The 144,179-nt window shown below is 41.4% G+C and overlaps 1 protein-coding gene across 1 annotated transcript; it reads left to right on the top strand.

The window, feature by feature from the left end:
• Positions 1-25,244: 25,244 nt before the first annotated feature.
• Positions 25,245-121,081, top strand: LOC138595571 (cadherin-18). Its single transcript, XM_069666866.1, has 12 exons — positions 25,245-25,442; positions 49,789-50,357; positions 67,019-67,313; positions 73,221-73,340; positions 85,396-85,563; positions 86,658-86,845; positions 87,518-87,771; positions 92,712-92,848; positions 96,615-96,736; positions 99,527-99,644; positions 113,172-113,423; positions 120,284-121,081. The coding sequence occupies exons 2-12, from the start codon at positions 50,127-50,129 to the stop codon at positions 120,787-120,789; spliced, it is 2,391 nt and encodes a 796-aa protein (XP_069522967.1). The 5' UTR covers positions 25,245-25,442; positions 49,789-50,126; the 3' UTR covers positions 120,790-121,081.
• Positions 121,082-144,179: the final 23,098 nt, after the last annotated feature.

Raw genomic sequence — 144,179 nt, 5'->3', positions numbered from 1 at the left:
CTAAACATCCTTTTAAGTACAACAAACAAATATTAAATAGTTATTAATCATAAGGTCCCAAAGCAAAAATAAAGGCTTATCATATGAGTATATTCAAGTTGATCCCATTAATAAAAATTCACCACAATAAACTTATCTTAAGGTTTTAAAGACCCCCTCCAGTAAAAATCAAGTGTTTAACCTTGTAATGTGCTACAAGACATCAGCAATCATCTCCATGGCTGGGCCTGTCTGCTTTTAAACTGCAGTGTACCAAGGACAGGCTGAACAACACGTTATCAGATTGGCAGGTTTAAGACGTCACAAACCTAAGGAGCCAATCCCGTTAATGGACGGGGTGACGCTGTGCATATCATTATGTGTAACCTATGGCAACCACTTCGGCGATGCGCGAGCCAGCTGTAACCGCCATTTTTGCAAACTCACTACTGACTACTAACGTTGACGTTACTATTACTATTAATTACTACATTTCATGCGAGCTAAGTTTCAACAAGTTGCCACTAAACGATGGCAGAGACGTGTTTTGTTTTTGGCTGTAATTTTACAAAAGGAGAAACGTAGCACAAAGTGGGCGGGGCCTATGCAGATTCTGGAATTTTTTAATGAGGGAGAAGGAGGAGGGCATCTTATATGTCTTAAAACATGACTGCAGCTGGCCTTTAATGAGCATGATCTGCTTTAAAACCTCATACTGTCTCATCATTAGCTCACTGAAATGACTGAAATCACCTTTTTTGCTTCACCATGTTTACAGTCATGCACGTTTAATGCTCTGTACTCCTTTGGGATAACATTACAAGCTTTTTTATTTAACCTTTATTTTACAAAGAACCTTCCCATTGAGACACAAAATCTCTCCAAGAGAGCAGCATAGAAAACGTTTCACATAGAGGAAAAAAAAACGAATTACACAAACAAAAATTACATCAAATTTTCTTAATCTTGTTTTGTTTTGTTTTACAATGAAGTCATCAAAGAAATTCTGACTGCTAGTCTTTTTGGTGTAGTAGGGTGTCCCAGATGCTAATTTGTCTTCCACAATAACAAACTATTCCTGGGATAAACTGAGGATTTGTTTCCCCAAACCAGCTCATTATCAAGCATGTGTGGTCTGAATTAGGCATGGGATGTTTAAGACCCATGCTCTTATGAACAATTGTCACCTGTTAAGTGTAGTTATAGTTTTTTTTAGGTGAAGCTTGTAAATGGAGAAGAGGCGTAATGTGGCGTTGTTAAATTGCACCAAAAACGTCTATGGGAGGAGATACATGTTGGGGCTCATGTTCCATTTCCAACCGACAGTCAACTTTACCTTGATCTTTCCCTAACACCTGCTACGTATCTTGATTTGCCCAAACTTAATCATACATTAAACAAAGAGGTGGCAGATCTGAAAAGGCAAAGAATAAATTCTGCTTCACAGTTTTCATAATAAATACTGCATTTTTTTTCAAACAAGTCATGGCGACCTTGTCTGTTGACGTTAGATAACACCAAGTCACACCTCGTGTTGGCCAAACAACAGGTTCTACTTGTATATATGTGAAGCATGTTCCATTAAATTTAGAGTGTTCTTTGGTGTTACAGAACATAATGAGTGTTCCCTCCTGAGGAACGCTCTGTGTGGGAGACGAGGAGCTGAACCAGCATACAGATCAAGAAGCTCGAAAAGATTTGCGAAGCAGCCTCACTTCTCAGTGGGAGAGCATCTTGTTGCTCCAAGATTATGGAGCCTTATACTCTCAAAGGGAAAAGACGATGTATTGTGCCAAAGCTGCCACGACTGAAGGAGAAAGGGATCCTTCGTCTAGTTGTTGTGGCACTTGTGTTAACGCATGCCCGATCTGCTGCACAGTAAATATTGCAAAGTGAAGAAAACTTTGGTTCCTGTTGGATCCAGAATTTAGCTGAAATGCAAATGTGTCTTCTTTGAATGAAGACAGAGGTTTTGAGTATAAATTTAATGGGATATATATTCTTAATGTCTTCTATAACAGCATGATTCTAAAAATCTGCCATTTGCCTGTTAATGTAGTGTGCTTGACGCACTTAAGCTTGTGTTTGTCACCAAAGCCAGCTTTCCCAACTGAGAGTATGTAATGTAACTCATCTGTTTGTGTTGTGTGCTATAGATGTAATCGTGTAGAAGAAGGTGACAAAACACATCCGATCCTAATCCTGCAGCTGTCACGAGGATTCTGTCTGTTTAAACAAACACCTTTGACCCCGGAGACCACTCTCACACGTTCAGCTTCGTAACATTTGTGGGTGGTGCAGGGTGTTGATTGGCAGATGGTGTGCGAAGAGGAGATGTTTTCTATAGTTGTCAGTCGGTGGGCACATCATTAGTTCTAACATCTGGCCTTTAGACTGTATAGCTTTACTGCACTCTTCCCACATAATGTTCGGAGCTCATGTTTTCATTTGATTAAGTTGTTCTTGTACTTTCTATGCATCTTTTAATCGTATAAAAGTCTGATATAAAACAGACTTCTTTGTTATTTATTGTTTCATTTAGAAATGTGCCGACACCATATTTTTCCATCCTTATATACAGATTTAAAAACCTAGACTTTAACATTTGGCAAGACCAAGTACTCCTCTGGTGCAGTGCGATAAAAAAAATACATACATATATAAATGGATATATAAATTATATTATAAATTATGTATAAATTGATATGATTGCTATCAGTGTTGTAGCCTATGGCTTAATTGGCTCAGTACACTGAAGGAATCCTAACTTATACACAAGCCGAGCACCTACTGACAAGCTAAGCTAACGTAAGCGGCAGCGGCAGCCCCTATGTTGCAGAGACAAAAATGGATTTTTCACTTTAAACTGCTTTATCTTGTGTATTTTCCTGTTTTAACGAACTTAACTGTATTTTTTTTTGTCAGGACTAGAGATTATCTCCTTGAGTTCTGCTGTCACAATCCTGAGTTTGGTTTTTAGTGTTTCCTGTTTTATTTTGTAGTTCTTGCCTTATGTTTGTTTTGTCTTGTTTTACTTCCTGCCTTTGTGTGTTTTCCCGCCTGGATTATGTGCCCTGCCCTTATTGTTTTCACCTGCTCCCTTGATTGTCTCACCTGTGCCCGATTAGTTCGTTGTGGTCTGTCCATGTGCTAGTTCGTTGTGGTCTGTCCATGTCCATGCATGTGTGTTATTCTCTGTGATCTCAGTGTTCCCTGTGTGGATTTTTTCACCTTTTGATTTATTTTCCATAACGGGTACAGGTATCCGTATTGGAACAATGTCAATTTCATTAAACACATTGCAAGTGAGTCTAGGCTAATGATGTAGTCATTTACATTTCCTGTTTTTCTTTGTTTTGCTTTCTATTACCAGAAACAGTTTATGAAATTTGGCCATCACAAATGGGGCATTATTTCTGTAACCTTTACTGGAGAGGTAGAACTTCTGAATCTGGGCTACGATAAACTAAAATAATTTGCCTTGATTGTGGTCCAGGATTTCTGGACTGTATCTTGTTAGAGACAAAAGTAAAGAAACTCCAATAACAAATCACATTATCCTGTTTATAAGGGGTGGCTTTGGCTCAGGAGATAGTGCGGGTTGTCCACAGTCGGCATGTCCTAGTGTCCTTAGGCAAACGCAAAACTGCTCCCGAAGGCTGTGCCGCAGGTGTGTATGCATGAGTATTCGATTACAACCTGATGAGCCTCTGCCATCAGTGTGAATGAGTGTGTGTGTGTGTGTGTGTGAATGGCCAAAATGGTAAGCCAAAGAAAAAGAGCTAAATAAGCGCAGTCCATTCACAGTGATCATGGTTTTGTTTTTTTACTGGTTATGAAATAGTCTGAGCTTGTACAGCGTGTTCTCCCAGGAAGGCCGGTCGGATTAATATGAACGTTTAGGCCGAGCTGCTCTCTTGGCGGAAATAATCTAATTAGCTGAGTTTGTTATTGGACAAATTTGAAAGGGTGAACTCTCATAAACATATTAATTACATTTAAAATGCGTCTGACTTCTTTCTTTATTCATGACCTTCAGCAGCCAGGGGTCAAACTGCAAACGTTAGATTTGTTCAATCAGTATAATACTTTTCTTATTCCCATTCTGTTCTGTATGATCCCTTTCTGTTACCATTTCCCCAACACGGCCCTCTGTTCTTTGGAGTCTAAGACAATCCGAGTGACGCAGGTGTCCCATGCTACCTCCTCTTTATGTGAATGACATCTGACAGTGTCAATTTCCACCGGACATTTTGGCCCCGGCTCCGGGCTCCTTTTCTGCTCCTCTCGTCTGTGGCGAATCCCTCTCAGACATTTAGGTGTTGTCGCCGTAGAAAACACGCTTGTCACTTCTAGTTGTATCAAACTCTCTTGACTCAGCATAATGAGAGAAGCTCTTAAATCCACCAGCAAAATGTAACTTGTATCCATGCCAGTGCTGCCTTTGAACTAACCGTGTTTAACCATCTGAGAGGATTTAAAGAGATATTGAGAATGATCCTCAGGCCTGGTAGCGTTTGTACTGGTTTGTTGCTGAGTCTGGGACACAAAGGGAGATAGCGACTGACTGGGACTTCAGTGGTAAAACGACATTATTCTAATTGGTCCCTTGAATGTTACAATCTCCTTGTATCCCTGCAATTCTAAGAAAAGATTGCAACTCAACTGTCCCTTAATATTACCTTCATTTTTTTAATGGTACACACCACCCACTAAAAGCTTTGGAGTGCTTATTTATCAAGGGATGTCCTTTCAAAAGTACCCTATTTTATAACACATATTAGAAAGCACTATTCTCTGTATTTTCTCCAACCTAAATGGCAGAAAATTATGTTTTATCGTGATGATCAGCTTCATACTGTATAGTACGTGCTGAATATCTGTAATCTTCTCTAAAAGCAGTCCATTCCTGTTATATTTCTTGAGTAAAACCATGTTTTTATGAACAGTAAAATGTTGGGTTCGATATGACATCTAATCCACAAAGCTTATACATCTATCAAGAAGGGTTAGGGGTTAAAACATAGAATAGCCTCGTAAAGCTGAACTGCAGACTGCCTGTGGCAAAGCCTGTCTGCCAGAGAGTGAAACCTTTTGACCCGTGACTTTCCACGAAGTCTATCCATAAATATAACTGGATCTTTTCTTCTCCCAGAGGTCCCTCAGAGTCTTTTTTCCTCCCACTGAAAGTCTTAAAGATGTAGGTGACACATTTAGGGTCTTGGGCATTGGATTTACATAGTCGAAAAAAGCAGTGTTTGTCTGTAACGAATAATGTTACTGTCTTAAATTCAGTAATCACATTACTGTTACTAATCAGTATCATCGGGGCGGCTGTGGCTCAGTGGTACAGTCCCTCACTCGGAAGGGTCGATCCCTGACTGCTACAGTCACGACACTGAACCCCAAATTGCTCCCCGTGCATAGATCATTAACTCTCAAATGTACGTCGCTTTGGACAGAAGCGTTGTAACACTGTAATCCACCATTAAGTTCGTTACTTGTGCTACAGAAGTTCTTCTGCCTTTCATGCAGACGGCCACAGTGCGTGCAGTGCGCGCTACAAACCCTTGACGTCACGTCACGACTTGGGATAAGGCAAAATGGCAGAGCGACCTACGGAGATATCGACATTACTTTGAATTAGTTGCGCGAAAGGACAATAATTTAACGGTAAAGTGCAAACTGTGTCCGGGCCAGGAGCACCTACCCACTGCTGTGAGCACAACACGGAATATAACCAAGCAGCAGCTGTAAAAAACACAAAGTTGGTATCAAAAGACCCACGGAACCAGAGTGTATGCCGACTCCAACCAAGCAGCCAGAGCCTGCTTTTCGACAACATAGTAGCATCGTTTAGTAGGAAATGTGCCTGTTTCTACAGCAGAATCGCCGTCTTTAAAAAACATACTCGGCAAAATACAGACAGCTCCTTATAAGGAGATTTGTGCTGATACGTGGGCATATTAACATTTAACGTTGCCATTTGTCACATGCAATCATTTGGACACAAGCACAATGATGACTCTGGGATGCAGAAGTGTAACACAAAAGTAACGAGTAGTGTAACCAATTACTTTGCAGAGGGAGAAATGAAGTAAAGTAATACATTACTGCTTTTGAGTAACGACCCCAACACTATCCAAATGACAGAATATACTTTGCCTTGACAAACACAGAACCGATTGCAGTTGACTAAAGTTATGTAGAGCATTGTTACATAACTTGTTTACACAAGTTAAATTAAGAAGCAGTGTCTTCAGTAATCACAACGCCCTTTAAATACGCCTAAATTTTCAATGATTTAAAGGTTACCTTTCATAACTGGCTACATTTACAGACACAAAACCTACCTTCTCTCAATGATAATTTATCTGTTGCTTTGGGCACCAGAAGTACACATAGAGCCTCTTATTACAACCCATATATACGCTAATTGTCAGGAGGAGACTTTTAGTAGCCATGGTTATCATGACTGGAGAAAAGGAAGACGTGAGGTAACTTAGCGTTAGGACAATTAAGTTAATTACGGGTGGCAGTCAGGGATGATTTATGGATCAAACAAACACAGAACTGTTACTGTGAGTGAAAGCAAACAGCTGCCTTATTTTTAGGGGGGGCTTTTTGCCTTTTTTTTATAGGACAGCTGAAGAGAGACAGGAAATATGGGGAAAAGAGAGTCGAGGATGAAATGCAGCAAAGGGGCGAGGGAGGACTGTAGCCTCTGTATATGGGGTACCTGCTCTACCCACTGAGCTAAACCTGCGAAAACCCTAATGTAACTCAGACAGACTGATTTCAATCCTCATGTATAATCTTCCTGTACTCATGAGAACACGTGTGTTCGGTCAGAATGCTCGTATTTGTTGTAGGAGTGCAGCAGCAGAATAAGCAATAAGTGAGGTCGCTTTCTTCTGCAGAGACCGTAAGGCGTGTGCAGAGTCATCCCTTTCTACATGTGCTTTTCACCAATGTCGATTCACTTAGTCATAGATATCAGCTATTATTGGCTTTCTTACAAGGGTCCTGACCCAAAAGATGAAATTAATCCATGTTTCCAGCTCTAACTTCTTCTGCAGCATCCTTCTCGATGCATCACATGTTGACCGTCATCCGCCATGCAGTCTCTCATCCAGCTATTCTTACGGATGATTCAATGCCTTGTGGTCACTGTGCCTGCCCTGATATTAAAGTTCCGACTTGGATTTCATCCGCAGCTGCTGCACCCGGACCCAGTATTGATCCCATCAATGATTCAAAGGGCAAAGTGAGTCACAGGCAGCCACGGAAAGACAATAATAAACATACATATTATTAACAATACAGTTTAACTTTAGAGAGGTATTTTATTTAGCTGTAATAAAATACCAATATTCAGTCTTACTGTGCAAAAGGTTTAATTAAGTGGCTCATTTAAAAGGCTAAATGAGGTTTGCTTGGGCTGCGACTTCTCTGGGAAGAGTTCTTCAATGATTACTGCGTCCCTGAAATAACTGCAGCAGCGTGTCAACAGTCCTCCAGTAGCTCAAGTCAATTCTGTTTGTTTTAGGAGGCGACTGACCTCAAAAAACACTGCCCACCATATTTGAGACGATGGAGGTTTTAAGTCCCTTTATCCTGCTAAATGAGCTCCAGCTCTTTAAGTGCTATGAACACAAAGCAGTCGTGTTTGCACCGCACTGGAGCCTCCATAACAAACTTATAATACAAGACAAAACTGGATTCCATAATTTGTTATTCAGTATTTCCAAATATTCAGCTCCAATACACACAATAAGACTGCTGCAGACTATATTTTGATGCGTCCATCTATATACGTTTTCAAGTTCTCTCATACAGTTCTTCATTTTATCCCCTAAGCTCACCACTGGGACTTTTTGAGTGGAATAATTGACATATAAAACCAGATAGTGACGTCTTTACTGTGGGTTCACTAATTCCTTCCATATGGGAACATCGTGAGGAAGCACAATGTGGGGCTTATGTCGTGTTAAATGCGCTCCTATTCTGTGACTCTGTAACACTGTGGTCCGACACCTTACATGACCACGCGGACTTGTTACTTTGGATGTAATGAGGCCCGTTCGAATGTGAGCCATACCTGTAAAAAGCCACAGCCGTTACCACCGTGTTCATTTGCTTATTAATCCTCTTTTTCCTCTCAGTTTTTTTTTGGCATCACTCAGTCCTCCAAATGGTCCAAAATGCAGCAGCGAGGTTGTTAACAAACACTGGTCGACAGTCTCATATCGCTCCAATTCTTCCTCCATCGGCTTCCAGTACAGAACAGAATCAATTTCAAAATGTTATTAATCACATACAAGGCCCTGAACGGCCTGGATCCTGCGTGCATAACAGAACTATTCCAGCGGCCGGCCTCCCAGTTCTTCCGATCAAGGCCTTTTATCAGCTCCCCGATCACGCTTCAAATCCGGAGGTGATCGTGCATATTACAAAAGTCAAACACAATGGACTCCAGAGATGAGCGTAACAAATGAGAGTATTTATCGATTTAAAGATGAATATGAATAGAACGTTAATTGGAAACTTTTAATGATCAGTTGATTGTTTAGTCAGTTTTTTAAGCAGAAAAAGAGTCTTTTGCTTTTGGACTGTCAGGTGAACAAAACACATATTTGAAAACACCACTTTGGGATGTTTTTCACAATTTTGTGCCATTTTATAGCCTCGAAAAATAATTAGTTATCTGGGCCAATGCTCAGCAGATTAATCTAAAATGAAAACAATGATATCCTGCAGTCCTGACATGAATACAACATTTTTGTCCGTGTGTTGATTAGCAATATTATTTATTACTGTCAGGGTTCAATGTTTTAACGAAACGGGAAATACTTTGAACAAAGTGATACGAATCAAAAACACAACATAAACTCGTGAAAGGACATGCTAATATTGTAATGTGTCGTGCAAATAACATGAACAGAGTCATTAGTAAAACAGGAACAAGCTCAGGTGGAGAACATTTAAAAAGAACAGTCTTGAAAATCAGCTTAGATGTCTCTTCTTGGCCAATCTCTGATCCCACCGGCTATAGCCTGAGACGATATAGCCTCTGGGGCGGTTAGCGATAAATTACTTCCTGTCAAGACTACCTTTTCCGCGTGCTGCATTGTTACAGACAGAGAAACCATTTTCTTGTGAACGGGTCTTACCTTTCATGATGCAGATTTGTAAAAAGTAAAAATCCGAGCTTTGTCAGGTCTGTCCTCAACGATCTGATACATTCAAGGAAGTTTGGAAATCTGAACGCTGAACGGCTTTTCGTGACACAGCGTCGAGGGAATTTATCTCAAGTTAAATTTTAGATATAGAACGGATTGTTAGCTGTTAGCATGCAGATGTCTGTTTATAGAGATTAATAAGAAGCTAAATCATAATCAGATCACGCTGATGGGAGCCGGGATGTCATTACGGTGGATTACGTTCCGCCTGCTTTTGCTCTCCTCACGGATTGTTTTTCCTGCATACGCCGCAGCCTGCTGATACAGACAACAAGCGTAACTCAAACGGAAACGGAACACTTGCCTTCCCGGAAATCCACGTCCCTGCCTACAGCTTCTGTGCAGAATCTGTAAATACAGATCACTTCTTGGTTATTCCATAAAGTACATCCAATTTGTTGTAAATGAAGCTACTTCATAACATTGATCCTGTGAATCCAATGTTGCCATATAGTATGAATAGCAGTCATCATGTCAGCCAAGCACATACATTACAGTCCCTCGTGTTAAACTTTTCAGAGTAAGATTTATTCTGTAAAAAGTAGGTGTCACTTTCTCACACTGCTGGTGTCACAATGTGAAACCAAACCCTTTGAGTGGCTCCTGATTGGTTACTGTGGCTCTGTAAATGAGACCTGTATGCATGAGAGGACAGAGATCCTCGGGGCGCTGCCAGAGGCCGGAGCACACAGTGGTGCAGAGTCTCCAACATTAACTTGCCAAACATGTATACTTTGTGACATACTGTTATAATTCGATCATGTGACTGCAAATGAGCCATTATTCACTGTTATATAAGAACAACTGCTAGAAAGCAGGTCGTCCACCTGCAGGGTCACACTGACATGCTTCACACAGAGCATGTCTAATGGTGTATACCTCGCCATGTGAAATGCTCAATAATTCATTCACAGCTACATCTCGGGGCTGTCAGACAGAAAGCATAGCTGGAGCTGTATGTCTTTTTCAACAAATCAATAGGTAAGGGTTGGGGATAGCCTGTTACAGGAATAACAATGTGACCTTTCTGTTTGAGTAAGAGACCAAAGAACAGCTGCAGTTACATGTTTTGACCCAACAGAATTAAGACGCAGATTGTTAACCTAACGATAGGAGTGGAAGTAACATGTTGGGTACTTAATCTATTAACCTTTTAAAGCCTGCAATAAAAATAATGTATCAAAAATCAATTGATCCAAAGGTGATCAAAACAATTTAAAATGTGGAAAAAGAAATACTTCATAAGACTCCAGGAGATGTTTTGAGATATGATCATTTACGGTTCGGAAGATGTTTGCATGTTCTCCCCGTGCATGTGTGGGTTCCCTCCGGGTACTCTTGCTTCCTCCCAAAGTCCAAAGACATGCTCGTTAGGTTCATTGGTGACTCAAAAATTGCCCTTAGGTGTGAATGTGAGCATTATTGGCTGTCTGTCTCTATTACCCCTTTCCCACCCATATTAGTGCATTCACATGGGTTTTTCAGACCCGGGAAGACGCGCTTATTGATGCTGATTTTTCTCACTGCCAGTGCCAGTTTCTTTTCTGCTGTGCATCGTCTGACGTCACAAACGCTCTGGAGACAGGGTTAGTAAACAGTGAAGATGTTACGCTGGTTAGGTCTTTATTGTATCTATTACTCAGTCTGTTTATTAAACTCGGCGCCGACAATTCTGGAACAATTTTCGAGCGCTGCTCAGATGGAGACTGGTGGGATTCGTAGCTGAGATGACAAAGAGTTACCGACGAGCATAGCATCGTGCTGGAAAGGGGGCGGAGATTAACGTGTCGGCATGGGTTTTGTGTTCCCATCAATGCCGATTAGAGCCGAGGTGATAATTACCCGGGTCTGAATGACGATTGTAACCTTTCCCACTTAGCAAAAACGCCGGGTGTTAGCAGGTGTTAGCGGATGTTAGCAGGTTTTTTGACCAGTGAGAAAGGGGCTTATGTGTCAGCCCTGTGATTGACTGGGGATCAGGCCAGGGTGTGTCCTGCCTCTCGCCCAATGACAGCTCAGATTGGCTCCAGCTGCCCCGCTACCCTTACCAGGATAAGAGATATAGATAATGGATGTGATGATTTTGATGAGGGGTTTTGATTTCACCTGCAATGGAAATGCAGGTCATACGTTGTTGTTTTTGCAGTATCTTCAAAAGTTTTATATCCCCACAATCTCTACCACCTGAAGGTCACCTGAGTTTAGTGAGTTACGATCCGGAGTTATGGAGGATCACCCTTAAAAAACGGACCACCCGCGGCTGTCGGCAGGTGGTCTGTTTTCAAAGGGGTTTAAGTTCACAGTATTTGTGGAGCTGATGATGAAAATAAATGGATGAACCGGTAACTACACGCTTCACGGGGGAAGGTATATGGACACAAAACCCGTTCAAGGACACCTACTCAAATGTGAATGTTGAACGTGCTCATTCCAATTATATGCATTCACGTGCCCCAACAAAAGCCTGCAGGAATTTGCTCCCAGTTAACCACAAGAGAATAAGTGTGGTTGGCCTCTTACAATGTCCACAATAGATTGAATAATCAACTGAAATCAGCAGCTTTTTGCGTAATTTTTGTTCTTGTTTCATTTTTAAATATACCCACAGTGCATAAGCAGTACTACAATACACACCACTGTGAACAGAGCGTCATAGAGACATCCTTCACTTTGGATTCCCACGTCTCTCAGGGTGCGGACATGCCGCAGAAACAGCCCATAATTACACAAAAATGTCTTCTGCGCTGATTGGAGCTTAACAAGATGTCAGAACGCTCCCACTGGAGGGTAGGACAGAGGAAAGGTGGATATCACTCCGAGAATATATCTGCAGTTCTTTCACAGCTCTGTCATCAAGGCTGTCATAGTATTTCTGAGTGTAGAAAAGAAGAGTATCCTACAGAGCGACCTTTGGCCCCTTTGTTTCTCTGAAGCCTTCGGGTGGGAGTGAGCTGCAGCCTGTCTTAATGTGATATCTCAGGTGCACCTGCAGACTGGCCACTGTTTTTCATTGTCATTATTTAAGCTTTTTATGATGCAAAATTGACAAATATTTCTTCCAGCTCCTTACATGGAGGATTTACTGATTTCTGAGTTTCATATCTTTTTGAGTTTAATATATTTGTGCAGAAGACGCAAAAGGAATTTGTAGACGCCACTTCAGACTGTGGAAAATTGTGTTGTGGGACATGTTTCAACCTTGTGTCCTAAATTAATTTTATGTGGCACAGTTTTGTTTTGAAGGAAACATTATTGCTGCATGGATTTTAGTAACTTTTTTACCACAGAGTTGGTAAGGGGTTGGTGATGTTTTAAACACTTAACGTAGGGCATATAGAAGACAGGACCAGGGTAGGTTGAGCTTCCTTAAAGCTCCTGGTTATGAAACAGACTGAAATTAATTCTGATGACTCGATATGACCTACAAAAGCAAACCAGACCATCAGATTGATTATTTCTTTATAGTTATTTTTAATGCCTGAAACAGCTGGCGGGGGGGTAGGTGTCAGACGAAGTGCGATTAACTGCACGCTGTCTTTGTTTGCACTTTCCACGGAAAAAAAATTAAAGTGAGTGATACATGTGACTGTTAAAGAAAGCAGGAGATGTTTTGTGGAATAACACCACTTAAGCATGTAGAGGACAAAATCAGCAAAGAGATAAACCTAAAGTTCCTCACTGGAGCTTTAACGATATTTGAGGTTTAAGGGGAATCTACACAGACAACTTAGTTGAAGCATATTTTTTACAAGCGTGTGCCGGGACAGAACCGCTCAAGTGTTATTCAATGCTGCTTTCTCCACCAGCCGCGTACGCTGCGTGGGAGGTGGATGTAATATGCAAATAATGTTCTGCTGCTCCGTTCGTTTTACGCGTTTTTTCCTGCTGCTGCACATCAGTGAAGCGTAGAAAGCCACTGACTTACATGCTCACAACCAAGGAATCCATGTTAAACAATGTGATCTCTTCATTTTGGCCAACTTCGATTTCAGTTTCCTACTGATAGACTGGATGAGCAGGCGAGATTAATTTGAAAGAGCAATGAATATGTACATTTCCTCCACATCTGGGTGTAACAATCCTATTAATTCATTCTCATTTGACTTCTGCATCCTACATAAACTTTTTGACGTCACTGCCACCCCTATTTATGGCCAGGTATCTCAACTATCATTGGCTAACTATGAGACTCATCCTTGCTGTAGTCACAGCCGGTGTTAAAGAGATGCTGCCCTGCACTTATGTGACGCGCACGTTTGTCTGACACTACAGTGTCGGTGTAGATTCCCATTTTGGGAGAAATTATGGCTAAGGTTGTGTATTAAAAACAATTCTTTCCTCATTGTTAAATTTTTCAGTACCAAAATCAACATCTTTCCCTGACGTTACCCAAGAGATTTAAGCTGCCTACAAATTACCATATAAACACTGACCAAGGTTTGGTTTCCAGGAACAATGAATGTGACATTTCAGATTGCTGAGTACATTATGGTAGTTTCCTTATTATTTGGATCCAAAATGTTATCCGGGTGTCATTTAATTTCTGTGAAAACATTTTTATTGCACATTTGCAGAAGTTTGTAGGAGACAATGTTGCCTATTATACACCCACCAAGGCGCTCTTATTTTTGGTGCCAGCAGAATTACAGAAAAACTACTCATCCAATGTTCACAAAACTTGGTAGAAAGGTGTAACATGGGCCAAGGAAGAAGCCTTTAAATTTTGGACTGGATCCAGGTACCTCTTACGAAGAACCGACGTTGGAGCAGATCCAGATCTAACTTGCAAATATGACTTATGAAGAACTACACGTTTCTTTCCTGTGAACATGCAGTTAGAAAACTGTGTTTTGACAGCAAGCCAATCATGATGTTCCAATTTTGATGTACACATTAAAGCATAGCTGATATGATGACACTTCAGCTCGGCTGTATGTGCTTAGAGGTTGCTTTTACAGATTAGTGTATCAAAGAAGAGCTATTGGCTTTGGCGAAGGTCTTATCTTTTATCACTGATGTGAAATTACATGATCTTATTTGATTTACCAAAAGAAACATCAGATAAATAGATAACAAGAATGACATCAATAGCTGCAGCCGTATTTTTAACCAACCAGCACTTTACGTGATTTCTTCCATACCTTGATAAGGAGTCAAAAGTCTTGGCCCACTCTTATAATTGTACCCTGTTTTCATTAGCAGCTGTTCCATCGTTCAGTCAGAGTGCAGCAGGCCCATTAGGAGTTATAACTCTCGACAGTATCTCTCTGCTCACACCATTTCCTGTGTTTAGTCATCACTCAGAGCGGCGGAGCTGAGCCGCATGGTGCCACTCGATACACGAGTGCAAAGAAACGTGCTTTTGAAAGTCAATGACTCTGCTCTGTCATAGCATCGATTTTATTTTTTGTTGTTCAGTTGTTCCAGTTGTTATATTTCCGAATTTACAGCAAATATTTCTTGTCAGATATGATTTGCAGTTACTTTCTGTTTCTCTGCCGCTCTCACTCGCGCGTATGAGATGTAAATAAGGATGTAAATAGGCTGATTGTAAACTTCCCCCTGTGTAAAACAGATTGACACTTGACATTCTCCCCTCCCTCTCACCCAGCAGTGTCTGTGTTTGTATTGTGAACCAGATCTTGTATATTCATAATTAATGAGAGTGTAAATTGTGGGTTGGGAATGTGAAACCCTTGAGATTTTTAAGGCAACACATATATAAATCTGCTGTTTTTATTCATGCATCAGGTTGGAAAAACTAACATCTGAGTGGCAATTCAAAACCCATATTTTCACCTGCAAAACAATATTCGCTCAATTTTCTTTGTATACTTGCAACAAATGTCCTCAAATGTAAACTGTAGAATACTTATTGTCCACATCTTGCATAAACCATTGTGCATGAGAGACTGCCAGCCTTTGAGACTGCATATTCTTCAGCAAGACGTTTGATGCATTCTAAAGAGGAAACAATATGTTTTCCGAGTCAGCAGCAAAAACAACTATTTGTTTGATTCCTTTGCAGCAATTTGTTCTGGCCGGGTAAGTGCTCATGGGGAACAGTGCTCACAATATCCTCCACAGAGGAAGGGAAGAGTGTATGGATTTCTAATGCCAGGGCGCGGTGTAACCTTGATGCCCGTCAACCACAGATAAATTAGACGTGTTGCGGGTGGCAAACAAATTCCCAGTCCCACCCTGCTGATATGTGTCTCCCAGCTCCAGCAGAGCCCGCTGCCTCCACCATTTGTCTGTGTCCACAGCAGTTCCTGCGCACACACCCACCCGAACCAGCAGCTTGAAATGAGATTCACTCAAGTGCATAATCCCTCAGTTCTGCTTAGCTGTGATTAATTGACCAAATGTCTCTTATATATGGAGGGTCCACAGAATCCGCAGAACCGGCGTGCACCATTTCTAAAAAGGAAAAGCCACAGTGGTTGTTCGGTACACCGCAGAAATGCCCTCGCTTGTTAATCGCTTGCAAACTTGTCCAAAGAACACGTTGTAATCTCAGTGTATCATTTCAGGCTCTTCAGCAATTAGCCCCCCCCGGCAAAATGATTTACTGACCTGTCATTAAAAAGCCGTCAGGGAAATAGACATCATGCAGAGAAATGGCCCGTCGGATCAATACCTGAGTAACCCTTAAAGCACTGTGCGGCTTGTTGTTATGGGAGAAGCATTTGTGTTTACAGAGTTTCACACTCATGTGTAAGGAAGCTCTCCTGGCCCTCATTAATAAACCATCAGTGAAATCCATGCACTTTGTACCAAGTGTTTGTAGCCTTTTAACCACTGTTTTACTGCTAGTTAATCCCAAATCCGTTTGCAATTCATACAATATGTTTGCATCTTTTGGAAACAGTGTCCAAACCAAGGAAATGAAATGCTGTTCCAATGAAGATGCAAACGAATGTGGGAGTTGTAAAGCGATAGTGTCCAATAATTGACCGGAAGTTGAGCGTGCTGCAGTCACAATGGATGTCAGCCATTAGTGTAAGGTACACATACATAATGAGTCTGGTTAGCCATCTTTGATTGACGTGCAGTGACAAAAGGAAAAAGGAAGGAGCTGCGTAACTTAATATGATTCAAGGCAACTGGATACCTAGCTTAGCATCACTCCTCTGATAACCATGCAAGTCAGTCTGGAACCTTTCAGTTCATTTGTGATTTCCAATGGGCACTATGAATTGGCACAGACCATAATGCCACTGGACACTGCAACCAATAAGAGAAATGAACTGAAGCGTTAGGATGCTAGGCTAGGTAGCTAGCTTCAACATCCAATGCATATGGCTTCTAGCGTCTACATAATACAATAAATAACAAATTTGTCATAGCATGACTTACTAGGCTAACCATTTGTATGGAATATAAACTACTGCACAATTTGTTACCTACACAATATCTAACTGAAAATGTTCTACGTCACTGGCAGCCATCTTGGTTGTTTATGAGAATGCCTTAACAGCACTCAAGATATTTTAAACCCCACCCCAAAATGAATAAACGGCTGTGATTGGCCTGACCTGAATCAGGTCGGATGGAAATCTGTCTGAATAGGAGGTGGACCAGACATATTTGCCTAGCTAGCAGGTTTGACTCCAAATTAACAAACCTTCGCATCAGTTGTGTGTTTGTAACCACAGGCAAAAGTGTTAAAGCACATATAGCACTATATAACTCGCACACTGCACCGTGGCTGGTGGGATGCTGTTGGGACTTCCCAGTTGGAGAGGACGGAGATTGCTTCATCATTCAGCGTTAGCTAGAATAACACACCGCAACCTTGCTCTTCCAATCAAAGATTTTACACAATTTCCCGGGTCAATGAGGTGTATCTGAAAGAATGAACAAACAATTTGATGGTAAAACTCTCGGGTGAAAACTAAAGTGAAACATTATCTATCTCGTGAAATGTCAAGCTGACTGTAGTTGCTTTTCAACAGATTTTCCAGACAGAACTTTGATACCACACCATTCTGTAGCCCTGTATCGCATTTAATAACTGGGCTTTGGAACATTTTATAAATTCTACAGTCTTCTGCACATGACACCTGCAGTTTGGTGACAAAATAGCCAGGTTAAGGTTTAAGAAAAGTCACAAAGATTGGACACAAACTTCAAACAGAACATGGTACATGCCCACCTACCACAGGAATTTTATTTACCTAACCATAAGAAAAAGCACATCACTTAAACCCTCTTCTAGAAATGACCTCTTATAATGGTAGTGCATTGTGGTTAGGGATGTTATCTCACAAGTCACCACAAATGAATGAAGTGTCCCAGAGATGATGTGAAGTGCAGGACCAGAGACCGGGGCTGTTCTCCAGAGAACCATCTGTGGTTTGTGTTTAAGATGTTGACATTTAACTGCAACCGCAGTCTTTCCCTAACCTTAACCAACGTGCCTTTGCTGGTTAAAACTTCTACATCATGTCACTGTGTTGTTTTAATTTCAAAATGCATGAAACCAGGATCGAAGCATTTCCCGAACCCCCCATCGGACGCTATTAGCACCTCATAGGAAGTAGTTGCAACAATGGGTTTGTATATTACATTGAGAAAGCAGATTCTGCAAGTAAATAGAGGAACTTGTGAACCTTTAACTAATGTGTTCAGATCAGTCCACAGAATACAATGTATATAATCAGCTGCCTCTGAACAAATTGGCATTTGCAGACAAGTTAGATAAAAATGTTCTCAGAGACTTGCTTGACGATTTCGTGCTTTTGCTGAATATTTCAGGTCGGTATAAAAATCTGTTGCAGAATGATCCAACTTGCAGAGATAATGCTTATGTTTCACAAAGCGCTGTAATAAAAGCAGGCAACAGCTTTGTCCGATTTTGTGCAGACTCCAGCAGCAAAACTGCCGACAAGAGTGGCAAACTAGATGATAGGTATGAGGAAGGAGACACCAGCAATTTTTATTTAAACTTGACTTTTTCTAGTCATTTGTTAGGAAACTCTGCCTTAACCTTTTGCACTGTTGTAAACTCAGAGTATGAGGATGTGTGAATCTTTTTTTGCTCAGAAAGAAAACACCTGTCTGCAGTTTCAAGGAGAGTCGTTCCTTTTTTTAAAATACTGAGCACATCCACTTTGGTGTGTTTTTGAAGCTGGATGCCAACTCTGGATGTGGACCAGAGACACAGTTGTGTTGGCAGAGAGAACTAGGCCTGGATGATAGATGAAGCTGGAGGCAGAGTGTTGCGGGAGCCTCTGACGTCTCCGAGACCCTTGTCTCTCCATGTCCACTTCCTTCCGACTCTCATCTCGCTGGTCGCCTCCTCGTCTCTGATGCCTAATCTGTCTCCTCGGCAAGCATGCTTTAGTTTACAGACCCCTCCCCCCTCCTCCTCGCTCATGACGCATCACCCTCCGTTCTCTTCATGTCTCTTCTGTGGCCTAATTGATGGGTGAACACTAACAAGTTGCCCTCCCTCCATCTCTCCAATGTGTCCTGGTCCTGAAGGGCCTCTTTCCCTCCCTCTCATGCTGCCCATCTCCTCATCTCACCCCCCCTCCACCCTCCCACCCACCACGTTCACTGCCCTGTTCATTATTCATTAAGTTTCCCTTTGGATCCAGAGAGAGCCAAAGCACGGCTGAATTCATAGGCAGACTTAACAGCTGGCCCAAGGGTACCTGAGTGATGTGAGAGTGTGTGTGTGTGTGGAAGAGAGTGAGTAGGAGAGAGCGGTAGAAAGAGAGTGACTGACAGACTGACTAATTGATTGACAGAAACAAAAACAGAGACAAAAAAAAAAGAGAATCAAGGAAAAATAACACCCTGTCAAAATAAGAGTTGAAAACAGTGCAATAACAGAGAGGTGCTGGTTGCAGGAGGTGATTTAATTTCGAAACAGAGCAGCAGAAAGTGTTGCTTATCTAAGAAGTGGCATGTAGAGGAATTCTCAATACCAAGTCATGAAATCCGGCGGCCTGGTCAGTGGCGTCAAAATATGACGCTGTAGTTTCCCCTCTCGGGTCCTTTCTTATCACTGTTCTCTGGATTGTTGTTTTGATGTGGCGGTTGGTCAAACAAAGACAGGACTCACAGCCAGGACACCAGGGCTCAGTGCCTGTGTGAAACAAGTTGCTGTTGTTTCTTTTCAGAAGTGGCAAATGGACTGTAATTATATAGCGCTTTTCTAATCTTGTGACCTCTTAAAGCTGCTTTCACACTACATGTCACATTCACCCTTTCACACACATCCATACACTGATGGAAGAGGCTGCTACATGAAGTATTGTCACAGCATTCACATACCGTTGGCTCTGCCACTGGGAGACATTTGGGGTTCAGTGTCTCGCCCAAGGACACCTCGACATGTAGCCCGAGGGAGATGGGGATCAAACCACCAACCTTCCGACTGACTCTACCACTGAGTCACAGCCGCCCAGAGTGAAGTCGATAGTTATATTAAAGTAACAATCTCGAAGATTTTCATTTAAATAAATGTCTGTGACGTCACTATCTATCACTGAACGAGGTAACGCAATTGTGATTGAGCCTATGGACCACTGATGAAAGCCTTTGCATTTACAGTATTACAGACTGGGTGTCTGGTGCGACCTTCGCCCAAGTGGCACCCAGTTAGTGACACGTTTTCCATCAACCATCAGCTGGTTGGTCTGTCAGAGAGGGACAAAAAAAGAAAAGATGGATGACTACAGATACAACTTCAACAATAAGTGACAATCCAAAGAAAAAGAAACAAACTCGTCGCTCAGATGAAGCAAACAGTCTAAAAAGGAAAGTGACCGTCAGCCAGTAAAATCAAGAGTTACAACCGGAGCCAACCGTGGACGTCACACATGCAGCAGAAGTGTGCTCCTACAATTACCATTTATCGCCATAGGTGCCGCCAAAAGAGAAGGAAACTAAGATCTTCGAGGTTAGCACTTTAAGTACATAACTAGCATACATACCTACACTAGTACTTATTAAAACACAAAACGTGTGTGCATGTGTCGCTATGGACACAGACGACGCAGCCACATATGACGAGTTGGGAATCTTAGCACAGGAAGACAGTGAGCATCTTAATGTGTTTTATGCAGTCTTCCACAAAGCATTAGTTGTTAAGAGTGCCATAATAAGTCAAGCTCGACATTATGTAAGAGATACTGAGTAAACCTCTGTCCTGATACGCTGTCAGGACACATTAGGTGAGCCTTATTACTCATGATGCATCATTCCATCATGTCATCTATGTTTTGATGTGTTGCCTTGTTGTTGGTTGAAACTATGGTGTCTGTGTCAATGTTAGAGTTAGCATGTAATGTAGCATACAGAAGGAGTACGAGTGTGCCTGAGAAGGTTTTACTTTTCTGCAACATGTCATCGTGGATCAGGTTTCTACATGCCTGCAGCGGAACATCTGTGCTGCAAGAACAAGGTGGTTTTGTTTGTCCACAGTAGAAGTGTGAGTCTGTGCGTTCAATCCCTGGTCAGATTATGGCCGAGACACCGAGCATCATTGAAATGCCCCGGGGGAACAGCCCCTGTGACAGACCGATGGTGACACCATGATGTGTATCACACGTCAGGAGGAAAGTGTTTATATAGATGCATTCATGGCTGCACATCCAGCTTTGAATTTCAGAGAGTGGTGCAAACACGGTTTCAAAAACAAAACGTCATTCTTTATTGAAGCCTAGGTGCGTCACTTAACACTGGAAGCAGAGGAGTACATTTAGTTGGATGAGTGGTAGCAGGGAGACTGTTGTGCCTCAGTAACTGAGGTTAATTATTTTGTTTTGCTTTGAGTAAATGTTTCATATTTCTTCATAACAGCTTTGCATGAAAAGATGAAAGGAGTAGCTTTCAACTTTATACTGACGAATTACTAGAGAATTGTGATGGAGCACATGGAGACATACTTTCCTTTGTCTAAGATTCTCCAAGGGACAGAAAAGTATGCAAAATCTTCTTCTTAACTTTTAAAAAGATACATTTTTTTCTCATCTTAAGCAAGGCCAGGACGAACAAATTAAACTTTATGAATGTTCACAGTATCTCTTCTGAATTCCACCGCTTAGATGTTGACCTCACTTTTCTAACTCTTCTGAACTCGCTGGAGTAATTGGCAGCCGTGCTTTGCTGGTGGCGCTATCGGGATTCTGGGGGATGAAAGTAACACTCAACTCTTCACGACTCAGAGAAAAATCTCGACCAGGGAATCTGCGAGACACTTCTAGGAATATCTCATTGTTGGACTATTTATGTTTGGATTTGTTTTAAGATATGAATTTTCATCTTTGTCATATAAATAATCCAGATGACACTGTGCCACTGAGGAGAGACACCCAAACAGAAACCTGGCTCGTGAGTTGAATTCTTCTGGCCCAATTATTTTGTTCCTCAAGTACCTTCATTATTATTTTATCTGGACTTTCTGAGACACAAACATCTTGTCCCCTTCAAAAGGCACAGGCAATTAGACAACAAGATATACTGCTATGTTCCATGTTTCAGTATGCCATTTGTTCTCACAGTTACCACGTACTCCCTCATGTCTGCATACCTGCAATATATGTTTAACCCTATCAGTCCCAGCGGTCTCTCGGCTTTGTTTAAAGATATAATCTCGTAGATTTTCATTTAAATAAATGTCTGTTAAATCACTATCTATCGCTGACACAATGATTGAGCCTATAACAATAACTTCATTGATCCCCAAAGGGAAATTCACTTGTCTGGCATCTCATCTACCATTTACTGAAGAATTAAAAAGTCTGATGGCTGTGGGTACAAAAGATCTTCTACATCTCTCCGTCCACCACCGTTGTTTCTTTGGTCCATCAAGGTGTTATGAAGTGGATGATCCGTGTTTAGAATGGCCTCAAGTCTCCTGATATTATTAAAAGTGCCTTAGGATGTTTAGTCCGTATCCTAGCAACTATTTCATGGAGAACTTCACATGGAACTTCAGCAGTTGCCTTGGGTGGGATCTACGCAGGTATTGTTACGATATGAATTCTCTTGGTGCAGTGTGGTCGCACACCAACCGCCAACAACCCAACATCTGGACAACACATCTTCTCCTTGACAGCAACATGGGCAGGATCACACCATCTCTGGTTCACTAACAAAGCCAGACCCCCTCCTTCTCTCTTGCCACTAGCTTTAGCATCTCTGTCTGACCGTATGAGAGTGAAGCCAGGTAGATCCATGCTGGAGATGTTTTCATTCAACCAGGTTTCAGCAAAACACAGAAAACTGCACTCATGGTATACTTTCCGAGTCCTCACCAACATCCCCAGCTCATCACCTCCGCCGGGCAGAGAGTTGACACCTCCCATGAGGACTGACGGCAGAAAGGGCTTACATCTCCATTTCCAAGCCTTCACCTCTGCAACAGCACGGCAACCAAGAAAATGCCTCTCCATCTCATCGCTGGAAGAGGGTGGTGTCCTCCAGATTTGCTCTGTTTCAATGAAAGAAGCTCTTCTCTTGAACAAACTCTTCTCCCCACAGAAATATGAGGCGCTCTGATGGAAGCCTTTGCATTTGCAGTATTACAGACTGGGTGTCTGTGGCGACTTGCACCTGCACTTAACGTCATGTCCGGTTGCAGTGAGTGAGCATGTGAATGTCTAGGACGCTGAACTCCTAAAACAAGCAATTATTACTTACTAAGCTGGTGGAAGATCTTATGGACTTTTTCAGGAGTTTTCTTTTAAAGAATTAAATAAGTGGAATCGAAGCTGGAATGAATCCGGTGCCTAAAAATCCAAGAAAGGAGACGCCAGTTGTCTCACCTGAAACAGCCGAGAGCACTGAGATGGACGCCGGCGCTGCGCAGGGGAGCAATCAACTTGAATTGGCTGCATTAATCTGCTTAAATAATCAGAGAAGAAATTAACGAGGCTATGGATAAACTGCAGCCTCAACTGGATTATTTAAAAATCGGACTAAAAGAATGCAAAGATAAACTGGTGTATGTCAAGGTGGCACTTTCTGGGCCTCATGAAGAGTGGAAGAAGTGGAGAACGTCTGTAAAGTACTCCAAAAAGAAAACAAAGAGCTGAAAGAAAGAACTGAGAGGTTGGAAATTTTCAGCCGTAGATTTTATATAAGAGTATCCGGCCTCGACAAAGACGTGGAAATGTGGACACCCGACGGAGTTCATGGAGTTTTTCTTCTAAGAGGTTTTTAAAGATAAAAACCTTCCATGCAATCCTGAAGTGGAAGTTGCGCACAGAGTGGGGCGTGTGAATAAAGATGGTTCAAGGCTGATGAACGTCAGAATGCAAAGATACTTAGCCAAAGACGCTGTCTTACAAATTGCAAAGAAAGAGACGGTGCTGAATTTCAGGAGGATGAAAGCGAAAATCTTTTGTCCAAGAAAAGAGCGACAGGATCTCAGGATCAGATTACACAACGCAGGAATAAAACACCGTCTTGATCCATCCAGCAACACTCATTCTTCTTCTTCTTCAATTGACATTGACATTGTCAGCCAGCTAAAGAGTGGAGGAAAATTGCTCAACAGGGGAAGGTGAAGACCGACAAGCAGTCAACACGAACGATGGTAAGAAAGTATTTAAAGGAAATCGACTGCATGTGGATTATGACCTGAACTGAACTTTAAATGAGAAAGTATATGGACGCAATTGGACATTTATGTTGAGGACTAGAAGTACAAAATTGATTGTACGTCCATGATAAATACCTGGTTTGATTATGATCGAAGAAGTAGAAGTAGTCTAAAAGGGAAAGCGAATGTCAGTGAGGAAAATCAAGAGTGTACCGTGGACGTCACACATGCAACACTGTCTGGATATCTGGGAAGTGTGCTCCCGTAATTACCGTTTATCGCCATAGGAGCCGCCAAAGAGAACGAAACTGAGACCTTCCAGATTACCACTTTAAGTAGCGCCTGCACATGAATGACTGTATCCTTACTGTCAGTCATCGCACTGTATCAGGGGCTGTATGTGATTACCAAAGTTAATTTTGATAATATTCTATATTATATTCTCTTCTTTTCTATCTTCTCACTTAAGATTGGAAGGTTCTGAAATATGGCACCAGTTCCTCATGAGTTAAAATAGCCCTTCCATTGGTTATCACCTCTCTTTGGGTTTGTTTTGGAGATCCACGTAACAAGTTCGAAAGATTTGCTCTTAAATGGTAACCGTGTGAAGTCAGAAAGGTGACGCTGCATTACGGATATTAAATGCATTTATTCACAGCATCCTTTTCAGTATTTTACAGCCGGAAACCTTTCGAGGGATATTTATAGACGCAGTTAATGGAAGTAGTACAAAAACACAGTTTTTGGCAAACGTGTGAAAGGGTTCCAGGGCTCCAACACTTATTTCACTCGGCAGCACCCGGTCAGTGTGATTTGCTGCCCAGAGTGTGAGTCAGAGTCTTTGTTCTAAAGCTTTTAAAATGAAACTGCAGTTTATAAAGAAAAGCCCAAAACTAACCCACTTTCTGAAAAGATCATTTTGTTATAGGGGAATTAGTACTTTATACAATTTCAGAATGATATTTATATAAAACATAGACTTTTTAGTAACTTTATAACACGATTAATAAGTAAAGACCCCTATTTAGTTGTTTCCTGAAAAAAATCCTCCCCCTCAAGCTTTAAATCCTACTGGGACAGTCAGGGAAGGTGTGTCTGGCACTGTGTTTGTGTGTGTGTGTGTGTGTAAGAAAATGAGATGGGGATAACGTATCGCCTCCTGATCACTATCTTATATAATCACGTGTTAACAGAGGAAGAGAGGAGCAGAGGAGGAGAGGGAGATAATGGAGAGAGAGGTAGGGGGAAGCACCGGGAGGCCGGTCCGACAGCCTGATCGCAGTGGATTGATCTGCGAACCGACCAATCAGGCGCCTTCCTCGGCCTGAGCCGCCGCAGTAGCCGGGCAGGATTGGAGGATGCTTCGGAGGAGAGATGCGCACACAAGCACCGGCTCGACTCGCTCGTCCCGTCGTCCGCACGCACACACATTCACTCACACACACACATTCACAAACACACACGGGTAGGAAAGGGAGAGTATCGGCTCTTCGCAAGTCGTGCAGTCAAGCTCTGCCCGGGAGAGGATGACAGCGGACGGGGGTGGAAATTGAAAGAGAGACGAAGGAAAGGCAGAAATGAAGAACAAAGTCAAACTAGCGCGTCTTTTTCGCCTTTAATCTGCTGTCATGTGTGTTCAGGGGAGTGCACGCGGACAGGTAAGAGAGATAAATAAGTTTGTCTGGATTTGTTATCTGTGTTAGAGTGTAAGTTTTGCGTTTGCACCTGTGCGCGTGACTGTCTGTGGCGCGGGCGCGTGTGCCCCCGCCTATACTGTGTTGTGTTTAAAAGAACTGGCAAAAAAAATATTCTTCTGCTCGCGAGCAGCGAGTTTGACTGCGTGCGCATTTTAGCAATTGCGCCCCGTGGAATTTGGCACTAAGCATAAAGAAACAGGCGCGAGGGGCGAAGAAGTGGAAGAGTGCGCACTTTCCCTCAAGTCATTTTGCGGCTATAACGAGTGTGCTTGGCTCGCACGCGCCTCTGTCTTGTCTCCTGGGGTGTTGTTGCACACAGCGCCTCGGTGTAGTTATGAATGATAGACAGGCTGCTATGAGAGAGTGGGAGTTGGAGGCTATCCGATCTCTCTGATGCGCGTGCCGCACCAGTGTAGCCAGACTGGAATTTACGCGCACTGCAGGAAACAGGAGTCCACTCATTGACTGCAGCTTCTGTATGTACAAGTCGAGCTTTCTCTCCCTGCAACAGCCACCTCTCTGTAGCGGGAGAAGAGAAAATAAAGACCCGTTTAGACTGGATGCCTCAGTCATTAGAATGCTCAGACGCTTTGACAGTCGTGTGTAGAAAGATTCAGTGCCAGATGCTTAGCTGTCCCTCCTAATGTTGCATTGATTGGCTGCTGGTGAGCACAGGGAGAATTGTGTGGCTGCCAATCCTCAGCATTTTTTTTCCTTTTTTGCAAGGTGATCACCTCCCTGATGTGTTTGCAAATGTTTAGTAAAAAAGATGGCAAGTGTCATGTGACTCAGTGGCATGTTGGTAGGCAAAAGCAGGAGGGAAAAAAAGCTGTGGATGATGTTTTTTTTCTTCCTTATGTCTCTTCTGTGGGAAGCGTTTGGCTGCTGTGGGCTCTGACAGTGATGCACACAATATGCAAATGTTATTCTCATGTATGTTCTGGAAAGCTGTGCTAAGGGAGAAGTTTTGATGATCTCCCCCTCCCCTTTAATTGGTGCCTGGGGACATATGTTGCAGTTTTTGTTCCAGTGGTTTACATCTGTGGTCTTTATTTAGCCATGTGGACTGGACTGTGGCTACAGTGAATTATAATATATTATTATAGTCATTATTATGCAGTCTGTCAATTATTTTTCAGGTAATTGCTCACTTTTCTAATCAAAGTCATGACATTAAGGGCCAGCAATATGCAGAGTCAGTTTATAAGAATATAAACATTTAAAAAACAGCAAATCTTTACATTTGAGAAGCTTAATCCAGCAAATATTTAGAACTTCATCAACATTTTTTCAATATCAGAAATGTGGTAATTCTGCAGTCTTTGGAAAACAACACCTACTGTGCATGGTGTCAGCCTCTATAGACCCTGAGCAGAACATCAATCTGTCCTGTCAATCTCGTCCTCCTGTTCGGTTGAAGGCCTCACTTGAGGATACGTGAGCCCTCCGAGCAGCCTGTCTGTCTGTCATCACTTTGGTGGACGTTGTTAAAGCAAAATGAGGCAGCTGACTGAGTTCCAAATGAGCCCTAATAGCTGGTGCTTGAATTTGAGATGTACTGGACATAAAATTGCCTAATTCAATCTGGCAAGTGGAACAGTCTGGAATTGCATGACAACATATGAAAATCATAGTCCACCAGCTGCCCTGGCAATGAAAACCCCAAACACTCAAACTGGGGCTGCAAGTAGTGATTATTCTCATGAGTCATTTATCTGATTTTGATAAATACAACGTAACAAATAGACAGTTTGGCAGGGCCAAGACGGCGGCCTTGATGATATTTAGTCGCTCTTACTAAAACCTTAGCAGATAAATGTGCTTATCTGATCAATTTTACTTAATGGATGGCCTGAATGTGAAATTAGAGAGTGATTGATTAGAGTTCCAGATAATTAGTACAGTAAACTGAGTTTGCTGAGCAGCACAACAAAATATAATCACTAGAGCAAAAATGATCAAATGCCTGAACGATATTTGTTTAAACAGTATTATCAGGCCGATACAGGATGATTTATCGGTATTGGCGTATGCTTAGCAATATGTGTCTGTATGTTTTTTTCTTACAGAACATTTAATGCAGAAAAGAATGATTTAAAAATGGTGTAATCACGTAGTTCACTTGTGTCTGCTCTGACACAATAGTTTACAATACTCCCAGCACTGTCTAATGGACATATAGCTTAGCATTAAGCATTAGTTAGTGCTAGAATTGGTTGATACTTTATAATAATGTTCAATATTGAAATTATTTGTTAAGAAACCTTTGTAGAGTCACATCGATGGACAATCCACGTAGAAAATGTCCGCTCAAAAATTCACTGTATCGTCAGCCATATCGGTAATTGGTGAATCCCCCCCCCCCCTCTAAAATCAGTCTCAAAAATCCCATAATAGTCAGGTCCTAATGGGAAGTTCTGATTTCCTCTTGCTTCACAAGCTTGTTGGCTTTTTCTCTACAACAAAAAAGATGAAGTATCCCGCTAAACACAGGTCTGCTCCTGCCTGAAAACAATCTAATGGAACCAGCAGGTGTTCCAAAAGGACAAAGGTGGCCTCAGTACCCTTATTAGACACCCCTTGTTGATATAATAGTACGCCTGTTTGTCCAGCCTGTGGATGTTTCCTTGTTTCAAAGGGCACTGAGCTAATTACACCATTATTAATCTCACTGAAGACAGCAACTGCTGCAAATGTCTGTGTTGCTAAGAAATAGACTCCAGCGTTCGAACATCACACTGACTGCGTGATGTAGACGTCATGTTAACTGCATAAAGGCCAAACTGTACATGCTGAACACTGGAATGCATGATTTGACACCAGCAACAGGAAAACCTGCCCTCAAGTGTTGTGTCAACTCAAGTGTGAACAATCGTGTAATTATCAGTCACAGTGTGCTTGCAGCAGAGCAGACATCTGAAACGGTGTGCATTGCTCAGCATTGGAAGAAACAGTATGAAGTTACTGTCAAAGTAGTTTGCAGAACGATCCATGTTAAACTCTTCTAAGATCCAACTTTGGACCGCTTTAGATCAGACAAGAGTCATCAAAGCTTAAAATGGCCACACAGAGTCATGATTACATGATTTCAAAGGGACATTTCACCTTTTCTACCAAAGAGAACTACTCATAGTGTATGCATAGTATCATGTCTTCTGTGTCTATGGGGCAACTGTCCATATGTCTTATGATTTCATTGGGGTCATGACCCAGCATTTTTGGAGATTAACTTATGTTAGGGATTAACCCTGCATTAGTTTCCAACAGGGACATTGATTTGAAATCAATCAGAACAACAATTTTGAAAGTCAAAACTTTGGTAAACGATATGATTGCACACCAACTTTTTGGGCTGCAGTGGTTAGCGCTGCTGCTAGAAGCTAGAAGGTTCAGAGTTTGCGTGTTCCCTCCGGATACTCCGTCTTCCTCCCACAGTCCGAGGGCATGCTTGTCAGATAAATTGGTGACATAAAATTGCATGTAGTGCATGGAGTAATTGCATGGCTGTGAGCCTTGTGATTGACTGGCGATCAGTCCAGGGTGTCCCCCGCCTCTCGTCCCATGACTAGGCTCCAGCCCCCCGCGACCCTGAAAAGGATAAGCGGTATAGATCATCAATGGATATCAACTTTTTGCTCACATGCACTTTGTAATCTGATAAAAGATGGTAACCATTTGTTGCTGTCCGTGTGGAGTGACCAAGATTAGTTTTGAGCAACATAATACATCTTTGTTTCCATCCATGTTGAGTTAAGGCTTATGAACCCCTCGAACAACTTCCCAACTAGGGAAATGAAACTATTATGAGCACATGCGCAACATTATGAACAAGTCCCCCGGCTTCATGGTAGTGGAATACTAAATGGCCGGAGTACCTCTCATTAGGAACCTTTAATGCTTCTATAGATCAAACCAAATCAATCCTTGAAGCAAGAAAAATGAATCAGAAGTAATGTTCCATGCAGAAATGCTTCACCCCAGGTGTCTTCTGTGTGATGGCTGCCATTTGTGTTTTCAATCATATCACTAGCAGACGAGACAGGAAAAAAAGCACAGTGGATTATTGTTCCAACAGCACATTGAAAGGGCCATTCAAAAGATGAATCATGCCTCCCTCCAAACATTAACATTAGTCTCTTCAAAGATAGCAAACAGAAAGTGGTCATTCACTGTCTGTGTCTGCCAACCGAGGCTGCCAGAGCAGCCAGGGCTTTTCTGCAAGTAAGAATTATAGCTTTGATAAGTGTTGATGTTCTTGTCAGTGATGCCATCTTCTTTTAAACCCAGGATGCAACAAGATAAAATAATCCCCTGCTTCTAATGCTGCACTGGGCTGTCATTGTGTGGCTTATGGAGATAAATGGATGAGTTTTGTCATGTAATTTCTTATCAGACATGCTGCCCTGATGGGAATATACACAAACACACAAAACTCCTTTCTGATGGAAATAGACGTCGCAGCCATGACATCAGCAAAGGTTTGTTTACCCCCCTTTTGAAAACATGAGCTCTGTATTTTTGCTGTCGCCATCTTGTTTTTTGTGGATCCAGAAATGACCAAATCTGGACGACACAGTGGATACTTATTGCTTCACCTCTACTCTGGTTGACTTGACAGGTCACCATGGTAGCAACTTGTCTGTCACAGTTAGCCTCTCCCTAAAGCATATGCCCTGCTTAATCGTCAGTTTTACTCAAAATGGGACCATTATTTACAAAATGATATCCTGCTGTATCGACAAAGAATTGAAACAAGGGACTGAGACCATAAACTCATTAGGACAATGTTTAATGAGGTAGTAAATCATAGGAAAAGTTCCCATTTGGTGTCATACAATCAGAATTCTTTTTCAGCCAGTGCAGTGGCCCGCTGCTGGCTATTATACCCCTTTCCCATCGAAATTAGTGCGTTCACGCGGGTTTTTCAGACCCGCTTAAAGATGCCGATTGTCTCTTTTCCCATTGCCAGTGGAGTATACTGCTTCTGACGTCACAAACGCACCAAAGACGATGTTATAGTGGTTAAGTCTGTATCTATTACTCATTCAGTCTACTTATCAAACTCGGCGCCAACAAATTTGGAACAACGTTCGAGCACTGCTCGGATGGAGACGGGCAGAATTTGCAGCTGAGATGACAAGGAGTCGCTGAAGTTACCGATGGAGCATAGCATCGCGCCAGAAAGGGGACAGGGAATAGCGTGTCGACACGGGGTGTTTGTTCCCATCAATGCCGATCGGAGCCGAGACAATTATGACTTGGGTCTACCGCAGAGTCATTTGACCCGCTGAATGCTAAATGTAGCCTTTCCCATTAAGCAAAAAAGTCGGGTGTTTTTTGACCGATGGGAAAAGGGCTTAGAAAGAAATGCAGGTTTAAGAAATTCGCTTCACATTTGGAACTAAAGGCTTAATCCAACTCTAGTATAACATATTTCGCTCTGACATTAAACTTGCAGGAAAAACTGTATCGAAGGGAAAAGTGCCTCTTAGGGAATAGCATTAGTGGAGAAGAACAGCTGTGACTTGCCATTTAAGATTCAATAGAATTGACATTCACATCCAATTTTCTGCCATCATTCATGATATTTTCCCGTGCGACCCTTTTATATGTTCCTCATGACCTGGTGTCCACTTAAACTGCTTCCAGTAAAGATTTCAGTCGCACTGTTTTGAGTTAGGTACCGACATCGATCAGTCTGTGGCAAATCCTGCCTACTGCTGTTATTCAAATATCACTAAAGTGCACTTGTCGCCATCGTTCTTATACAGGTAGAAATTATCGATACATATTGTGGTTGTCAAACACTGCAAACTGTATCGTCTTTCGATGAGGACATGGGTCAAATTCCATCTCAATATCCAATAATTCAATACACAGCAGTTTATTCTGCCCTTGTCTTTTATAGCTCGCTGTTGGGAATTTAATTTGTTGGAATAAATTCCAATCATGTAAAATAAAAGCCGGGATTGTAGCGACAAATAGCGCAAAACATTGCAGGAAAAATATATGAAATAAGTGAATGTGTCGGTCATTCGTACGTCATTCCAACTTAATTCTATAGACTTTAAGCTGGTTTAAATATGTCAATAAACTCATCTGCAATTAGAGGTCACATTTACAGAAACTCATTCATGCCTTAATTTCTTCCAATCGATTATTCAATCAATCATTGAAGCTCCATCTGCTTCTCTTTGGAGCATCTGGCTTTCCTTGCTTTGAGGAAATGTAAGTTTTCTTGATTTAAACCCAGCAGACTTGACTCATCCGTACCAACAGGAAGAGAAAGTATCTGGTCCTTTACTTTGAACTCACCATATCTGGCCTTTTCGAGCATTTCTTTTTGGTTTTTGATTTAGACTTTCATTTCTCACAGTGGGACACGGAGCAGTCTGCATCACACTGACATTATTGCACTCTCGAGTTTCTTCAGTATGGGTGAAAGCAACATTAGAATGATTCATCTGCTGCTCTCACCGTCAGTGACGAATGGGCAGCAAAGCATTTCCTTAAAGAACACTCAGCACTGTGAGAGGAAGTCTAAGATTGATCGTGATGGAGCATTTTTATAAGGCCTCTGCATTATTATTGCATCACCGTGACTCCAACCTTAGGAAAACACAATAAAAATACGGTTGCATCGAATTGACTCAATCGAATCAAACAATAAGGCCGTTTTGAGGGATTTTTCATTTGAAATGGAGACCAATTTCTTTTTGTTTTTTGTCGACTTGGGGACAGATTTCTCCAACGATAGGTCAGCCATGCTAAGCGACAACTTCTCAAGCATCGCAAAATGTCTTAAAAACGTCACAATGTCCCTCACGTCAACAAAATCTGCAACACATCGCTTGATTGAAACGAGGCTCTGGATTGAGCCTGATTTAGCACAGTGTGGTATACGATGTAAGAATACAAGACCAGATGTTTCCAGGATGTTTGATTTAAATATAGACGTTAAAAAGATGCAGAGGCTTTAACGTGTAATGCAGCAGGAAAAAACACTGTGTGAAGTTAAAGAGAACAGATGCATCTGCAGTGGGATGTAGAGGAAAACATTTTCTGTGTGCATATTTGATCTCACTTTTATGGAGAGACTGTCTTCGCAAACCATGAAAACAGAGCCATTTGATTGCCAATATGCTGCATGAATAGTTAATGTACTATTAGAGGGGTTTCAGGTTTCCATCTCACATTTGTGAGTGTTTGCACAGAGACTTTCTCTTTTTTAAATAGCTCTTAAGGATGAACCGTCATTATGTAATCGCGGCGCGTGTCTGCCTGGGATCCTCGGGGCTGCCTCAGAGTATTTTATTTTGTTCTCCGCTCAAAAGCATCGTGGCGGTGGGGTTTGCCTTTTGGTCGCATTCGGGAGGTTTCAGTCTGTGTTTTATTCACATGGGCAGATCCTTTATCATGCTTATCCCCCCTCTAGATTTACATTCTAAGCTTTAGGCATTTCACAAACACTTTTATATTCAACTATGTACACAGGGTACACTGGTATAGATATTCTTCACCTGCTATCAGGAGAGATACCATTTTTCCTTCTAGATACTGATTCTGATACTATTCCTCTGATAGTAGTTTGACACAGAAAAATATACACTTTATTGTGATTATTTAAAAGCTGTAGGCTATGCTGCTAACCCTGTATGTATCTGAACAGTTTCTGTAATTGTATGGCCTACGTTAGCTGCTGCTCAGCGCCCAGCCCCTCCTGACGTCCTGAGTCCTCTGAGGAGTGTCAGGAAACCATCAATTTAAATTCTGTTTACTTAGAAAAACTAAAGCCCTAAAATGGGGGTATTATGCTGTTTCACATTTTAAGACATATCATTTTACAGTGATGGATGTCCAGACTAAACGTGGGTGAAGTTTGAAATCTGTAGGTAAAAGTATGTTGGAGTAATCCCCAGGCTTCTCAGCTCAGGCTGCAGCCTTAGTTTCTTCTACACGCTGCACTTTGTGACGTCACTAAGTGCAGGCCAATAAGAAGAAAGTGTACTTGTCGGGGCGGGGTTTCTTAAAGGGACAGAGCTGAGTGAGTCAGGCTGTATGAGGGCCTGCACAGAGCACCAGCGTGAGAAAAATGAGCAGTTTTTTTTAACTGTAAATTATGCTAAGCTACTCCACAGGTATCACAGAGTGAAAGGTGAAGCTTGAAATTCACATAATACCCCCCCTTCAAAGAGTTTGATGGGAAGAGAATGATTGCTGGCTTTTAGCTAGCTTACATTAAACCTTCTGCTAGCAGCTCAGTATTTTCTTTTGCTGCTCCAAACAGTTTCTAGTGTCGGCCATGATATATGTAAGTGCTGTGAAGGCTACTGTTGTGGAGAAGAGGACGAAACAAGTCACATTTTTGGGGGCTAATAAGTTATGGTATCTGTTTGGTGCATTGACTGGCAAAGACTACTTGCCAATAGCCAACACCACATTTTCACAAGTACTCCCACACTGGTGTGGATATCAGTAAAGATACACTAAAAATGACCTTCAGTGTGCAAGTATTTTGAAAGTAAAGGATGAAAACAATATGTTTGTCTTAAAAATATGAATTGTTGTGGATTCTTTTTGAGTATTTCCAGCCCAAACCCTGCAGGAATATTTTACTCATTCACTGTTGAAAGACAACATATTTTCTCGCTAAAAATATTGCTTCCAGTGGATCGTGGGCTCAAAAGTCGTGTAGCATCCTGACAGAGCGAAAAGGCGAGTCACGTCAGATAGTTGTCGGTGTCACAGTAAAAAGAGAGACCCTGATGTGTGGGGCTGATAAAACATTAGTGCGCTCCGCGCCTGTCAGACCTGCTCACCCCTCTCGTGCAGCGCCGGGGACGTGGAAATGTAAGAGATGTTAATTGGACCATGCCAAAGCTTTATGAGGTTGAGTGTGAGAAAGGAGAGGAAGGAGGGGGGTTTGGGTTGAGGGGGTGGAGATGGACAGCGTGTCCCTAGTGATTCACAGATCTGAGGTGGATGAGAGGCGAGCCGCGGGGGGCTGTCCACTAGAGTTAGGACAACAGCTGGAAATTTAATGCCGCTTGAATACCTCTGCAAAAGGTTGAATTCAATGCTGAATGTTATAAACAAGCAGAGATAGTCAAGCTCCACATATTTTTGATGATGTAGATGCATATTCACATGCAGGTGGTGTGTATACGAACAGACACCTTCACACCCACATCATGTCAAACAGCAGCTTGGTCTGTGGCTCTGAGCTTCAACGTGTGACTATCTAGGTACCACTCTGGTGTCAGTTTGCCTCAAGGTCAAGGAAGCAATAATAAATATGCAATCTTTTGTTACACTTTCAAAATAAAGCAGTACGTTTCACAATAGGACTATATGTTTAGATTTTCAAAATAAAGCATACTGACAAATATTAAACATTTTATGACATTTGGAGGGGAAACAATTATTAACACAAGGCACCAAAGGATTGTAGTTTGGGTTTGAATAAATACTAACTTACTTAAGCTAGTTACATTACTGATGTACACTATGTTAAATAACATACGTACATTACATTAAAAAGTATGTGACTAAAAAAGAAGTCAGAAGTTAACTTAAAGTTGTAATCTCAAAGATCTCAGTTTTGTTCTCTTTGGCGGCACCTATGGCGATAAGCGGTAATTGCGGGAGCACACTTCCCAGATATCCAGACAGTGCTGCATGTGTGACGTCCACGGTTGGCTCCAGTTGTAACTCCTGATTTTCCGGACGGTCGCTTTCCTTTTTCCTTTTTTGTTTCTTTTTCTTTGGATTTAGACTTATTGTTGAAGTTGTATCTGTAGTCATCCATCTTTTCTTTGTTTGTTCAGCCATAGTAGATTACTGTTTACTCGCAACACTTGCAGAGACCGGAAAAGCAGCCGCTTAGCTCCGCCTACCCTCTCTGGCAGACCAACCACTGCTGGCTGATGGAAAATGTGTCTCTATCTGGGCGCCGCTTGTGATTTTTTCCACGAAAGTCGCCACAGACAGTCTGTAATACTACAAATGCAAAGGCTTTCATCACATAAAAATTGCTGTTGAGAATGATGCTAGAGGGCTACCTACAGCTTCTTATTTTGACGCATTGGGACACTGACCAAGCTAACATATTTGAAGACTTGGGAATGAGAACGGGCTGGAATAAGCCAATAAACAAGAATGCTCTTTGGGGAACTGTTTGGTTTCTATTGCCCTGCATTTACAGTATATGTGAAATAAAACTGTCTGTCAACACTGGCTGTGCACTGTGACAGTTTCTGTTAATGTTCCAGCTGAGTTGAGCGGTGTGTAAGCAGATTTTCCCAGAACAGTCTCCAGAACTGTGATTGAACCATTCACTTTGTAGCAACATCTGCCTGCTTCCTCGCCCCGAGGACAGCGCTTGTGAGCCGTAGTTCACTGTTGCCAAACTGTCAAAGCTAGTGCCAAAGTGTCAAACAGCTCTGCCCGTATTGAAATGAATCTCAATGCGCCTCAACAAGTCGACCACCCTCTGCCAGGAGACGAATTTCAAGCTTGACATCCAGCTAATACCAGAGCTCGTATTTATTTATCACATCAGTTTAAGCGGCTGCATAATTATCCCTGGTGAAATCAACTCGTATGTCAGCACAATCTCACTCATATGTGGCAAATCTCTTTTTAAATAACAACTCTGCCCAGAATTAAGAGTTGATAACTGTTGAAAGGCTGTTTGCCTTGACAGAGATGCTGTTGCCAACATTTGAGAAAATGTTGTAAATGTGTTGCTGTTGTTTGAGCTGAATTACTTGTCTCAGCTTTTTTGTTTTTTAATTAGTTTGAAGTAGTGATTCGTCAATTACCATGTTTTTCGGGGATAATTGATTTAATAACAGTTTTCTTCAAATCATTTATATGAACATTTAAAAAAATCTCTTATTCTGAAATCCACAAATGAACGGTTCATATATTAAAGATTAACTGAGATAACTGATATAAGCTCTTTACATAATAATAATAATACATTTTATTTAGAACAGGACACTCAAGGTCGCTTAACAAACAAGAAAACACAAACAAGAGTAAAAACAAACCAGATAAAATACATTAAGAGTGGGTGAGGGACAGTGCTGAGAGTTAGGGAGAGAAGGTAAGGCGGAACAGATGGGTTTTGAGTTTAGTTTTAAAGATGGGGAGGGTGGTACAATTTCGGAGGTCAGGTGGGAGAGAATTCCAGAGCTGGGGAGCAGAGCGGCTGAAAGCTCTGCCCCCCATGGTGCTGAGGCGAGCAGGGGGTACGGTGAGGTGGATGGAGGAGGAAGACCGGAGGGTGCGGGATGGAGTGGCAATGTGCAGGAGGTCGGAGAGGTAGGGAGGGGCGAGGTTGTGAATAGATTTGAATGTATACAGAAGGATTTTGTAGGTGATTCGTTGGTTGATTGGGAGCCAGTGGAGTTGCTGTAGGATGGGGGTGATGTGGTGGGAAGAAGGTGTTCTGGTGATGATCCGGGCGGCGGAGTTCTGGACAAGCTGAAGTTTATGGAGGGCTTTCTAGGGGAGGACATGTGAAGGTTCTTGGATTTTCTGTGTCTTTTCTGATAGTTTACTAAATATGTGTTGGTTTTGGTCCATTGGTAGATGTAACAAGACATTTAAAAGCCATAATCAGGGGCTAATGGTTATTTAAAGTGGTAATCTTGAAGATCTCAGTTTCGTTCTCTTTTGCACCTATGGCAATAAATGGTATTTGTGGGAGCACACTTCCCAAATAGTGTCACATGTGTGACGTCCACGGTTGGCTCCGGTTGTAACTCTTGATTTTCCTGGCTGACGGTCGCTTTACCTTTTTAGACTGTTTGCTTCATCTAAGCGTCGAGTTTGTTTCTTTTTCTTTGGAATTTCACTTCTTGTTGAAGTTGTATCTGTAGTCATCCATCTTTTCTTTGTTTGTTCAGCCATAGTAGATTACTGTTTACTCACAACACTTGCAGAGAGCGGAAAATCAGCCGCTTAGCTCCGCCTACCCTCTCTGGCAGACCAACCACTGCTGGCTGATGGGAAACGTGTCACTAACTGGGCGCTGCTTGTGATTGTTTCCGCACAAGTCACACCTAATAAACCCAGTCTGTAATACTGCAAATGCAAAGGCTTTCATCAGTGGGCCATAGGCTCAATCACCATTGTGTTACCTCATTCAGTGATAGATAGAGACTTAACAGACATTTATTTAAATGAAAACCTTCAAGATTATCTCTTTAAGCACCCTAATAAGCAATGATCAATCAACTATCAAGACAAGAATCTCTATACTAAAAGATGATGACCAAAGCTTATAGTTGGAGCATATCTAGAGGGCTGCTGAACTACACAACAAATGGTAAACTTAATGATGAATTAAAATAGGCTCAAAGAAAATTCTGATTAGATTTAGTGTTCTGATGTTTAATCAACAAACGTAGTGACACCACACGAGGCCTAAGTAGGCAGAACAAAAACGAAACAAATCTTTCAAATCTCCAAAAATCAATCCTGACAAAAAAACCGTGAAAGAAAACGCCTCAGAGGAATTACAAAAACCAGAAGAAAATGAGTCAGATCACAAAAACCCCACTGGTGATGTCGAACCAGACGGAATAAATAGTGAGCGCTTCATAATCTCATTCCGAGTGAGAAAGTCCTGATTCTCAGATTGCCCAGAAAGGTGTTCTGCAAATTATTTTCCTGGTGTCTCATGGCACACGGCAGTGGTTTTATCTTTTAACAGCATTTGTAATGATTTTAAAAGACAAGAAAATGCCGGCGTGACAACATTAGTGTCCCTCCAGCCCACAGAACACGCTGCACACCCTCCTCACACTTCCCTACGACTCATCTTCCCTACCTCCGTCGCTGCTGTCTACATCACTCCGTTATTATTCTTCCGTATTTGGACGATGAGACGGCATATTTGTCTTTCGCTGCTGCTAACACTCCCCCCACAGGTCTCAGCGGGCACTTGAAAAGCAATGTGGCGAGCATCTGCAAAAACCCCCTCCTAAATTTCTTGCACTTCATCCCCTCATGAGGGAATCTACCTGGCAGCCAGAAAGCAAGCTTATCTGTGTATGAAATGCTAATGTGAATGGCCTCAGCCCTGCTCTGTGGCTGAGAGCACAGAGGCCCTCTCCTTGTTGTAAAACCCACCTGCTCTGTGTGTTTTAGCATGTGTGAAACGCTGATGCCTGCCAGACTCTGGTAGCATCAACTGGAATTTTGACTCTTAGATATTCTGTCGAAGAAGTGCTGTCGGTGATGTGAATATATTCTAGTCCTGAGTCTGCTCTGTATCTTTTTCTTTTAGTCTGCTTGGCAGAGGATGGCTCAAATCCCAAAAGCATGTAGCAAGTATTTCTGGAATGATAAGTCATTGATTAGTCGACTGTTGGAGAATTTATCAACAATTTCCAGAATTGATTTATCATTCAAGTAATTTATCAAGCCAATAAGCCAATGATTTGCTGTTACAGCTTCGTTAAATGTAGGGAACAGCGGTTTCTCTCTTATTTAAAGATACGCTATGAATGTATTTTTGCAATTATATTAAAGTTATGAATATTTTCCCCTCTTTTTTTTTTCTTTTTACAAGAACCAACTGTATGAATCCCTAAGGCCTAACCCTGCATTCCTTGTGCATGTGCATTGTGCATGTGTTTTCCGACTCGGAACATGCATTTGTTCTTCCCTAAAGTTGGAAGGGGCTGGAATGCTGGAAAAGGAAATTGGTACACAGCATCCTGAGTTGCCAAACGTGACGTCATTTACCCCAGAAACATGGTGCACTAAAGAACATCTGGGGTTGATGGACAGAAACTTTATATTGCACATAATTTTTTTTGCTAACATGCATTTGGTAATAAGTGTTAGCTTCGGTTAGTTGCTGCTATCGTAGGGTGAACCAGAATACTTCTGAACAATGAAATACCACACATCTTCTTTATAGCGTCCATGTTGTTTCCACATTACAGGCTGGAGCTATTAAACATAAACCTCCCACCAGGGGAAATGGGACCCTCTGTGGGGCATGTGATTACAGCCCAATAAACCTGAGCAGTTTTGAAGCGATCAGTTTGAGACCTGAAAAAACTCCAAAGTCTACCTTTTAAGTTTTGGACTGCAGGGGTCAAATTAGGTCAAATTCTCTATTTTTTATTTACTGAACAATCTGTTATCATCCATTATGAATCATTGCGATTTGAAGCACTACAGCCGAGCTATTCCCAGCCTCCTCTTGTGTTATCTTATCCTCATATGTGCTCATGAACCCTTGTCTGAATGGTGTGCAGAAGCCGCTGCAGCGAGACTGCAGAGAGTTGACGATGATGCAAGTTGAAAAACTGTGTGATTTTTTTTTTCCCGTCAGTGGCCAGCAGATGGGTGCTGTCTGCTCCATCCTGGCACTCTCGCTGTATGATTAGAGCTCAAGAATCCAGCCATTAAACACACAACAGATGGGACATTTTCCATCTTCCACCCAGCTCTCATTAAGCAGCCAAACAACATATAGTGGGGTTGACGAGTGCAGGCATGTTTTCTAATATGACACCGAGAGAAAAAGGACGAGGAGGAGATCCCGCTTCACAGATATAATTGCGGTTGTTTAACTTGGCATGTAAAGGAGGCGATAAAACCATCAGAGGCTTCCCGCTCTCATCTCGCAAACCTTTTGCCTCGCCGTGATGTGCGAGGAGTGGTGCGTTTCGGGTACGAGGTAATCAAAGCTGAGGGTTCGGACAGATGGCGTTTGGAGGGTAGTGTTCTGGAAGTGCAGGCCGTTGTTGACATTGGGAGACATTGTGGGAGGGGGTGACTGACACACCATCCAGCCCACATGACTCAGTGGGAGTCATTACTGCAGTGAGCCTAATTACCTTCAGGCCTAATCTGTGTTTAAAAACCTGCTGCTTATTGCTTTTAATTACCCACAAGTGTAAGAAAAGGATTGAAATGCAAGGTTGCTGCATTTGTTTGTTGTGTTTGTATGTGCATGAGCAGCCTGTTCTCACCACCTCGGTGTCAACAACAGAAGCATGGCCAGTGGCCCAATGCATCCCAATATGTAGGTCTCCCTATAGTGTTATTTCTGGATGCCGTCCTCTAGCTTATAGTGTTGATGTGGCGTATAAGTCAGGTGCCATAGTATACCAAACAATACCCCTTGATCCCACAGGATCTGTGTCCGTGTTCCGTCTGCGCTGCAGTTCTGGTCCGTCAGACGGCGCAAGCCCTCGCCCACAGGAAGTGTGTCTGATCTGCAGTGCAGCAGATTCGTGAGATCACAAGATCGCGTGAGAATTGCGAAATCACATAATAACATCAATGTTAAACAGAGCAACACAAACAATCATTTTGAAGCGGCCTCTGTCAAAAATAGACCCGGCGCATATCTTTAGCGGAGCAGAGCGGAGAGACACTTCTGGGGCGCGCCAGAGACGGACTGCAGCGCATGCAGTGGAATCATGATCATTGACTTGAATGGGCGCGATCGACTCTGGAGGTCGTGGTACACGGAACGCGCCGGAGATGGATCCTGAGGAATCTGAGTGTTAAAGTCCACTATGGGTAGGCGATTGTTGGGTCAAACAAACATTGGCCTTTCACCCAGGAGGCTGATGTACGAATCCTAGGTTAAAGGAATGGAATTGTTGACCTCTTTAGAGAGGTTGACTACTCTTTATGTTACGTTACCAACAAATGGTACATACAAATACACACAAATGTTAGTCACGTAATGTACAAACCTTGGTTAAAGAGCTGTTTCACATTTTAAGACATATATATAATTTTACAATGTTGGATGTCCTGACTAAACGTGGGTGAAGTTTCAAATCTGTAGGTAAAAGTATGCAGTATGCAGGCTGCTGTGAACGCTATGTCTTTTTCCTCAGTAGGCTTAGGAGAGCTGGCCAATCAGAAGAAAGCAGGCTTGTAGGGGCGGGGTTTCTTAAAGGGACAGAGCTGACTGAGTCGTTTCAGGCAGAGGCTGTATAAGGGCCTGCACAGAGCACCAGTGTGAGCAAGTTTTTTTTTAACTGTAAATTATGCTAAGCTACTCCACAGGTATCAGAGTCAAATATGAAGTTTGAATTAGCATAATACGCCGCCCCAATCTAACCAGACTGCTTATTTATTTTGCTCACTTGAACATGGAACGCTGCACGCAGCAAACTGACGCAAACGGAGATCGTCACACTTTGAAGCCTAGATGCAGGCCAACCTGCTGTGTGTCACCAGTTAAGAGTGAGGATGTTTTGGCATCGCAGAGAGAAACCGATGCAGGGATTGTTACAGTCTGTCATATTTTTGAAGCTTCAGATGCCTGAATGAAACTTCAGTGTAGTTCTGCATTTCCTCGACTGTTAACACAAAGGGCTTCAACCGTTGTCATACTCAACAGCGCAAGTGTGTTTGACAGGCAACTTTTCTCCTCAGCTTGCACCGTCGTTTAAAATGTTACCGAGACAGTCGTACCGTCTGTAGCCTGAAAACCAAATTACCCTTACCCCCGATCACTTCAGGCAAGAAGAAAGAGAGTTACCTCTCAGATCTTTAGATCTCAGTTTGACACGTAGACGAGTCGCGAGAAGTGTCATGATTATTAGATGATTTTAAGGTTGTTTTTCTGCCGACCACACTTGGATTATGTAAGGTGATCAAAGTCGTCTTCTTGCAGGTGTTGGAGAATGTGCTCGAGTTGACTCGGAGAAGGAAATATCAATCACTCGCTTCAGGGAAAGGCCTCCAATTCGTCTATAATGTTTGCAAATTTAAATTAAAAGCAGGTGTAGAGCAGTTGGAAATGGGATTTACGAAGATGAGTTCAATTAACTTTGGGCTTGGGAAGCCTTTAGGTTAGGGGAAATTGTGTGATCATGCCATGTGAGTTTGTTGGTCTGAATCTCAGGACATATTTCTGGCTCACCAAAGTGAGAGTTTAACACCTGCTCAAGCAGAGGAAGTGTGATATTCCCGGACAGCTTACATCTGTCTGTGTGGCTGTGTGGACAGAGCCTTCATCACATAAAGAGACGCTGATGCTAATTTCCTAAATTGCCAAATCATGCACCCCACAAACCCAGAGCGGAAAAGGGCTCACAAGCTCCGACCTTTTTTGTAGAGAAACTAACCACTGAAACAATCCATTCAGCCGTGATTCCCTGTGTGTTTCCTCGTACGACAGCATTGTGAAAATACTACAGTCTGCTTGGCTAAACCCCTGAATCGCTGGCGCCGCTCTCTCAACCTATTTATCTCCTCCAATTTTGTGGAACCTCCAGGGTGTGCCGCACAGTCAGAGGATTGCCCCGCTTGTGAAGCTGATCAGACTAATCTCCTTCCTTTCACAAACAATAGGCTGGGTCAAGTCTCCCGACAGACTCGAGGAACAACAAACAAACAAACACCTATTTATAGGTACAGGTACAATTCAATCAGACGCATGAAACACTTAGAACATCTTCAGGTAAAACAAGCATTAAGTTAGAATGAAGTGCCACTGTCACTGGATGCTGGTCGAGAGGCAAAAGGACGTCGCTTAGAAACAGGAAGCTGTTTTTTGTTAGGAAGGGAGCAAAATAGATCCGAGACATCACTTAGGTCAATGCACAGGAAGTTAGAAATAGAAGGAATTCAAAAAGAAAAAAGTGACTCTTTCAGATATGATTCTAAAGTTTATTATACGACTCTATCTTAAATAAAACAGCTCAAAGAAAGGTGAGGTTTCTTGTTAAACAAACGCCTCTGCATATAAACTTTCATAACTCTTAACTCAAAGTACTGCCTCATAGAAGTGGGTTATATTAATGAAACCCTCTTAATAAGCTGCTCTATGTCCAATCTTATATTGTTATGAGATACATATTTAGATATAGGATGAAAGGATTTCTGAAATCAAGTGCGAACAGAACATGAATGGCAAATCTAGAAATCTAAACACTTAGAACTCAAACACACAGTATTAGCTTTAATTATTATTTTACATGAACGGTTTATGTTGTGTTTTTTAACCTCTGACAGCTTTAAACCAGTGTTGTATTGTTGGCACATAATGCTAGTAGGGCTGGGCGACATGGCCAAAACCCAATATCACGATATAGGATTTTCATATCTCGATTATATCACGATATAGCATATTTTCGGGTAATTTAACAAGTAATTAGTCCATACTTGATAAATAAAAAGTGTCTCCCCTTCTATGGTTCGCTCCACGTTCACTCCCACGTGCAAGGATTAGAAAGTAAAGCGTTGTCAAAATGACGCTAACATAGCCCGAAAAGCAGCCCAGCCGTCGGCTTTGTGACATCACAACAGGACGATAGACATTTTCATATTTTAACGAAACATATTTTCATATTGCTCAGCCCTTAATGCTTCACAAACACTTGAAACATTAGCCATTAAAACAAGCCGAGTCACAATGGGTGCAATATATTCCCTTGCTTATATTGTCACATTCAATCACAATGTATTACATTCTAACCCCTGATATCTATGCAGCGTCAGATTCTTGCCTAATCCTCCAGAGTTTTGCAGAAATCCTATAAAAATCTAAATGTTCCCGTAAAGCAATCCCTCTCATGATTAACAGCATTGCCTACACAAACAAACAACACATAGATATTAAAGTAATAGCCTCAAGTCTTGTGTGTATACCCATTTATATATTGTCTTTGTTTATATTGTTATATTGCCTTTAATTTCAATACAACAAATTCCCTGTTACTCTCCTCTCAGTGTATAAACCCTATATTTGCAAAGCTGCACGCTATAAGCTATAAAATAATGATGTTAAACGAGACGCTAGACTACATATTGCATCTTTTGCAGAATATGTTGCAGGTTCACGGCGAGCTCCTTCGGCTTCATCAGCAAAAACAACAGAGAAGAAGAATGAATTTATGTTCTGGCCTCAGGAACATTTCGCAGCAGTGTTACAGTCTGCTTTCGCATACACACATTGCTGTGTCACTAATTTTTACTGTTTTCGAGCCTTCCTGCACCTACTCTCACCCTCGTGTTTATGTACTTGAGCTTAGTGAAACATTGGCTGCGACTGCAGGCAACAAACAGGCCCTTTTAATGGGAGGAAAATGTTTGTATTTGTTGCTTCCGGATAGTGTGAGAAGTCAAGAGGCTCTTTTGCTGTGGTCGTCCGGCCCTCTTTGTTCAGAGAATAGAACAGGGGTTCAATGGTGTGTGTTTTGACCCGCCCAGGTCCTCCGCTATCTACTGTTTGACATCTGCAGAAAGCTGATGCTGTGAAATTGAATGCAGCGAGCGAGCTCTCAGCAGGAGCCCAAAACACGAGCTATTAGCTGCAGGTGACAGGAGCCCGTTCTCCCTCTTTGCCAGACTGAATTGATGTGCGTCTTTGTTCCTCTTTCAACATCTCTTCCTGTCTTTTATTTGGCTTTATCTTCCAGCCCTTTTTAAGTGTTTCACCTACTGCAGTGTCATCAGTGCAGGAACTGTTGGCTGCACTCCGGCTAAGGTCTCATTCAATTTAAGTTGTTTACATGCCCGGTTGAATCCCTGCGATTGAGTTTTCCTGTTTCCATGAATAAAACAGGAGACAGAGACACAGTATTTTTGTTTGCCTATGGTGTCCTCACCACAGGTTGAACAGTCCACCAGCACAAATACAATGTTTGAAAGGGTTCATCGTGCGACTGGAGGCTGACAAGGGGGAACAAAGAACAGGAAAGGGTATCATGCTGGAAAGAGTTCTCTCACCAGAGATTTTAAATAATTTAATCCATTTTTAAAATGTTTTGAAAAGGTTTAATGGAAATCTTTTGTCAACTGAGTAGAGGGATATCTTGGAAAGCAATGACCTAGCAGCTTTGCTGTGCTAATTAGCATTGTACTCATTGATTGGTTTATTTTGAGTCGCTGGTGGATCATCTCGTCAATATAATGTCAAAAAGAGTGAAGAGCACAGATCACAAGTTACCAATAATTAACACTGCATCTTGGGTGTGTTTTCTTTGACTGACCAACAGTCCAGATAACTCAGTCTTGTTGGGTTTTTTTATTATTATTATTATTTTGGGCTATTTAGAGAGAGAGGACAGTGGATAGTGGTGGAAATGAGGGAAGAGAGAGTGGGGACGAACCCGGGGCCACTGCATTGAGGACTATAGCCTCTGTATATGGTCGCCGATTCAACCGCTGAGCCAAACCGGCGGCCAGATAACTAAATTGATCATAAACTATAGTATAGTATATTATTAATAAATACATAAATAAATACATTTTACAACCGTGTGGCACAGTATTGTTAAGCAATTGCTGTCCAAAACAGCTGTAAATATACTGTGTATCATGCATTTGATGGGCTGATCGCAATCTTTATGCGTCTCTCATGACACAATTATCGTATCGTTGGCGCCAAACATCAATATTTTAATTTTTAAAAAAATTAATGGCTTTAAACAGACCTCCCTGCCAGTTTGAGTCACCGCATCATCACCAATTTCTGTCCAAATCTGTGAAACTGACACACAATGAATTATTCACCCAGTGAATAATACATTAATACCTGCACTTGACCTTTTTAAAGGTATTAATCAAATATTGTGATGTATTATTATATGATTGTCTTGCAATATATCAATCATCACAGAATCGCTGTATCGTGATATTATCGTGGACCACGCACCGTATCGTATTGTGAGATACCCTGCGATTCCCAGCCCTTACAATGCTTATCCTTTAAAACGATGGAAGAAAACTCTGAACTTTCATAGTCAGACTTTGATCTACTTAGAAATATTGAAATTAAGGCATAAAACCACATCATGTTCATGTCGACGCTTCTTCTCACATCCTGCCAAGAATCTGTGGGTTTTTCTGTGCATAGCCCATCCACTTAAAAGCTGCACATATATGAACACGCCTCGGGCTGCTCAAAACAATATCATCATCATGAAAAAAAGGGGGGAGATTATTTCTATAGACAGAGCCAGATGCCGTCAATTGTGTTGCTTGACTGAATGTATTTTGCTTAGAGAAAGGATGATAATAACACAATTAGGAGAGTGATTGAAGAGAGCCCCAGGAGGTGAAACCAGTGGAAAAGATTATTCTTATTCTGACCCGCTGCTTCGACTCGGTTTGGTTTGATTACTGTATGATGCTGTGGAATCAGGAAAAAAGAGCATGTGTAAAACAGCTTTTTGAAAGAACTCCTCCATCAGTATTCCCTGCAGGGCTTGGTGTCATTTTCTCAGTCGGGGGAGCAGGATTTGGGCGTAGCTCTACCTATGCAGATGAGAATCTTTCCCCAGATTACACGTTTAGTGTGTGGCTGAGTATTTATCCTCTGCTGCTTTAATCCGAGCTGATGTGGAACAGACTTTGCGTTCCCTTTCACTGCCTGGGCTGGCAGTAGGTATTACCCATTACAACCACTGCACTTAGTGAACATCACCAACAACTACAGTTGAGCTGCGTAATTTGCATGTCGAGATATATGAAACATGGGGATTAGTCAGGGAGTTCTAAGCGCATCTTAATCCGTATGTATGTGAAAATATTTTTATTTATAAAAAAAATAATTCAGTGATTATCCTTCAAAGTATGTGACAGTCGTAAGTTGCATTAACGTCTCGTTTTCGCGCTTCTCTCTAATGTTGTCAAATGCATTGTGGGAGATAGGGAGCAGCAGGCTTTGAAGTCTGTCAGCTCCTAGATCCTATTAAATATCAAATACACGTGTTTGTCCTCCCGATAATCCCCACCGAGCGTCTATTCTACTGCAGCACTTTGAATGTTACACTAACTTTGCTGCTTTAAGTCATTTTTTTTATATTTTGGTGTTTATTATTATTATTATCCTTATTCATTGAAATATGCCAAAAGTTCTCCCTCCTCTTTGTGTCTGAAAGTTTTGAGCTCACATTTCTCACATGATTCACTTAAATCTTCACTTCTTAGTCCAGATAGTTGGTTTTAATTTAAATAGGGCTCCATTTCTTTGGGGACAACCTTGTATGTCTATTAAATGTCTCAGACACACTTTTATTACACTTTTCACCAGAAGTTTCATTGCCAGGGCCAAGACCTTTGGGTCTGCCAACACCATAAAAGTTAAAGGGGGAGTATAGTTTTTACATCCAACAAAAGCACAGGTGTTGATAATAGCATTAACGATGGCTGTATTCCATTTAGCTGCTTCAATTTCATGGTCCTGTTTGTGTGCATGCTGACTGCCTGTCATGGCTTTGTCAGACACCTGAATAGAACAAAAGCATTGTTAAAGTTATTATTAACACCTGTGCTTTCCTCCTGTTGGATGCAAAAATGTCCGCTGTGAAAATTATGAAAATTTCAAGCTTTATATTTCACTCCTACACCTGTGGAGTAGGTTAGCATAATTTAAAGTAAAAAAAAAAACTCACACTGGTGCTCTGTGCAGGCCCTCATACTGTCCCTTTAAGAAACCCCACCCCTACAAGGCCACTATCCTCTGATTGGTCAGCTCTCCGAAGCCTGCTGAGGCTTTGTGACGTCACAAAGTGCAGCGTGTTGAAAAAACTGTGTGAAACCTGGCGTTCGCAGCAGCCTGCAGACTGAGCTGAGAAGCCTGGGGATTACTCCAACATGCTTTTACCTACAGATTTGAAGCTTCACCCACGTTTAGTCTGGACATCCAACATAACATTATATATATGTCTTAAAATGTGAAACACCATTATACCCCCTCTTTTAAGTAAAGTTAGTTGTCATTATTGACAATATTTCTAATAGACCAAATGATTCTTTCATTTATGGTAAGAATGATCTTGTGTTGGGGCCCTACTAGCATTATCACTGCCCTGGTCTCCTACCCAAAGTCATTCCAAAACACATTGAAGTTTCCATCCAGCCAAGAACCGTCTAAATCCTAGTAACTGTTCTTCCCTCACTCTTTGGAAACTTTGGGTGCTTTGTGCGAACGTGGAGAAGCGGAATGGCATTGGAAGAGAACAAGCTGGGCTGACAACTGTCTGTTATGATGTTCTTTGTTACTGCACCGGAGTCAGGGTCATATTTTATTAACAATGGTGCAACCTCTGGGCACTTTAGGCTCCCCTTATGTCAGGATCTCATCACACAAAAACAACAGCGGTGCATTAATTATAAATTTTAGCTTTATTTCTATATTACAGTCATTGTGTGTGTGACACAGTTGGAAGCTTTAGTGGAGTGGACCTTTTTGGCTTCTGGTCTCTCACCAGGTGTACCATTGTTTTTTAACTGTAATCAGCAGAGCATGGCAGAGCTGTAATGTCAGCAGGAACTTTTTTGTCTCATGTGCAAGTTGAACATTCTGTTTCCTCCTTATATTTCACTTCACAGCATCCTAAATGAAACCCGGAAATCATTACTTTCTTTGTTGGTGACACCACATCAAAGAGCATCTAAAAGCAGTAAGGTCAAATGATGCAAAACCCTCTCATCCCACAAAAAAAAGAAAAGAAAATGTTAGCAGGGAGGACTCATTTCATGCCTCAGCAGCCCTTACATAACATAGCTAACTTTAAAATCCACCCCAAGACTAGAAAATTCTTCATAATAGCCCCTCAGACCGCGGAGTTGCATATGCAGAGGTAATGCATATTCTGGACACAGCACAAGCAGCTTCACTTCACTGCTCAGTAACATAGAAATCAAACAACGCTCGCAGTTATTTTCATACTACTTCAATGAATCTTCAATTTATATGTTTGATTTAGAAAAAAAAACAGTTTCTTTCTGTCTTTTCCATTCCACTGCCTCCTAAATCACCCACTGCCTTACGTCTGAGTGGCTTGATGTCTGTCCTTATCATAGCGAATGTGTTTCTTCCTTCTGTACTTATTATTCACCGCACCGAGGCACACACTAAGCCTTGCAGTATGCCCCGGTCGTGTTTAAACAGCCAAATCAAACCTTTTCCCATATATTTTTTTAATAAAGTCGACGCAGGCTTTGAGTCACAGGGCGGACTCCGCTCTGATACATGACTCTGACCTCACAGGGCAGTATCAGTCACCAAGCAACGCTCTGACCTTATAGGCACGGACAACCTTTTAATAGCAACACAACTCCTCAAGCTGAAACTTGTTTGTATCATCATGTGCAGAAATGGCATGAATACGGAGAGCCAGAATTCTTGATGCGTCTGTGTACTTTATCACAGTCGGCCCAGTTTGAAGTGCATGTCCTCATCTGGAGGATTTATGAGTTGCAATTTAATTGGAGGGAATTAGTGGACATTTAGCTTCTAATATCCGTCAAATTAATCTCTAACTCTGTGTTTCTCTTCCCCCTTCTCCCTGTCTCACAGGAAATCCAGGATGGCTTCCGGGATTAACCTCCGCTCCTGGTAGAAGAACCCAGAAGTTCACGACCGTTTGCACAGCGTCTCACATCTTGGGAAATTCCAGAATGTAAATGTATCTTGCTCCTTTTTCTTTTTGGTAAACCTTCGGCTTTGGGGTCATGAACCTTACAGGATCTACCGGGACCGCTATTTGCTCATCTTGGATTTAGATTCTGCTTTTACTGGGACTACTGCAAGGGGCCCGCAGCGGTGGCTAGTGGTGGCGGCAGCTTTGGCGGCGGTGGTGGGGGGACCTTCCCACCTTGGAACACGGGGATAACTTTACAAAAGGTAGCGCCACCATGAGGATATCCACCACCTCCTGTCTCTGTCCCGTTCTGGTCTGCCTCTGCTTCATCCAGAGGAGCTATGGGGCGAGCCACCACCTCCCCGCCAAATTGCCCTCCAAGAACCAGACCAAACTGGCCAATGGGGAGACGGAGGTGCACCACAGGCCCAAGCGGGGCTGGATCTGGAACCAGTTCTTTGTTTTAGAAGAACACATGGGACCAGACGCACAGTATGTGGGAAAGGTAAGACTGAACTGACTGCAAAAAAGAAATCTTTTGATCTCGGGGAACTTGCTTTTGAACAGCTTACCTGGCATTTTTGTTTCTCCTCTTGTTTATTGTTAAATAGGTTACAGCAGGAGCAAGCTGCTCTGTTGAGGTAGATTGCCACGTCAGCGTTGTTCACGCTTTTTTTATCTTCTGATGTGCAAATTCAGTCCTCATTTGTGAAGGTGTGGGGCCTCTTTGACTGTCATTGCAATGTCAGACTGAATTTCTTTTATGGTAATGTCCAAAAAATGTTTTATTCTCTGTAATTAAGGAGCGCCTCATAGCCTGTCTGCCACTCTGGGAAGCCAGCAAAGCAAGATTCAGTTTGAAGTGTGAAAATCCCTCACGATAAAGCTATCTTTAACGGAAACATTAGATTTGGTCTCTGTGGGAAGATCTGAGCCAGATCTGATCTCTTGGTGGGAAACAATAGACTGTATAAATATGAAAGTAGCCACAGTCACATCCCCCATTGGTTTTGTCGACTGCCTTTTTGAAGCCACGAGTTTGGTATTTTGGTTGTCGCCATGTTGTTTTTTTTGGAATCAGAAGTTATATTTTTACTTGAGGGTGGCACTGGAGAGTAAAGGAAGGTTGGCAAACACTAAGTTGTTTATTTATGAGACATACGAAGCTTAGAGAGCTTCTGGAACTTGGCAGACCTGCTGTATGCTCATCAACATCTCTGGTAGGAGAGCGAGCAGCAGGTGAACAATATGAATCAGGTAACTTCCCTACCACATCCCTAATTATGCCTTACTTTACTTTTAGAAATTAGCTATGGGCTGTAAGCAATGAATTCTACTTTAAAGTTGGGCATTTTCATATGGGGCTCTGTGGGGATTGACTCACTTTTGGAGCCAGCCTCAAGTGGCCGCTTGTGGAACTGCAGTTTTTGGGACGTGTGTCTGTTTTTGGCTTTTTTCAGCCATGGATGTTGCCGCTTGTGGGACTCAAACACCCACAATAGAATTTGGATAGTGGCGGCATACTAAACAGGGCGCCTCATAGTGAGAACATTTGATGAAAGTAATTTCGGTGTCATTTCAGAATGACTGATGTCCCTCGCAAATGGCCAAATAGTAGCGGGTATTGTTCCTGTTTGTGCATAGAGCGTGGTGTAGCCCGTTTGTTGGTGGTGACTTTTTCTGTTAGCTCCACAATAAGCCACAGGGAGCTGGTTAAGTCCTCTGCTTGCAGATTGCCTGCCCTTATCTCCTGAAATGTGTTTCTCCGCTGCAGTGATCATTATTCCAGGCACTCAGGCACAGACTAATCCCCTCAACTGCACTCGCAGAGAAAGAGAATGAGAAAGGCAGAACGCTCCTCTGACTGCACATATGTCTGTATTTCAACAACAGTAGCATTTGAAGGGGAAAAAGAAAAGAAATGGGGATGACATGCTTGAAAAGGAGTAAGAGGGAAACAACAACAACAAAGCAGATATCACTTTCCAACTTAAAGGTCTTTTTATTGAAAAAAAGGGGTTTTAATCACAAATGTCCTTGCTAAGCCGACAACACAGAAAAGAAAGGTTATTTATTGGTGAAACATGTTTTTGCTAATATTATTTGACGCATGAATGCACCATAAAATCCCACAGTGCCAAACAGAACAATCCCTCAGCATTAAAGACACTGTCCTGAGTTTTAGACAACACTGAAGATATCTGCAACTAATTCAAAGCAAGACTTTTTCGACGTACGAGCTGCACAAGAAATCTTACACTAAATTCATCCAGTGCTTTGAAGTTCATGATTGTTTGGTTGGTTGGCTGGCTGATGTGCTAGCTCTACTCCTACCTTAAGGGTGTTGTTGTTGTATGTGTGTGTGTGTGTGTGGCGGGGGCCGCTGATGAAAGCCAAATAAACATAAACAGCTAATCCTGCATGATAATAAAGCACTGAGAAGACACATAAACATTATTAAGGAATCAATTTGACATGCATGTTTAAAGAGATGAGGTCTCCAGATGGTTAGCACAAAAAAACATTTAATTATGTGGGTTGGGACTGGTGTGCAGTGTCCTAATGTGGCTAGCAGACAGAATGACCCTTAATTAGAGGAAGACAGGAGGGGACGAGGAGGAGGGGAAGGAGGAGGGGTAGGAGGAGGATTAATGTACTCAGCACGTACTGCGCTGTATTGTTTTTTCCTTTTCCTTTGCTTGATTAAAAAACTCTGGACATTAGCTAGCAGCAAATGAACAGTTCCACTACAGGGAATTGTCGACACGCTCTTTGTCGGTAATTGCTATCATCAAAAAATGGGACGTTTGGAAACAGACCTTCCGTGATGAGATGCGTCGACGCCGAAATGCAGTTCTAATCATTGCATGGCCAACATAACAAATCAGAGGAGCTCTAAGAAATCGTCAATGTCAAACAAAATATATGACACGAATAAGGTTTCTTTTGATGGAGTAAATTCTGTGTTTACAGGCAAGGCAACCTTTTTACCTTCATTAAATTATGGCAATCTGCTCATTGAATGTGAATGTCTCTGGTCAATGCCTTCAGAAGCTGGGAAATGCTCATTCTTTCTCGTTCACCACTGAATCTTCTCTCTAACCCCCGGCCCACACTAAAAGATTTTTCAAATCTTAACAGATGTTGAAAATGTGAGAGACCCCACACATGACGATATATAATCATAGATTTAACAGTTTTGCTCCTCTAGTGTGTGGTAAGCAACGACTGAAACAGCACACCACACACTAACAGATTCCATTAACGAACAACCAGAGTCCCGACTCTCAAAACTGGAAATCTTACTGACTTAACAAACATGGCTGACGACGGGCAGGAAGGAATTGGTGATGATAGTTTTTGGACAAACTGCGGATGAAGTGGTGGAGACGGCGTGAACGTGGGCTGCATGTTACTTTATGCTCCCCGTTTTTGTCGCCATGGCTGCGGTTGCTGTGTTTCCTTCAGTAAGCTTGCTTCCTTGCTATCGTTTGGTTCCACATGACAATCCACAGACTGCGTGATCGGCTGTCATCGTGGTTCCCCCCACACAACAGGACATCAGATCGTAAAAATTGATGTTTAATATTTACAATTTTAAATCAGTGCGGCCATGACGGCCTTCCGAGCAGATCAGGGGAAGTAGAACCACTCTTAACAGACCTCACACCACAGGAACATCTGGAGAGATCATCTTTACAACCATCAGAAAATCTGGACTTTGCTTATGATCACGATTGCTTACAGGCCCAAAATCGGCCCCATTATCTTGTAGTGGGTACCCTGGTTAACTCTGTTGGTAAATCACATACAATTAACAGCTCTAGCTAAGGACGCTAACTGCCTTGAGACATTTTAAGCCAATGACTCACCAACTCCTGTATTCAAATGACACAAAACCTCCATTTTCCTCCATTCTCTGATGAAGCCATTAAGCTGAAACGTAAGAATGTTTGTCGACTTGGCCAGCAAAAAACTTGTCCAGCTTTATCCTGGAGATCTGCATGTGTGCTACCTTTTAGTAGCAAAGTAGTAACATAAGTCTTCGGTTAAGCTCCACAAACCAAATACTCGGAAGGCATATACTCGTAAAGATCTGTCATTTTACAGATATGTGTCCCGAGAGTTAGAACAGAACAGCTTCTTCTTCCTGAGATAATGTGCACAAGGACCTGAAACTGTCACAAAGGATTACTATTGGGGATCTCAAGTCAATTTTCAAGGATCAAGACCACGGTACTCTTGGTTAATGCAGTTGCTTCTAATATTCGTTTGAGAAAATGGTTCCTTTTTGGATACCTATCCTTGCCTATGTATTGCACATTTAGTGGATATGAGGCTCAGTTGTAGTGTGTGACAGTTGTATTTGTCTGTTTGTATTGTTTGTGTTATGCTGCTCTCGTGGCCCGGTCACTACTGAAGAAGATCTTCCAATCACAAGCATACTTAAACACTGTTACGCACAGTATATATATATATGGTATGACATTGGCTTTGGCAGTTGGACATTTTATGTGCACATTTTGCCAATACTCACACATAAAAAGACAGCACAGAGTGACTTCTGGGAATATGTGAAGCGGCCAGTCTGTCAAGAACATTTTTAATCCCCCTGAGGTGTCCCGTAATCCCCAGTGACACCTTTCTGGGGGGCTGAGGCATTTGGGAAATGACAGCTTTGTGCATGAGTGAGACGCAAATGCTTCGTTGGGGACAGGGCTTGTCCAGATACGAGACAGGAGACAACCCTCTCTCCCGACGGGAGGTGTGAATGTCTTCGTGTCAATCAGCTCAGCGTGCTGCTTTGAAGTAGTCGGGCAGGTTGCAGACTGGATGGAAATTTCTAGAAGACGATGCAAATCCCTGAATGACTATGAACTGCGGTGAACTGTCTGCTGCAACTTAGTTGGAGGACGGAGTGCAGCTGTTGGATGAAAAGAAACAAATCCTTGGGTGGAAATCCTTGAATCGAACTCTCATTGGGTGGTCTGGCCGCTGCTAAAATATACAGTAAATAATGGAGATTTGACAGAATGGGTGCCACCACCCAGGCTGGGAGGAATACCCCTCCGTCTTATCCTGTGTTCATTTGCAGAGCAAAGTAGCAACCTCGAAGAAAGGTGCCTAAATGTTTTATTCATGCTTCTAAAAATGGATTGTGCTGTGACAGAATCAGGCAACTGTCTTGTCCTATGTACAGTAATAGCTCAACAGTGAGGAGGGAAAAAAAGTGAAGCGAGGATTTTTTTTTTTTGACATAAAATTGCTTTTCGCTCACACTTTGCAATGCAGGAAACGAGAGCATGCAGTCTGGAATGTTTTCAGTGTTAAAGCAGTGAAGTGCTACATCAAATAACAGGGAAAAATCCACAGGCATTGTTGTGGTATTATTACCCCGCGTTGTTGGAAAGAGAAGGAGCCTGAAAATGGGCGACGTGATATCAAACAAGCTCTGTGACATTTTGCTGAAGAGGGCGGAAGTGTCTCAAACACAACATTGAGTGTTTCTTTAGCCACATGACTAAAATTGTCCAACACTTTTGCTCTGCTTTGGTCTCCACCAGCTCCTGAGGGAGATCGTTGACTCCTTAGCTGCTAAATGCCGGGCTATGTTCACCAGCTATCTTTAAATAATAGATAAATACCCATGGTTTTATCAGAGCTCTCTCTGCTGACACAAGCTCCCTGCTGCTCCCTGAGATGATGTGTCAGTAAGGTTGCGGGTTTTCATAACAAGACAATAAGCTGAAATGCTAAGAAGGCCTTGCAGAGCATCGTTGAGAGAGGGACTGCAGAATTAGTACATTCACTTTCTTTATCCATATTAAAAATATCAATAAATGCAGCTTTAAACAAAGACTGTTGATAAAAATCGAATTAATTAGCCATCATTAAAGCACCATGATACATTCAGTTAGTATTGTGCTTGCAAATGTGAGGCAGACACATTCATTGATTTTTTTTCTCACCTTCATTTAAGCCAATTTGGATCAACCGTCTTTGTCTGAGACGGCTCGTCATCATCTGGTCAGGGATCAAAATGTATCCGTCGTGATGAGTCCTCCGCTCTGCCACACTTTCACCAAACAAAAGCTGATAATAAGAAGTAAGCCATGCTGAGCGAATAACAGCTGAAGTTCCATTGATTCAACAACTGCAGAAAATAACCCTGGAAGCTTGTGCCTGCTGTCTGTGCAGGCATGCATAATTTTCAAAGTGCATTCCCCTGTCCTCTGGCTGCAACGTTCCGACATATTAGCACCATTTAGACACTTGAGACTAAAACCATTTGCCTTCACTCACTTCCACAGCACAAAGCAGAAACATGTTTTCCAAAGCTGATCTGCTGACGGTTTCATTTCTGACTCATTCAAATATGAAATTTTAGCCGCAGTTAGAGACAGAGCCATTAAATAAGTGTCAGAGTTTCTTCCGGGGCCTCTAATAATCTCATTACTGTACATCAAGAAGTCAACCATCCTGCTGGGAAGACAACGATTCATTCTCTTTCTCCCCGCAGATGTCAGAATAGAGGACAACTACGAGGGCGGATCTCGGTGATGTGCATCATTGGCACGTCCTCAACCCGCCCCTCATCACTGTCTCTTGATGTATGGTCATTAGGCTGGCGCTCCATCATCAGGCTTTACTGTGACTGTTACAAATCAATCGTTGAGAAGGGGGCGCTCGGAGGAGTTGATTGGGAGGGGAGCGAGGCCAAAACGTGGTAATAATCAGACAATCAAGCACGCCGACATAAAAAGTGATTAAGTCCTCTCGCGTGAAGTTAAAGAGCCGAGGTTTAATCAAAAACTAACCCACCCCCCCTTTCGCTAATTGCAAATATGAAGCCAAGACACTGATCACCAGCCAGGGTGCGTGTCCTGCTCATTTCTCCCTCTTTTACCGCCCCCCCAACACCCCCCTTACTGTGCACATTGTCTACACACTGACTCCCACCTTCAACTCCAATATCTATATAACCAAGGCCTGCTTTCCAAATCAAGTGATGCAGCTTTAATGCACCTTCTGAGACTGCTGGGAAGTAACAAAGTACAAATGTTTCCTTATTGTACAAGTTTTCAGGAATCTGTTTTTACTTCTTGCCCCTTCAAAAACATCTGTCATTCTACTCCTCACATTTTCTAAACAGGCTTGTAACTGTAGCTATAAAGTAATTATCTCAAAGATTTTCATTTCAATAAATGTCTGTTAAGTCACTATCTAACACTGAATGAGGCATGGCCCACTGCTGACAGCCTGCAGTATTTCAGACTGGCTGTCGATGGCGACATAAGTGGAAAAAATCACATTCACCCAGTTAGTGACGCGTTTTCCATCAGTCAGCAGTGGTTGGTCTGCCAGAGAGGGTAGGTGGTACAACTTCAACAATAAGTGAAAATCCAAAGAAAAAGAAACAAACTCGACGCTCAGATGAAGCAAACAGTCTAAAAAGGAAAGCGACCGTCAGCCAGGAAAATCAAGAGTTACAACCGGAGCCAACCGTGGACGTCACACATGCAGCACTGTCTGGATATCTGGGAAGTGTGCTCCCGCAGTTACCGTTTAGCGCCAAAGGTGCCGCCAAAGAGAAGGAAACTGAGATCTTCGTGATGACGGAAATACTTTTCGGCATTTACGATGAAATATTTTCGTTTTTGTTTTGCAAGACTGATTTCATTAGTTAATATCATTATTGCACATTGTGCCAAACATAGCATGGCAAAATTAACTTGTACAGTAACAGACTACAAATGACAACTGAAATGCAGCAGAGAGGCGTCTAGTAAATGCAACGTCTGTAGCCGACAGGGAGAACTTGGATGAGAGCAACATGGATGAAAGTGAACCAGAAAACCTTGCAGACGAGCAGCAAGACATTCCCAAGCCAGTTCGATATGGACTTATCCTGAAAAGAGTAAGGCCCAGACCTGATCTATATGTATGTTAGGTTTCATGAGATAACTTTTGTTGTTAGCTTTGCACATGCAGGTAGAAACGTCCTTCAGAGGGATGCTTTTAACTTTCATACCGCGAGTACATTTCACAGCCTGTACCTTTTCACTTGCAACACACAGATGAACTAAGATGTTGAGCTTGCAGTACAGCGTGTGCAGCTATTTGTAGCCTTGGTGCATCTATACAAATTTGCTGTCCCCTGCTGTAGCCTACAGGCCCTTTTAGCTGTGTCATAAATATAATGTCTCACTGAAAGTTTCACTGGCTGGAAAATAGATGATAAATCAGCATTGGATCAATCAGCTGATATGTAGCTGCTGTCGTTGTATTTTGTCATTTTTTATGTCTGGTATCAAATTTAATCCTGGATTTTATAGAATTGTCGCATGCGGATTTTATGTCACACTTTATTATTTACCGCCTGCACCAGTGAGATATTCTTCTTCTCTTTCACCTTCTTGTTCTCGTCCCACACACATCATAATGAGTGGACGTAACAGCAGCAAGGCGGCATTCTTTCATGCAGGCAGACAGCAAACAAGGCTAGCTAGGCACATACATTATGTGGATCTGTACACTGAGTACGACCAAGCCATTACAAAGGGCATTCACCAATAATGCAATCCAACCAGGCACATACATTATCAGGATCTGTGCAATGTAAAGGACAAGGGCAGCAGTGAAAAGAAGTGGAGGGGCAAATAGATGAAGGTCAAGCTGTGTAGGAACTCAACAGAGAGTATCCTCCACTGCTGCAGTGTAAAGATTCTGCGTTCCTTTTCCAAAAGATTTCAGCTTCTCTATGCTCCATTAAAGTTTACCAACTTAAGGATATTTAAGTCGATTACTACAGCCTACCTTGAATGAAACATGGATTGTTTTGGTTTGAGTTGCAGCCACGTCTTCGTGTTTTGGCTGATTATCGCAGCACCATGTGGCCAGTCAGTCAGCTATATTTGTTCTGCAGAAGATTTGGCAGGGATTGGATATCTGGCAGGGTGGTTATGTCTAGACTAAGACTGAATGCTGTCATGTTGTTATATTGGTTCACAAACGGAGAGTTTAAATCTACTTGTATCCTTCGGTGAACAGGGTGTTAGATACCATTTCAGGTGTTTTATGCTTTTGACCATCCACTGGTGAGCATCCAAGTGTTGTGCTCAGTCATTCGTAGAGTTACTATATGATATTTTGCGAAATATAGTTGGTTAGGAGATCTAAGTAAGTATTGATCACATTAGATCCGCATTGATTTGTGGGTTAGTCATGATAGTTATGTTATGTTATGTAATTTTGGCTCTGGAAAATTGTAAAGCAATTGTTTTTTACTATTTTCTAGCACTGAATCAAGAAAATAACCGCTCAGTTAATCGCTAATGTATCATGAGATGCAGCGCTAGTTAAAGCTACTGTGAGGATTTTTCGTTTGTGTTGATTTTGGCGCCCCCTGTGGACAAAGCCGTACCTCTTTTCTCTTTGCTGAGTTTGTCTTGTACTTGCTTGAGTGGTGGTTTTTAATAGAAAATCTCATCCAGCTTTCTTTTAACACCCGTATCACTAACTGTGCATCTTTATCATGGAAAGTGTAAACAAAGGCAGCGTGCAGTTAATCGCTTCGTCTGACACCTACGGCCGCCAGCGGTTTCAGGCATGAAAAATAACTATATAGAAATAATCAATCTTGTCGCTGATGATTTGCTTTTGTAGGTCATATCGAGTAATCAGAATGAATGTTTCATAACCAGTGAAAAACTCCTCACAGGAACTTTAATGTGTAACAAAACACTGGGTTTGAAATGATCCTACAGATACAATACACAAAATAACAAATACTCTTCATCTACATGATTGAACTTTAAGTAGCTTTAACAATCAGTATTATTTACCAGATGTTCAACTGACCCAGTCAGTTAAAAGTCTTATCTGTAATATATCTTGACAAACATGAGCCAACAAGAATAGATATGTCATTACTGATGTATTTAAAGACGTCTTACTTTAGATGTAAAGATTCTTTATTAGAATAATATACTTAAATCTGGTTATTGTCATTATTTTTAGAGTGAAAACAGAAAGAGTGATTTTATAAGGACTGATTCATGCAATATTTAACTGACAACTTAAAACATATGTGCATTTTCATGAGGTGCAAATGGAATATTATATATATATTTGCTACTTGTGGCTTCTCTTTCCAATTATAAGTACATTTCAACTCTGCCTTTGTAGCTCACAACTTCCCCCTGTTCATTTGCCATCATCTCTGACTGGCTAAATGAGCGACTCAGTAACTATAATCACAAGTTGCAGCTCCAGTTTGATTACATTTGTGACCCATTAACTTTACTGCATATCCATCATTGCTCCATAAGCAGAAAGCACTGTCTAATGTGGCAGAGACAATCTTACCGTCTGATGTCTGTCTGGTCGGAAGATTGCTTTCTTTCTCAAATCTTTCTCAATTAAACGACTAAGACACCTGACAAGTGATACGACGGAGCCAAAGGTAGCCTGTTAGCATCAATTAGCTTATGAAAACAAACAGGTTAAGGCTACTCTCGACGATGAGCACAGGGAGCCCAAACAGTGAAATCACATCGCTTGCTGACAGAGGGAAGAAGACACTTTCTCTCGGGTTGCTCCTCTGGGCATATGATGAAATTATAAGCGAGGTTGTCCTGGAGATTGGGGTGTTTTTTTCGCCTGCGACTTTAGAGCCCCAGACTCTGCTGATCTCTTTAAACTCCTCTGAAATGCATTGCCAGCTGCCAGCCGCCAGCCACATGCCAGTCATCTATTCCACCAGTCTTTAATAAAGTCGTCCATAGAGACAGAGAGATAAACACAATCCCTTGTTTTGATGCCCTGTGGAGGGAAAGGATTCCTCTTAAGTCTTTGGTGGGGAGATGACAAAACAACAAGGTCGCAGAGGTCGGTTTCAACTTTTGCATGATGTCTCACTGGAATTCACTGCTCGCAGATTTCCATACAGTTCTGCTCCGTTTGTACTGCACTGACTGGCCATTTTATTTCCCCCTTCTCGTCCAGATTGCCACATAGACTGCTGATGTATGCGAGGCTCATATCAGGCCTGCTCTGTGGTTGAACAAAATTGACACAAATTACATTAAGGCGGGTAGCCATGAAATTTTCTGTGTGATCAAAATAAATGAGGTATAAATAAAATATCCTAACCCTGAAGCTGGAATGCCAGAGCAGCACCCGCTGCAGAGAAATGGAGCTTCATATTTGAAATCATGTGAGTGAAAGAAGCCCAGAGCGCGGAAAATATGTGAAATATAAACTGTCACTTAGACAGCAAAAAGTTAAGGTCTCCTATTGTCCTCCTCTTATTGGTATCATGAAGCAGTCACAGATGGTTAGTGAACACGAAAGTTGTGTGCAGTTGACTCAAATCCAGAAGGTGTACAGCATCAGAATAAGATCTATCAATATTGGGTGTTTTATCTTTAGCATGACAGCTGCAGCTTATTGAAATTGTTGATATTTATTTGCCTGTTCCAATAGATTAACATTGAATACTTTAACCATCTGGTTTAATCTAATACTGATAGCTTTTTAAATTTTTGTCTGACCAAAAAAACATCTAACAGTACCAGCATGTATGTTGCAATTCTGAAATAATAACGCCCAGTGTCAACCACAGATTTAATCCAGCAAGTTCCATCCATCCATTTTCTACACCGCTTACTCTGTTCACGGTCGCAGGGGGGCTGGAGCCTATCCCAGCTGTCATTAGGCGAGAGACGGGATACATGATGGACTGATCGCCAGTCAATCACAGGGCTGACACATAGAGACAAACAATCTTTCAGGCTCATATTCACACCAATTTTAGAGTCACAAATGAGCATGTCTTTGGACTAGTACCTGAAGGGAAACACATGCATGCACATGCAAACGCCACAAGGAAAGGCCCACTTTGTCTGAACTGCGATTCGAACCAGGAACCTTCTAGCTGTGAGGCAACACCGCTAACCACTGCACCAGCATGCAGCCCTAATCCAGGAAGTTACACATTATAATGAAATTAGTTTAAACTGCCTGGATGATTACATTGGTTGCAGATCTTGATTGTGCCTGTTGCCCCAACAAACTCGACCCAAGAGATGGTTTGGCTGGCTCGTCTGTAGCCTGACAGACGGAACCCAGGGTTAAAAGTGTGGCAATTTCACTCACACTGCTCGTTAATCTTTTTGTGTAAGTCTATTGATATAACTAAAGGTAGCTTTAGTGATCAAATCTATATATTTTTTAATAAAATAGAGCCTTGTGTACTTCATCAGGGCAGGAAAATTAGTCTTTTTAGGGAGTATTTAGTTCAATCAAACTCAAACTGTAAAAGTTTATTCAAAGTGTTTTAGGGTGAGTGAGTGTGCAGATTAAATTTACCTTAGTTATGCTTTTTAATCATCATATATCCAATATATTTCCAGTGTATAGCTTTATTAGCAGAATACTATTTATAATGCATTTGATAGCAACAATGTAGCTAAACAATTTGTTTGAGATCCTGAGAGATATCTGGAGAGTTCTGCGTCCTCCATCTGAAATATTAAAATATCAATACTCATATTCCAGCATCCATCCTAATAACTCAATAACTGTCTTCTATGATTTAACTGTTGAGTATCCTCGTGTTGTTTCACTCTCAGCCAGCAGACACTGCTGTATTTTCACTGATGTTTGTTTAATGGCCCACAACCTGTTGACACTTTTATCACCCATAGATTTTGGAAGGCAGTAGTCGCCATATGCATCATTGGTTCGCACTTTGCAGGGCATGATTTATTGGCTCCTGCAAAGGAAGTCAATGGCTAAATTAGCGCTCTGACTGGAGGCGTAATTTCATTTGTGAGCTGGAGTTGTGGAGGGCTGCTGGACAGAAGTGGATATATCCTTGTTGTATTTGGGAAAGCGGTCCGTCTTTAAGACATAACTCTGGTTCACTGCATTTAAATGATAGAATTTGAATGCAGGAATTGATTGTCATCTATTTATAAATGTCTCCACTGCATTATAAATTCAAAGAGCGCAGAAATGGGCCAAATCGTGTCAACAAAGTAATTGCTTCCGTCGACTCTTCCATTTGAAGTGTAAATATGTTCTGTTTTCTTGCTTTGAAGGTTGTGTTTCATATTAGTAAAATCTAGCAACTGATTAACTACCTGATTCAACAAGATCTTTGACTCTCCATCTAATTACGGGCCTGATATTTACCACAGAAAGGACAGTCGGCTCTCATCACAGTCAGGCCCGCAATCAGAGGCAGCTTTCTAATTACTAATTTATTTGCCGGTCCAGGTTTTGATTAGATGTGGCCCGAGGACCTCCAGAGTTCAACTTGTTAAACTACTTGCCTCTAGGGGTGCAATGGATCACAAAACTCATAACTGTCACTGTGCATCTGTGCACAACCCTTCTTGATGCGTCTCCCTTTATTGCGTCCTCAGTTTTTATATTAATGCACAAGCCGTCCGATAAATTTGAACTTTGAAAAGCTTATTACACTACAAAAATCTACAACATAAGAAGCTGCGTCTTATCAGCACCAGTGTGCGACCCTTGTCAGTGCACAAACATGACAGAAGCAGCAGCAGCACTACACAAGAATATATGTTTTGTTATCTAAAAGGTTTCCACACGGGCCGCATTAAACATGTAACGTATACTGACCTTTGACATAGCCATGATTGGCAATGTTCTTATGCTTGCACTGTTGTGCGAGTCACCGCAAAACATGGGTCAGTTAACATCTGCACATTACAGTAGGAGATGGGATGAAGTCATGAACATTAAGCGGCCATTGTTATCAAACGCATTTGGTAATGGCGAAACAAATGCCACCACGGTAAGAGCCCAAAGTAGCCAATGTACAGTAAAACTTTCTTACTCATTTCTGTGTAAAAGGTTGATCACACATTGCAGAATTTGGAAGACTGGCTTATTTTGTTTAGAGTACGCCATCGGTAGAGGTATGCTAGTGAAGTTAGTTTTAGGTTGGATACTCAACATAGAGGAGCGAATACCACAACCCTAATAACCCTAACCACAAACTAACTTCACTACTTTTGCAGAAGCCTATCTTTCTTTTTTACAGTCTCAAGATCTTTCTGTCCGTCCATCCAAATCTCCAATCAGTGCGCTTCATCGATGTAATACCACACCCTCAACTCTGCATCAATATCTAGTGACAGTTATACTTGTAATACTTTTTTGTATTGTGTTTTAATCTGCACTTCTGTTGCTGACTGATTGTTACGTGATTGGAAAACCCTGAGCTCAACATTAATTAAGGCGACATGAGCTCATTGACGTTTTCGACTGCACAGGCATCCTAATGCAGATATGCAGGCTGTCCAGTCATGTTACATCTCCCTGCAGAGATGTCTGATGGAGGTCCAGTGAAGGATTAGCAGTGGTGAAACAGTAATCAATTATGTAACAAACAGACGGGGAGAGAGGATGTGTGCTGCATGGTTTGGTCAATACAAGGTGCGGTGTGTTTAATGCTCTAAATAAAACTGAAGAGTCTGATGATTGATTGCTTCTAAATTTGGGTTACTGTGAAAGTAGACCTGTTGTCAGCTCCAGTCTGCACTCCTTCAAAACACTGTAGCTGTGTCCCAATTCAGGGACTGCAGCACTTACAGAATCATAGCAGTTGGCTGGCCTTTATCTTGATGTACCTATAAGATCAAGGGCTGGGCAATATGGCCTAAAAAACATGATGTATTTTTTCCACATCAGTTGATATGACTAACATGCCATTATCATATGAATTACAATATCTGACTGTGTAAGGTCTCTGCTCAGATTCTGGACTATAAAATAACCCAGAATTATATTAATCACTTGAAAGGCAAGGGTGCAATTGCTGGTGTTTGAGATTATGTGCTTGCACTCGTTGTGCTGTACGTATGGTGATGTTTTTAGGTGATGAGGTTTGTTGTGTTTCCCGTCGTTTTTGGCACGTTTTTTTGCCTTACTTAAAGTACAAACTAAATCTCTGTCATCTGTTTCATGTCCTATTTTAAGTCGCCTGGTCCCATTTGGGATTTTAAGTTGTTACACAGATGTCTTGTTGCCACATCTACAGTGGCTCCTTACATTTAGGGGTGTTGTGACGATTGCTGTCTGCGCTGATATAAAAGAAGTTGCTTCTAAGGGAACTCTTGTATCTCTGCGGGAACTATCTGATATTTGCGATCAATGGCATTTCAGAAAGTGTGTGAGTGGTTTTTTTTATGTGACGTGCAATTGTCGTTTCCAAACCTTCCTATTGAAGAAATGTTCAAGGTTTATTTTATTTTCTTTCTTATTTAAAATCCGATGAAACAAAAGTCAAATTGCAAATATTAATACATCACCGTTTTTTCCAATTAAGACAATGCACTCATTATATATACCCTCTTCTGAAACATAGTGAGACATCTTAAGCTTGGAGATACAGAAATTTGGTGATTCACAAGACACCTACTCTTTTCTAAGTGCTCTATCCAGGAATGTAGGAAAAAAAAGCCTTTTAAAAATAAATGAAGTGTATTTTCTCTTATATTGCCTTGTGTGGTTGTACTGTATTACATAATCAGCACATATTTTAGTTTCCATTCGAATAATAAAAGTCATGGTGTAGCAGATGCTGCAACTTGGAGTGCTACCGCCCTGCAAACACTTCACCAGTAGAGTCAAATGAGTCACATCTCTGTTTATTAGTCTCAACTTGTGGCTGCTGTTCCTATTCGTCTGTTGCTCTTTAAAACGTGAAATTTTTTGCCTTTTTTTTTTTTTTTATAATAGTCTTTGATTCTCACACCTGTGGTTCCAGCATGGATTATTTGGACTCTGTTGAACTCCTTTAGCTGTGTGATGCGTTTGTAAACTCTCACATATCAAAGTGAACGACCTCTTTTATGTCTGACAGGTGCTGAATATGACCCCTCCTTTGGGTCAACAGATGTAATGTTGATTTATCACATCAAAGGAAAAGTCCCCTTTCATGCCATTTTAAAGTTTTTAGTCTTCCATTTTACATTGTGAGATTTTCTAACCTGTTTGCAATGATATGCATGCTTATATAGACATAGTATGTATTATCATGTGAGGGAGGGTAACATATTATCCCTATATTATCTCCCTACAAACACACCATGAATTATTTATATTTTCAAAGTATGTGTATCTTACGTTCTCCACATGACTGTGTACCGCGTCTTGTTTGAGATGAGCCTATGGTGCGCTTTTGAATTCGAATGTGTGTTCACAGCTCATTGATGTGCATCTACATACCAGAACACCACCAGCACCACCAGTATGTAAAGCTTTGCCAACATGGTGAAAATAGCTTTTCTCTTACGTTGAGCTGTGACATTTCCCCGAGGGAGAACAAGCTTAAAAAAAAACACCATGTGTCTCTTAACATGTTTTATTCATGTGTGAAAATGAAATTGTTTAAATTATGATGCTACTGCCGCAGTCGTGTTGTTAGATGTCTTTATAAAGTCTAAAACTGCGACCCAGCTATTGGCGTGAAACGTCTTAATCCTCTTGGTGTCAATTATGGCTGAACAAGTGGCTCATTTTTTTCTCTCTCCTGGTGAGAAAGAGGCAGAGCGCCTTCATCTTAACAGTGTTATAAGGATTTCTCCAAAAACTTTAATCTCCAAAGATGTATTTCTTTAGCGATGCTTGGGTACAGTAGAGCCTCAGAGAGGAATATTGAATAATGTAATGTCTGAGTTGGATGTTGGGAGTCTTTTGAAGCTGAAACATAGAGTCAGGACCTCCACGCAGTGCAGTAATGACGCAAAGGTTACTGCTACATAAAGAAAATGTGATTTTAAATGGCAATGGTAGACATTGTATCCCATTGTAGTTCTGTAGATGTGTATTTATATTCTTATAAAACCTCCATGTGGACTAAGGCTGGATAATGTTTTACTAACATTTATAATTATTAATGGGAATTGATTAAAAGAATTATCTCTTTTCACCAATATTATAACAGTAGAACTCCCTCTGCTTGCGTTTCTCCTGCTATTCTACAGCAGTGCACTGAAGCCAGTGTAAATTTTACAAACTTGAATCATACTTTGAAATCCTGAATCAAAAGCAACCATAAGAAGTAATTTTGGCAGCTTACCACTTCCCTGTTTTCACACAGTGTCTGTCTGCTTTCCCTCGCAGCTTCACTCAAACTCAGATAAAGGCGACGGATCCGTCAGGTACATTCTGAGCGGGGAAGGAGCCGGGACTATATTTATCATCGACGAAGTGACAGGAGATATTCATGCCACTAAGAGCCTGGATCGGGAGAGGAAAACGCATTATGTCCTGCATGCACAAGCCTTGGACCGCAACACAGAGGAGGCCCTGGAACCAAAGTCGGAATTCATCATCAAAGTACAAGACATCAATGACAATGCACCTAAATTTCCAGATGGACCCTTTGTAGCGACGGTGCCCGAGATGTCTGAAGTGGGTGAGTAGTTCTGCAATATAAAATGACCTTCAGATGATTGCTCTCTAATGTCCTCAGCAGTAAGCCTTCATTTGAATGGGTTGAAAATGTAAAATGTCTGAACTTGAGCTATTTTTGCATCTTTTTTTTTAAAGCTTTTCTTCATGTTTATAATCGCGTTCATCCCTGTGGTAAAGAGAAATATGACGATGAGACCTTTGACGTTACATCTTGTGCATGTTTTAAAATGCCTCATGACCAATTAATGCTGCAACATGGTTTACAATAAGGTATTAGTATGAGCATCCACGATCAAACATGTCATTACCCCATGCAGCATTCTGCTTTGTCCTCTCTGGATAGTGTTCTCCAGAATGTTTGATCTTCTGTAAGCCAGCCGAGTCCTCTTTTTCATCTTTGTTTGCTGGTAGCTGTGATGGTTTCCCGAGTGGGCAGGTCTTTATAAAGCACTCAATAATGCCTCCACAGCAATCCCCGCCATCGAGACTGTGGAGTCCTCCACATCATAGAGGAGAGAAAAGCCTCTATCCACCTCCTCGGAGACAGCCGCTCTTCTTATGCCGAGCATCATGTGGCAAAACATCTATTTTTTATTTCTTTATTGTACAGTGCTGTTTTTAGCTTGGGTGAACAAAAGCCACTCTTTTCCCAGTCCGTTGTATTCTGCCTCAAAGCACAACGGCTCCGAAGTATGGTGTTCAAATATTTCACAGCTCTCCTTCAAAACGTATGTAGGTTCTCCAATAGGTAGGAAAACTGCTGTCAGAGCAATTGTGCCTCAAATAGACGACAAGATAGTGAATTTGTAAAGCTGACAGGTTGTTGAAGACATTCCATTCATATCTGTCGGTCCAAAATAATCATTTGGGTTGCTGAAAAGGAATACTTATTAGAAAATGCCTTAAAGACAGAAAGAACGGCTCCATTGGTTTCTTGCTGCAAGAAGATGGAACTGTGCAAGGCCGATAAAATATGCAAACCCCGATAGACCTGTAGGCGCCCTCTTTATAAACAGTCAATATCTCCCTGGTTGGATTCATGACTATTCATGAACAGACACGTCTGACACACATACCACTATGCCAGTTGGAATATTTGTTTCTCAGTTGGATGTGTCGAGGACATGTCTTAATCTACTCTGCCCTGTAGGACCTAATGTGTTGTACTGGGAAAATTGGCCATTAGTTGCTACTGAATCTTTTATGTTTGGTTAAGGTTGATGAAGACGCTGCTGGTACTGTTAGACAAAAAGCTGTGTCGTTAATAGGGCTGCCCAGACTAAAGATTTGTTCAACTTCCAGGGCTGAAAAAGATCAAACTTAGACTTATTACATTGTAAACATTGTGCCAAATTCAATACAAACGTACAAAACCGAATAATGAGCCTTTCTACAACGCACAGCATGCTAGCAGCCTGCTAGCAACATCGCTAATGGCACATGCCAAACAAAAAAAAACCTTAATGATTTTAAATGTGTGAAAAAAACAGCAAGTAGATTAAACTTAAACACAGTGTTACATTTTTCCCTCTCTGCTTTTATCCTCTTAAGAATGGGAGACCTTCCTGAGGCTGATGCAGCATTAGCCTTTAGCCTCGCTTGTAGATGCTTACTAAAGTTAGCCAACTAAGTAGTGACACTTGGACAACAGACAAGGTGCAGCTTGTTAAGTAAGACTCTTAAATCGACTAATGTTTGGTTGACTGTAAGGGAATCCCCAGTACTTGATCTTACATAATGATTTTTGATTATAAGCTGCAGCCTATAATATTTGTCCACAATAGGGTCATGAAAAATAAACTTTTACCTCTTACCTGTGCAATGCTATCCCTCTTTTACTTGTAACTAGACTGCTCATTTTAAAGTTTCAATGTTCACTTGCAAACTTAATCATCGGTTGCACAAAAAGAATCAATCACCATTGATGACCCAAGGGAGGAAATCAACGTCTGTGAAGGGGAAAATAATTAGCCTTTTTTCCCGCCCCCTCTTTTGCTGATGTCCATTAAAGTAATTCCTCTTCGGTTCGGTGTCCGCGGCGTCAAATCGGCTGTAACAATCAACTGTCCTCACACTCCAGAGCACTAATCCCCCAGCATTTGTCAATACTTGCGCTCCCAAGTGCAGGAAGGGGGTTGTCTGCGAGTGTGGCAGCTAATTGGTTGTGATGTGCTTTTTTCCCTCTGTAAATTGATTAGCTGGGCACGTGCCAGGTAGTCCAACGTTACTATGTCATATTTCCCATTCAATGCAATCATATTTTTTAGAGTGCTAGATGAAAGGAGTATCAACTTCCTACTATTGTATGAATCTCCCTGTTGAGATGTCTCTAAATGGAAAGGCTGGATATTAGCTGCCATGCTTTCCTGTAAACCCTTTTACTTCTGGTAAAATTGCTGTTCAATGCAGAAGCACTGGTTTGTTTGGATGAAGATCTATGATTAAATGAGTGTTATTGGAACTAATGCAGGGAAATTGAGCAGAATTGCACACACGGGTAAGTGTTGAATCCTTTATAAACAAAATAGAAATTTTGGAGTTTTATGTTAAGGGCTTATTTTCCCCGTTTTGCCTCTCTCAAATGTTGTTTCCAGTAAATGCTTCCATCCATCAAAAAACAGATCAATTTTGTTTTACTTGCCTTAACATCTGATGTCTTTTGAAATGCATATTTTCTTTGGCTTTCAGATTTCAAAGCTGTTTCCATATCTGATGACAGGCCTCTCTTAAAAGCCTTGGCTGTGTATTGACATCTTTTATTCCTTTCTGATGACATCTTATTTCAACCCACAACCCAACATCTCAGTAACTAATTGCTGCTTCATTACGGTGCACATGCAGGAAATTGGGTTTTTTTTATGTCACAACCAAATCAAAGTGGGAATTAAGCAAATGGCACAAGACCCTTGACTGAGACTGAGGGAGGATGAAGAGAACCAAGATGCTTTTCATGCTGTTTCAGAGACCAGACTTGTTCTTTTGAAAACACATAACGATTTGTTGTTGCCAAAATTAGGCCAGTGAGGTCAGTAGAGATAGATGGATGTACATTTTTGGATGTTAAAAATTGACAGTGAAAAAGTGAAAAACGCATAATTCTGTGTTTTTCCAGAATGACATTTTTAAAAAGGTCGCCTCTGAAATGGGCCGTTCAGAACAGCTGCAGGTTTCTACGTATGAAACTTGCTGTCGCTGAAATCGACCAATCGTCATTCACCGTCATTCACCTCAGGCTTCCTTCTTGCACTAGCTTGTAGTCAAGTCAAGATTTCAACTTACTATTCCGATACCTCCTGGCGACTCTGGCTCGTACATATAAGGCAAAATAACCGATCCTAGAGGAGGAGGGGCTACACGGTCACAAATACTGTCAGCCAATCGTGGCTAAGGTCTAACCTTTGAATGGCAAAATGGCTTGTTCGCTTCAGGAGGAAGGAGGCTCTGAAAAATAATTATAAATATATATACAATTTTTAAAATGAAACAAGCTTTATCAACGTGATTCAAAAACACATTAGAATAATAGAAAATTGATTGCATTGATAAAATATGTCCCCTTTAAAGGAGATGAATAAAGGGGCCTTAAAATTTGGACAAAGTCTGTGAACAAGTATTTACGGTGTGGCCACCTTATAAGGTAGAGCTCTGCAAGAAAGTCAACTTCAAAGATGCCTAAAATATCCAGACACAGTCATAAAGGTGTTTTAGAATTTGAATCAGCTTTATTGGCCGGGCAAGTACACATACAAGGAATTTGCCTCCGGTATAAGTTGGCTCTCTATGTACACTCATTAAATATTAAACTAAAATCTATGAGCCTACCTTAGACGTTAAAGGTAAAGCCTACCTAAAGACATTTGCACTGAAGTCGTATTTAGCGATGATGTTGCGCTGTACTGAAATATATTGACAGTTCCATCATGAGTGTAAATGAGAAAAGAGTCTCAATATAATGTAGTTGAGTGCAACACCACGTTTAACGTGAACCCAGGAAGAACAATATTGCACACAGTCATTGGGGGGCACTGGATGTACGTACTGATAGATTAGACTCATGTGTTTTCTGTAATTGCGGTCATAAAAGAACACAGCCATTGTAAAACTATCTAGGTACAATAGAAGGTGGACCATACAACCTGAAAGCTTAGATATACCTCTCTTACTTTAAAGCGGCTTGGCATTTGGACGATGCAAAGACATTGTAATGGTTTCAACATAAAAAAAGTGTTTTGATTTAGAGGAAGGGGTGGGTGGTAAAAGCTGAAAACCAACAGCCCATTGACTTGAATGATTTAAAGGACTCCCAGTCTGCAAAGCTTTTGATCATTTTATTAAAGTTTGGTCACTAAAAAGAACCAGCAGAGATATCTTACAAGAAAAACTAATACAAAAGTCTTGTTAAGTCGATCGTGCCTTCCTAAGTGCCTTTGTCTAATAGTGTTTGTATTGTAAAGTGTATGTTCTCTCCACATAGCCTGTAACACGTACTGGGAAATTAATCCTCAAGAAGACCAGATTCCCAGCAGGGTATTACTTGTAAAGATGTATCCACTGACTTGAGTGTTCACTTTTTAATCAGACCTTTTTATGTAGCAATCATCACCTTAATAGTTCAAACTGTGCTGTACGTGAACACTTAAGTTGAAGAGCATTTTGAGCAACTGCAAGCTCATTGTACTTTCTTTAAGGAGCCCGTGAGTGCATTATCAGTCGGTGTAAAAGTTATGCAGAATAGTTTGTAGTCACTATACCGTACAGATTTATTAATCATTCAGTCACAGATGAGCATTTACTTTACTTAAGACATTATGGCGCAACAATTCCTGTTTTTTAATTAAATTATTTACTAACTAATACGTTTTCCTAGACGGATGATTCGGAACCAGCTCAGCTGCCGAAACAATCCCAGAATTGATTAAGTCCAAATAATTCCCAGTGCAATTTTCTCTGCAGGGTTTACAGAGATTCAGATTGACCAAGCATACTGTGCAGCACATGGTTCATTATGGTTGGCATTTCACTCCGCTCCTTCAGTGTCCCATGAAAACACAAGTCATATCGGGTGAGGCACAGCGGGCTGACTTTCACTTGTTTAATTTACTTTAATTCCCAGAGGAACACATCAGAGCAAGGCGACTTACAGGCTTTAGGATGTATCATATAGCTCATATGTCTGCGAACACAACCAGGCTGTGATTCTTACATACACTAATGCATAATGTAAGCTCGAATGCAATTAAAATGCACTCATCATGCAATTATAATGGGTTAATGAAGCCTGTAATGCTGGTTGAGCAACACTTGGAGTGTTAAATTGAACCACAATGGCTTTAACGCATAATTTTTAAATAACAGTGTAAATAATGAGCCGTCCCTCAGTGTTCCAACCGTCTGTCTTTGTTGTTGTCATGTTTTTAAGAGCAGTGCTCGTGCTCTTCTTTTTATTTAAAGTTTTACAGCTGAAAATGTAAAAAACATTTGATGTGATATAACTCACACACAGGGCCTGTGTATACCTGTAACAATAATTTCTCCTTAATAGATGCTAGCCTGTCAGCGAGGTAGCTAACAACAATATCTGCACATTTATATTTTTAGGGCTAAGTTTTGTACAGTAGGCAGCACATTATGCAAAACATCGTGTCAGTATTTGCTATGCATGCCAAACCAGAATGTTGCATCTCTTCTGTTAAACACTGAGGATGTGTCAAGAATCTAAAGTGTCTCTCTCTTGCTAACCTTGCTGACATATATTAACATTTTGCGCACGGTAATTCTCCTGGGATGCTTAAGCTCCAGACATGGTTGCGAGGAGACTTTCAACAAATAGTTTTTACACATAAATATACTGGGAATAATCTTTAAGAGAGATGTTATTGGGTAATAATTTTGCTGTGTTCTTTTTTAGGCACATCTGTGTTGCAAGTCACAGCGACTGATGCTGACGATCCCACATACGGAAACAGCGCCAGGATAGTCTACAGTATTCTCCAAGGACAGCCATATTTCTCCGTCGACCCCAAAACAGGTGTGTTATTCCTGCATGCTTGAGTAAATAATATTGAGTAATAACTTTCTGATAATCTCTATTGTTGATCTCCTAAAGTGATGTGTGTATCATGTTGTGAAAGCTGTGCACCACACGCTTCCTGCAGTGAAACTTCTGCTCTGTTACTGCCGCACTTCTGACGCCGTAAAAGCCAAAAGCAGCCACAGTAGAGTTATGGACCACTCATGGGACTGCTGTATTGTTGAGCACGCAATCCACTTTTTGTGAGCCATAAGTAACTCCTCAAGGGTCAAAGGAGACATTTGCAGGGATGTCTTCAGAAAGCTATTGTTTCCTACCTTTAGAATGGAGGTAAAAAGCCCCGACAGGCAGCGCTCTGTCTTTCAGTCCATCTTTTGTCTGAAAGGCCTCTGCCAGAATCTATTAAATGTTAATAAACCTTTTAAAGTGCACAATATATAACTTTTATATGAATGTGTTCTTGTGTGAGTGTGTACATGTTTATTTCTGATCTCTCTTTGTCTCACAAAAGGAGTGTGTTCGTGCACGTGTGTGTTTGTAGTTTTGCGTGCTTGCCTCGGCTGGTTCTGCTGCTGCTGCTGCTGCCGCTGTCGGTTAACATGAACAACAATACACTTGTATGAATTGATTCATTGCTGTCTAGAACAACTATTGGCCCCTTTGAGACTACACCGCCCATGTAAAACATGAATTCTTTGCTGAATGAGCAACACAAATGAATTGCTGAATATTTTGACTTTACCTCGGGGGAAAGGGCGTTGGGGGATTGATGGAGCAATTTCACAGCGGTGGTGAGGCCGAAGCAATGCCAATTCTTGAATGAAAACAGGGCTTTCTCACACGACTCCACACACTCTGTTATATCCACTGTACTCTGTGTTACTTAAAATCATGTTTTGAGTGTAAAACTGATTTTTCTACAGTGATTTTCCGTGCTTTTCCCGTATGCAGCGTGCTTTTAGACACATCAGATGGCTTGTTTTGCTTGAGCTGACTCGGCATCTTGTCTGCATTGTAATTCAGCGTGGGGCGTGCAGAGGAGTAGGGACGTGATAGAAGGCCTAGGCAGCTGCAGTCTCTCTGCACAGCACTATTCCTCCCACACGTATTAATTTATACAAGTCGGCTGTTGTTTTCGCCACTGGCAAACCAGCTTTCCTCTCTCAAATTAGGACCAAGGAACTCCAGTGGTCAGTGGAAAACGGGCACATGGAGGGATTCGCACTTGCATGTGTTCTTTAATATGCTAAGCCCCAGTCTTAAAGTAGTTGTGTTGGCGTGCTGCCACATTTGAGCGTCACTGAAGCTGCTGGTGCACATGTCTCCCAGTGCATTAGCTCGTTACATCCACAGGTACCGGCTCCCTCCATGTTTATACTGTGGAGACGACACAATGGGATAGACATGTATCATTAGCAGGATTAACAGTACACACAAGTCCAAACACACACACACCAACAAATCCACCTCTTCCCATTTGACCTTGGTCTGCTGGCCAGATACAACTGTGACAGATTTTACAAGACCCATGAGGTAGAAGGAAGGATCATTTAAGGACAGAGGGTAATGATAGCATTTGGCTTGCACATATGGTGCAGGAGGAATCCCCAAATGACTGTCTCAGGCGTGACCTAAATCCTCAGCAAGCAACAAAGTTAACCGTTTTACCTGTTTCCACTCCCTGGCTAATGGGTTTGATCATCTCACACCCACCTGCAACTGCAGGCCTGTCTGGCTGTTTGGGAATTGTATTAAATGGGAAATTGACCACAGGCGCAGGACAAATGGCTTATATAAAAGGCTGCCTTGGCAGAGCAAACATACACTAGTGTTCCAGCTGAAATTCTCAATACTCCATTCAGTTTTTGTGATCTGTCAGCTGGAATTAAAATACTGTGCTTTAATTTGACAAAATAAATAATACTTGATTATGTAATGACTTAATTGGTTACATAATTGGTAAACTGCACCGCTGTCTTCAGTTCAATTAGCGTTGCAGCAATTTTGATTTTGTTTGCAAAGTTAACTACGGCTAGTTTTTCTGAATAGTCCCATGATTTGCTAAGATGCTCCTTAAAAATAAAATAAAATAAAATAAAGAGTACTATAGCAATTTAATTATGTTCTTATTAAAAGATGTAGGACTCAGAAAGTGAAAGGTTGAATCAAAACCAATCCAAGTCCAAGCAGCAGAGCCTGAGATATCCTCACTTTTAGTCCCCTGTAAGACTCAAGCTTCCAGAAACAATGGATCCTACATTTCCCATAATGCAACTCTACAATTATGCTCATTAGGCTGCCTTATGTGTACATCTTTCCTTCACTACATCTACAGTTGTTAATGCAGGTTCCCTTTTAAATCCAACTAGCCTGCCAGCTTTCTCCAGATCACATTGTACAACAATTTCCGCCTGTTGAGTACTGCTCTTCATGAACTGACATACAGTACATGTGTAAAATCATTACTCAATACGCAATCTTGGCAGTTGGAAATTCTTTCTTGGATGTAGACACTTTTTCTCTGACATTTGAACAGTTTTTCCAATTTTATGCTTGGTATAATTCTGTAGTACATTTTAATTGACCCGTTTCTTTCTCTGTAAAACGAATATATAAAGACACTCATTGCCATAATCATCTTTTAGACATAAAGTACACGGCCTCTCACCTTATCTCTTTAAATGTCAAATCTTTAAAATTAGCAATTTATGACCGTACCGCTTCTTAGACAGACAAATTGTTCTGTACACAGAAGTAAGAAGATTAAATAATTATTTCAAGTGCAAAGTAAATCGCCAGTAATAATAAATATTTTATGTATGTTAAATATTTTACCGAAGGAGAGTCAAATTCCATTACACGTTCTGCGTTTCAAAGTCAGATAACAGACATGTTAACAGCTCAATACGAAATGACACTGAGTTCATACTTCTTAACCTTCTAATTAACTCAGGGTACAGCATTTAGGCAGATGCTCGACTCCTCTGGAAATAGGATTCAATCATGGATGTAAAATTGTAATTGATGCATCTTTGCTGGTGTCATGCAGCATGCGAAAAAGGAGAGATACGAATTTTGGATTAGATTTACTTCACTAAGGAGATAAATGAGCATGACACAGACGGTGTAAAGACAGCAATGTAACTGATACAAGTGATAATGAAGGAATGCCTTTGGGGGAATATGTGGGCAGATGAAAACAACTGTGGCATCTTTGTACTGTGTTGTTATAATTTGACATTGCAAAACATTGTTTATGGCCTTACAATTCTTTAAAAAATGTATCCAAAATTGTGCATCAAAGCATGTTTTGCAAGTACATAGACGCAGTTAAGACTTTGATATGCTCAAAATTGTTACACAAAATACTAGCAGATGTTTAAACCTCTTAAACTGTGTGCAGATTACTCTGTCAATGGTATCCTTAGAATTATCTGAAGCACAGCAAATTTGAATTTAAAGGTGTGTCAAGATTATCCACTTGTCAGTCACTGAAGCACCGAGACTGCAGGTTTTCATTCAACATGTTCATTACAGCAACGAAGGCCACTGATTTTCCCACATTCAATAAGAGTGGAGAGACTAATCAGTGAAATCACCTGGTGCATGGCTGGAGTGAAAACCTGCATACCTTTGATTCACTACCATTTCCTGCACTCATGAGTACAAACGCATATAGAGACAGCAGTGAAGTTCAGGTTTTAATGATTTCCCTAAAATGAATTTAGAAGTATCATCTCAACAATATTCATTTTGTTGCAGAGTGTAAGACGAGAGGACTGATACCACTCCCATATCTTTACAATAAAGCTAGAGCGGACAGCAATTAGCTTACCTTAGCATAAGGACTGGAAACAAGTGGAAACGGCTAGCTTGACTACATCTTTAAGGTTTAAAATCAAAATGCAAAACAAAAATGTTATGTGTGTGTTTCATTCATACAAAAACCATAAAAGAAATATGAAAACAACAACAGCTTGAACCCTAGTTTCATGCTAAGATAACAGCCTGCTGGCTTTGGCTCAATGTTGAATATTCAGACAGCCAACTGATAGACGAACCTTTAAGCTAAGCTTACATGCTGCAGACTGTAGCTTCATATTAAACGTTTAGACAGCTAGTTGTTCCCCTTTTTTCAAGCTAAGCTAACAGGCTGCAGGCTGCAGCTTCACATTAAACGATTAGACAGCTAGTCGTTCCCCTGTTTTCAAGCTAGGCTAACATGCTGCTGGCTGTTGCTTCATATTAAACGTTTAGACAGAGCTGTTCCCCTATTTCCGAGCTAAGCTAACAGGCTGCTGGCTGTAGCTTCATATTAAACGTATAGACAGCTAGTTGTTCCCCTATTTTCAAGCTAAGCTAGCAGGCTGCTGGCTGTAGCTTCATATTAAACATTTAGACAGCTAGTCATTCCCCTATTTTTAAGCTAAGCTAACATACTGCTGGCTGTAGCTTCAAATGAAACAGACAGGTATGAGAGAATATTGGTCTTCTCTGCTAACTTTATGCAAAAGTAAATGTTTAATGTTCACCAAAAAACAGCCAAACTAATCAACAAAAATGTCAACATGTTTAATAAATTAACGTTGAAGCTTGATGGGTACAAAGGTTTGTTGAGGTCAAGAGTTTCCAAGAACAGCTACCTCTGTGTCCTTTAAGAAGGACCCTGAGTACCCGACCTGCTGCTTATGTTTTGACATGTCTGGGGATTTTGGTCAGCAAGAGCAGACGCACAAGGACAGCAGAGTATTAGACTGGACCTCTGCTCACTGAATGCAAATCTCGCAGGATAAAAGTTAAAAGTGGTTCCTGGATGTACATTTGATGGATCTACTCTGGGAACGCTCTGACACTTTTTGTCATAGTGCTCTTACAATATTAGCTTCGCCAGACTAGTTATATTTAATAAGCGACATGCTAACTGTGTTAAGAACATTCACTGCAATGGCTTTACTTGATTACATGGTTTGCAAATTTCAAAACTGCAAGCCAGCAGTTTCTATAACAGCTTCCAATATCTCAGCAAAAGTACATCTTAGACGGTGGCTGCATTTATCCTTTTTATAGCCGGGTCGTAACTCCTGTCTTCCCCATCACTACTGTGCATCTGTCACTTACCCGCAGAGGCATCAAGGTTGTTCCTCTAGAGTCTCATAGTCGAATCACCCCCCCTTAGCCCCACCTCACATCTGTACTGGCACACACACACATATGCGAAGACACACCACTCCGCAGAACCTCTAAGTCCCTTTTGCATCCTAAATAGGCTAATATCTCTGCTGATCTGGGATTTGGGAGTGTTCGAGTTTATTGAAGGAGCTGACACAGATCAAGACGTTTTAGCGGTTCATGGATTACGTCTTACCTCAGTTTGGATCAAGGAAAAAGCCGTCTATTTGTCAATCACTTGAGTCTCGAGCAGTCCGATAAGATATGCTAAGTCAGATACACAAACCAACATGAAATCTTTGGAAGTTAAAAGAAGTACTTTATGATTTTTACAGCCGCTTTTGTTGGTGTTATCTACCTTTTTTCTCCAGAAATGTTAAGAGTTCAGACACACAGGGATAACATCGTATTGGATGGGCCAAAAACCAAGATTCCTGAAGCTGGAGATTGAAGAGCGCTTTAGTAATCTCCTATAATCCTTTTTGTTCACCCAGGAGATTGTCCTCCTTTAGAAGTTTCCAGCCAGACAAAGAGGTGGATAGTGTGATGGTATCAACTTTAATAGACTGGGGAGGTTGAGGAAAAGGCTAACCACCTCACTGTGTCAAATGGGCCCAGGTTCAGGGAAGTCAGCTCTTTCTCAATTATTTTCTAAATTAACTCACGAGCTCCATAGAGATTTGGCGGAGACTATCTGAGGTATTACGGATCAGAAATGGTCAGGGAAGGGAGTTCAGGGGTGCGATCCTCATGTCAAAGTACTGACATACCTTTCACGTACTTGCTCTTTCCACAGAATCCCTCTGTGGCCTTTGCTGTATTGTTAAAGAATTTCATTTAAGACTGAATGCAGCAGAATGATTGTAGGTTTGTAACTTCGCTGTATTTCATCCGCTGAGAATGTGCAGCTGCACATTCCTAGCTGCTCACATATCTCCCTTCATAATGAGTGTTTTCTTTGCGTAGGAGAAGTCAGGGCCTTCTCATTTGTTTGTTTGATAGCAAATGATTGACAGCAGATCACCCTCACTTTCAGCGCACAAGAATTACCGCAGCCAAAAACTATAATCTCAAACTTTTAGTGCGTCCTCATCATTCCTAAACCCGCTGCTGTGAAATATCGCTCAGAGCGATGCGCCTTCATGAGCAAAGGGGTAATAAGAGACTTGAAAGGTCAGATCGTCTGTCTTGGTGTTGTTTTAATGGGAAGTGTGGCCACTTGCCAAGGTCTGTGTCTCTCAAGGACCCCAGGTTAAGTAATGCTAAGACTCTGGTTAATAACAAAGGACTTCCAATTGAGTTTGCAGACCTCGCATCATTACAGCAAAGTGGCTGCAAGCACTTTGATTAGTTTAGAAAACAAGAAAGGCAGCAGATCCATGCTGAGACCTGGCATTTCAAAAGAACAGTGTGCTGAAAATAAAATGCCCCGTGTTCTGACACTTGGAAATGTTTTGTTACATATGTAAGGTTTATGGCGTTTCTCCATGGGAGCGGAGGAGTGAAAGGCTTTTATGATTCGAAAATTACGATGATTAAAGTTGTGTTTATATTGGAATCCATAATTTGTCCATCTGTACATACGGTCATGAGTCCACCCATCCGTTCTTCCATCCGTCACTCCATCTGTTCCCTCCACTTTTGTGTTCAAAATATCTCCGTAACACCTGGAGGGGATGTCTTCAGATTTGGCATGAACATCCTTTTGGACGTTGATGTCAAAAAGGATCGTCCGTGAAAGGATGAGCTGCTTAGAAATTAGCTTGTCAGAAGCCAAAGGTTGTTGAGATCTCTCAAAAAAGTTTTTTGACCATAACTCGAGAATTCCTCCTCCAATTGTGTCACATTTTCACATAAAAGGACAATTTGTACCCACAATTTCAAAGGTCCACTTGCTGTGACGTCGTAATGTCCTGGGAAAAGGGCTACCCCTGTCCCATTATTGCGATCTCCTGGAGGGCTGTCGTACAACATAACAACAAAGAGGGAGATGTTGTCAGAATGTGGTGCGACCTTTCCTGTTTAATGGAGGCCTTCTAATGTTTGTTTTAAGGGTAATGCATTCTTTCAAACATTTTTAAAAAACAGAGCTTGTTGGCGGAGGCATACTGTAATCATACAACAAAAACTGTTTAATATATTCAAATTCTTCAGATCACAGTGAATTCTAAAAGTCCCAAAATATAAATGCTGGTGTTCATTATTTATGTGCATTTAAAGGAAGGGCAGCAATTCTATATCATCAAGTCAGTTCAGACAGTCCTCAGTGTGTCACTTACAGAATAAACTTCAAGTGTAAGTATGATTCACTGCAAACCCACAGGTTAATTAACTCCTATTTAATTGGGCTAATCGTTCAACTTGAACTGCAGTTAATTTATATAACTAATATTATCACTGTGAGATCCAGAACATATTCTCATATCAAACACTTTAATGCATAAACGAAGTGTGCAGAGGGATCCAAATAAAAGATATTTTTGTATTTGCTTTGATTGTCCCTCGGAATAAAGCGCTGCACCGCATTAGTGTCTGCCTGGCTTGCTGCTCCACTTAATGGTTGTTCTTTTGCAAGCAGAACTAATACACACTAAATGACACTGTACAAGAAGTAGACTCTATCAGAGTTGGTACATAAAACAGTGAGCCTCTGCAATTTGTTTGAAAGTACCTCACAAAAAAGTGCCTAAATCTGGTTTCTGTGCTGCTCGAAAGAGGAATTTAAGGACACATAGTGCACTGTGACATCTTGCATTAAAAAACTCTTTCTTAACTGCTCTGGCTGATTCTGTCCTTTTTATGGAAGAAGTCTAAAAGCATCAGGCGACAGAGACAGACAAAGTGGAGGAATCAATAGTTCAGACTTTATTTATACCGCTGGTGATGCAGCAGGAGAAAGTATTCACAGCTCATTCATAGCAATCACCTTTCATGTTCATATTTTAATGTTACATTTACAGTAAGATAACAAAATCATTTGACATTAGTTCAACTCTTGAACACAATTTTCTGACTCCTTATGAACCCTTTCAAAACAGACCTGTTAAATGGCAGCGGGATATTGTTCCTTATTATCCCTTTTTAAATTGAAAACAAACTATAGTATGTCTTCATTCTTTTTGTAACAAAAATCTTAAGGCTTCAGCCTTTTGTATTATCACATTGCGTTTCTGTTGATGACATCATGATGTTGTAAAATGCAGAAATAAAATGTGCTAAAATGTGACGGTGGCAGGGAGAGGTCACGATCCAGGGTGATAGTTGTTCACAAAAAGGATCTGAAATTAAAACCTTTTCAGTACTTTTATCAATCGTTATAGTTTATTGACTTATATATCGGGCTGCACGTTGGTGCAGTGCAGGGTTCCTCTGAGTACTCCAGCTCCTTCCAACAGTCCAAAGACATGCTCGTTAGGTTCATTGGCGACTCTAAATTGCTCGTAGGTGTAGGTGTGGTTGTCTCTATGCGACAGCCCTGTAATTGACTGGCGATCAGTCCAGGGTGTAACCCCGCCTCCCGCCCAATGACAGCTAGGATAGGCTCTAAGCGGTATAGATAATGGATGGATGGGTTTACATAACCCCTTTCTGGGGATATGAAGCATTTGAAGATATTCCACGAACATCACAATCCGCAAATATACCAAATATAATTTATGACTATTTCTAGTGCAGAGTTCAAAGGGTTAAACTCTTTCTACTCATCTTCCTTTGCCTGTAAGTACATTATTGCTATTACATTCTGTCTGTCATGTTATTTATAATACAGTTTCCCTGTTTGTTGATTGACAGCTGACGAGTCCAGGTTCACAGGCCGTCTACGGGCCTTCAGCCACAACTCAGTGTGACAGATGATGCGTAACCTTAGATCCCCTGGATCTTAATACTGTTGGCTGTCTTGCTCCTTGACCCACTTTTAATGATTATTCTGCCTGAGGCGAGTGGATTAGTTTCTGTCTATGGAGTCTTGGAGAGAGAAAGAGGGAAATGACCTATTGTATAACACTGCTAAAGCTGACTCTTCTGTAAAATTAGGATCATAAAACTGCATTAATTCACTTTAAAAAGATTTTTTGTGAAATTCAAGCTGTCAAGATTTAAATTGGAGGAAGAGTACTACAGGACATTTAAAGACCATAATCCATGGCTGTGAGGAAAACCCCTATGTGAGTGGATTACGTGTTAAGTAATCCCACCATCTATAGATAGCTTCACTGTGTTGACATACAATTACAGTAGGCAGTGTAGTGTGTCTTGTTCATCGTTTTAGAACATGTTTATTATGATTAATGGTGGACAAAAGTATTCATATGGAGTCATGTTTGTGGCCAACTTGCGAATTGAAGTCCAATAGTTACTTCCCTTTAAATCTATATTAAACAGTATGTGGCTCTTTAGCTGCTAAATGCTCCACTAAGTTGACCAGCTGCTTACGAAATTGTGATTGTCATATCGTGGATGGCAGGTGGTGTACTGTGTTTTTTTGTGTGTTTTATTTTTTTGCTGCAAACAGCTGCCTCTGGGTCTTCTGACTACAGAGATATATTGGCTGTGACAGCACCTGCATAATGTGATACGGTATACTGGAACACTTGTGAGTTAGAAAATAATCGAAAGAGTCAGAAAGGAAGGCCTCGTAACAGATGGACACAGGAGTACAAAATAAACATGCTCATGAGGAGGGCGGCCCCCTATAAGTTGATTATTGGAATAATCAGTTGAACAGACTCTTGCATTTTGTCCGTCAGATATCTGCCCTTTAACTTTTTAGCTGTGTCATTGTACACACAGCCATGAAGGAGCAGCAGCTCGGCAGTCTGTGAACGTTTTAAATCAAGTCACAAAATGACCCTTCAGTGTCCTTTACTGGTTCCTTCTCCTCTAAAACCAACAGACCTGATAATTAAGACAAGGCAAGTGTATTTATAAAGCACCATTCATACATAGAGGAGTGCTCTGCACAGTTTAAAACAGAGCATTTTAAAGAAATATGACATTAGGCAAAAATAACACAGAATACAAAATACAGTGAATTAATAATTAAAATAGTTAAGAACACTAAATAATGCAGATTCAAGTTAAAAATCAGCTTCTTTGACACTCCTCTTCCACATACTCAGGAGATCAGGATGGTCCGCGAGCGTAGCTGCTGCTAGCTTGTTTGGCGCTGCTTATAGGTCGTTAGCGTTGGTGTTCATCGTTTAGCCAAAGCTGAATTTCCACATTGGTTTTCTCCTTTCCACAAAGACAAAACTGGCAATAACAACTAGCAAAACAGTAACTAAGGCAGTTTCAATTTAAATACTTGTCTCTCTAGTAGAGTAAGACATCTAGTATATGTGTCTCTCTAATGGGGTCTCCTGCTTCCTCCCACAGTCCAAAGACATGCTTATAAAGTTAATTGGTGATTAACCCTATCATTGACTGGCGACCAGTCCAGGGTGTACCCTGCCCTTCGCCCGATGACAGCTGGGATAGGCTCCAAACCCCCCGCGACCCTGAACAGGATAAGCAGTATAGATAATGGATGGATGGATGGATGTCTCTCTAATGCTCTTTGGCAGGGCTAGCTTCTCACTAAGCTCACTAGATGATGAAAATCCTACATTTGGTTAAAAGATAAAGTATAGGTTGTAAGGTTGTAGTAAGGTTGCTCCCAGTTAAAACATAGGGCCAATGTAGGCTGATGTAGGAGTTTGGTGTGATGCTAAACTAAAAGAAAAGGAAAGAAGAAGAAGAAGCTTCGTTTTGAAAATCCAGATCTGTTTCAACCGGCAAAATCTTCAGGGGCTGCTCTACTTATCAGCCATTTATATGAAAACGGCATTATATGCATTCATTCCCAGAGTAGTGTGATTTTAGGCAGTAAGAACTTCGTAACAATAAATGGATAAAAAATAGCCCAAATTTAAGAAAATAGTTCAGGAAATAAGCCATTTTCCCAGCCTTGGGTGGTGTAAGTAAGGCCATGATTCATTGCCCAAAACCATTTGATCAGATGTCGCTTCATGTCGTGATTTCCGCTCGCACCATGAGGCAACAGCAGTAAGGTCCATTTACCATCATGATCAACGCCATCCCATTCCCTCCCTGGTCTCACTGCTCCTGGTCAATCGTTGTGTATTATCGCAGGGTTCACAAGTTCACGAGAACATGAGTTCAATGGCGGCCTGAGGGTCTTTGCTCTGGGGAAAAGCAAGATTTACAATAACCACTGGTGTAACTGGTAGAACATATTAAATCAGGCTCCAGGTGGTGATGTGGTTTCAGGAGCTAAAATGGGGAATTAACCCTCGAGCAAAGAATCACACAAAAAACTAATATAGACAAACAGACACCTTAAGGCTCCACACAAAGACTGGAACACACACAGATAGAGAAAAATGTGCGCAGGACATGCAGCTATTACATCCAGTAAATCACCTTCCACCCAGCAACACAGGAAGCAAATACTCTTTTTGGTTTTGTTACCGCGTTGCAATTTACCTGTGCACTGTTTCTCTCGGCAGTGGGCAGAGTTGCACTCATATATCACGGAGTTAGCATTGTGAAAGTTCATGGCTGTGTTTGCTGTGTTATTGTAGTAATAAATGTGATAGAGTGGGTGCCTCAGAAAGTTGCATTCTGTCCCGATCCAAGGTTGCATAGTCATTTTAAATATAATGAGAAGTGAGGAAAGGCTAACCTTGACAATGAGAGACCAGCAGAAACAAAGATGAAAGAAGCAGTTTTATGGTGTTAGTCTTTAAAGGAAAGTTTGATGCAGCGCTTTATGAGCAGTCCATAAATCTTAATCTTAATATAGAAATGCTTTATCTTTTATGTGAGAGATCTTATAAATGCAGTTTTTGCTCAAATGCTTTGCTGTCTTCAACCCATGCAGGAATCATCAGGACTGCCTTAGCCAACATGGACCGGGAAGCCAGGGAACACTACACTGTTGTTATCCAAGCCAAAGACATGGCAGGCCAGGTCGGAGGCCTCTCTGGCTCGACCACCATCAACATCACTCTGACGGACATCAACGACAACCCACCCAAGTTTCCTCAAAGTATGTACACAACTTTACTTTGAATATACAGGCTGTAGTTCCTTTTATACACCATAATAAGATAGGTGCATGTTGCCATAGCCTCTATTTGGAAACTCTTAACCCTGATGAATTGTTGCCTTCAGGCGTCTCTGCTAGTTAACTATCCAGAAGGCTTATTGCTCAAAATGTTAATGTTACCAACATGTTACTACTACTAACCTGAATGCATCAGCTCCTATCGCATTAAATGGCCAAGCTGTGGCTCGAAATACAATCAGCTTTTCTCGACTATTCTTGGCCTCAAGCAGAGGACCTCGACTAAAGCTTCCTGAGGCAGTTAAATGTCCTGAAACAGCGTTACTGCTGAGTTCTGTGCTGTTTTTACCTGTAGATGTGGAGAGTCATGGGGGTTATATTTTAATTCATTTATTATGGAGCAAAAGTTTTACAGTCTGTTAAAGACAGGCAGCCCTTTAAAGATTAACCACTCTGTTTAAAGATACAAAATTCCTTTATTATCACTGTAGCATGCGTTGATTAACCATACATCAAAAAATGAGGGTTTAAAGAACAAATCATGGATATTTAAGGCTTCCCCTCACAGGCCTACTCAGTATCCCTCCCTAAGATGTTTAACATTTCATTATTGTGTTAAATATTGCAGTTAAATTACCAATAAATGAAAATTAGAGGAGTTTGTTTTGAAGTCTGAATTGTCTCCATTTTAATGATATACTTAAATACTAACAAAGTTGTGATTCCGCCTCTAAAGAGCCTCATCAAGCTCAATCCCTGTCAGCCAGTTTTCCATTTTTGTGCTGCGGGGACAAACTATTTCAAAACCATCAACATTTTCTCAATAATCATCTGCCTCAGAGTTTGATCTGCTCAGTCGCAGCGCTATCAACCTCGGTTAAGCGTTTAATGTCAGCTGGAGCACTGCAGAGAATTTTTAATGACATTCCCTCAGGAACAAATGGTGACAGAGTCAAAGTGCTTAGCTAAGTCCTTTTTTAGTGGGACATTCAGAGAATGATGAGGGGCAGATCAGCTTCTGTTTAAAACTGTGTTTTGCTGTTTCTGAACGGGTGCGCATTCATTCTCATCCGCAGAAAATTACCAGCTGTACGTTCCGGAATCAGCTCAAGTAGGGAAACCTGTAGGGAAGATCAAAGCCAACGACGAGGACCTGGGCGTCAATGCGGACATCAAGTACAGCATCATTAACTCAGAGGGGGCCAACATGTTCTCCATATCCACGGACAGGGACACGAGGGAGGGAATCATTAGCCTCAAGAAGGTAAGGACATGCGGCCTACTGAGGGTTCTTTCAGAGAATCCACCAGGAAAAATTCCACTTATCAGGCTTTTGTTTGGACACAGTGGAGATTTTAACCAGGTGCTGCTGTAAAGCAAAATTATTATTTACCATCATATGTAGACATTCGTGCGTACACAATGCAAAGGGGGGTAATAATTGGCGGAAGTAATACACTTTAGAAGGTAACAATGCATAAAGAAAGAGTAGAAGAAGAAGAAATCAAGATGATGGGACATGTTCCAAAAGTCCCAAATAAGTCAAAGCAATTAGGCTTCGTTACACGTGATAAGAAATGCATTTAAAAGGTCTGTCAAAGACGTTAAAAATGTCTATTTTGTTTACAATGAAGACGCCACAGGATTGCATCTACTTATTATCCACTTAAGTTACATTTCTTGTCAGCAGACATGGCATTAAATTGCTGTCAGACAACTAAATTAATTACATTTGGTCTAGTTAAGTTAATATTGGTCCAATTTGACTCATTTCACTCTCCTCTTTGTTGTGATTACACCTATTTTTATGTGCGTGCAGTGTCGACTCGGAGTAAGCTTTCACTTCTTTTCCCGTGATCCTGCCAGATGAAGTGTAACAACTTTGTACTACGGGCGTGCTAATCTCATTTCCCTACGGTGCCTTTTTCCCCGACAGCCTCTGAACTACGAGAGGAAGAAGACCTACACCCTCCACATTGAGGGCGTGAATACACATGTGGATCCTCGTTACTCTTATCTTGGTTCCTTCAAAGACACTGCCACACTTAAAATCACAGTCGGGGATGTGGACGAAGCCCCGGTCTTTTCTATAGACCATTATATCTTGGACGTGTATGAGAACGCGCCGAGCGGCACGGAGGTGGGAGCTGTATTGGCTCGAGATCCTGACAGCAGGAACAGTCCTGTCAGGTAAGATGATTGCACTGTTTCTCGTTATGAGGTATTACACAAGGCCACTGCAACAGCAAAGGGTAAAGGAGGTTTCTAACATGATGAGGCTTATTTTGAGGCTGAGCGCTCCTTTAGATGTGACCGGCAGCCAATGTAACTCTGTCACTTTGTCAACTAATTGGTTCCCAAAAACTTGCAGACGTGGAAATTATATTAATAAGAAACATTCCAGCCTTTGCCAGATGGATTTCTTCACATTTCTTTAAAAAAAAAAAAGCCTGTTTTGCAAGAATTTCGATAAGGAGAAAGTCAATATTTGTCAGTCTGGTCGCGGCATTTCAAGAATTGCTCTCTTATTTACTTATCCTTTGATCAGAGTTTGTGTTTTTCACTCTAGTTTTACCAGGGGAATCTCTCTGAGGTGCTTTGGGTTTATCCAGTGAGGTTTAAGTCAACTAATAAGCCTCCAAGAAATGTTTGTTTAACGAACCATTTGCTTGTCACTTATCTGCCTCGTATAATTCTACCTTACATATATCTGATAGCATGAAGCAGCTTCAACCTGTGAAGTACTTCCCCAGAGGGTTTGAACTTGTCTTGAGTCATACCAACATAAATCATAATGTTGCATAGATGCGTTAAACAGCGTCTTGTTTGTCCCTGATGCAACATATGCCCTTGATATTTCACATCCCCTCAAAAAATCAGCAATATGCAAAATGAATCACACATTTTTGGCATCATTAGATTTATGGTTATTTTGTCTGCAAACCTGTGAAGTAACCCGCGGTAATACAACAGCTTAGCACATTTGTATGCGCTCTAAACACATGCTTGTGTACTGTCGAAATAAGATTGATATCACCCTCAGGCTGTGGACTAATCCCAGGTTTTCACTCTGCACAGGTGCCTCGTTTCAAAACATTACACTCACGCAACTCTGCACTGCTTGTTTTAATTTGATTTGCCTCTGTAGCCTTGGCATAAATGATGAAGGACCTGTAAACACGAAAGTCCCCATGAGATGAGGTATTGCTGATATATCAATAAGAAGCAATCTTCTGTTGCTGTTGCGTTAGAGGGTCATAGTTTAAAGCTTTGCCATAGGCTGCAGAGCCCAGGGGTTTTCGAAACAGCATTAAGCAGTGACTTATGACCAAGCTACTGTCCTCCCCGTTTTCGGGTGGCCAGCCCTGTGGTTCTTGATGAATTATGAACGATTTCAAATGGGGGGAAGACACAGGGTGAAAATGAGTCTTTGATTCAAGACTTTGTGGAAGATTTGAAATAAACAAGAAGGAAATCTACATATGAAAGACTTCCCTTGCTCTCCTTGTGGGATACCTCCTCCTTGTCCATCCGTACCGCACATCACTCCCAATGTTCAGCACATGAAGAAGAACAGCGGGAAGTATTTTGATGACATCCACTTGAACCCAGAGAAAGCTAAACAACCATACCACTGCTCCCTGGGTTTGCATCAGAATGCAGAATGCATCAGGGATCAGTATTTGGCTCTCTTTGATCATCACAAGTCTGCCCATGCGTGCAGCGAAATAAACATGTCATTGAAGTGACAAATCAAATGTTGGTCTGAAATTGACATCTAAATAGGCGCACAAAGTCTTGACGGCTCATTACCTCTGGTTGCTCTTATGCATTATCATAATCATCAAGAGCAGTTATGAAAACTTTTTGGCCTGTTAACTATAAAGCCCTGCAGGGATTCAAGTCAGCCCCATCTTCAACTTAAGTATTCATTTTGTTTCCTTCAAGTTTAAAGATTTGATATCAAATAGATTGATGAAAGCAGAACAGATGAATGCCAGGACAGGCTTCCAAAACAAATATTTACACATATGAATATTCTTAAAGACATTTAAATGTGAATCTAACAATGACACACAAACACACAAATGCATGCATGTAGTCACTAAGTTTCAATAGAGATGCCTGTGCCATCGTGTCTTTAACCTCCATTCTTCAATGGCCTGCAGGAGGCAACACAGATGACTGCAAAAGGAAGTCAGATTTTATAGAAGTCTACGGGAAGATGAGTCTACTTCTCAGTTGATTTATAATCTCAGGAAACATTTTCAGGATGAGTTTGTGCTCTCAATCGCTTCCTTTAAGTCTTCTTTCATACAACATGATCTTCCTTGCTTCTGTTTACAGTAAAACAAATACAGAAGAGCTCGCTTGAGGTCGGGCTAAACTGGCGACCGATTAAATCCAGATAGAAACATAGCAATATAAATCCCCTCTGTCGTCCTAAAATGGCCAATTTAGACTCCAAAAAATATGGCAATAACAAAAAGGCCAAACTTCAAAACGGTAGTCCAAAAAAAATGGGTTACATGCTATGTCCCCTTATTATATATAGATTATCAGCAGGTCAAAATTCCCAATTATCCAACATTTCAGCTCATAATCACGACAGACTTCCCCTCATTCTCAGCTATACAGTATTATATGATGATAACCTAGCATGCTAACATTAGCATGTTGTTACTCAGAAGCAATCTATTAGTACTAAGCTCTCAGAACAGTTGGGTACATTCGAGGCCAACAAAGAGATACACATTGAGGCCTTAGCATGCGCTCTGCAAGAACCTGCCTGTTTTTCGGATATGATCATCAGCTTGTTGCTGCGCAGGGATCGCATGGATGGATTTGGAAGGTGTGCGACCACCCTATTAGACGTATGTGTGTCTTTACAAAGCTATAATTGCAGCCTTTGCCTTAATGAGAGCTGGGCCGAGGCTGAAAGAGCACATCTCGGCCTAACAAGCTGAGGCTGAGATGTTCTCAAATGACCACTTCACAGGCGACAGACCCTTAAGAAGTTTGTATACGGCAATGTCGCTGCATCCATTTCCATGCCAACTTTTAAATGTTGACCCCGTTTAAGAACAACAAAGTTGCCCCTCAGTTTTTTTTTTGTCTTTTATCTTTCCAACACTTTGTTTGTGTGCTCTGTAATGAGCGTTATGGCCTCACTAGGCTGCAATACTTTAGTCTTGTTGATGTTCGGTACACTCCAAGGCTTTTTCAATGAAAACTTTTTTGATGTACCAGAATTACTGTATTTCAGTTTGAATTTGCCAAGAGTGCAAAGAGAGAGAGTACTTACCTTAAATAATGTAAAGAAATACAGAAACATGTGCTGCACTTTTTGTTGTATAACTAAGGGGTGTCTTTTTACCAAAGACAACATTGTTAGCTATCTACGTGTTCTGTTTATGGACTGTTTAAACAACACATACTCTTTGCGACTTACCTGCTGCAATAACAAAATAAACCCTCCAACAACAAAAAGCGCGACATGTATCACTGGTAGTAGTAATTAACAGACCTGAAGTGTCTTTCAGTGGTTTTTTCCTTGACAAAGCCAATGCTTAGCACCTAAGCACTCGCCTTGAAAGTCTTAATGCTCTTATGCGGCTGAGCATTTAATAAATCATGACAACATTTCTACAGAGGGTGCTGGGTAAACTTGTAAGCAATCCAACAGTTCATTAATGCAATCCTGGCGTTAATATCCCTATACCATTACTATATCTCGTGTCAATTGAAATTTGTCGACGTAGGCTGTGTTACTCAGGAGAATGAATGCTGGATTAAAGGTGTAAATAGGTCATTAAGAGATGAATTAGGGGAATACTCAGTCAATGCTCATTTCGTGCTTGGGCTCATGAGGAGCGACTGTTTCTGCTTTGTATTCCTGCTGTGCTGCTATGTTGATAACAGTGCTGCTAGAAAGCCATTACAACAGTGTAAACATTGCCGGCATAACATCGTCTTTTGTCATTATTAAATATTGAAGGTAATTGCTCTCGACTTAGAAATGTGTATTTTCCATACATTCCGGCAAGACCTACAGTCAGTTTAAAAGCAGTCGGGATTATTCTGTTTGTGTGCTATAGAGGTGAGACCACACTTTGGAGAGCATCAGAGCATCCCCTTCGGCTTGTGTTGCCTCTGTGCTTCCTTCATTTCAATGCATGGATTTTTCTTGGGTTTGTTTTCTGGTTTGATACATTTTATTACAAAATATAAAATAAACCAAAGAAAATAAATATGGGTTTTCTAAGGCCTCAATGGGCCAAAAACACACTTTGAGCGCCTGCATGCGGTTCTGAGGGATTTAACTAAGCACTATTTCGATTAAAAGGGGCCCTCCACAGGTTTTACACAAAGGTCAGTTTGCACATAATGAGCAGTGGTACTCTAAAGGGAGCTATCTCAGGAAAAATAGCCCTGATGATATCATCAGTTATCCCTGGTTGGGCTCAGAGAACACAGACTACAAACAGAAAGCCTTTTGGAGCTTCACCCATCCAGACTGTAAATGTTGGCTTCTGTTCCTTAGATTTTAACACTTCTGTCTCTTGTGAGTCCCTCACCTTTATGGTGCTCAAGGACAGCATTTGATTTAGTGTCTGAAAAGGGCGCTAGCTAGGCTAACATTGCTGTTGAGCATTGAGGTTAGCAAGCTATTGCTCTGTATTTAGCTTAGCATTAGCTTAAACAACTTTTAAAGCAGGTCTGTACATTCAGTAACTTGTCGGTAATGCTTAAGGGCTGAAGATTGGGTAGTTTGGTCTATCACAGACTTTAGCAAAGCATCACAGCACATGAAATAGCTACAGCGGAAATATCAGACAGGTTGGACCACCGTTTGTATATCTTTAAACGCTACAGCTGAAAATTATGACGTGAATTAAACAAGTGCCAATTTCACATAGCCGTATCTTCATTGACAGTATGTTATCTATGCCACTTCTCAACCAGGAAATGACTGTTGTTGTTAGCATCATGTGACAATAATTTAATGTGAAGCTAGCCCAGTTATTACCTAAGAGTCTCGCTATCGTTTGACCTGTAAATCAAGATAATTCTTGCTAACTGTCCCAGATAATTCACCATCTTGATGACCTCATCTTTATTTCCCATAGGTATTTCCTGGACAGCAAAGAGGAAGGAGTCAGGTACTTCAGAATCGATGAAAGCAGCGGGCTTATACGGACGACGCAGCCTCTGGACAGAGAAGAAATGTCCTGGCACAACATCACTGTGATGGCCTCGGAGGTTGGTAGGTACCCAGGTTTCTTTTCATTAACCAAACGTTGAAAATAAATGTAATGCATCTGCTGCTCTATGTTTGCTCGTGACTATTCAAGAGTGAGCAGATGCAGATTTGTCATATTGACACTTTACTTCGACGCATTCTGCTTTTAATTTTCATCTTGGAAAGTTGAAGAAAGTCTGGAAACTTTGATTATGTTCTGAACAATACGAAGTTAGAATTTTAATGTAGTCTTAGACCCAAGATTTCATCACCTTTCGAAGCACTTTCTCTCCATAATCTACATAATTTTCAATCATACTGACATTGAATAGCAGGTAAATAAGCAGATTTGGAGGTACAGATACACTGCACACTCCATTCTTTTCACCTTCTGACATATAAATATTTTAATAAGCAGGGCAGATTTCTCCCACTTCGACACCTTCAGGGAGTGTAGTAAACACATGAAATACTATTATGCATTTGCCTGAAAGAGGCACTTAAAAGAGATTGCTCTTTCTCTCCACACTTATCTTGTTTCGCCCCAAGCTAACAGGAGACATTATAAATCGTTATCACAAACGCATTCAAATCATCGTCGAGTTTTGTGCCACAAAAGAATGATTTAAAGAGTAGAAATTTAAAATATTACGGTCGGTGCTATACTTCTATCCAGAGCTTTTCGAGATAACGAGACACCCGGAGGGGATCGTATAGTCAGAGAGCAGTCCAGGTTCAAATTCATAGCGTGTAAAATTGGAGTCAAAATCAATATCAACAAAAAGATGGTTCCATAAAAAGGGAGTGACTACACAGTATGAATCTGCAGTGCACACTCTCCCTTTACCCACAGTAAAAGTCTGCAGCTGCCTGTAGGCACCGAGCAGGCTTTATTCAGACATTCACTTCAATGTCTTCATCGAAGACGCTTCAACAGCATACTGGCTGTTAATGGGCACACATGTACTGCAACGCCACTTTGTTTAAAGTGTGTAAAGACTTATAAGTCAATTACTTATTGGGAAAGAAAGTAGAAAAACAAGGTCTATAAGGGTTCAACAAAACTGCAACAAGCGGTTGTGCCCTGCAGCTTTTGAGCTCACCAGTTCAGTGGCACTATTTGCTTCTTTATCTTCTGCTATAGTTCTACATTTCTGGGTTACAGTGAAGAGGCTGTATACAACCCACTTGACATTTAAATGCTCACATTGTGCTTATTTTCTGCCTTATTTCTTCTCATAAATTCTGCTTATTTTCTAACAGCAGGATGTTTCAATAGCTTTATTAATTGTTGTAGGTAATAGTACTATCACAATCTTGAACAGTATTGAAACACAGCCTAATAACAGGTGAGTTATTACTGAAATTAACGATTGAGCTCAGGAGAAAACAAGGATGAAGGAGATCATTTGCATATTGATAAGAATGTATTCAAATGGGTTACAGTGTATTTTTCTTATAATTAACTACAAAATCAAATTAGTCCCAATTGTTTTAATGTCTTTTCGTACATCGAAAATTAATTAAATCAACGCAGGCACCGCTAACTTCAAGAACTGCTATCAGGTAACTCCAGTAATTTGTAATCACAATTAGGCAAATCTCTTGCCAACTGACGGAGGTGCTGCATGCTAATGTTCCTTTATCTCCACGCCTCTCCTTAGTATGCAAGGATACTCTTACATGCCAAGACAGTGTCAAAAGGCAGAATGATAAATTTATACCAGTCTGAATGAGCAAGGACACACAGTGTCCTAGCCACAAAGCGTCCTGCAAAGTCTTTACCCCTCCTTCTAATGGCCGCTGGAAGTAGATAGAGCACAGCGACTGAGTGAATTAGAGAATGTATGATTCGATTTGTGCTTTTGGATTCAATTTGTCAAATATCAAGGTGATCCAGAAACTAATAGTGTCGTCTTATAATACAGCTGGTGTGATGTCAACCACTGAAAAAACACATGCATAGAAAACCAAGAGCAAACACACCTGAAACATTAATTAAAGAGAAAGATTGCTGCACCTGCATGACTCGTGTATATTCAAGGAAGCTTTTGCTGAGCTAGCATGCTATTTGTCATTGCTGTTCTGCTCCATTATGTAAAACAAACTCACACCTGGGAGCTACCCAGTACAACCAGAACTCAAAGTGGAGGGAAATCGAGGGACATTTTTTATGCATAGTAAGGAAAGCTAAGTTCAAATTCCACCATTGTTCTGAATTGTGCAGTTTGTGTAAATATTAACAGAGTGAGCATGTTTGGGCTCAGTAAAGCACTAAATTGCATATATTGCGTTTCACTACAGAGAAGTTTAGCCTCACACTGCTGCACTTTTGTGACTTTGAGTCTTAGTTTTAGCAGAATTATATACACTGCAAAAAATTTGAAATGTTAAAGGAGCTATTTGCTCCTGGAAAAAGCAGCTGCCAGTCAAAGCTGGTGTAATAATATTTGAAATTGGCACCATAGCTGTGGAGAAAGTTGTACAAACAGCTTGTGGTTTCGTAGTCTCGTTCTATATATACGAGAATATCTTTAGGTTTGCAGTCTACATTTCTAACCTGACGATTTTGAACGAGTCATGACGCTGGAGGCGGGCGTCCTAGATTGAGGAAGTGTAGACCAGATGACGTGTTTAACGTCCTCTGGTGGAGGTTTTCCAGGGCCCATTGGAGAAGCGGATAGTGTCCTCCAAAGGTGTAGCGCGAAATTGCATTGTTTTCTCTACCATGATGGCATTAGCTCTCCATAATAGCATGATTGTACTGAGGTTGAAAATCAGCGATCTGGCCCTTTAATTCAGTTTGCTTGATTATGATTTAAGTGTTAAAAAAACATGCATGGAAAACCTAAAGTTAATAGAAATCTTAAAACATTAATCCAGTAGAAAGACTGCAACAAATCATGACTTTTATGTCTTCAAGAAAAGCTTCCGCTAAGCTATTTTTCAACGCAAAGCTGCACAGTTAAACCCGTCTTCTTTTGTTTTGGACTGGGTTGCTTGAAGATCAGATGCCTTGCTCTAGGGCCCTTTAACAAGGTAACTTAAACTGGTTGTTAAGTTTTCTAATGGTGTTTTTAGGCTTTGTGTTCTGAGGAGAGACTAGCTCAAATTCCCATTACTGAACATAAATCTGTAATTGTCCACATTTGAGCCGTTTGTGTAACAGTCTAGGTTGTTTTTGCTCCGTATGTTGTTGCTTTATAAAGTAAGTGCTGAAAACAAAAGTGCATTAGTTTCATTTCACTTCTAGGAACACTTTAGCTGCACGTTGCTGCACTCTTGGCACAATAATGCTGTATGGATTCAGATTGAATAGGCTGCAATTTATATGAAATCTTAATTAGATTGGGCGAATTATAAGTATTAAATTATGTATCGTAAACCATTTTCATGTATTTCAGTGGCTCAGGCTGATATTTAGTTGCCATTACGGCTTGATTTTTAAATGAGCGGATGTAAGGCATATGCTCCACATGCTTCATGAGTTGCTCGTGCAGTGCAAGGGGCAAATAAGGCGTCACACCAAGCACACCAACTGGGACGAGAAATGCTGCGCTGAGATGATCAGATGCGCTTTAATACACCAAATTGCCTTCTGCAGCATCGCATCCCTCAGTGCTTTTACTGTGGAACAGCCTAAGACAAAACCCATAAGCAGACTAATAAGAAGAGCACAGAGTGTCCCAGTTTAAGATTACAGTGTTGATGCTCTACTTTGTTATTAAGGCTTACATTTGACTTTCATCTTCTTTGTCGTGTGTTCTTTCTCTCTCTCTCTCTGCCTCAGACAACCCCGGCCTTTTCAGTCACGTCCCTGTTACCGTCCAGGTGCTGGACATGAACGACAATCCGCCAGAAATAGCCACGGACGAGGAAGTCATTGTGTGCGAGAGCTCAAGGCCGGGTCAGGTGAGCGTCGAGTATTCAGCGAGAAAAATCTATACAGCTATCTCTGTCTCTGCATGGGTTTTTCTCTCCCCGCACATTCTAATATTTCTTCACCGCAGACACGCCTCATAAGGAAGGAGTCACATTAACCTCAGTCATGTCCCCATTACTATTGTTTCCCTCAGCACTTTTGGGTTGCTTACTGAGAGCTGAGCAGTAAGAGACTCTAAAGGCAATGACGAGAGCTACTTAATCGGCCCTCATTCAAAACGAGTATCTTAGCAGCAAACCATGACAGCTCTAAATCGAAGTTCATTCCAATTTGCTCTCAGTAGTCTTTGATTCCTTCGAATTAAGAAGGTTTTGGAGATATAGAGCAATCAGCAGCCCGGAAATTGCTGAAAGGGTGCCGGAGTAAAGACTGGGAAGACACAACTAAATACATTTTTAATAGTTTCAAGCTAGAAAAGTTTGAATTAAAGTTTGCATTAAACTTGAATTACAGTTGCTTTATTGCCTCAGGGTTCTTGGCCCAGGGGATTAAGTGGGGAGAATAATGATGTGTTGGATGAGACAGCCACACATCACCATTCAGAGGACAACACGTGTGGAAGAATGAGCTGCACATTAACATTCTGCTTAGTCTGTGTGCATTTTAATTGTTAAACCACGGATGCAGAAGAGTTTCTGATTGGTTTGCAGTTGTGTTGTGAAGTATATTAAACTACAGGTTACAACAGTAGTAAGAATGATCTGAGCTAGCGAGCTCAAGTAGGCGTCAGCTGTGCAACCAGCCCCCAAAGTCACCACAAAGCATTGGAGAGACACTAATTTTTTACCATGAAGCTGCTTTATTCGGTGTTTTTACCTGTTTTACTTACCTGTCTGTTGGTTTTGGAGGAGACACGGTCTGGTTAAAACCACGTGAACTGATGTACTGATGAGCTAAAAACAAGCTAAGCTACCTAAAAACAAGCTAGCAGCAGCTCAGCTCACTAGTGAGAATGATCCGAAGGAAGAAGGTTTTTTAGTAAGCTAGCAAGCCGAAGTAAGCGTCAGCTGGGCAACCAGCGCCCAAAGTCACCACAAAGCGTTGGAGAGACACAGATTTTTACCGTGAAGCTTCTTTTACCTGTTTAACTTATCTGTCTGTTGGTTTTAGAGAGGACGAGGGCTGGTTAAAACCACATGAACTGATGTACTGATGAGCTAAAAACACCCTAAGCAACCTAAAAACAAGCTAGCAGCAGCTCAGCTCACAAGTAAGAATGATCTGAAGGAAGAAGGTTTTTTAGCCCCCAAAGTCACCACAGAGCGTTGGAGAGACGCTGATTTTTACCGTGAAGCTGCTTTATTCCATGTTTTTACCTGTTTAACTTACCTGTCTATTGGTTTTAGAGAGGACAAGGGCTGGTTAACCCATGAACTGATGTATTGATGACCTAAAAACACCCTAAGCAACCTAAAAACAAGCTAGCAGCAGCTCAGCTAACAGCCCCTTTTTTGACGTCCTGTGTTTGCCAAATAAGAGAACTGGAAAAACACAGATTTAAATATCATGCTATTACTATTGCTAATGTATTGCTCGATGTATAGTGATGCAGCTAGAACACAAAGCACAAGTGGACTCAGGGTCTTTGAGGAGAATGGTGCCAATCATCAACTTTAATCAGCAGCCCTGCTCTTATTTCTGGAAGGGGTATAATGACTCAGTCAGATTCTTCAATGTGAATACCTAATTGACGTTAAGTATTATTTTGGAGCTGATTTTTGGATCTGAAGAGTGTGGTATTACAAAAACGCCTTAATGTCGCTAACAGTGGGAGGAGGTACTGAAAGATATGGTTCAGTGTTTTTGCACCACTGGTACCAGAAAGATATTGAAGCTCAAAAATTGCAAAGACAAGAGCAGAGACGCATCAAACTGTCATTAAAACCAAAAATGACACTATGGAGAACAACGATACACCCACTCAGAAATCAACCAAGCAGTGATGTATCCTCAGGCAGGCATTTTCAAGCTAACAGCCAATTATATGGCTTCCTTTGGTTTTCAAAACATCCCATTATCTTGATTTTTACGAGTAATCAAGTGGCAGTTAGCTACTTTTTCACACTGATGGAAAACAAAATCTGCACAATTTTAACTTTGGAACCATTAGCACAGGAAGACAGACAGCCCTGCTCTCCTCGGCCCGAAAGCTCCCACCAGTGCCGCCCTGTCAACCATAACATCCACATAAGTGAACTCAAGCACACAGCAAGTAGATCCTAATACAGCACAGTTAAAGACAGGGGCTTGTGCGAGTGTACCAGGAGCACAACAAGACCCCAAATCTCACATTGAAGATAAGAAGTCCCCGTGGTGACAGGGGCTATCAGGTCGTTTTTCTCTCCACTCTGACTTTCTGTCCCCGCTCTCACTGTGTCTTTTACCAATTAAGGGTAACAAGACGACAAAAGTGGCAGTGAGGGTGCCCTCAGAGCACCCCTGTCATTGTTAGATGCCAGCCTCCCCCGTCGGCACAAGCCTAATGCTCTGAAATCCTAGCCGTTTGCAAGCAGCCCCCTTTTTCAGGCAGCATACACTGGTAGAGGAGAAAATGTTACAAGACCAGTTGGCTGTAGGTCAAAAGAACTCTTGACACTCACCAATTATGATCAACAATACATGACATACATCAGGAGCCAAATCATCCTTGTGCTGCTCGCAATTAGAGTGAAAAGTGATTGCAAACGGTGCAGCGGCTAATTAAATGTAGCATGTGTTGTCTTTGGAGAGTGATTTACCCCGTGTCCTTTGTACAACAGGTGATCCAGACTGTCACAGCAGTGGATAAGGATGACTTTGCCAACGGACAGCGCTTTTCCTTCGCTTTGCCAAGCCAGCTACCGGTTAATCCCAACTTCACGCTGAAAGACAATGAAGGTAATTACAGTGATCAATATGTTTGTTTGCATTTCTTATGAGTTCTGCACTCTGGCTTCAGGGGCTGTGCTTCAACCTCATTGCTCACTTTCAAAGATCCAATAAGCTGTAGAGATTTCCTCGTACCTTGGAGGGCCAATAGAAATATACGCTACTGTCAACTGGGCAGACGTCAACACATCTTAATTCCGCCGAGTCGGGTCTTCATGAAACATAAGCGTCATTGAGGTTTGGGATGTTTGCGCATTGTGTTGTCAAATGGATTACCCGCTCCGGCGCTCTCTCTTTCCCCTCGCTTCCTGGGTTGCATTATATCGTGCCAGCGCAGTGCCAACAGTGGGTGTTACCATGGCAACCATTCCAGTCTCAGGTGGATACCTAGCCCTGGGTTTGGTCTGCAATCACAGGGCTTTTAAAAGCTCTCAGCCAGAAGATCTCACAGTTGCCCCGCTGAGAGGAGGAGTTCACAGCACTCCGGATGAATCTCTGAGCCGGAGAGAGGGAAGCATGAAAACAGAGAAGGAAGAGAGCACCAGAGAGATCAAAAAAATCGATGTGATAATAGGAGATAAGTCTGTTTAGCCCTTGGTCCAGTTGCTTCCCACCACAAGCCCTCCCTTTGCTGCATTCAACTACATTGAGATGCAGAGGCAAGTTTGGCTGCCTTCATGTAAGTGGCACTCGGAGACACCCATAAACCCCCACCCCCCTACCCCGCCCACCTCCTCTCCTAAGGGGCAGATGAATCAAACAAAGCAAAGATCGAGTGCAACTCTTCTCCAAAGACAGACATCTCCTCAAGGATACTATATTATTATTTCTTGAAAGTGCAAATGTGGAAGGACTACTTTATTCAGGAGTAGTTGGCTTCAGTTGTACACATATTGATGCGGTGTGTAGCATCTCAAGTCAACTCTTGAACAGAAGATTTGAAGACAGAATATTTACCTCCAGCCACTGAAAAACCACAATAGCCTTCTTACTATGTATTTATGGAAATTACATACATAACAGTAAGCACCTTAAAGTATTACAAATTTGATTCAATCCAAATTCTAATATTTTCATTTATGTTTCTGTATACTTTCCTGAAATTGGGTTTGAATTGGCCAGGGGTACGCTCGGATATTTACGTAATTTTGTGATCCGATCACAGGAATAGTCACACAGCAGCTACTTGTCTGTGTTCACCCAGCGTAAGCATCGTCCCCGGGCCAACTATTGATGGCCACAGGTAATCATTGACCACTAGCCGTGTTGAGTGTCGGTTTTTTCTATTTTTGGATGCAAGATTTTAGTGTGGGCTGATAATCGTCTTTCATCAGCGCTTCTTGAGCATCGCAGAAGTGGGTGACGTTCTAGCTAATCCTTGAGAGCAAATCGGGGCCTCCCAGCCATGTGCATGTGAATGCTAGCTGCTAACTATGATATGGAAAGCGAAACATTCAGTAACTCAACATTCAGTGACCAATTAAAATGAATAATTTTTGGATTGCAGAGCTTCTGCTTCCTTCGATTCTGACTCAGACGGCTCAAACATACTGTTTATAGCCGCCTCATTGTCACATCCACTATTACTGTGCAGACGAGCCAGGAAGTCCTTGGAGATTGAACAGCAGAATGAGTTGTTTTTGAAACCGTTTTTTTCTGATAGCAACAGCAATTATAGTTATGAATGTTTATTTTTACTTCGATTCGAGTCTCTCAACTTTATTATCATAAATGCATTTTTACCACTTTAACAGATATTTCCTGAGGCTTTAAGGCATTCCTTTCCACTGCATTAGCCTTGCTCATAGTGGAGAACAAACATTTTTTCATTAGCAAAAACAACACTAATACCCGGCCTTTTTGCTTAGCGGGAAAGGTTACCATCGGCATTCAGACCCGGGTCAGATGACTCTGCAGTAGACGCGGGTAATAACCGCCTCGGCTCCGACTGGCATTGATGGGAACCCATGTCGACACGCTAATCTCCGCCATCTTTCTGGCATGATGCTATGATGCATCTAACCCTGTCTCCGGCGCGTTTGTGGCATCAGACAGTTTACTAACCCTGTCTCCGGCGTGTTTGTGGCATCAGGCGGTGAAGCAGCAGAAAAAAGTCCGAAAGGAGTTTACTCGACTGGCAATGGGAAAAGAGACAATCTACATCTATAAGCGAGTCTTCCCGGGTCTGAAAAACCGGCGCCGACGCACTCATTTTGGTGGGAAAGGAGTATATAAGAACTTTTTTCATCCAAACTATTTGAGGCCTGTTATTTTAGCATCTCATCATGGCTGTGACTGTGTCAAATGTGCTGTTAAAATAACACAAAGTATATTTCCTATAATTGTCACTGTGACACTTCAGGGGATAACTGACAATACACGGAGGTGTGCTTCCACAATTGCATGCAATGCGTGTCTTGCTGATTTGCCATATGCTGTGTTAGGGAATCACAGTGTGCAGCTAATAGAAGCTAATGGTGAAAAATAACTTGTTAACCAATAACAAGCTGCCAAAGAGATGCAGATATTCTCTCCTACCTCTGCTCCCTCTTCTGCTTTCTGAGCAGTAGCATGTCTGCCAGATAAAGTGAATTATTTGAAATAGACGTGAGCTTTTATATGTAAATGATGTTCTCCAAGGCCACAATAAGTGGTGTGTAAATGCATAGTGAGGTAAAGTGTTTCCCAATTTCCTGGAGTGACTGTTTCTGTTAAATTTAACCAAATGAATTACAGACCTTGTGATCCTGGCAGCTTTTTTTAATGGGGGTCTTTCAGGACACATTGGGGGCAGATGAGGGACCAGAGGAAGAGCAATTCAAATCCATCTATGGATTAGTGTCTTTAGAGAGGTCTGCTGGGGAAACCAGGACACCCTCCTGGAGCCAGGGTGTTTCGGGTTGGGTGGCTAAGGCTTGGAACACGCAGAGTGTGCAAATTAAACTCTAAAATTTAACATTTCCAGTCCATACTGCCGCCTTTTTAAATACATCCAGCTCTTGCAAAGTGAGTCTCCTAGAAAAGTTGTAACACTTCTTACAACAGAGCCTTCTGCAGCAAAATATTCCCAAACCATTCAGGAAGGAAAGCGCCGTTCTTGAAGGATTGATAGCAGTTTTCTTTAGTTCATGCTGTTTGAGTAATGTTGCCTTTCAATTTGGCTTTTTAGCTCGTGCTGCACACCATCCCACCGGATCCTGTTTTTCTCACACTATATCTGTGATGTAATCCCATGTGGGCTGGGGACGATTATGTGTCATGACATGGAAATGAACATTTATTAATGTTTTAATCATTTGACAGTGTTGCAGGCTCTCACAGAAGTAGGATTCAAACCACTTTCTCTTCTATTTCCTCTGCCAGCCTCTTTTCTTTTAACAAGAAAGCTGTTAAAGATCATGTTCTGATTTAGAGCAACAACCCGGATGGTTAGTTGACCACATGAAAGAGAGGCAGCCGCCCAGCAAAGCCTCCCACTTGTTCTGTTGACCACAAAGTAGCTCCACTAGAGCAGCTAAATGCCTTGATCAAGGGCACCCTTAAGCTGGCTTTTAGACAAGGAAAGTGGTTCTTGTTTTAAAGCCACTGGAAACCCCTTTTTTTAGCCTTAAGGAGGGCTGATAGTTACGGCCTTGTGTAGATAATAAGGAGCTAAAAGGGACAAATTGCTTCATTACAAAATCTAAATATCTAAGTGTCTGTAGACTTGCTTAACATTGTGTTTGATATTATATTTCAAAGGACAAGTCAAACTGTTTGAACCTAGCTGGAGTGGCACCCGCACTATTCCACATCCGATGGTGTTAAGCGTTAACCATGGTTGTCTTTTTTTGCCGGCAAATGTTAAACATCACCAGGGAGTTCAGTTCAGTCTGACAATTAATGTTATTATAGCTTGAAACCTTAATTGCAGCAGAACATAGCTTGTGTTTGCCATCAAGGCTCCGACCCCATCGCTCCTCGCAGATTTATTTTACATGCAGACATTTGAAGAGTGATGAGATATTATCTTAAACCCCCCCTCTAGCCGGAGCCTGCAGGTGGATGCCGGGGAGGTGGTGGGGCTGAAAGTATGAGCGTAGTAGTGGTGCAGGGCAGCTGTGGCAATGACAGAGCAGAGGGAGAGACCGGAAATCTTGCAGCTTAAATAGAGCGCCATGTTAGGCGGACTGTGTCATGCACTGCAAAAAAAGGATTTTTGAGGGTAGTAAATTAAATCCATGCAAATTAAATAAATGAAAGAATATAAGTCAGCAAGTGAATTGAAATAAGTACAGTTTATCTGCATTACCTCATTTTCAACAGTAACAATTGCAACCCAAAAAACCATAAAAAAATCTACCCATGATGTTGGGCCTGTACTGCAGAGTGTCCATGCATCAATGATTGTTCCTGGCTGCAGGCCAGGGTTGACTAATCAGTGCGAGTATCTCAAGTGTTGATGTGCCATCGGGGTTTATACATTTTTAGTTAGATATTCCAGACGATTTGTAGTCACTGTGTATGTATATGACAAGAAATTAAATTAGCGAAAGGCTGCACGGTGGAGCAGTGGTATGTGCTGTAGGTTCCTGGTTCGAATCCCGGTTCGGACAAAGTGGGCCTTTCTGTGTGGATTTTGCATGTCCCTGTGCATGCGTGGGTTCCCTCCGGGTTCCTTCCTCCCACAGTCCAAAGATGCTCGTTAGGTTCATTGGTGAATATAAATTGCCCGTGAGTGTGAGCGTGAAAAGTTGCCTGTCTCTATGTGTCACGAGTTATTGTTACTACTGTTACACTCATTCTTATTAAGTAATTAGTTTTGTAATCTAATGAGAAATGTTGAGTAGAATTTACCTAATTTATTTAAGTGTATCATAGTTGTTAAATTTAGGTACTCTTCACGCAAAACAGGGTCAAATTTACTAATTAATTTACTGTTCAGTGACCATTTGAATGAATAATTTTCAGATGGCAGGACTCCTGCCTCCTCGTCTGATTCTGACTCAGGCGTCTCAAACATCCTGTTGTGGGCTGGACTTCGCTTATTGCCTGACTCCGCACAAAACAACAGGGCATGCAACAGTCAGAATGTGATCACCACACCTTCGCACCGTTGAGAAATCTAAACAGAAAGAATTAGCTGTTTTAAACTAGATTTTCTAACCAATATTTCAGTGGATGCTTTCTTACCTTGATATCATCCATGCATTTTTAATTTAAGCTAAATATCCAGAGGGCTTTAGAACTACTAACTATCACAAACACAGTTATATTTGGAGGTTTATCAGTGAAGTGAAGTGCAGTGTCAGGCCAAACACCATTATATTAGTGTTCAGTGTGTTAGATCTTTTTCTGCTGCCTAAATTGCCTTCTTACTCATGAGTCTGAGGCCGCCTCGAATTCTTGTTTTCTTCTCGCTCATCTAAAGTTTCGAAACAGCAACCTCCCTTTGAACGTTAAGCCGCTGCACTCTTGACTTCATGCCGCCTCAGTCATCTCCAGTCGCTTGCAGCCTGCGTTTGCACTCGCGCTCAAAAGAAGTGTCATAGCCATATCGCCTTCTTCTGCCTTCTGTGTATTAGATGATATTTGCTGTGTTCACAATATCCGGGTGAGAGAGAGAGAGAGAGAGAGAGAGGCACAATGCATCATACTGTTGACTCCTCTGTCTGATAATTAAAGTAAGCTCTTCACACTCCAAGCAACTTCTTTCATTGCTCGTGTAGCAGACCAACAGTTGGTAGCCGCTCCATGCCAGAGCCTAATGCCTCCCTCTGTTGTTGTGCAACTGACGAAAATCCCTCTCAGTCACTCACACAGCTAACTCTCTCATGACCTCCTTTCCTCCTCAGTTACAGCTCGCTCACAATGGATCCTCATGAACTTGGATTTCTGTGCAAAGTTTTTGCATTACAAAAAGGAGGATTTAGTTTGAGACACTCCGATATGCTTAATGACGACTTTTTCAAGTTAAATAACCAATGATATCTGTAATTGATTCCTGCTCCTCTCTCATTTCAGGTAATTTAACAATCAAGACTTTTAAAAGAAGCAATTATGCCTTCTTTGGAGGCTCTTTGCAACCATATCAGATTCTTGAAAGCTATTATCTTGGTACAATTGCTGCTTTTCTCACAGCTCCAGCGCTGTTTAACAAAGCAAAGCGGTCGAGAGTCAATTTGTAGCTTAAAAAAGACAACACCGAGTCGGTCTCAGATTCGGTTCAGGGCCCTTCTCCTCGCCGTGGAGCTAGCGATCTCTGTTTGCGTAGATGAAGGCAGGGCCTGACGTGCAGATGTGTTGATGAAGATGAAGAGCCGCATATGCTGCAGTAAATGCAGGTCAAACCTCCTACAGCGTATTAGGGAGCCATTAAAGCTGAAAAACAAGGGGGATGCTTCTACTCATCTGCACCTGGAAAGCACTTTGTGACAAACCTGTTCTGTTAAAAGCCCTTTAAATACATTCAACTCGACGAGGCCCACTTTACAATGACTGAAAATTGAATGCCTCTTTGATCTCCTTCTCTGTCACATTGTGATGACATTTGCTTCTAAAAAGGCAATTAAACGCAGGCTATGATCTCTAAATAACCCACATACTTAAATAGATCAATTGATTTTTGAAGGCATCTTCCTCCAGTGTGCATACAGAAGACCTTATAATATTACAGTTAATCAGCTGCGTTGAAAGCAGCGCTGTCAAGCCGCTGATATGTGGGACGTTTAATTAGATTTCATGTCATTCACACTTCACTTGCAGTGGGTGTTACACTTCTCGTTTCCAAAACAGCCATTCTCTGCTGAAACAGCGTGATGAGTGCCAGAGAGGGCAGAGCAGCTTGTCTCATGCTGCTTTTGTCAAAGGTTGCAAAACAAACGGCAAAAAAAAAAAGTCAGAATCTCACGTTTGAGTACTTGATAAGCTTTCCTATTATTCGAGCAAAATTACTTGACGTTTATTGTTTAATAAAGGTTGAAAACATTATTTGTTTTACCCTCTAATTTTTGTGGAATTAATTAATTGATCAGGAGATTCAAGTTTTATTTGCTACCCTAAATTCTGAAAAGTGCTCTATTAAAAATGTTATAATTATAATGAATGCATAAGCCTTATGTGTGTAGTAAAGCAGTGAACAGTGGTGCCACATCGGAGGTGTAAAGCAATTTCTTCCTGTGCATCAGAGGAACATAATAGTAGTAATCAGACATCCCCTTTGATTGTTGCTTTAGCAACATATCGGCCACCCCATCATTAACTTAAACACGCAAAACACAATGGAACAACATACCATACTGTGATTGTGAGAGTGTGCTTATACCAAGCACAATACATTGTGTCTTTTTTTTCCACAAGCAGCCTGATCACTGCGATCTGTTGTCACTGCCGGGCATGTTTTCTTAAACTAAGCCTCGCTGAGTCACACTAATCCGTATTGAATGCAGAGGCTTCTTTTAAGAAAGTACATTGTTACGTTTGTCTCTTAATTTGCGTGAAATGTTTATTATTCCGACACAAAACAACACTGATACGTAAATCAATATTAAAAGCTGCCTTATAACAACACCTGACACTTAACGCTATGTTTGTCCTTCTTCTTATGTTCAGCTCAGTTGACTTGTTTTTCAAGGCCCTTCAACCAAACAATTACAGCATCAGTGGTCTAATGCAGAGTATTCACACTCCAAACTTACTGTCATTTCAAAAGTGAAGTTCCCCACCCAGAGTGCCTTGTCATTGTGTTGGCGGTTAACGGATGGCTAGCACATGCTAATTAGTTTAGCTAGGGCTGCGCTGTGTACTTAACAGCATCATTAGGGTCAGTGTAAATGCTGCAGCAGAGGTTACAATATAAACCACTCTTTGGGAGCTTTATGGTTTCCCTGTATAATATACACAGGACTTTATTGGAGGGAAACTTTGTGTCTTTATTGTTCATAATACTCAAATTGATTTAAATATAATACATCCATACATCCATTATCTATACCGCCTATCCTGTTCAGGGTCGCAGGGGGGCTGGAGCCTATCCCAGCTGTCATTGAGCAAGAGGCAGGGTACACCCTGGCCTAGTCAACCAGTCAATCACAGGGCTGACACATAGAGACTGACAACCTTCATGCACACTCTCACACCTACGGGCAATTCAGAGTCACCAATTAACCTAACGAGCATGTCCTTGGACAGTGGGAGGAAGCCGGAGAGAACCCGTGCATGCACGGGGAGAACATGCAAACGCCACACAGAAAGGCGCACAATGTCTAAACCAGGGTTTGAACCAGGAGCCTCCTAGCTGTGAGGCAACAGCGCTAACCCCTGCACTCCAATATAATACATTTGCTGGTATTTATGTACTGCCACTTAACTTAGGGCAAAACTCATGAATCAACTTCTACTATGTTACAATGTTACAGTTTCACTCAGCAGACGCTTTTGTCCAAAGAAACGTACATCTGAGAGTTAATACAACACAAGCAATGATCAAGACAGGAGATGACCAGCAGTAAGGAAACCATTATAAGGCGAGATAGTTTGCAGTTTTTTATAGTTTTTGATAGTTTGCATCCAGAGTGCTGACTGGATTATCACATTCTTTCATGAAAAGCAACAGTAAGTATAGTTGTTATTCAACAGTATTTTAAATGTACAAGTTTTAACAGGGGATCTTCCTTAAATGAAACGTTGATCTCAGGACGTTACAAAGGTTTCGCTAATGATGGTGGGTTCACTGATAAAACCCAGTCAGTACGGGAATCCCAATTAATCGTACCAAGACTCCAACATATATTGCTACCTCTGTAAGCAGAAGGCACACTAATGTTGACTTTCTTCACCTACACAAGTCATGCATTTTCCTGACATTTGCAACCCGTTTGAAGTTAAGCCACCCCCAACATTAGGTAGCAGTTCAAAACGGAACGTGACCCAAAAATAGCGCCACGACAATGTATGTGGTGCTCAAAGTGGAAGCTGCAGAGAAGGTTCGTGCTGAATCCCATCAGCGGCACCTACACACACACCCACCAAAGTTCACAAGGAATCCAGCTAAGTGCATGTGTAGGCAAGTGTGAAGTCTGTGGAGATGTGGTTGTGTCGCGTGTCTCTATTGTTGGAAGAGTAATGGTTTGATTTTTCTTTTTTTAATTCATGTTTCACAGTGAGACAGCTCTATAATGAAGAGCTTGCACTTTAAGGTAGATTGCTCTTAGATCTATTTAGGGATTTTATGTCTTTAGATGCACTTTATTTGAGTGATTTGCATCAAAGTTAAATAGTTTTATTGTCTTTTCAAGGCAGTAATACCATTTGTTCAATCAAGAAACACAAACTACAAGAACGTGTAACCACAGTTAACTTAGGAGTGATCACAGAGATTGGAGTCCTGCAGGTATTTCCCTAAAATGTCCTAATTTCTGCACAACTTCAAAGTTTTTCCTCTTGCCGCTGTGAAATCTCACTTAAATTCATATCTCGAAATGGAGCGACATGAATGCATAAGTGATCCAAAGGTTATGTAAGTGATACTTCTACATTTGCCAGTTAGTTGCTTAATGAACCAGGTGCAGAGGGAAATCCACAGAGTTGTGAAAAACCTCACAGATTTGCATTTTTTTATGTGATAAAAATCTGACACCTCGAAAAGTAAGGAAACTTTATTGCAAGTGATGTGCAAAATAACATATCAAAATGATCTGAATCATTTTTAATGAAGTGTGACATTCTCTTAAAAACACATTTCCCCTCATTTCTTGGGTGGTCACCTGCCTCACACTTCGGGTCTCGTCATATAGCAGGAGCTGTCACAACACGGTTAAACTCTGTCTGTGCTCACTCTCCTGTTACGTGGCTGCAGATGGCCTATCTCGCTGCAACGTTAATCAACAAGCACGCAGCTCTCCTCCACCCACCTGCGACGAGAGGCGGTTTAATGTGAAATTAGCATGACATAATTGATGTGCACTTCCTTGTCGTGGTCTGTACAAGGACCTGTGTTGCCGCGGTCCTGTGCTTCAAAGAGTGAGGACTGTGACGGCGAACACACAGCCTGTTTGTCTCAGCCTCAGTCTCCATCCTCTCTGCTCTCTCTTTGGCTCACACACACCTCCTCCATTCACCTCCCCATTCGCCTCCCCCTCTTCTCCTCTCATCTTCCAGCTCCCCCTCTCTCCTCCTTGTTATTTGCATCCCTCACACTCCACTCTCTCAACCCACCACCACCACCCATCTGCTTGCTGATACGGTGATACTGCGAGTCTGACTTAATAAAGCTTGAAGTACGTGTTGTCATTCCAACTGTCGATCATTATAATTATTCATAGATGGAGCTGAGATTGGAGTGGGAGGCGAGGTCTCAGAGCAGCAGCACGATAGTACAGCATGGCGGAGGTGTTTTCGCTGGGTGGAAAGGAAGAGGTTGTCCTGTGCACGATTCAGCATTTTCTCTTGGAACTTAAAATATCTTGTGAATATATATTAGCATGCGGTGTGTCAACTGAGAGTTTCTGGTTAGCCAGTCATGTGAGGCCCCTGTTAGTCATACATATACCCGATTTACCCAGCCATATTCTTTGAGTGAACAGAGATGGCTGATCATGTTGTAGCTGTTGGTTTTTTAAACATTGTTTGATTCCTTATCTTATAATACAACTATTGCAAAGGAAATTATGCATTGAATTTAGCAGGTGTTCAGTCTGTGCTGTGTAGGACTGCAACTAACAAGGTATACTAACAAGAACATCCATTATTGATCCCCAGAGGGCAAATTCGGGATTTCAGGGAAATGAAAATAAAACCCAAGGGGACATTTTTAATCTGCGTCTTCTGTCCAACCAACAGTTCAAAACCCAAATACTCTTTATTTACTCCTATAAATGCAAATCATCAAATTTAAGAAGCTGAAACCAGCAAATGTTCAACTATCTGCTTGAGAAATGGCTGAAACCATTAGTTTTTGCTCTGGTAATAATGTTAATGTTGTAATCAGTTAATAGTTGCAGCTCTTGTGCTGTATTTGGGTTATTTGTAACTATAACTTCACATTACAGATGAACAGATTTCTACTTCTAAGCTTGCCTTTCTCACACAGTCTGCATGTGCAAGCAAACATTGCATGTTAGAATGCTAATGGTAAGCCCTCAGTCGAGCCAAGCATGTGAAGTGGTTGTGTGATGGCCTTCGTGTTGATGTAAGCTTCTTATCATGCATGTGCACTGAAACAAAGCCATTAACAACCCTATAAAGAAAGCTTGCACTGCACTGTTGCAAAGGGAAACAACTGACCCATGACCTTTTAGTTCAGAGAGAAGGGTAGGTGTGAAATTATGACCACGCTTGTATAGGTTTGGCTAACAAGGTAGCTATGGCAACTTAAAACTTCAACAAATAACACTGTAAAGCATTTACCTAACAGTGTCCAGTAGTGTTTTAGTACCCAAGATTGGTCTTTTCGGAAGGGCTTTATCTTCAGCCAAATCAACCAAAGTTTCACTTGGTATTTTCTTGTTTGCCATGCCTACGTCCTGTTTTTGATTTGGTCTTGCCCTGCCTACATTTTGTTCATGACTTGGTCTTGCCATGCCTAGATCTTGTTCTTGACTTGTTCTTGCCATGCCTACATCTTGTTCTTGACTTGGTCTTGCCATGCCAACATCTTCTTGACTTGGTCTTGCCATGCCTACATCTTGTTCTTGACTTGGTCTTGCCATGCCTATGTCTTTTTCCTGATGTGGTTTCGCCATGTCGACGTCTTGTTCTTGACTTGGTCTTGCCATGCCTACGTCTTGTTCTTGACTTGGTCTTGCCATGCCTACGTCTTGTTCTTGACTTGGTCTTGCCATGCCTACGTCTTGTTCCTGATATGGTCTTGCCATGCCTACGTCTTGATCTTAACTTGGTCTTGCCATGCCTACGTCTTGTTCTTGACTTGGTCTTGCCATGCCTACGTCTTGTTCTTAACTTGGTCTTGCCATGCCTACGTCTTGTTCCTGATATGGTCTCGCCATGCCTATGTATTGTTCTTGACTTGGCCTTACCATGCCAACATCTTCTTGACTTGGTCTTGCCATGCCTATGTGTTGTTCTTGACTTGGTCTTTCCATGCCTACATTTTGGTCTTGATTTGGTCACAATCCCTCAAAGTCTTGGTCTGGATACATTTTGGTCTTAGTCGTCACTTGGTCTTGGTAGGTTATTCAAAACTACCACTACAAAACTGAACCAAGACACCAATTTCCAGTAAAGTTTAATAAAGTTAATGTCATGCACTATTCTTTCCTTCATTTTAAGCTCAGAATAATACACATCATCTCACAGTACGAACTCAAACAGCTATATAAGAAGTATGGATTTAAAATACAGATGAACAGAATCAGTAGTCAGCTGTTCTCATTTTCTGCTGGCATTGGTAGTTTCTTAAGTTTACCCTAAAGTTTCTAGAACTATGCTGGCACTACTTTCACACTGATGTTGCCAAGCAGTATGGACTAAACAGTCCAAGCTGAAAGTCAGTGCAGCATTGTGACTCTGCTTTGGTCAGAATTGGTGGGCAAATGGACCATAATGGCCCCAGATGGTGGATGCCAGCTCTGAGCTCAGAGTTCCTGACCCTGTTGCTGTCAATGCAGGAGCCCCATGTGCTTCTCTTTTCGTGTATACATATATTACAATATACAGTATATACATTTATATTCATGGGTATGGATTCCTCCAGATTTATATAATCTCCCTTGAGTTTCACAATCCACTGAGATCAAAATAAACTTGGCTGAAGTAAAGAAGGCAGCATCAGTTGGCTGCAGAAATATGGAGGCCATTGGCAAGGAGCCCGCTGTGCATGATGTACTGTAGATGTACCATCTTTACGACCAGATACAAGGATGGAGGGGAGAATTCAGAACGGCTTTCATCTTTCAAGAGTATTGCTTTTGACTGGGATTTATTGTAGAACGTAATCAGAATTGTTTCATCACTGTGGTCAGTTTAATATCAGACACTCAGAATACGTCTTCCTGAGAAAGAGTTCTGACATCACAAGAAACCAAATAAGCTTCTTTGGAATCCACTTATTCTTTCATCTGTATAGCAGTGTTGTACCTGTGTTTTTATTTGCTTCCTCCTCTTTATTGAATTCGTCTGAAAAGCTTCCTCTTGAGTTTTCTCTTATTTGCTTTTGCTTCTCTACAAATTCAGCCTTTTCATTTGTGTTTGTCTACATGACAGGTTCCATTAACAGTGTTTCTGCAGAGGCCGAGGTGAACTGCTCTTTTGCAGCACATTAAAAAAGTAAACGAACAACTTTGAAATTAATTAGCCTTGGCACACATGGAAGCAGCAGTTAGAAATGTACCAGCTTGTGATGCTGTGTATATGTTTTGTGTATATGTTTATTTTTTCTTTTTAGCTGATGCTTCTTACCCTTATTTAAATGTCTGTATCAATAGATAATTACAGGCTTCACAGAATGAGCTACACAATTGAGAAGAAAGATGAAACCATCAATTAGTCTTTTCAGCCAAGGGGTCTAATTTTCCTGAATTTCTTTTTCTTCCATTGCAGACAGCACGGCCAGCATCATCGCCAGGCGGCGGCGATTCAACCATCTGACCCAGGAGCTGTACGAGCTGCCCATAGTGGTGTGGGACGGTGGGGAGCCATCGCTGAGCGGCACCAGCACCTTGACCCTGCGCGTGTGTCCGTGCCAGCGCCACGGCAGGGTCCGTATGTGCCAAGGGGAGGCGTTCCTCTCCTCGGCGGGTCTCAGCACGGGGGCCCTGATTGCCATCCTGCTGTGCATCGTCATCCTGCTGGGTAAGTTGGGACAGCCGCTGTGGGGACCTGCAGCAGGGGGGAGCTGCCCGGGGCAAATATCCTGAGGGCATGGATGGAGGAGATGAACCATAGAAGTCAGGGAAGGGTGGAAAGGGTTTGACAAGGGCATAGAAGGAGAGAGGGATGAATAGACATGTGCAGACACACGTAGAATTCAGAATGAGGTGTAGAAAGAGTTGGAAAGGGCAGGGGTGGTAGAAAAAGAAAAGAATATGAAGGACGGAAAAGAAGGAGGACACAGAGAGGAGGCTGGAGGAGAAATGAGTAGAAAGGAGTTGGTGAGGACAAAGAGAGCAAAGAAGAGGCGAATGGAGATTGCAGGGTCAGTGTGATTCAGAGGCGAGGTGTGTACAACTGAGAGAATTCTGAGAATAAACCTGCAGTAGATGGCGAGGGGAAAATGGGTCTGAGAGCCAGCAGACTCAATGCTTTTCAATGAATCAAAAGCATACAACAAAAATGAACAATCACAATCCAACTCCTCGTCACCACGAAAAGCCTCGGTGGATTTACAACTTCAGCTGTGAGAAAAAAAACGACATGGTTAACACAATGGAAACAATACACAACTCTTTCTAGCTAGCAGCGGCATGCCAGCTGTAGCTAACGTTAGCCCAAGGCACGCAGCTAACTTTCATCCAACAGTGCTAACTTACAATATTAATGCATCTTGTTCAGACAGGCTTCTTCTTCTCTTTGTCCTCATTATCCTCCATGTTTGGCATCACTTTGTCCTTGACCACGTTAGCAGTTAGCATTCTCATTGATGGAGTAAGCAGTCTGTGAATCGTCGCCACCGATGTCATACACTCGCTTATAAGCTTTATCACACTACAATTCACAAACGTTTTGAATTAAAAACGTAGCTTTCTCTCCTCTAGGAACTGTCGGACTAAAAACTGTACATTTATGTTATCCTGCATATTAACCAGACTTCCAATAATGCAAACTACGTCACGGGAACGTCAATAAAAAATGTCGTTATAGTTTACTTTTTTAAATACATGTTAGTTTTCAGTCCCTACACTATTTGTTTTATAAGTATTTTTCATCACAACATTACTTGGGGGAGGGGGGACTTAGGGGGGGCTCAAGACCGTGCTAGGCCCTCCCTCCCATGGCTGTCGCTGAGAGCAATGAGGCTTTGTTTTCAGACAGGCAGCTCGAATCGCAAAATCAGATTACACCTAAATCACATTTGTTTATGTTTTGAAATTCAATTCAAATGCGCTCTCTTACTCTGCAGCTGAATCCTCCTCCCCCAAACACCCCCTGCCTGGCGCATGTTTGACATGCCACGTTGAGACTAGAAGAGCAGAGGACAAGCGTGGAGGAATGTGGTGACAGCCAACACAGATAGCACTTGCGTTGATTTCATGTGTGACGGATGTGTTCTGCACCATGAATACCAAACTCCGTCAGAAATACAGTGCAAATAAACATACATTCATGTCAGCTGCCTTTTCCTGCACCCAGGAAACATGTCCTCGATCAGTGAGTGTGTGTGCCTTGTTACTATAGCTACCAGACCTGCAGAGACAGCACATGATTATATAAAATGTGGACATTAAGCTTTACAGGTCAGATTAAAAAAATAAATCTCATTGTTCGAGGGGGGAAAGTTAAATAGAAGTGATTCAATTTACCAGAATCAACAACCTCCTGTAAGCTAAATTCAGGGTGTGAGAGATGTCGCACACCAATTTCTCCGTCTGCAAACCAAACTGCAGTAGGACATGATTAGACAAAACCTTCTAATAACATGGCTTCACCTTCGCTGCTCCCCCCTCCTTTCTTCCGTGATTGTCTGTGGACATTAGTGCGTGAAGGTTATGCATATTCATACTGGCTGTCTTCCTCCTCGATGCCAAACCCTCTGGCTGAGGCGAACAAAAGGCCATCACCACTGTTTGGAGCAGACGCTTGAGTGAGAGACACACGCTGAATCCTTAATAGTGAGCGCAAGGCTAGTTAGGACAGAGAGAGAAACAGAAACAGGAAGAGGAGAGGAGCAGATCACACCTATTTTTTATGATGGACCTCTGTTGCATTTTGGGTTCACACTTTTCAGCTACAAGCCGAGTGTCTCACACATAGATCACCTACGGGACAGAGGTTTGCTAACGTGTTACACCGAGAGATTTGAGATTTTGTCAGTGGCTCGCAGTCAAAATGAATCAGATTTAGTTATTTCACTTGCCTGCACCTGCACCTGTTTCCCAGTGCTCATGCTCAGTGCAATGAAGAAATGTGGATGTCCAGTTGGAAGTTGCATGCAAAATAACTGCAGTATCCTCTATTTAAATTCCACAGAAGACTTTTATTGCATGTCCTGAATCCCTCCCACCATATTCTCTCTGTACTATAAGGCTTTATCAAACCTCAATACTTTTTGGCCACATTTATTTGGTTCAGATTTTTGGACACTAAGTTGTATGAAAGACTTGCTTGTAGTGTAGTGGATGCAAAGCTATTAGCTTACTCACCGAGTCCCGTGGTCGGAGTTGTGGCCGGTTCCGAACGTAGAAGAAGTAGTTCCGGTGAGATGCCAGGGTCATGAAACCAAAAAGGTTTACCCTACAAAAACTAAATCACCATCCTAGGATGTCATATAATGCGCAGTTTTTTGGCACTATTTTCTCTCTTGAACAATCCGGTATCACTACGCCTAGGCCAGTTTCTCAGATGGCGCGATCCATCAGCTGATTGTAAGAGAACACACTGGAATTGGTAACTTGGGAGATGCCGTTTGTTATCACAGAGGAAAATATGTGATACAGGTATAAGCAGGTGTAAGCAATTCAGCTCACACAGTGATCAGATATAAACATGCAGATTAGTTAGGCAGGGCTGGCAGACTTCAGACATGGTGCACTCCAGGTCAAGGCAAGCGATGCCATAGACATGCGCCATTTGTTTTTAAATCCCCTTTTATGATGGGAGAAATGCTAACTCTTGCTGCTACTTGTAGATTGCTAAGCCAGCTGAATACTTAAACTCTATGATTGGATTTTTAATGTTTTTAAGAATGTGGGAATTAATATCCCATACCTGTGTGAAATCCAAACTCCCTCCTTATGTGATCTAGCTGATCCATAGCGGTGGCTAAGCCAGCGCATAATTAACATAATATAACACTCAGATAGAATTTGCTTACCCTCTCAGTTCTCGCTCGTCTTTGCATGTCAGCTTGATTTGTTTGTGTCAGATTGTTATATGTCCGCCAGATTAATGTCCATGTTTTATCTCAGCGCCCTCTAATAAGCCATTCTAATTAAGCTTGCAATAAGAGGCCAATAAGGAATACAGAATACTTCCGAGCTGATTAAGTTAATAATGCCCTTTAGACATGACTTAAATAACATAAAATATTCAGAAGTAGATCATTGTTAGGATTGTACTAATTCAGCTTTAAATTAAATGCTACAGCACTGTGGTACTAATTAGTTTTAGAGAGGGATGTTATTAAAGATACAACCAGAGCCCGTTAAATGTAGAGCGAGTCAGGTGACTTTGTCTGAACAGTTTGCTTATTGTGATGTCACTTCTTGAACTACTTTCAAATACTTCATATCCCAAGAATCTGTGCAACCTACAAAAGGTTTGATAAATGAAGAAGTCGTAATAATTCCTGAAAGTACTGAAATGTTCAAATGAATGAAAAATATTGATCCTAGTGATGAAGCTTTACACTGTATTAAAGTTTCAATAACCTAATACAAGAAAACTTGACTAATAATTGACCTAAAATGTTGTAATTGTGACGTGTCAGTGGTTGTACTCATGTTCCAAAAGTCTTTACTGTTGCTATGCTCTGCCATGCTACCTGCAATGGCGTCTTATTTAGATTAAACACATTATTTTTACATTATAATACAGTCCTCTAGAATTCCACTCTAACCTCCCATTACCAGGGTAAATGCAGCACAAATGAGACTTGTGCAATAGCCGCTACTGCAGTGAACAGATAGCTGCACGTTGGAGTAATGCTCCCTGATGCCATAAGAGGAGCACTGAGCAACAGTTAGACCTGAACTGGCCTTGGGTAGGCATATGAAATGACCCGAATGCACCACTGAGGGTGCATTAATGTAGAGAGTGTATTACAATATGGTGAGTACAGCGGATGGGAATATACTACAAATACGAGCAGATCATGAACTGTGGAAAGTGAAGTCTGCTTTATGAAATGCTGGTGAATAATGAAGCGCATTAACGGGGTGTCTGGGTTTTTCATTATATTCAGCCTGTTTACCTCTAAACTACCGTGAGGTCTTAAAAGGATAGTGGGAGCAGGAAGAGGCTAAAATGTAGCAGCACAAAAATATTCAACGGGGGAAGTAAATGAAAAAAACTAGGTTCTTTATTTTCTAGTTCTGCTCACCGTGATTGACCCAGCTCACCTGCACACTCTCACATCCTTGCATTGTGTAATTGGTTGCTTTAAACAAGTTTGGCGATAAGCACTGTCCCACACAAATTGCATTTTTCACCCTCTGTAACCCCACTTGGGGTGCCACCGCACCAGGTGGAGTGGAGTGAGTTTTTTTTCATAGATTAATCACATGCAGGTTGGGGGGACATTTCATTAAAAACACAGGCAAGGAGCTGCACAGAACAATAAAATATATGCAGATGGATGAATCTCTGGAAAGTTACTTTCGTCATTAGGTGTTTTATGGAACATTAAGACCCATTTTTAGAGTGGAATTAAAAAAGTTTACTTTGCTTTTAAGAAACTGCGGGTAAAATTATTGGGTGTGGAATATACAAGCATCGTTTTGTGCTGTTTCAATGCGGATCATAAATATGACCCCAGAAGACCGGTTTGAGCGATAACATCCCCTTACATTTATGAGTTTGCTGACCTCGAGGGATCTATCTTCTCTGCTTGCTGAAGTGATGTACAAGGGTGCTTCAGGGCCCACTGACATGCAACATATCCAACATGTCTGATAAGTGTTGTTGTACATAAGTGCGCTATGTTAAGAGATGAAACAGACTTGGAAATTTCAAACAGAAAAATCTGGTGTTATGTTACTCTTAAAGCAAAAAGGACGTGAGTTTAATAGCCGATGAGATACCAAAACATTGCACCGCCATTTACAATATTTTCATAAAGAATATACCACAGTCACATCTTTTTATTAAACAATGCAAAGACGGCATGGTTGCACTGTACTGTAGTAAAATTGTAGCAAGGTTCAACCTTTTGCAGACGATGCTGTGTTTTTCGTTCCAAGAGGTGTGACCACAGATTCTTGTACAACAGGGCTACATGTAATTTCTGTACCAAACGCTCACCTGCTAAATAATCTATCAATGGTTCAACCAATGCAAGGTATGTTTTTGTCTACTTGTTCAGTACTACCACAGTGAACTGCAGGATTAAGAGGCTTTAACAACAACTCAAGCTTGGTGTCCACATATATAGTTCAGTTCATAGTCCCACTCTAAGGCTTAAATATTCTCTTTTAAATTTCTCTATATATGGTCTGCAGCGTGACTCAGTTTCCACATAAAAGTATCGCTTGGGTAAATATAATACATTAGCCAATCTACTGCATCATTGCATCTTGGAAGTTATGAAAGCTGAAACCTCTACATCCTCTTAATCCACCACCACCACCTCCCTGTCTCTGCTGAGTGCTCAAACTGTATTCAGTGTAAGTGTAATCCTGTGAGGCTGATCTAACCCAGTAGCGTGTTGCTGTTTAGATGGATATAGCATTGAACAGTTACATCCTTTAATAACCTTTAGTTTCGACCTTAAAACAGGGTTTCATCAGCTGAATTTCTCTTCTTGTTCCTTTGAATCTTTGTTTTTCCTCCCGCCAACATCCAATGCAAGCGAACGAAGATGCCCTCTGCGGGAACACTGATCTATCTCACTCATCTCTGCTAATGTAGCATAATGAACACCTTAGATATTGCACTGCTGTAAAATACACTCCCCCGGCTGACGCCATTTTATTAAAGAGATGTTAGTGTTAACATCTCGCAGAGAGGTCATCATTAACCCATGGAAGAATAACTCTCAATAGTTGTAGGAACATTTTCCACCCTGTAGTATGCCATCAAATATTACTTGGCTTCATTAAGAGTTGGAGAAGATATTCCTCACTGTAAGATACTCTGCAGAGACACTTGTCATATTTCTTTGATGGCTTATTCCTTGTCTTTCCAGCCCTACCTAAAACTATAACATGATCCCATGGGACATTCCCCCATTTCCCAAGACTTGTTCCCTTTTTATTTATGTGCTGTTTTTGCATTTTGGCAGGATGTGAGCTTGAATTTGCTTCACAGATTATGATAATGTGTACGTTGTCATCATCTCAACAGCTTGCATTCAAAGTCTCATCACAGACAATGCTAATGTCGATGTATTATTGATTTACAACTCCTCATCGCTTGGCCGGTTTCAGTGTCCTGATGGAAAATCGGATAAATATGCACATAAAATCGGCTTGTGCTCGTTTGGTTGGTTGTTTACGAACCACGACATGTTTGCCTGTCATAAGCAATGAATTAACAAACGACACAGGCACACACAGGGACGGGAATTAGCATGAAAAACATGGCTGAGCATTGTAACCATTTTCAGAGGTTCTATTATATGATGTTGTTCTGCTAAGGGGTTTGTCAGTTTAATTGTTGAGAAAAGCAATTTTCTTTCTGACTTTGACAACTATTAAATATGTCAGTTTATGAATGAAGTCATTTGCTAACATTAGGTTTTATTTTCTCTTCTTTTTTGAGGGGAATTGTCCTTGGCAATTCTCTCTTTTGTTTTTTTAGACGTAAGCATTCATGCAAAAATATTTCCTGTCTTGCAGCCATCGTGGTTCTCTTCATCACGCTGAGGCGGAGTAAAAAAGAGCCCCTCATCATCTCCGAAGAGGACATCCGAGAGAATGTGGTCACTTACGACGACGAGGGCGGAGGCGAGGAGGACACCGAGGCCTTCGACATCATCGCCCTCCGTAACCCAGCCGCCGCGGAAGAGCTCAAGTTCCGGCGGGACGTTCGCCCGGAGGCGAGGCATCACTGCATCCCATCCCGCAGCCGCCGGAGCCCGTCTGTGGAGCTGGACGAGGTGGACGTGCACGAGTTCATCAAGCAGAGACTGGTGGAAGCCGACATGGACAACAGCGTGCCGCCTTACGACTCCCTCCAGACCTACGCGTTCGAGGGCCAGGGCTCACCCACAGGGACCATCAGCCCTTTAGACTCTCCCGGCACACAATCAGAGCAGGATTATAACTACCTGGACGACTGGGGGCCTGAGTTCCAGAAACTGGCAGAACTCTACGGAGAAGCAGAGTCAGATGTGACGACCTAGTCTGTGATTTTCCCCCTGTTCAAACCAAATCTGTTTGAAACCCGTTTTTCAAGTTTTCAGTGAACAATATAACAAACAGAGACGCTTTCAAACTGTTCCGGTGGTTTTCAAAGACTGCTAAAAAAGACTGCTCTTTTTTTTTTTTTTTTGTCCTTTTTTTTTCATTTTGTCGCTTTGGATCATGGGTCGTTCATCTGAGAGTATTAAATCAGATTTTAAGACTGAAGAAAACAATATGAGGAAAAGGGAAAATGATATTTTCCTCAGTGTATATTTTTTATTGCTCAATAAAGTCCTGAAATCCATATGAGTGGATATGTGAAAGATTTGTACGCGTCTTCTTCCTCCACCAGCGGATGTATGGTTGCAGCAGGCAGCTAAGATTATCATGGTGGGAGGCATTGGTTTCAAAGGTGTTCATGATTCAACACGCAGAGGATGCTGCTGAGCCAGACATGTGCACAATGATGACACCTCCAGTCAAATGAGCTTACATTATGTTTTCTGTCATGTATTCCATGCTGCAATTATCATATGTGGGAATGTGTTTCTTTGATGTTAACTGAAGAGAGAGGCAAGATATTTCATTATCGCTTTTGTGAAACACAACTGTAGGTGGAAAATTTTAGCACAACTAGCTTAACGGGAAAACTGCAAGGCTCCATTTTTGGAACAATTAAAACGCCTTTATTGTCGCAGCAGGATCGTGTAGACCTTAAAACCAACTTGTTTTGGCATCAAGCCTTCTACAGGGAGTCGTGACCATGCTGTGATAATAAAGCATTTTCAATTGTTCGAGCAGAGATACCCTTGGAGTTTTCTTGTGATTTAAAGTCGTTGTGTATAAGAACACCTTGAACTAACTCTTTTTGAGTCCAGGAAGTGCTCCCATCTCTCATTTTCTAAGATGTGAAACGTTTAGCATCTCCACATACGCACCAGGCTGATTTTTAGAGCCACAGAAGAAAGAGCAAAAACTCCAACCCAGGTATCCTGAAGTTTATTGGTTAACTTTCTAATTCATCCGGTGTTTGTGATTCGTCTAAAGCGTCCGCATAGGTTCACTCATTTGTTTGTTTCTGAAACTGCTTGTAACGGGGACCTGTTAGGGAGATATTTGCATACATAGATATTGCACGCATAGTTTGATGCGGTGTCCCAAATTTAATTGACGATTCTCATTTGAACAGGCTTTTCAGTCTGAAGTGCTGACACTAGAGAAGTGACACTCAACTACAAGAGAGTACACTCAGTTTGCATATAAAACCTGCTTGGTTTTTAAGTGTGCGATGTCAACCATCGCACACTTCAGTGCCTGATTTCTTGCTTTTTTGTCGTTTAGGAAGTGAAAACTTTTTGAACTGTTGGATTGACAACAGCAGCAATTTGAGACATCACCTTTGGCCTCTGGGAAATCGTGATGAGCAACTTCCTGACAGTTGACTGTTGATTCTATAAAGCCCTTATTGATCATTTGGGATGCGTGTAAGGGGCAGACATTGTGCATTCATGTACCAGAAGTCGCATGCATGTAGAATAGTGTATTAGCATGTAGCACACATATTGTCTTACTTCACTGACTAAATGACTTTTCGATCTTTTAACTCAGTGATGTTAAAAATAACTGTTTTTGGCACCTTCAGGGCAGCTGAAATAAGCTTTAACTGCAACACTGACATATTATCACCCTTAAAACGGCAAACATGTTAGCAATCAGTCGCCCATTAACCGTCCAGGGCATGCAGAGCAGCATTAGCATTCATGCGGGGTCGAGTCTCTGGCCACCTGGCATATGCAAGTCCAATATCCACTCTCCTTTTAGCTCCGGTCTCCGCCAGCTCCTGAGGGAAATATGTGGCTGTTTAGCAGCTAAATGCTCCTCTGTGTGCACGACAAGCTAGCTGCTATGTTTGTCTGCCTGCCATTTGGTGCTGGGAAGGAGGTTTTGTAGAGATTTTTTTCTTCTACAAACACCTAAAGATAGAACAATGAGAGTGAACCAAAACAGCAACGGTGCAGGCTATAATAGCAAAACAATGAGCTGCTGTAAAGCTCTGAGGAGCTTCGAAGAACTGGAGTCAGGTGATATTCTGTAGTTTCATTCCTACAACAGGTGATCCTTTGTCAATATTTATAACCGTTTTGCTTTTACTGGTTGGTTTAGGAGAACGTTACAAAGAACATTCATTGTCTCAATTTAAATGGCCTATTTCCATGTCTGTATTGGGAGTCTATATAAGTGATATTGTCTGAGATGTTTAAAGTACCATACAGTGACATCTAAATGATGCTTTAAATGACATTAAATGGAAAGAACTTCACCATCCTTTAGATCAATCAGGGAACAAAGAAACTCACATTTATTACGTAATGCATGTAAGAGAAAAGAAAACTTTAAAGTGGTGTAATTTTCTCAACAGGGAGTTCCTTCCACAAAGGTACCGATTTGCTTTCATTTTGTGCTATCAAGCGGTTTTTAGACGGGAGTTGTGTCTGGCAAGCTCAAAAGCTGCCACAAAAGGGCGAGCGTCTCATTTTGTAACAAAACTCTCTCCGGTTCTCTGTGTGAGAATGACGGAACAAAAAGGACGAACATGTACACCAACAGAAACTCCTCTTTCCTCCCAGCTTTGACTCTTCTGTCCTGTTATGTTCTGGTTCAGTGTTGGTGTTTCACACACACTGAAGATGGTCTTAAGGAAGACAAAAGGAGGATAGTAATGAATATTTTAGACCCTCTATTCGTACCTCCTGACATCACGACTCTTTTCTCTCCATAACAATCCTCTGTCTCATTCTCCGTCCTCGTTTTCTTGCTCATTATTTCCATCTGCTCACTGAAGGACGGTGTTTTTTCACATTTGGCTTGAAACAAGGAGACAAGCAGAGAAATTCTTGCAACCTTTGTGAGTAGCCCGAGGGCTGGCCCACGGCAAAGGTCATCTTAAGTGGAGGATAGAAGTTCCCAAAACTGACATTCAGTTGCTGTTTTTGTGCTTCTTGTTGAGGCTTTGTGTATTTGCATGTGTTTGATTTTAGATGAATGCAGCAGTAGTCAGTCAAACTGTCACAATCTACCCCCTCCTCCCTTTTCATCCATCATTTCTCTTCCCGAAATCATTCTCTTTTGATGCGACGCCAAGGGAAACATAGCCCAAAAAACTGCAACTTTTTTGATGACTCCAGGGCTCCTGTAGTGTCAAAATTTCTTTCTTCAGGCAACAAATATACCAGTAACTGCCCTGGGGGGCTGTGTTTGTAAACAAGTGGAAAGTGGAGATTTTTAGGGTTGTTTTGGAAAAGGGGGCTTTGCTCTGGAGGAAGCACAGCTGCCTCCCTGCAGCAGCAGAGTGCTCCAAATGGTCAAATTGTCTGTAAGCTCGAAAACCAGACCTTCAATCATCCCATTTTTGTGACCCGAGTCATAGCACTGTTGCGTATTTGCCAACAGATTTCTGAGGGAGCCTGTCAAGGGCCTAAAAGCCCATTAAAGGGAAGTTTTAAAGGGACAGTCCACAGATTTTTAGAATGGTAAACAGTGTACTTTTTATTGGGTGAACTACTCAACCAGTGGTCTAAGATTCTCAAATGTGAAGATCTCTTGCGTTTTTATATCAAACACAACATCCAACATTTTCCAACAGCTGTGAAAACACAATCTTCAGTTCAGGGGACTTGTTCTGGGTATTTCTCATTATTTTATTAAAAAAGAAAATATCAACAGATTATAAATAATCAGTATTAATGCAGAAAACGACAGTGTATACCTCCTATTTTTATTTATTTATCTATTCTTATCTTTATACTGTATGGCTGCAACACCCGAGTTTCCCCCTGGGGATCAATAAAGGATTATCTTATCTTATTAGGGTCAGACATAAGAAGAATAATGACAGGGGAAACTTGTTTTTTCTTGTAGCAATTCAAAGAATAAAATCAATCAAAGAAAGCAGCAGTATTATTGCCGGGCTTTATACTAAATAAATCAGATGTGGGAGATTATTTTTCATATTTGAGCATAAAAAAGAAATTCTAAAAGTGCAAAAAAAAAAAAATCTTCCTCTGATTTATTCAGTGATATATTCTGTATTTATAATACATACAAGGTTGATTTTATTCCCAACATTTCAACTTTATTCTTGACATTATAACCACCGTGTTTTTAATATGCAAAGTGCTTTAATTAGTTTTCCTTACACCTGACACTAACACTGATTTATTCTTGACATTATGACTTTTCTTTATTCTTAAAATGGAAAAATAATAAGTGTTATCATCACTAATTTTACATTACAGAATGTGCAAAACGTTCAGTTTGTATTTCTACTTTTTAACAAGCCAAAGTATCAACCTCAATAATGTAGCCCATAATTTTAAAACCTGCACTCACTGCCTTTTGAACAGTCAATGATGACCAAGTCAGTAAAGGTGCCACGGGACAGGAAATCGTTTGAATGATTCACTTGCACAATTAGCCAATTTTGCTCCTGTAATTAAGGATCCAACTGAAGGCACTGAATTTGATCCCTAATGTATGCTGAGGTCTCCTCAGCACACTCCATGTAGTACCTTTAAGGCTTTTTCATCCATGTTTAGAAAAACTAATCTTGATTAAGTTACATAAGGCAATTAAGAACACATGACGCTTACAGCTGAGAAATTAAGACAAAAGTTAATCAAATAAAAGCGCAGTTTCCAGAGGGATGCCAAATGGCACTTTTGTACAGAAATTGAAAGGTAAGATTAGCGTGAGACACTAGGAGAGTTTAACATGGATTAAAGCATCGCCGCCTGAATGAAGATTTCTTCCTTATAGAGCTGCAATCTATCAAAGCTCTCCCCGTATGTCTCCGAGATAAGGCAAGGGTCATATCTCACCAGCCGTACGAGGATATGTGTTGGGGAAATAGCTCCTGAGGTTTTATCTTTTGTCAGAAGAAGCAGAATGGATAATCTGAGGAAATACTAGTCCTATTGCGAGCCGTGATGGTTCTCATGATGTTTTACTGCCTCCTTCACCCTGAACACCCTCATATCTTTGTGAAGAGCAGCCGTGCATCATACAGAAGACTTTGTTTACAGAGCATGTTCCCGTACCAGAACAGCTTTAATTGCACTTTGCAATCAGGTCAAGGATGGATGTGCTTTTATGTTTGTGTATCTGACTAGCAAAAAGATGAGGTGTATTTTTCATTTTTTTTATTTTTCAGTCGGTTGTGTAAGCTAAGACCTCCGGGCCAGCGGAGCCAACCAGTGCTCCTTTTCATACCGTTTGAGGTCAGAGGCTTCTAAGGAGGTTTGAAGCTCTCACATCGAGTATGATTTAATAGGAGGAGGGCTTTGCATATTATAAATGTTCATGACTCTGGAGTATGTGAAGGTGAATTGGAAATAAAAGATCAAAGAGACTAAATCCTTTCAAATTCAAGCCTGCGATCATTAAAGTTGTTTTACCCCAAAGTTTGGGGAATCTGCGGAGGTTTGTTTGCTGTTAAAAGTACTTTGTGAAAGTTTGAGTTTCAACTTTAAGATGCAAAACGAGCTATCAGTGTCACATCTTCTTCTACTGATGTTTATGATGGTTGAAAAGCCATAATGGGAAAAACCGTATGAATTCAGGCTTTGAAAAAGAGGCTATTTGGAAAGTGCAGTTATATAATTCTGTTGGAGCTTTCACATGCCTCCACTGCTTTCAGTAATAAGGCGAAATAAGGTGATGAATTTACTGATTAGCATTTGTCTCCCTAAGACTTCACCTCAGTGGTAATACATGATTTCCAAATGAAATTAGAGAATAAACAATGAGGAATTGAAGAATCGGGGTTCAAAACGGCACGATCAGTGAGAGAGCTGACCTACATAGCCTTGAAAAGTTATGCAGGGGGGAGGAGTGGGGACAGGCTGCTGCAGACTTTCTTCACCAGCGTGTGACTAATATAAAGCTACATCATGAAATTGAAACCTCTTCATGAATATGAGACGGATTCATGTGCAGCTTAATGCACATGGATTGAACTGCAAATATTCTGCAATAAGAATTAATATGTATTTCAGTCAGTTTGTTAGACTTAGATTATTGCATTTGCTTCCAGAACTGTACTGTAGCGAGTTTAACCCGCTACCCGAGTGTTTTTACTGTCTATGTTTGTTCTGTTCAAATGGGCAATGTGCTGACTGTATAAATGTAGCTAGCTGGAACCCATGTGTGTCTTTGTGTGGAAAATTATTCAAAACCTACAAGAGCAACTTTTTTCCTCCTTCTTACCGCTTGATTTTCTTGAAAGGGAATCAAGTCTCGTGATTAGAGCAACTTGTTTGCCACAGTTGGAACTTTTTCTGCTTCGTGTGGAACCTCTTGCCTGAAAGGTAAATGTGTCACCCAGATTGTTTTTGAATATTTAACACCTGAGTTGTCTACCCTCATGTTAGCTACAGCTAGCAGCCTACTTTCTCCTTACCTTTTCTGGCTATGTAGAATGGTGCACCCCAAGGTTCAATATTGGGTCCCCTTTTATTTTCTATCTTAAAGTCGAGCTGAAACGGCATTTCGAGAGTATCTAGCTTCCGTATCGTGACATATTTTCGAGTGAAACAGGACGTGCAGGCGGGACATATCATTAGAGGGATTTGGTTTGATCGTTGAGAGGTGGGCGTAGACAGACATTCTCCACAGCGCAGTAGCTAGCTAACCGAGCATTCTCGGTGCTCTGCGGCTAAATGTTGCAGATTGATTGGTTGAAATTGTTTGGTGCTAACTTACGTAAGCACGCGTGAAATTTAGTTTTACCGGAAGAACAAATGATCGGATTTTGATATAAGAATATGAAGAAATTGATTTATGTATGTCAATAAAAAAAATGTCTGTATTTTTTTTGGCCTATATTGTCAAATAGATGCAAAATTTTACTGGGGTTGTGATCTAAAAGGATTAAAATGACATTTTTCATTTCACCTCGACTTTAATGCTTCTACTTGGCCAAATCATCCAGCGTCACAGCATCTCTTTTCATTGCTATGCAGACGACACGCAGAAATACCTTCATACTAACAAAGCCTTTTGTGCCTAAAGGCTCAGCTGCTGTTGTAGATGGTCTCAGTAATCATAACTGTTGGATTGCACAACTAAAACCATAAATCATACTGTTAAATCTCTAAAACCCCATCTATCTCATTAAGTGGCGTCTTGGTGCGTTATCTCCAAATCTGAAGTTAGCTTCTAGAAATGTGGGTGCTTGGTTTGATTCAGAACTAAGCTTCAAAACCAAAAATCCATCAAATGCGTACCATCTTCAGAATAAAACCAATGCATTCACAATCTGCCCTCGAAATAGTCCTTCACGTAGTTATCTCCTCCACACAAGTTGGGATACATTCATCATTTTCCTTCATTACTGCCTGTAAACTTTCTGGCATCTTTTCATCACGTCTGAAGCCTGTTTGCTCAGAGATCTCTGCAAACCACCCCGCGCCTCCACCAATACACATTCAGTCTTTTAACCTGACTTTTCACCACAGGGGTAGAAATTGTTCATGTTTCTGCCAAAGAGATTTTCTTGGGAGATTTTCCTCAGGCGCCAACAAGAATTTCTCACACCACAGGACTTAACTCAAAGCACTATAGCTGGGATTGAACCCAGGTCACAGTGGAGGTGGTGGTAGATTGTTTTTACCCTCGACGTAGGCATGGTTAATAATACATGTTCGCCTGGTCGCTTTTCGAAGTTTCCCAAATATGTCCAACAACAAAGCTCTGTAAGTCGGCACTCTTCTATAGACTCTCAACACATCTGGCATGGCTTCAGTGCAGAAATAAATCTTCTGTCACACAGCTGTATGCCTCAGGGGATGATGGGCCACTGCAGAATGAAGGGGTAACTGACAAAGACTGATTGTGTGCACCTACTAAACAGGCGAAGCCTTTTGTTACCTCGAATTTTCCACAAATATTAATGCACTAATTAATCCCTGTTGTGAATTTCTCTTTAAATAAGCTCTCCTATTGAAATGGGAAAATTCAAACACTGATTCATCTACAAAAAGGTCCTTTAGTTGCGTCTTAGCGATGATGTTTTGTGCTGTTTTGGAAACTGCTACTCTCCCGTTGAGAACGCTGTTTGCCCATTTTTCTGTTCAAGCATTTTCATCTCTTGGAGTAGGATGTGCTTTGTTCATTTGGCTTTGCTTTTGGATTCAATTACTGCGGAAGACTGAGACTTTTGGTTCCCAGTGCGTTTGTATACTCGTAGCGCATGCACAGTTTTGATGTATACTCCATATATTCAGCTATTGAAGATTTAGTCTTCTCAACACCATTATTTTTGCACACTTTATTTATTCATTTTCAATACAACAGAGCGGTGTCACCATACTAACAAAGACAAAAGAGAAAAAAAAGGGACAGTTACGTATTTACCAGCTCCACTTGATAATAGTGATACAGTATTCATCCCTATATTTCGATGACAGAACCAGCCTGTCCTTTTACAGTGGACATTATATATCCTAAATATACAGGTGTGGGAATGTATAGCAAGGGATCATGGCAGAAGTACACATATAAGTAAGCCAAAACAAAGTGAGATTACAGTAATAAAGTGATAAGCAGTGAGAAATAAATTAAAAAATAAAGAAACAAATAAATACATAAATAGATCAAATAAAAATGTTTTTAGCACTCACAAGCGAAGCATCAGAATGTCAACCAAATGATTGACATTGGCAATCAAGTTGTAGGAAAGGATAGATTCTCCACGTAGTCAATGAAGGCAGACAGGAAATGTTGGGAGTAGAGAGTGGGGGATGACATGCACCAAATGATCGGCAGACCGGGAGTCGAACCTACGATCAGTGTGACGAGGACTGTAGCCTCTTTACATGGGGCGCCTGCTTTACCGACTGAGCTAAACAGCACCCCTCTATAGTATTTTTTAAGCGATCCATTTGGAGTGAATCTCAATTTTTCAATGTGGAGACAAATCAAGACCTCCTTAATCCATTGTGTAAACGAAGGAGGGCAGTCGGCCTTCCATCTAAAGAGAATTAATCGCCTAACCAACAATGATACAGAGTAAGCTTATGTGCTGCTGTGGGTCCACCAAATATTGCCATAAATGGATTTGGTTGTATTGTTACCTTACAGATATTTTCCCACCATTATTATGTGAATTTGGCCTCCACATGCTCAAAATATAATCAAACTACCCGTCCTAAAGTCGGAACCTGTGGTTTTAGTACAAATATAGTTCTTGACTTCCGCTGCAAGCAAATCATCCCCTAACAGAGCATGCTTAAACTGCTAAAACACGATTAAATGGCATCTGCAAGCAATTTTCACAGCTCTTTAATAGGAATGCGTTGCTATGGTCCTTACTCTCAACATCCCCATGAACAAAATGAATGATTACAGCAGCATGCATTATGAGCATTAACAATTCACGTATAGGTGCTCTGGTGCTCCCCGCTGCTCTAACAGCCGGAAATCACAACAATTTACATGATTAAGAGTTAAATAAGCCACAGGTACTCCACATGTGGAACCACTAATGCATGATAACATTATTCCCAGTGCTCAGCAGGTGGGATCATGCTTTACTGCACCAATTTCCAACGAGGTGTGTTTTTAACCGGATAGCTCTCATGTGCTTAATGCCATCCGCGGCACCATCAGGAGAGTGTGTCACGGTTTGAGCCGGTGCTCATGAGCTTTACTCAATTAAACATCTGTGATGGGAGTTTCCCACTTGGTACCCGCAAGTAACAACCCCATACCCATTCCTTAAAAGCTACACTGAGTAAAACTTTAATGTGACGTGCTGAATAAATCATGCGTAAAGTAATCCACACAGTGGGTAATCTGTGACATCACTCCCAGGTTTTGAAGCCCGGGGTTTCGACCAGGAATCATTAATTCAATGGAATGAATAACTTATTTGTCCGCAGGCATGATCAAAAATGTTACCCTGGGTACCTGCTGGGCTCTGCGCTCATTCGCCCCGCATGCATTCACATATCAAAACTTAATTCACTATGAGAAGCGTCCCAACTGAGCACGTCAGAGCTTCAGGAAGGGGAATTAGACTCATTGACACTGGCTTTCACAACATTACATGTTAAATGTAGGTTACTGAAGACACGTTGAGAGATGTGAGGGTATTTTGGTTCAGGCGGTCTCTCCAAGAAGCGGCTTTATTGAAAATCCAAGAATGGCTTCAAATCCCTCCAATATTCTTAAAAGTCTTTGAAGGTAGAAGGTTAAATTGGAAGAGTGTGTGCCAATTTGATCATTCAATTCAGCTTTCATAATATAAGTAGTCCAATTCTGCACAAATTTACATGTAAGTGAAATTGCAGTCAAGCTTTTGCCTTACGTCTATTGATAGAAATGCCCACAAACATGACTTTTCTGAGTAATCAAACAGATTCAGATTTCAGTTTACCACAATTAATTGCAAAGTTGCACAAACATGCCGCAATAATTGTTTTTTAATCTTCAAATTCATCCAGTTAGGATCAACATGTTTGGCGTTTAATGTCAAAAAGTTGTCTTCTCTCTCCCATACTGACCTGCAAACTTTATCAATGCACATTTGTGATGCTCTTTGATGCTGAAGTTTTTTATCATAAGCAGAATGGGAGAACTCGTCTCGGTGGAGATCATAGAAACAATCTCTCTCAGATTTAACCTGCGGCACATCGATGTAGATTTAAAAGAAATGCTCACATCGTTTCTCAAGGTCTGATCTGCTGCTGATCTAAGATCGACATGTGCAAAGGTTTACTTTCTACAGAAGTTATCCTCCGAATGTAAACACGTGTGCTAACCACTGGATGAGGTCAAAGCTGAACACAGTATATCAGCCTTCAGCAGCAGAACCACAGGGACGCTGGTACATATGTGAGCGGAAAAAGGGAGATCCTCTTTCTATGTCACCCACAAAAGGGTAGTACACACAATAGCACGGCTGGACATGGCATAGAGTCCTACTATTGAATGTGAATAAAAGGAAAAATTGGTGCAATGAGAAGGAAGTCCGTCTTGAATTCCAGCCTAGTTGGATCATGAAGAAGTGTAAAAATATAAAAAAAGGTTTGATCGTCAGCCCATTAATCTCCTCTGAGAGAAGTGAGCATGGCAGAGTCCCCCGCGTTCATCATTGACAGGTTTGCTTGGATGCCAGGTGTACTCATTTGTCTTTGAAATAATTGGAAATTAAGAGGATAATGAGGTCTTTAGGGAGACACTGATGAGTGTTTCTGACATTCAGCTGAATGAGGGACAGAACATACAAACCTCTTTGATTTGCTTTCAGCAGATCATCAGTTCTCAACAACTGATGATGGTGAAAGGAGGACACTGCAGCGTTTGCCACGTGATGACTATTATGGATGATAACAGATGCTACACAGCGCACTGTGATGTAGGGGAATTGTCATTTTCTCCTTGAGCAGCATAATGTAATGATGAATATGATAATAATTATTTATTAGTTTGTCAACTTTCATACAGGAAATGCAAGTCATGGAGTCAGAAATGAGGGAGGAGAGAGTGGGGACCTGCAGCAAAGGGCCAGTGGTCTGGAGCAATGACTGTAGATGGACGACACGTCTCCATCTGCTCTCATTGCACAAAAGTGAAGCCAAAATAGCCCCCTGGTCGAGCGCTGCCATCTTGCATTGGTGACGTCATTTGGAGCCTGAGATCGGCGTGTGGAGCGGCCGTAGCAACTAACCGCTAACCAAAACACACACTTAACTTCCCGAAAAAATGCGTATTTAACAGCACAACAGCTTCTTTGTGTTGGTCTGAGGTTAACGTTCACAGGTATGGAAACTTCAATTACTGTAGTGATTGTTTTTGTTACGTCTCTTCTTGCCGATCGTCCTCCACTCTGCTAATCCAGAACAGATCGGCTGCAAGAGCCGTATTGGTCAACAGAGCTGTCAATCATCCTTTTTACAGCATCAAATAACTAAAAAATGTGTCAGAACACTTCGACATAAATCAGCATGATAAGAACTAACGATAATAAAACCATGTTGGAGAAAAATGTATTTGACGTGTATTTTGATTTTATAGTTTGACTCATGTCCCATCTGTTAACATGGAGGAGGCGGGCTTTATGACCTATTCTGCAGCCAGTCAGCAGGGGGCGATAGAGAGGCTTTGGCTTCACTTTCATGTCGTCCATCTTTTTATGCAGCCTATGGTTGGAGTCAAACCCGGGGCCTCGTTGAGGACTGTGCCTCTATAGATGGGGCATGTGCTTTGACCCTTGAGCTAAGCCGGCGCCCCGTAGCGTCCTTCTAAATGTAAAAAGCAAGCTGATATCTTTAGGAAGTATGTCCCATAGCTAAGGCGAGTAATAGACAAAAGCTGAAACCCATATAGTTTTCTGTAAACCTCCAATTAACCAGAACTTTAGTGACCTGTGCTGGTAAAATAATGTACCTGAGTATGAGCCTTATTCCAAATCTTACCAAGTGTCAGCTCATATTGTCATACATCTTAAAAATGAATATGAGCTTTCCCCCATCGAATAATTAAAGCTGTTTATTGTCAGAAGGTGTACAAGCTTGTGAAACAGCAGTGAGATAAGTGGTTTTAGTTAATGCTCCTGTTGCTGCTTTTCTGTCCTGCAGCTATTAACAGTTTATTGCCTTCACCTGGTGCCAATCAGTCACATAGCTCCCCTGTTTAACCAGCAGGAGCCTGAGCCCTGCAGACTTTCATTAAGGGTGGAAACGCACCAACCGCTCCGAGCTGGTCGGAGGCAACAGCTCCCATTCATTTTTTTTCCCAGTCGAGTGTTACATCCCTCGTTGCATAGATGGCTGCGAGGAGGCCAGAGATTGCAAATAAACACATAAATGAAGGAAATGTAAGCTGACAGGGGCAGGAAATGTCAGTTAGGTTACTGAGATGAGTTAAAGACTTATTGAAAATAATCATAAACTGCAACATGTTATTGTATGTCTGACATAAAGCTCCATTCAGATGCGACTCCTACACTGATCCACTTTGTGAGCAGCAGAAGCAGCTGTATTTGGACTGACGGCATTTATTTCTGCCCACTCGCAGCTGAGTGTGGGAGGTCTTTGGCAGTTGGTGGTGGCCTCAGTGCATTAGGTGTGTTTAAACCTTAATCCTACATTCATGCAGATGTGGAGGAATTACTCAGACCTTTGCTTAGTGAAACAACCAATACAATGTGTTAGTTATTAGTCAAATTGCTCAAAAGACCTGCAATTAAAATCCCACATTAACTAAATTTGAATATATGTAAATGTCTTTGTAAGTGGGGTATTATTACAGATTGCATTAGATGATGCATGAGTATATTTTTAGTTGAGGTGGAGAAAGTTTTAAATACTCTGCATACAGTTGTGCAGCTCAGTCCAGTGGTTACCAACCTTTGGGTCTGGCCCCTACAGAGGGTCACAAGATCAATCTCCTGCTGTGTAGAAGGAAAACAGTATTCAGCACCGAGTGGGATTGAAGTAACACTTGACATGAACACAATTAAACCTAAACGTTTTTTAAAGTGGCGTCACCTTTTAACCCCCGACTCATCAGCAGCGTGGCCAGTGGCCGTATGCTTCAAAATATGATGCTCTAGGTGCTCCTTAAGTGTCAGTTTTGATTGACAGGGCTTAGCAACAATGAATATCCAACATCTGATTACACTATGTAAATAAAGTGGTCAAGTTTTTGTAAAAATACGATGATTTAAGTACTAACAAAAGCAACACAGGCACATAGTTTCGTTACGTACAAGCAGCTAACGTATGCTACATACATTTCAGGGTGCTTTCACACCTGAGCTGTTTGGTCCATTTGAACCGAACCCTGGTGTGTTTAGATGTTCAGATAGTCCCGTCGGTTCAGGGTGGTGTCAAAGCAACCTCGAACTTTGGTGTGGACCAAACAAAGGAACTGTGGTCCGCCTGAAAACGGGGGTCTCGGTTCACTTCAAAGTGGACCAGAATGTGGGTCACTGTAGGTGAGAAAGCGATCCAAACCAAATATAGGAAGTGAGCCAAAAAACAGTGCATAGTGGCTGTCCCTGCAAGTGTTGACACTTGCGGGGACAGCCACGCAGCCAGGCAACAAGATGAGTAACGGACAGACGTGGGGGAGCGACGAGGAAATTTCACAAATGCTTGTTGAAACGCAGAAGAACACGGAGGTATTCAAACTGCTCAGTGAAAAACTAAAGGAGAATGGAACTGATCGAACTGTGGAACAATGTCGGAAATTCTGACCAATCAGAGAGCAGTTTCCTGGCACATCAAAGCTTTTAATCCACTGATAAAAGCTGCCATGTGAGCACAAACCAAACTGGAGGCAAAATGCAACATTGTAACAATTTGGTCAAGCAGACTTTAGGTGTGAAAGCACCCTAAGAGAAGTAAACTTCCCACAGAAGTCATTGATTATTGGTGTCACACTGTAATCGAACCCCCGTCTCCAGAATAAAAGTTCCGTGTTTGTTCGACCCATCCATGCGCCCCAACTGCCACCCCCGAGAGGACTATTGTGCTTTTCATCCAACAGCCTTCAGGATGTTTGTTTTACTCTGGTAGATATTGCTTACTTGAAATTAGGAGTCATTAAAAAAATACACATTGACTTGTATTTATTTTGCGTGGGCTGTTTGTTTACAATATGGACTAATTTCACAGCAGACATTTTGACTTCTCATAGCAGGAAAATCACAGGTGGAACTGATCCAATTAAGGATTTCTCCATGTTTAACGTCTCAGTAAGCCATGTCATGTGGGCGCTGGAACTGGCATATCAGAAATAATATGCAACCATTATTAATGCTATTAATTACACTGAGCTGTGCCTACTTTATGTCAAAAATGTATGGTAAAAATTCCCCATGATCCTGCAATTAAAAAGAGTGCCTATTGTCCTGCAATAAAATAGAAAAACTACCTCTGGCTGCAAGAAAATATTTTGGAGGGTGATGAAAAGTCGAGGAAATTCTTTGGGAATGATGTGTAAACTTTGGATTGAATTGAATTGCCATTTTTTCCAACATCTTCCAAAATAAAAGGCACATGGATTTTACACCATACTGGTTCAATAGGTAGATCCATGCACCAATGCACAGTTGAATTATATGTTGTGATTCCCCAAAGCATGTTTCCACCATGCTGACGTCATCTGCAGAGTTGAAAAGTGTAACAGGAACATGCAGAGTGAGGTGTGAAGACCTGCTGGGAGGAAGGCGCCATAGGTAATGCAAAGGCCCGTGTTCATCACTGTTTTCAGCCTCATGATTATGTATAATCATGCGATCATCTTGTGATTATCCCGTATTATTCTTGATCTGGAGATAAAAAGACAGGCTGAACAAACCCCCCAGGGATGTACTTTTGCCGCTGCTGTCCGGGTTTCCTGTGGCGTCTGCATGTGCTGCACTAAACAGCATGTTCTCACGCTCTGTCTTTGAGCTAAATAGGTTCTTACTGCTTCCAAAATTAGCAAAAGCCTCATGAGATGAAAAGCATAACATATACAGAGATTAAGAAGGAACATCACACAGGTGGAAACGGGGATGATGGTTGTTGTAGAGCTTTGAGAAATTGTTTACAAAAAGAGATTTAAGGAATCTTTCACAAGGCTTTTTTCTTCTTTTTCTTTCAGCATCTGTCATGGGAACATCAAATGAACAATACTCTTAAATCAACTTCAGGTGATCACGTCTTCTTTAGGAAAAACTTGGTGAAAGAAGATATATATATAAAAAAAAGCAGACATGGACAATTACTTGTTTTCTAGTGCCAGGAAATTTCCCAGTGGGGAGCAGAGCAGGATCATTTTCATTATCATGTGTGCTGTGTGGGGAACTCAATTGGTTTTCCACACTCTAACTCCAAGGCTCATGGGAAATGTTTGGGACCCACATGTTTGGATGACATATTGAAATCATACGGCAGTGTTGAATCTTGTCCCAGTCACTCCAAAGCTAATATGTGGAGTCTGCACGGCGGCTGCCTCATAGCACAGTCATGTCCCAGCTGACTAGGCAAATCTCCAAGGGAGGTTTATTTAATATGACGCTTGAGCAGAAATGAACAAATAAATGAAGCCCAGCTACAAAACACTTTATCATTCCCACCTTATTCCCTCGGTGACGGCAATGTTTGCAACCAAAATAAGAGCAACAAAAGGGGACAAAAGAAACATGTTGCCAATTAATGATGCGAGTTTCCAGATCTTTGATATGTTTGCCAAAAAAAATACTTTCATGAAGTAAATATGAGTATTTACCTTTTGAGTCACATTTCATGTGAATGCTGACAGTTTGGAGGGTTGGCTGAACTCTCATTGTGTTCCCTTAAATGCCCAAGACAGATTTCTCCTTAGGGAGACAATAAAGGCTCATCAAACCTGATCTAATTGAACACCGTGAAGTTTGCAGCAAAATGGAAACATAGCTGTAAAGTTATTAATCATTGGAAACGGCATAAGAACAAAATTATCTAAGATCAAAGCTTCATAATATCTTTGATGAGCTTTAAATCCTAAAAAGGGCCTGAGTAATTATCCCAAAGTGAATCATCACCCCCCGTACCACCTGCTGTGTCCGTCTTTGCATTGTTAGAAAGCACTTTGTGCGAATGTATACATTTTAAAGGCACCTTATTAACAATTATTGCAATGTGCAATTCAGTTGGATGGGGAATTTCTTGCTGCTCTGAATCTGCTCTGACGCCACTGGCGATGTTGGCTGCCTCACTTTCATCCATGTCTCTCAAGTTCCCCCTGTCAGTAGTGGACATACCATTCACTAGACGCCTCTAAAATTCTTCGACTATCAGTTTCAAGCTTCTTTTCCTTGACCCGTGTATGTGAAGGCTGATGTGAGCCATAAGAGCAGAGTGTACAGGGAGCACACTCAACACAAATCAATACTTAATCTTTAACTCTTAACCACCACTTACAACATAAAAACAATCAGTTAGTGGCGAGGAACTCCGCCGCAGAGCAGGACATCTTGTCCTTGTGGAGAAGGATGAAGAGAGGAAAATGCTGCATGACCAGGGGGCGAAGTTCCCCAAGGAGACGGAGACACTGGTGACTCAAGTGAGACCACCAGGCCAGTCTTCATGTGTCTTCAACCCCCAAGAGAGGTGTGGTGTGTAAGACCTCACGTGTTTGAAACAAAACATCGGCAAAGCAGCAAGGAACCTGGACAAGAGATTGATTTGAACACTGGGAACAGACAAAATAAGCTGTGTGAACCAAAACCAGTCACAACATTGACTGCTTGAAAGGACTCAATGACTAGTGGTCATTGGTTGGCGGAGAAAGATCAAGAAGGTCATCCACCTCCAAGGCCAAGACGCCATCTTTGAACAAAGACGGGTTAAAATCTCTGCCCCCAATTAGGATCACCTCTTAGGGCCAGTTCAGATCAATGACTCGCAACAAGACTGGATGCAACTGCTAAAAGAATCCCGACATCTGATCGTAAACGTTCGAAAACTGGGCCGTTCACATCAAAGCAACGCAATGCACACAAACACAGCAGACCGTCTCCATAGCAACGACGCACTGACATACCCCACTACTTCTGCGTTAATACTATATAACATTAGTATTCGGCCAAGGTTACATGGATTATCCAGCTGGATTTCTGTTATAAAAAGAAGTGGATGACAGTGACATGCTCACAATGTAGCTGTAACACTGATTAATAAACGTCTAAGACAGAGAGTTTGGAAAGAGAGGATCTGGAGCCGTCTTTGGCTACTGCGGCACCAGAGACAGGGTGCCTATGCCACTTTATGCTATTTCCTGATTGGCTGAAGTGAAATAGGTACATCATTCAGCTCTAAAACTGCATTAGGAAATTTGACAAGTCAAATCTTTTGCAATTCCACGCAACGGCTTCAGACCCTCTGCAACTAACCAGTTCACACCGCTGCAACTTTCTCTGCAACATTCTAAAACCGTTTGGTTGCATTGCGAATCACTGATCTGAACTGGGCTTTAGCTAGCTCTATCAGCTAACCGAGAACATGACATTTGGTAGAAGGATCCAAAAGCTATTAAGTAGACCTTTTTTGTGCTTTGATTATGTTACATTTACTGAAAATGCTACAGGGCATGACCTTGGACAGCTCATGATTTGAAAATGGTAGGTGCAATGCTTTGGTGGTTTCAGTTCAATGGAAACCTTTTAGTTTGATAAGAAATAAAAAGAGAGCTAATTCAGAAAAATTAAAATAGCAATATTATCCATGATTATACTTAATTATACTAATTTGTACTTTTTATTTGCCTCTAAAGAACCCAGTTGGTCAGAATCTGCATAGTTTTCATATCTAGTCGTATTCTAAAATGAAAAGAAGCTACAAGAAGAAGCGCTGTGACATCCTGGACTGATAGAATCTGCCAGGAAAAGTAAATCCAAATGGTGTTGATATGCTTGGCTGTTTCTTGTAATTCATCTGGCTGTCTTTCAGTGGATTTCAGACTGTGTGATTGCTGGAGTGATAAACATCTTCCCTGATCTGATTACTTCATTAGGAAGATAAGCTATTTCCTCTGCTGCACGATACCTCTGCTGCAGGATGGAGGCTTCCCACTCAGAATCCTTCACACTTCGACATGTCTGAGAAACTAATCTCCCATCGGGCGGCATCAAATACATGCACCAAGGCAGTGCAGTCAGCTCTATTCAGAGACCAAAGAAAGACCAAACTGAATGGGCTTGAGTATGTGCAAAAACTGAAATACCACCTCAAAGTCTGAAATATGATTGGGCTTGTCCCTGCAGCACTTATAGTGAACCTGTTTTAGCTCTGCAGCCTTCATCAGAAACCATTCAGTGCAGAGCAAAAGATGTACCACCACCAGGGAAATGGTGGCTCATAAACCCACCCAAACCCACTTTGTGAAGGACTTTATCCACCTTTTAAGGCTGAAGGAAATTGGCACAACTGAAATGTGTTGCATTCATCACAGAGAACAGAGTCAAGCTGATGTGAGCTGCATAAAGATAAAAAAAAATGTTGCTATGTCCAACAAAGGTTTGGGAGAGAAGAAGGTAAACACAATGTCTGTATTTTTTAAGATATTGACATTAATCAATCATCAAGCTACGATGCTTTAAAGTGCCATCAAGCCATATTTAGCAAACACATTTCACTAAGGGAATCTACACAACATATCATTTATATACTCATCAGGTATCTGTACTAACATGATTCTCGACCTTAAAGTGGTTTCTTGTAGTTGTTGTGGTTTCCATATTGGTCTGACTGGTCTCCAAACTACATAAACTGACCCTCCACTGTATAGATAATGCACGTACCCAACGTGACGGCACCAACTGCTTTCTTGACTGCCTTCTTTGAAGCCTATAGTTCAGCATTTTGGCCGCAGCCATTTTGGTTTAATTGAGTCGAAAGTGACCATATTTGGATAAGTACAGAGGGGTTAGCAAACGCCAAGTCATCACAGCCAAACAGTCTATGCCCAAGGCTTATCATTTGATGGCTAATTAGCCAGTTAACCATTGTGTTTCCCACAGGACAATATTCTATTTGTGCTTGTGCTGACTGGAGTGGTTCATTTATGAGACAAAAGAAACTAAAAGAGGCCAAACCTCACTTAACTTGAGGAATAGGAGCAGGCCCCTGAGCAAGATTTGAAATGGGTGAGGAATTCCTTTCTAGAAGAGAGGCGGCTGCTGTGGCAGTGGATAAATGCCTGCAGGTTAGGAATGAACTGTTCAGGAATGGCAAAAGTGTTTCATGTTTGGTTGTCTGCATATTTTTGGCATGTTTGATGACTAAAACTCTGGTCAAACATGTTGAAAAATCCTTCAGATGCTTTGAAATATATGTCACCTGCTTATAGCATAATAATGCCGGCAGCCGACTCACAAAGGGCACATAAATCAACCCATCATGGGACTAACAAAGCAAAGCCTGGACTTCATGTGACTGCTCATACCGAGCTGAATCCATACTGGTGGTTTTTAAATCCCCAAATAGGTTGTTTTTCACCATTTGAGGACTGATCTTGGCTGATCGCATTTTTTCAATGCACTAAATAAGTATTTTCTCATCTTGTTGGTGACACATTAACATCTCTGGAATATTGACACACTTCCATTTGGATGAAAATGTGAAGAATTGACTCATTTATAACTGCCAACATTCATTAAGTAAGAGCGGTAGCGTTTCAGGCCTTGCCATCTGTGCTATATGAATAACATCCACATTTCCCAGCTGGTGTTCAGTGGTGACAGCTCCACTGTACGTATGGTTGGATGAATGCATCAGAGAAACAAATAAACCCAGAAAGAACAAAAACTGTATCTCTTCCACTAAGAGAAAGGAAACATTTCAGAGAAGCTTAATGTGGGGCTGCAAAGCTGGGGATACAACATTACACTCAGCCTCTACACTGTAGTGTTTCCTCTTATATTGGTACTTAGTACACGATGTAAGATGCTCTTTTTTTGAGGATCAGGATTCTTGGTTTGATTTCCCAACTAGAATTACTGCCTAACGGCTATATGCCCACAAAAACTAGTTTAGATCAGGCTTTCCCACAGAATGAGAAAGAAACAGACATCTCTCTCTCTCCCCCTCTCTCTCTCTCTCTCTCACTCTCTCTGTCTCTCTCCCTCTCTGTTTCTCTGCTGAGAATGTGATGTTAGTAGACCCTTCTCATGACAGCGAAACCAATCAATCAGGAATGGTGTGGTTTTCTCAGACGGATTGTAGGAAATAAAAATAAACAAGATTTTAAAAAAAATCCCGACAGGCTTTAGGGGTTCGGGAAAACAGGAAGCACGTAAGGTTACAGTGACCTTAACCTTTGACCTTTGACCACCAAAATCTAAACAGTGCATCCTTGTGTCCAAGTGGATATTTGTACCAAATTCAACTCCATTCCCAACTGATGTTCCTGAGATATTGCTTTCACAAGCATGGGCAGGAATATTGGCAAGAGAAGTGTTTTTTCAGGACATTATGATGTCACAGTGAAGGTGACCTTTGACATTTAGTTTAATCCTTTTAGATTTTATCTAAGATTGATTCATAAGAACTGTGTGAATTCTTTGGCTATATGAGAGACAATGACCTTGACCTTTGACCACTACATTCTATTCAATTCATCCCAGACTCCAAGTGGACCTTTCTATCAAATGTGATGATGTTCCCTCCAGGTGTCCATGACACACGGATGGATAACTTGGAAAATGGAAAATATAATGCCTCCAACAGGGGTGTCCCACAAGAGAAATAAAGGATGGGGATGTTTTACGTTATGTATACTATCGGTCTGTAAATTGATTTTGATTAAAATGTAAATAAAACCATTCCCATTTTGTATTCTTTCTCAAAGGAGTAATACACTTGGTTTACCTGTGTAGCTGTTTGGGTGGAAAATAGTATGACTTTATTTTTTAATCATAGCCTTGTGTTGACAAGGGAAAACCAGAAGGGTTGGCAAGAATAATGGATGGTATAATTTAGCTACCTCTAGGTCTAACCCACATGAAAGTCAGTTAGTTACGGGTAGAAACACGGTGGGGTGTCATAAAGAATTAACTGACCACGCTCTCACATACTCTCCGACCCAATCAAATGCCTGTGTTTGCATGTCCAACTATTTCTACCATGTCTTCTGACTTTGATGAGCTTGTAACACAGAAGGTACTTGGGTTCAGAAGAATGTTACTACAAAAGAAACGGTAAAGCATTAGCTCTTTGTCTAAGTCCATTTAGGTTACACTCAATTAAAACCATTATTAGCTCCCCACAGCGCCGCTCTGCCTCATCTGCTACTTGGGCATTCCCTTTTTTTCTTGCCTTATTATTCTCTTTTGTAAATGATGAAATGTGTTGTTATAATTCATTGCACACAGTGGGGTGTAAAAGCTAACATTTTGGTACATGGGATAACTTCAAAAATAATACACTGATTGTATGTTACGAGGACATTAGCATAATAAGCAAAAAAATGTTAAAAGTTGTATTTCCATTATTTACTTCATTCTTTATCCTTTAATTTAAACTGCAATAGGGTTGATCTGTGATCCACAAAGAGGTCTTAATCTTGTACCCTGGATTGATTGTTTCTGTCTCCACCAGTGCACCACGTGTTTAGGTGCCATTTTTAGCTAGTTAGAGTTCGGTTAAGCAGAGAGTAATTTAGCGTAGGGTGTCTGCGTGTGCGAGTGGAGCCACACCTTGAAGTTATGAGGCTGCAACATTTTCCTGCGAAGGTACTGGCACTAAAATAACTAGTCACTGATTGTGAGTTGTGTGGATAAGAACACAGATAGCGTAGTAAATCTCTGACTGTTCCTGTGAATGACAGCACTACAAAACATGAAAGCAAGTCTTTAAAAGAAACCAATGCAAAAGAGTGTTTTATATCCTAAGCTCTGGCATTAAACCCTTTACCTGTGAGTGTATTATGCCTGACCCGTACGTTCCATCGTATCTCTTTGAAGCCATCACAGCTCAGTGCGGTTCAGATATATTACCATATCTATAAAGAAAATGGATCCAATAATGACTACCGAAAGAAATACCTTCACCTCCTTCTGCTGAGTTCAAACACAGTGGCATGGTAACGGCTTAAAGCTACACTCTAAAGCACTAATGTGTTCAAATACCCACAGGCCCCTCATTGCAGCAAGATTGAAAATACCAGCAGTGACTGCTCGCCAGGCACTTACATAGAAAAAAGGCCTATGGTCACACTTTGTGACATGTAGCATCTTAATGGCGCTGTTGTGATGAGAGGTATGGGAGGAGCATACATCATTTGAGACCCTTTTGCCCGACTCATCATTGCATGACGGATCACTGCAGCCAAGAGCGGTACAGTAGAGCATGTTGGAGGAGTTTCCTGCAAAAACTAGAGATCAGGGCATTTTGCCACCACGCAGTACGGTAACACATCATGCAGCTTACATGCGCTTTATACTAAGATTACTGCCCACTGCAGCTGGCAGGAATGTGTACACATTACCCACATGCTTGTGCAGGTACATGAGTGTCTGTGTGCATTTTTTAGTGAAGCACAAGTAAAAAACAAACTGGGGAGACACTCGTAAAAACGTCAGTAGTGGTTAAGGACATCTTTTAAGGCCTAGTTTTACACTCTGTCAAATCAAAGACCAAGTCAGGTCTGAATGTATCCTAAATAAATGCTTACTAGGGAGGGAAGACTGTCAAAGACCCACCTTTAACACATGGTTCATTCTTCAAATTTTAATTGTTGTAAATCCGAAATTGAAATTAAATTTCTAAAGGTTAATTTATATTTGTCTGACATCTTTTATGCTGTTTTCATACAGTATACCTTAAAGTAACAATCTCGAACTTTTTCATTTCAATAA

The sequence above is a fragment of the Semicossyphus pulcher genome, unplaced genomic scaffold (assembly GCF_022749685.1).
Source record: "Semicossyphus pulcher isolate SPU_LCO1_2020_fin unplaced genomic scaffold, fSemPul1.0.p SCAF_18, whole genome shotgun sequence".
In the NCBI taxonomy this organism is placed as follows: Eukaryota; Metazoa; Chordata; class Actinopteri; order Labriformes; family Labridae; genus Semicossyphus; species Semicossyphus pulcher.
The sequence above is the reverse complement of the archived record's forward strand: the minus strand, read 5'-3'. Positions and strand labels throughout refer to the sequence as shown.

What these genes read in the sequence shown, in the direction of transcription:
- LOC138595571 (XM_069666866.1), top strand. Translation starts at nt 50,127, where the DNA reads ATGAGGATATCCACCACCTCCTGTCTCTGTCCCGTTCTGGTCTGCCTC. An exon ending in GCCCGAGATGTCTGAAGTGG is followed by an intron (nt 67,314 to 73,220) that starts GTGAGTAGTTCT and finishes GTTCTTTTTTAG; the next exon opens with GCACATCTGTGTTGCAAGTC. An exon ending in GTGCATCGTCATCCTGCTGG is followed by an intron (nt 113,424 to 120,283) that starts GTAAGTTGGGAC and finishes CCTGTCTTGCAG; the next exon opens with CCATCGTGGTTCTCTTCATC.